The 103,633-nt window shown below is 38.4% G+C and overlaps 2 protein-coding genes across 2 annotated transcripts; one reads left to right on the top strand and one right to left on the bottom strand.

The window, feature by feature from the left end:
- Nucleotides 1-5,983: 5,983 nt before the first annotated feature.
- Nucleotides 5,984-16,913, bottom strand: lingo1b (leucine rich repeat and Ig domain containing 1b). The gene is made up of 2 exons (XM_067249115.1): nt 16,849-16,913; nt 5,984-8,648 (listed from the first exon to the last, which is right to left on the bottom strand). Exons 1-2 carry the CDS (start codon nt 16,858-16,860, stop codon nt 6,792-6,794), a joined length of 1,869 nt encoding a protein of 622 aa, XP_067105216.1. The 5' UTR covers nt 16,861-16,913; the 3' UTR covers nt 5,984-6,791.
- An 8,551-nt stretch (nt 16,914-25,464) lies between these two features.
- luzp2 (leucine zipper protein 2) lies at nt 25,465-94,251 on the top strand. Its single transcript, XM_067249530.1, has 13 exons — nt 25,465-25,526; nt 65,809-65,926; nt 68,338-68,408; nt 70,269-70,350; nt 74,108-74,170; nt 74,604-74,660; nt 78,689-78,751; nt 81,234-81,296; nt 85,321-85,395; nt 85,754-85,921; nt 90,075-90,179; nt 91,879-91,950; nt 94,153-94,251. The coding sequence occupies exons 1-13, from the start codon at nt 25,465-25,467 to the stop codon at nt 94,249-94,251; spliced, it is 1,098 nt and encodes a 365-aa protein (XP_067105631.1).
- Nucleotides 94,252-103,633: the final 9,382 nt, after the last annotated feature.

Below are 103,633 nucleotides of genomic sequence, written 5' to 3'. Positions count from 1 at the left end.
TCTTCTTCATGTTCTATGATTTGCTCCATGTCGTTTTCTGCTTTTTTCTGGATTAAAAAATACCAATTACCAGACTAATTTACCAGATCCCAGTATATATTCTACTTTGAAAGCCAAAAACATGTTTCTGAGGAAGGCATCACAAGTTAAAGCAACCCAGGAAATGACTGTATCAGATTTAAAACAGATAGACAGAAAAGATAAACATCGGAGGCAGGAATTTGATCATTAAGCAGTTGGTATCTTTCTCTGAGCATGCCACTAATCATAATGTTGCCATGGAGGCAGGGGTGTTTGGCACACAGTCAAGCAGAATTCACAGCAAGCATATTGGTGGGTCACGTCACATGCCTGCAGGCTGATGATGATTAATGAATTCCATCACTGTCATTCCGGGTTGGCTTTCACAAGGAATAACTCTCCTTCCAGCTGGTTAAGAGAATGGCTCATTTCTGGACATTCAGATAACTTGATGAAGGCTTCTACCTGTATTGTGGAGGGACACAAATGGCTTGCTTTAACAGTCAAAATAATGATCAAAAATATATGAACACGTAGTTAATGGTTTTTGTTGAGAAATGCACACTAACTGTGCCAGTACTAACTGTTTGAACTATGTTTGATTATACAAACCTGAAAAATATATCACACACTTAGCTTTTTATGGTTTAGTGATGTGTTGTTATAAAGACAAATAATGTTGCTGTTAATATCTGGTATTTTCTGCAACACATCAAGGTCGGAACATTGATTCTAACAGAGATGTTCCTTTCCTTCATTTATCTGACTTTTCAAATCATGCCTCTGTTGGGATGTTGTTATTGGAACATCTCCAATTACAGTCTTTAAATCCCTGTCTTTGACAGTGATTGCACCAGGGGCAAAAACAGCAAGGTTGGACAGGGAAAGATTTTCATATCATGAGATTTTTCATGTCGAAGGAGGCTGTCATGGGGCTCTGTATGTCCCTTCACGAACACTTCCTCCATCTATTGATCAGTCTCTATGAAAAATGCTCTGACCTGATGGGTGGGACCCATCCTCCCCAGTCAGTGTGAGCTTTGATCTGCGTGGTAACTGAATTACAGATCGATTTCCACCCCCTTCCCAAGCCATCTACTGAGGAGATGCGGTGGATGGCTTAGAAAAGTAATAGATCACTGAAACAGATCCATGGAGAGGAAAAGGCTTGCAACAGCCACAAAGAGTGCCAAGGATAAAGAAAAAACCTGCTAAATTCCCTCGTTTGCAGAGCTATGTTGTATAACTTCAAAGTGAATTCCAACATTTGTGCTCCTGAACAATGAAGTTACGCTTCTCAGTTGTCATGGATCCTGCTGCATTAAGCTTGAGCCCAGTGGAGTGATTAAATTATGGATAGTACTAAATCAATAACAGATGTCCACTTTCTGCACTGTACCTTTGAAAGTGCATCTCAGTCACACAGCCCTGTACATAGATATGAAGGGGGTTGACACTTCATTTGTAATGTCCCACGTTTAGTATGAAGGCCGACTTAGCTGTGAACCCATTCTCACAGAATCCCTTTGATTTGGAAAATACTTCTGGGAAAAGCAAAAAAAATATGTATCTGTGACTATCTAAAAAAGTTAAAGAATAATGATAACTTAAGTCTTAGATTATTGTGGTGGAAGGTAAAACTGTTCAATTGACAATTTCATCTTAGACATGAATAGTTGATAAATGTAAGCTATAGGAAAATAGTAAATGTATTGACATTCAGGTGTATGTATTGTGAAGAGAAGAATGTACCCTGATTAAAAGAAAATGCTGTACATAAACATAAAACATAGTTATTTGCGAAGCACCTACCTCCATGGGAAGTCAAATAAAATATGCACGGATAACAAGGCATGAATAATGCATTGCTGGACTGTGGATCAATAATTAATAAGATATTTATTTCCTAGGTATTTGAAAACATTCCTACAGGCTATGGCATGGTTAGGGGCTTTAACTGAGGCCCTGGTTGGATATCTGTTGCAATGCCTTGAATTGTTTGATAATTTCTTGAATACTAGATGGTAGTCCTTGACCCCTTCCTTACTTCTAGATGTCTGTCGAAGCTTTAAGCTACAGTAGAGCCGTTGTATTTATTTCCCTGGCGTTTCACAGACAGGACAGAAAACTCAAGCACTCTACCCAAGGTCACATACGTACACACAGGCATGCACTTACACAGTCTACATGTTTGCACAGAAAGATAGATAATCCCCATCTCAATCACACACACACTGTCCATCAGAAATCACATTTCCTCCCCAGTGACTACAGTCCATTTAAGATCTTTCAATCCCCAGTATGATCTTTGGGCCCATCAGGATGTATTTTTTTTATGTATTTTGAAAGCAGCAGCAGATGTTTTTGAGAATGTGACCCATGCTTTATTGTAGTTATTGAAACACTATTACTATATAGTCTTATCTAATTAGGGAAATGTATATCCCTAAGATATTTCATCATTATTACTTTTCCCCACAGTGAATATATCTTTGAAATGGAATTTAATGAAATTCCTCACCAGCAACTGGTAGTGTTCGCCCATCTTCTTCTGCTGCTGGGGTTGGTTTCTTTTTTGAGGAGAAAGACAACATGTTACAGCCTGTAGCAATCATCATGGGGTAAATGAAATCACCATCAAGAACAGGTACCCATTACCTCTCATCTATTCGGTATTTGAATAACTGCAGGGTGCTAAGATCTTCACTAAACTCATTCTTGGAAATGCTTACAATCTAGGAAAGGTAGGGGAGGGGGGTGAGTGAGTGTAAGACTGCATTCTATGCTCCCAGTGGGTTGAGTACCTCATAAAGTCCTTTGGTCTCACAAATCTCCCAGCTGTGTTTCAGTCTCTGGTGAATAAAGTCTTTAGAAATTGTCTTAATCAGTTTGTCTTTGTTTACCTGGACTGTATCCTCATTTACTCCCCAAATGAAAAAACTCACATACAGCACATCCGTCTAGTGCTTCAGCACCTTCTCCTCAACAAGCTATTTGTAAAAGCAGAGAAAGGTGAGTTTCATGTTCCCACTGTCACTTTCCAATGATTGTTTCTGAAGCCAGCGTCCAAATGGATCAAGCATAAGTTTGCTGTGGCAGAGTAGCACATGCCCAAGAATCATAAACAAATCCAAAATTTCATTTAAAAAATAATATGTATATGAAAGGGTTATCTGTAATTACAGCACTATTGCTGCTCCATTGCATGTACTGACCTCCTTTAATGTGAAGTTTCAGTGGTCTCCCCAACCTGAAAAGGTAGAGTATGCCCACAACACACTGCCTGGGTCAGCCACTGGTCTCTCCCCCCTTTCAGTGCGTCTATGGTTGCCTGACGCCCCGTTCTCTGACCTGGAACCGGAAGTCACGGTCCCCGCCCCCTGGGTCACTGATGGTGGTCCTGTGTACACTATAAATGGTCCTGGTAGAGCCATTCTCCACTTTCTTCCCTGTGTGTGTGGGTCCCACCTGTGTGATTGTCTTTACCGCCCTGATTAGTTTCCCCTGTTCCTTCCCAGGGCATTTAGCCTGGGAAGGGCGGTTTTTCTGCCCCTCAGTGCAAGTGGATCTTAGTACCTTTGTGTCTAGGGTCCCAACATTTATTCCTAGTGTCTCACTACTTAATGAACCCTGCTTTGTCTCCAGGACTCTGCCTTCTTCCTACCCTTTAAGGTTTGTTTGCTTTGGACTGTTACCAAACTCTACTCTGTTCCTGGACGTTGCCTTGTCTTCTTCTTGTTGGATTATATGCTTGTACTAATGACTGCATTCCAGTGTACCACACCTTTTGCTACGTAAAGATTTTTTTTAATGAACTCTGTCTCCGCCTTTGAGTTCTCTTGTCTAGTATCTGTCGTTACAGATAGATGTGTGCCTTTCGAAATCATCTGCAATCAATTTAGCAAAAAAAGTGAAAGGGTCGGATTATTTTTAGAAGGCACTATAAATTTGATTGGTTGAATGGAAAAGGACCTTTCAAATTCTTCATATTAATCTGCATTTGAATACATTGACAATTAGTAAGGTATTGTATGACGTCTTTGTCATTTTTATCGACTTGATGGATACTAAACATAACCACACATCATTGTAACGTAGCTCAATTGTCTCATTGTCTCTACTGTGGCTTTGATTAACATTGTAACCCAATCATTATTTTAATGATACTGAGCGGACATTTCAAGAGCTAGTGCATAGGCTTTATGCTTTTTATAGGAAGTGGTATCCTCAAAAACTCCAGGGCTGAATTGCTAATCCATGTTGTGCCTTCCACTGTCTGAACAGATGCATACTTATACTATACATTAAATAGCAACATTTTCCCTGAGCAACTGCAATAACATGTGCACCACACTTTTGTTAATGAATGCACATGACTTAACATATGGCTAGACATTGCTGTTTATAATGGCATAAAAGCTTCTACATAATTGAGTGCCCTGTTGACTAAACCTGCAAACGTAGGGAACTTGGTATCCTATGAAGCTAACTGACAGTATGATCTACAACCTGAATCAAATTTCGGAATAATTTCACACTAATTATAGACATTGGCATTACAATGACAATTCAATGCCCTTGGACATTAACATTTTGTCATTTTTAACATTTAATAATGTCTCCTTGGACATAGATTCATGTGGTCAGTGCATTCAAACTCTTGAGAGCAATGTAATCAGATTCACCTTACAGGACCAAGGACAATGTCATGCCACACTACAAAAGAAAATAATTCCATACGATTTGCTTTAATGAGATATTTAATGAGACCCCCTTCCCTATCTTGAAGGGGTTGAAAGGAGGTCAAAATGAACCTGTTTCCTATCAAAGGCCTTTCAAAGGTTAAATGAGATGGTTGATGCACCGCCTGAGTGGACACAGGCTCCAGGACCTTGTCACCCATAGGCTAATTTTATCGTACCGACCGCAAACAAGTTCAGTGAGCATGAGTAAAATGGAAATAACTAAAGCACCATGTGTGTTTCCTTACATGCACATAAATGTGATCTAGTATTTGGGATTGTTATTGATGTTTTTTAACATCGCAATTGGAGCAATTATGCTTGACAACTTTTAGTTGCAGCACTAAGCATTCAGCAATCCATGTTATGCCAAGAAGGATTGTAGACAGTGACAGTGTCACTTTGAGATTCAGTGGTTTAATGTATTGGTATCAGAAACATGTAAGATGGCAATAATATTTGGCAATATACTGTTTACACTCTTCTCTGCAATTTTGTTTGGGTAAATATGTATGTATGTTTATTCATAAAATTATTCAGTGTTCAGAATAATTTAAATCCTGTTCAGTTTAAATCCAACTGAATAGTCTTGTTTGGCTTCAGAGTATAGTCATGTTGATGAATAGTTATATTTAAAGTGTTGCATTTTTTATTTAAGATCCGTATATGTTTATTGTAGGCACCTTCCTGCCACCGTAAATTCTTTGTTTGTGTGAACTTACATGGTGAATAAACCAAATTCTGATTCTGATTAGATTTAGGTTAAAAAGAATACTATTATGATTCTTTAGATTTAGTGCAAGATTTAAACCTATAATGTTGACGAACGGTTACATTTATGATTAGGGTTATGTTAGGCTGGATTATGTTGGCAAGGTTTTAAACCTGCAATTTTGAAATTTCAAAGTATGTGTTTTGGATGGCCACAATACTACCATGAAGTAAATTTGTGATTTTGTATCATAAGACACATGTGGACTGACAATTGCATTCATTGCTTCTCCAATGCCTCTCCACCAGGCATGTACTCAGAGTTGTATTGTAAATAATACATATACCGTTGTGTATTGCAAATAATGTCACTAGAAAATCACCTGAAACATACTCTCATGAAGAATGAACACATCACATGTTTTGGGAACACCACTTTCATACACAAAGGTTATCATAAAATAATTACCCAAAATGTATACAATGCTAATATTTTAATTGGCCTTTCATCTGTCCATAACACATTATTAACTTCAATACTATGGCTGGGTATTTATTCTACCAAATAAAAAATACATTTAACATGAGCATGTGCATTATAACAGCCTGTTCTAGTTAATTCAAAACAAGAAAACACACAAAGAAAACGTAAGGCATCAAATCATGAACGCCAAAAGTATTGTACGATGATGTATGAACGTTTTTTGTATGAATGTGTGACTATACAAAACAAGGGTTTGGAAAGCACAGTGCTACTGCACATGCACCTGGAAAAATTAACAGAATACTGTACATCATACAATACTTATCAATCATCTCAGTCATTGACTTTCTAGGATTGTCAAGCATAATACTTTGGAAAAATAAATTAACTAATTATTTACTCTTGCTCTTGTCTCAATCATGATATTGTGTCTCTTGCCATGAACTGCGACCTTTGAAAAGTTTTGTGCTTTCTACTATTCTTTTTACCAATGCTTCTCTGTCCATTGCTTAATGTACATGGAAAGAACAAGAAAAATACATTTAGTCAAAAGGCTAGATAAGGTTGACAATCTCCCTTTACTGACACAAAGGAGCAAACAACAGGACTGGCTTATTTATCTATTGCCCATAAAAACTGACAAAGTCCAATACTTGAAATTCAGCATTTGCTTCTTAAGATTCAGTCCCTGAAGGTAAAACAGTCTTGGATATCGTCTCAAGAGACCTTTTCTGCTGTGTATGTTCTAAAACTCCCATCAATTCAACATGTATTGCAAGAGCATATTGTATCCAACCTTCTTTAAAGTCAGTGAGGTTACCAATATCTGAGTCTCACATCATTTTCATGTTGAATTTACGTGGGGCATCAGTAGGACTGCCTTCACCGACGTCTGCCTTTCGTGGCACATACTCAATCTCTATGTTTGGCTTCGCGTTACCTTTACCCCTACTCCACAGAAACAGGATAACAAGACAGAAGAGGACAACACCGAGGAATGAGATAAATCCCATGGTAGTGGCTATAACCAGAGTCTTCACATCAAACGGGAAAGGAACCATGGTCCGGGTTCCGTTGGCACCATCGTCGCTGGGCTGGTTAGAAATGAAGGCAAACGTTTTGTTGGGCTGATGGGGCCAGTTGGGGGAGTAGCTGTGCACATGCAGATGAGCTGGTCTTGAATCATTTCCAGCTGCATTGATCGCAGTGCACAGGTAGGTACCGTTGTCCTGGATTTGAGCGTAGCGGACCTCTAGTGTTCCTTCAGCTGACACTGTAAGTCGGCCAATGGATTTGGCTGTGATGAACTGCTTCCTGGGAGATAGCCACATTATCACAGGAGCTGGATCACCATCTGCTTGGCAAGTGAAATGCACAGTGGTCCCCTCATCCACATGCCTCTGTAGGGCTTTGTGGTCTCGAATTTTAGACTTTTGGCAGGTGAAGTAATCAGCAGGGAGAATATCAGGGAAGTCTTTAAATTCTTTGCCCTGCACGGCACTCGGTGAAAAGCAGGTGGGTTGCTGCCGGTTGAAGTTGAGCCTCCAACGCCGGCGAAAGACCCACAGCAGTCGACAATCGCAGGATAGGGGGTTATCATATAAAGCCAGGGTCTCCAGATTCCCCACTGAGTGAAAGACAGACTCTTCAAGGGTGCTCAGGCTATTGCTGGATACGTTGAGGATTCTGAGGTGGTTCAGTCCACGGAAAGAGTAGGGCTCGATAGTTGCTAATCTCCCTCCCACCAAGTAAATAGCTTGGAGTTTGATTAGATTGTGCAGTTTGTTCCCTTCGACATTGTGAATGGGATTAAAGGACAGGTTCAGAAAGCGAAGGTGCCCCAGATGTCGGATGGCTTGATAGGGGATTGCAGTCAGATTGCAGTTTGTGATGGTCAAAGATGTTATGTTTAGTCCATACAGGCATTTCGGCGTCATTGTTTCCAGGGAGGGCCAATGAGAAATCTCTAAGACCCTGAGACGGTACAGCCTCTTGAAGGAGTAATCTCGGATGACATTGACACTGAGATGGCGTAGCCGCAGCGATAGCAGGTTTTGCAGATGGCTCAGGGCCTCCGTGGGCACAGAGGTTAGGTTGCATCTCTCCATGGTGAATCTTTCTAGATTGCTGAGTCCATGGAAAGCTCTGGGTGAAATGAAAACCAGATCATTATCACCTACTTCCAGGGTTTTCAGATTGTAAAGCTCCTGGAACATATAGTCCAGCAGGATCACAATGTTGTTCTCACTAATATCTAGTTGGGTGAGGTTGCTGAGACCTGTGAAGACTCCCAGCTGAATGAGCTTGAGATGGTTAGTGCGCAGTCCTAGAGTCCGCAGACCGACAAGGTTGCTAAAAGCCCCAGGCTCGATGGACGAGATAGTATTCTCATTCAACTGCAACTCCTCTAGCTGAGAGTAGCTGATGAACTCTTCGGGCCCCAGGCTTCTCAGGCGGTTCTTGCTAAGATCCAGTAGTCTAGTCTCAATGGGTATGCCTTCAGGAAGTGTTGCCAGTCTCCGTCGGTGGCACACTACCGAGCGCTCCTGAGCATTGCACTCACAGCGGGACGGACAGCCCGTGGTTGAGCCAGACAGCACAGTGCCCAGCATCAGCACCAGGATGGGCTGCCAGCATGCCACCAGGTAGCTGTGCCCACCTGCCTCCCCAGAAAACATCCTTCTGTTTACCTATGTAAACACAAGGAAATAAGACGATTAAATTATATATTAGTTGTGTTTTGCAAGTATAAGTACTGTGTATATGTCAAGTATTTTATAGAGGATATAACTCTGCTTACATTTCTCACTGTCGTTCATATATTTGGTCAGTTTGCAATTTAAAAAATTCAAATTAAATCAGTATACAGTGTTGTTTCTGAACTATTTAAATGTGTGTAGCATCTTGTGGCTAGTCCATTTCCTGTTTTGGGCTTTTCAGAGAGGATAGCTGTCGAAAGTAAATGTATCACCAAAACTATTACTGTTCTGCTCTTGACCTATTTTAAAATGTAATTTCATTGCCCTTCATAGTGTAAATACATTAACCCATTTAAACTCAATTTGGTTTAATTGTCTCTGTTCTTCTTTGGAGAACTCTCAGTAGTAATCAGCAGCATATAAATGAACAAACAGTGACATAGGTATTGTTTCAAGGATTCTATACATTAGATTTCACAAATATGTTGCTTGGAAACTAAACAGATTATTTCTATCCAACTGTCTGGATGTTGACCTTGGAGTGATACACCACTGAAATTGCTGCCAAGCAGCAATAAATGAAGAGAGAGACTCTTTGAGCTTTTTTGAACCCTATTTACTTTCGACTCGGGTGCTTTAACTTGTAGAAGCCTTCAAGCTCTACTTCCCACATTGATCATACAATTTGAGCCCCAGCCTTGTATGTGGGATAGCTTCTCTGACAAGTCTTATACTAACTCAGAATAATAGCTCTGGGCTCTTTTTATTGAGAGGACTCTATGTGACCAAAACCAAAACAAAGCTAAAGGGACAAGTGAAAATCAGTAGACGATGCAATCGTTTATTTTTCTCTTGGTAATGAAGACTGTCAGACAATTGATTTTGTGCACAACATAAACTTCTAACAGTGGTTTACTTGTGAATTTTTCCCAGCACTTCCTCAAGTGATAGCTATCTGTAAATAGTTGACAATAAAATATTGGAGGGTTACCACATTTACCTCTGCTACCATGTTTGGTTTCCAATATGGGATGTAATGGACACCAAATGATAAAGTACATTATTAAACCATAAATAAGACTTATCACAGGATTTTTGATTCATGGAGTTTTACCCGACTCCTTAATGTCTGTGATCTTGGTTCCAGTGGTTAAAGATAAAGCGGGCAAAATTAACAGCAAAGACTAGGCCCATAGCTCTGGCTAGTACTCTGTCGAAAGTGTTAGAGAAAGCTATTCTTACGAAAATGGAAACATTTCTGCTGACTTCTGACAACCAGTTTGGATTTAAACCCAAACATGGTACAGGCATGTATATATTAGCCTTGAAAGAACTGTTAGAGCTGTATCACAGTCACAATACCACAATTTTTATGTGTTTTATTGATGCCTCAAAAGCATTTGATTATGTGAACCATGAAAAGTTATTTTATAAATTATGGGTTGTTCCTAAATGTCTGATAAGAATCCTGGCTCTCTGGTATGCCCAAAAAGTATGTGTGTGAAATGGGGAAATTATATATCTGCCCCATTTCATGTCTCTAATGGAGTGAGGCAGGGCAGTATATTGTCTCCATTTTTGTTTAATGTTTATATGGACGATTTGTCAATTATTTTAAATGACAGGTTGACAGGGTTGGTAACAGTATCATCAGTCATCTAATGTTTGCTGATGATTTAGTAATTCTCTGTCCATATAGTGCTGGACTACAAGAGATGTTACAGGTGTGCTCCCAATATGGATCAGATTTTGATATCCAATACAATGCAAAGAAAAGTAACATCATGATTGTCCGGAGTAGGGGGGACTCTAAACTCTCTTCCCCCGACTTCTTCTTGTCTGGAAACAAAATGAATGTCATTGATGAATGTAAATATCTGGGACATTACATCTGTGCTGACCTGTCTGATGACGGAGACATTAATAGACAGTGTCAAATGCTCTATGGACAAGCTAATATGCTGATCCTAAAGTTTGGTGCATGCTCACCACCAGTTAAGACCAAACTTTTCAACGCATACTGTACCCCCATGTATACTGCCCATTTGTGGAGGCACTACAAATAGTGTAGTATACACAGACTGAATGTTGCCTATAATGATGGCTTGCGGATGCTGCTAAGTGTACCGCGATGGAGCAGTGCAAGCCAAATGTTTGTTAATGTGGATGTGCCCACCTGCCCTGCAGTGCTGCGCAGACTCATGTATAGCTGCATGTGCAGACTTACAACCTCTATGACCAATCCGGCACTAAGTTCAGTGCGATGCTTTTCTAATATGTGGACTCACTGGCATCTGAGCCTCCTCAGAAAATGATATACCTCGTGATTTTATTATATGTTTGTCTGTATGTTGTTTTGTAATCTATGGACCTAGTAAGTGTCCGAAATAAGGTTTATGATGATGATGATGATTATATCCAATGGATATTATGCCCTGTTCTATCCATGTTCTCCATGACACCTAGTGTAATCTACTAACTCTCGTTTTATTCAAACATTTCTCTTATAAAAATATTTAATTATGATAATGAAATGTATCCATAAAGCTCGCACATACTCCTAAATATGTAAAAGGAGAAGTGTAATGTCTCTATAAAACTGTAGTGGATTATCAATAGAGTATCAAGTGGAAAAACGGTTATCTACTGTATAATCAAATATTCATAATGTCGTCGCTGAGAAGTGGGAGCTGAATCAGCTATATAGACTGATTGAATTAGCAAGAATGACATTGGTGCCAGTTATTATTATTGTTAACAAAACATAATAGAAGTGAGCTTTGGTTGCCCAGCAGTGGTCCTTGATCAGGCCTTATGTTTCGTGAGTTGTGGGACACATTTTTGTTGAACAAAATATCCACCCGACAGGGTGGGTAAAGGATTCTGCCCATGGTGTATAAACTCAAATTATACTTTACAAATGCCAGGTTGTATAAAAAGTTAGAGCATTACTATGCCAAGGACTGTTATTTTAACATATCCAGCAAGCCAGTAAGTGTCTATTCCACTTATTCTCTAACCGAAATGGTTTATTTATTTTTCTGCATGTTTACGATATCCCTCAAATTCAAAGTCTGCATCAGTTGCTGAATGATGTGGCAAAAAAAAAAAATCTTTTAGTTTCTGTGTAAACCTATCCCCTGGACCTTTCCTGAATAAAGTGTTATTACATGACTTGTGAATACACAGAACATGTTCATTGATAAAGATTAATTATGCACTTGCATCTTTTCATGCCATAAGTTGTCTCACTTAGAGAGGCTCAGTAAACAGGTCAACAGGGGTTTCATGAATAAATCCTCACTTCTTCTGTATGACTGTTGTCTGGTCCCCCTCAAACAGACAAAATTTTAATGCAATGTATCTATACTTGGTATCCCATACATCCACATTTTGTTTAAGTCAAATATGAATGTATATTATTTTGGGGTTGTCTACATCTGTCTAAAAATGTTTTAAGAACTACTATGACTGTACAGTATATCTGGTGCATGAGTGTGTGCTACAGTTCAATCTTCATATGTTTTTTTATGTAGTGTGGTGACATGCATAATGAGAGTGATCTGAGCTGTGTCCAGTAATTCAAAAATCACTTGTAAGAGTCAGTGTAATTGTACAATGCATTTAGATGAATTAAAGGGTTCAAACGTGATTCAAAACATCCTAAGAATGTCAAACGAGCCAATGTTTTTATTGCTCTGTTTTGAATTACTTTTCAAATCACAAACATTTGTATTATAATTTATAGCACAATCATATTTATTCCCACTCTCGGAGGAGAAAATCCCCCCACTGGAATGTAAATCCTAGAACTCTCTTTCTCCCTGGAACTGTCTCTCTCCACCTGTCTCTCTTCACCCCCTCTTCTTTGGGCAATGACCTTGAGAGGAATCACAGTGGACATGTAGCCTCTCTCTTTCACTTCTCTCTTTGTCTGCTAGCTTTTTCCATTCTGGACATTCCTTTTCATTAAACTCTGACAGTTTCTCCTCTCACAAAATGTTGCCATTTCATCAGTCTTCCCTTTCCTAGTGCTCCTTCCCACCTCTCTCCTGTCAAATTAATCTACATATTACATACTGTACCATATGGGCCACTTCACCTTTATATGAAGTTGTCTAGTTGTACAATACTATATTATGCACCATATCTTATAATTGTGATAACTAGACTAGACTAGGTTTAAAGTTGAAACTCTAACCTTAGGTGCAAAAGACGTCTTCTGGGCAAGAAGAGCTTTTAGCTTTGGCATTAAACTGACAGATTTTAATAGGTAACTGTTTTGCCACATAATTTACAAGTAAATGTTTTTGCTCATCAGCCATAGACAGCAATGCACATTGTGTAAGTATGGATAAGTTCAGATCCAAATACTTTCATTTGAGTTTTTACGGTATTGCTTTGCATTTTCTTCCAACTCCACAGTGAGGCTCCTTTGATTTAGTTTCTGACAACATTAAGATTGAGATCAAAGCAGGACTTTTTGAGAGACAAGAATCTGTTAAATTGACTTGAGGCAGAAATACTGGACACCTTGATGCTGACATCTACATCCGTACTTGAGACAGACTGTGAAAAATAATAATCTTATGTTCCCACTGCTCTTGTCAGTCACAGGAGTTATAGTACAAAACAGCTTCAGCAAAGAAATTGAGAAGATCAACATTTTGATCCATGGCCACTCAACAGTAAATTATTAAGGGAAATAATTTAACATATAAATGTAAAATGAAATACTTTGACAACTGTTTAATCTTTTCCCCGTGTTCAACAAAGGACAGTAATCACTGATTGTATCACATTATCAAGGTTTCAACTGGGGAAACCGAAGGCATACGTCAGTGTAGAAACATTTCACTCTGCATCATCAAAGCATGAATTACCTTTACTAGATGAACAGGACATGTAGTATCAGATACAAAATACGATATATTATTCGGGGGAACATCAGACTTATGCAATATGCAAACAACCATGGTTGATGACACATCTCGGCAAGCACCAACGGGAAAGTCAACATGTTGCACCGTCAGTTGGTTTCACTTCATTTGGATGCTTTGTTCTGTATAAAATGGCTTGTGGTTTGAAGCCTGCACTGAGTCTAATTGGTAATATTTCCACATGGATCTGTCTCTCAGCTGTCTGACAATGTCTAATAATAATTCCATAAAGGCTGCATCTTTTCCTCATTAACACCCATTCCGCTTGAAATTCACAGCTATATTCAGCCTAAGCTGGTAATTACACAAACCTTTTCCCCTCTGAACCAACAGGGATGCTAGTTTGGAGTTGAATTGGAAAGAAATGGGGCTCAATGCAATCCCTGAGGCAATTCTACACTGGCCAAGCTTCTTAGGCCCCTTTATCGACAGTACAATGAGTGATTTTGTTAGATTTCATACAAAATTGCCCATATAAAAATTACCAGTGAGCCTCACATATTAATTTAGGCAAATCTCCGCGCTAGAGTCTCACAACTAGATTCACTGAAATATTCACAATAGTATTGTAACATCGGGGGAACAGAATCACTGGATCCATTTTTAAATACCTAGAAATGCCTGAGTATGAAACCAGTCAAGTGTAGGAGTCAGAGGGAGACTCAACCCCCTATCCGCCTCCATGGCTGTCTCATATTTTACATAAAGCTGTTATGATTAAATTTAAATGGGGGAGGCTGCTGCCGAGGAGCAGCACTGTGACCTTCTGAATACATTTATGGAAAACGAGATTGAGTCCTCTCTGACTGATCTTCCTGGTGTCTTCTCGTCTCTTCCTGTCACCAGGCTGGACCATACATGTTGTCTGACCTTCTTAATTGTGTCTCTTTTTTATGGTGACAGAAAATAACTATTATGTTGCACTGCCCTGATTCTAGAGGTTCCTTTTGTCAGTTGGACCCCCTCAATAACAAGTTGCTGCCATTTTATAGACAATTATGCTGCCATGTTTATGCTGCCATGTCCTGATTTCAGAGGCTTCTGTCAATAAGTCCTGCTGCTATTATTTACAGAAAGTCCAACCATCTTGACGGTCCTGTCTCTTTGGGGTGACAGAAATGCACCATTATCCTGTAATGTTTAGATTCTAGGGGATCCTGCCATTTTATCCCTGTGTTGCTCGATAAAAGCATTCTACATAATTACCCTACCTAGAACATGAAGAAAAACAGTCGTATACTAAATCTGCATAATCCAGGGATGTATACTGCACTGCATTACATTTTCAATTCATTAAATGACTGAGTTTACGGCCGATCATATCATTAGGACAGGCAGTTTATTAACTGTATAACATAATACAGAGTATATGGATGTAGTGTGTAGTATATAAGACATAAGATCATGCCTTCATGTTGAAGATCTCATCAGGGTTTAATCATCTACAGTAGACGACAATCAAAGAGGTCTCTTTGAAAGATAATTTCTCATCATTAATATTATCCATTATATTGATTTTAAATAGTAATATATTATTATATATGACCAAATATTTTCTTAACTTTACATTTGGGGGCAAAATTATGTTCTTTCACCTCTCCCTTTTTGTCACCGAATTCAATAAAGCATGTGATTACTTGTATGCAATACATTAAAGTACATGCCTTTTCAGTACAGATTTCAATTTGAAACCACATAACCTGAGTAATCAAATTGTAGTCTAGTACTCTGTCTTGGAATTGCAAGTAGTCTGTATACATGTTTGAAATTATTTTGGGGAAAAAGATGTACCCAATGGGAAATTTTAAAAAGGCTGCCATAAAATCAAATTGAAAGATTAAAGCAATAGCTAAAATTGTAATGTAACAGTATTCGAGCTTTGGTTGGCTTACAGAGTCAGAACTGTTTTGAGTTGACTACTTCCTGTCTGATGTGTCACAATTCTGCAAACATCTACATAAATACAGCAGCGGAAAGTGTATTGAAACTATCTGGAATGTGGTTGCACTGACATGGTTTTAAAAGGCCATTCATGAACTGAAAATTACATAATGCATGTATTTCATTGAATCAGCATAGCTGATGATGCATGTTTATGGGTAAGACAAATGTAATAGTTGGCCATGCAAAAGATAAACTCATGTTGGGCTCAGCATGTTGGGCACTTTAACCCCAAACAATATTGATTTGGGGGTAAAATGTGGTTTCTCTGGTCCAAGCAGTGATAATTTATATTTTCCCACACTTAAGGTTTTATATTAAATGACTACAGCACATTAGTTGAAAGTTGAACACACATTTTTTTTTTAATCGAACCTATTTCTGGGAGTCTCAGAGAACATCAAGCATTGTGGCGCCTCTGTGCATAAGCAAACACTTCACCTGATGTGTCAACCTATGGCTTGCAGCTGTAGTGCTGCACGCTTAACATGGGAGCATAGGAGTCTATGCCAGCATACTGCAGACACAATTATGAAGAATGCAAGAATGAATAAAGGCTGCAAGATGAAAGGAAATGACTGGATTGTTTGACCTACATACATAATGGAACAAAGATTCCACCCACCCCCACCTTGCAACCTGTGGCACTTGAAATACCTTTATGATATTATTTAACCCCAGGGAGTGAATACAGCAAATGCTTTGAGATTATATAGCAGCATTTATATAACCAAAATAAAAAGATGTTAGGCCAGATGGGTTTATGGTCTCCTAAAAAACACTAATAAGATATGATTAGAAGGGAACAACAATCAGTATGGTAAAGCATTCAATCAGAAACAAAAAGCTTGAACACGCCATTGCTCACCCTGCAAATACTGTTGGAATACACAGACACAGGTGCGCACACAGATTTTCATACAGATGCACATAGAAGCGATACACTAGTAAACACTCATGTAGGGGCACACCGTAACACATTAAAAAACAAACAGGTGCAAGCACACACAAACAGAAATACACATGAACAAACACACATTCCTTCTCGCTCCCATACAGTACATTCATTTCCACATGCATGCAATCAGTGAGCTGCATTTACACATACGTAGGACCACAAAACACTGCATTAGGATGACACAGCAAAAATAATTCTTGCTATATATTTTTATAAATCATCTCTTTTTCTGTCCTTTCAAATTTTTGCAGTCGTTATTTCTTCTCTGGTGATTCTACCCCAGCACTGCACCATAATAAATCTGATTCAGTGCATCAGTGCTTAAAGCCAAAGGAACAGACACAGTCCTTACCAGGATCGTCATGCAGAGAATTCTAATTCAAGCTGCTCCATGTTGCCGAGGAAATCCAAATTTCATCAGAGAGGGGGGAGAGAGGGATTGAAGTGGCCATTGGGAGGGATTCAAATGGAAAAAGCGAGTTCCTGAGGAAAGATAAAATAATTAGAGTCCCTGGGCGAGGGGCACGAAAGATTTCTCTGTCCTCCAGATGCTCTAAATCCGGCAACAGTGATAGGCTCACATGTAAACAGAGGCTCCGGTGGCTTGCACACGCTTACATACATGCTGCACCTAGCTGAGCGAGGCACCAGTGTGAGGGAGACAGGGAGAGAGAGAAAGAGAGAGAAAGAAAGGAAGGGAGGGGTCGTTGCTGAGCAAGGTAGAAGGAGGAGCTGCAGTGTATTGGGAGACAAGAAGGGAGGGGTAGGTAACAGAGGAAAGAAATAGATAAAGAAATGTTCTCTGATTGCATTGACAGCATCTTATGAATGCTGTTTACTTGAATGTCCCCATTTCGAACTTGATTCAAATTAGCTGGGGAGAGGGGAAGGGGATTGAGGAAAGACAGAGGAAAATATACTGAATGAGGAAGCAGCAGACAGATGAAGACAGTGGGAAGGAGCATGGGGGAGAGACACAGCAAAGAAAATAAAGGTGGTGTGTGTGTGTGTGTGCATAAATGGTGGGGTGGGGTTTGCTAGAATCACGTACTGCCAGTAATGGAAAACCACATTTAATGTGTCTCAGTATGTCAGAGTTGCAAAGGGAAAGGTACAAATTTCAGTTAATTGGAGGAGTTTGAGCATGGCATTGTACTAGCAGAAGAGAAAAGAGGAGAGAGGAGATTAGCACTTTCTGTATTTTAGCTGCCAATATTCCCACATCATTTCCTGTCGCTGTCATATGATTAATGCATTCTATTATCCAGAGCGTAGTAATCAACAGACAAATGTACCTCTGCCATGTTACAAGCGAGGATGTATGACTAAGGGTGTCTGAGTGTAAGGCAGAGACACGGGCTGTGGGGATGCAAGAGTGGGCGACCAGATTGGTGGTGTTTGGCAGGAGTGTTTCCGGTGTGTTCATGGGAGATTAGTGCTCAGGGTACCAGGTTTTAAGGAGGTGGTGGGGTGTTCAATTGGGGGCTGTATTTCCTATGTAATTGACATAGTACACTAATTGCATGTTTTAAATAAATATATAACTTGAATATAGGTTTGGGATGAAGTGAGGGAGGAGAGAGATTGATAATCTAATGACTGTGGTTGCCCATAATATATGTTGCAAAATAAAATAGATCAATAGTAAACACAAACAACGCACAAACAGAATAAATGAAGTATTGGTATGTAATGTATATTTACAGTGGAGGTAGGGGAAGCAGAAAGGGGGAACATAAACAGTGAAAAAGACAAAATTACACTAGAAAATATTGAAACAGCTGAGGTGGGCTACTCTGACTGGTGGTCAGGATATATTGATAACATTTCATACAAATTCCATTGCAAGTGTGAAGGTACTATGGCACAGGCCTTGGCCAAGGCCGTCGCTGGAAAACAACTCCCCTGGAGAGCGCTGAAGCGAGACTATCTTGCTCCTCCCTTCCCCCCCCCCCTCCCACCGATATCTGTGGTTTGGTCTCTGCCCGGGTCATGACCAAGGATGTCTCCTGGCCAACACAATCTGCATAGGGAGAATCGGACTGATTGTGGCCTAGGTCGAGGGCGCCAACCCAGACCTACTCACACATTAACTTTCACCTACTACAGATATCACCACCCCCCCACCCCCATCCAACGCCTTCGCCTGCTTGTTTCCCCAGGGTGGCTGGCGGGTCTGTGTCCAGCGCCTATGGCTGCAGGTCCAGATGCTGCTTGTCTACCCCCCCACTCCCCGTTGCAAGTCACGTGTTTTTGTAAATGTTGTTGTGCTTATATGTGCTGAGGTTTTTGTCTGTTCCCACACTGTACTCCTCTAGGAGCATTGTCTGGGTGTTGCCTTTTTCTCTCCTCCTATTTCCTCATGTTATGCTGTAACTTTCTAGTCTCGTCCTGTCTACCCCCTTGTCATGTTTGTGTATTAGAAACTGCAAGTGGCAGCTCGGATCTAAGATGGATTCGAGAGACCGCAGATAGAGTGCGGCTAGTTTGTTAAACGTTTTAGATCAACACTTGAAAAGTGCTATATAAATAAAGTCTTACTTACTTACTTACTTACTTACTTACTATAGTGCAGCTTTTAACTTCCAACCAAAGGGTCACATAAATCCAGAGTTTCATAAAAAAGTATCAAACAGAGGTGTATCATATTAGAAATAATAGAAACACGGCAAGATGCCTACTAGCTGTGCAAAAGTGAAAAAGATGGGCTGCCAAATACAGCTTTCATAACTTGAAGTGAGTCTTACAAAGCCATGAATTATTGAACGCCACCTGCATCAAATCTTGATCTTTTGTCCAACTTCCCAGGAGACTCAGGACTCAAGGCTTTTTCCAGCTTTATTTAGCTTCCCTCTTCTACTCACTAGAAAATTATAATTTTATTTGCTGCACATTCATATTTTCCCAGTGGGAGAACATGACGGTTGCTTCCGTATGAGGTCAAACTCCTCGGTAACATATGTTTCCAGAGTTTGTTCAGAAAACTGTGATGATCTTCGGGAAGCCTGGCCTTTTGGTCATGCCCTGTTTTGTCAAACACAATATGTTTCATTCTATATTATGCATGTACTGTACATCTATAAATAATAAATTTAAAAAAAGAAAAAATCTGTACCAGTATTTTTTCTTTAGAACCATATGCCTTAGTTTTCTTTGCTGTTAGTCTTGAACACCTTGCAGCCAATGGAAGGAAATTACATCAATCAAGAATTCAATTATCTTCTCACAAAACAGACAGTTCCCTCAAGGACATATCGAGTGAGACAGAGGTTAAGATATTATCAACAGCTTGACAGTAGACCCGTAGACTGCTCCTGTTGTCCTGGGGTTTGGTGTGTGACTCAGTCTTCCAGGCTTTGGCTGCCACCTCAAGTTACAAAACTGGTCAACCACTCACTGCATCAAAGGAAAATGAATGACCTCATTACAGGATGGATGGAATCACAGTCTCATTTCCAAGGTGGAACTACAAATTGAATCACAGGGAACAGCCCACTCAGGATGTTGTCAGTGCTCAGGCACAGCAGATATCAAACAACACCGGGGATTTGGTGCTGGCTCATTCGATTTCTGAAATATAGCAACCCAGGCCTCTCTGAGGAATGGCTTTTATTCAAGTGCACACCAAGCAAAGAGTGATGGTACAGTAAGTAGGTACCAATGTAATGCTCAGTGAATCATAACAATGATAAATGGTGGATTCAATTAAGTGAAATGTTTCCCTTGCAAGTTTACAGAAAGAAAGCAGTTGACATGTGCTTGTTATACCCAAGCCAAATTTACAAATGCTGCATTTTAAAACATTTGTTGTTTTCCCATTGACTTTAGGTTTTGTACACTTGTACAACAATATGCTTATAACAGCCACAACACATTAACATGCTTAGCGTACAATGGGAATCCATTCAAAAATACACACAGCAACATCTCCAGAACATAACTTTAAAACAATTATGTGTCAGACATATTATTTTTTGCATATTATTATTTGGTGCTAGAGGCTATACAATGACATTATGATCAGGAGTTTCTTCTAGCAGTATTAAAATGAGCTGTTTTCTACAATTTAATAAGATAGTATAGTCTATGATCTGACTTTGCTGGTATATTTATTATATACTAGTATATTTAGTATATACTATTTTTAAGAATGAATTTTATAGACAATTCTTTAAGAACAGGATATTGTGAAGTAGCCTCTCTTAGCTTTGACAGGATTGGAATGTCAACCTAGCCTCTTTCAAAAAGGAAATGGGAGACTTATCCTATGGCACCATCTTCTGGCTGAAAGCACTTATAACTATATTCTGGTAGCTAGGCTCTAAAAATGTACAATTTAGTTAATTGAAATTGGCTCGATAAGCTACTGTATCAAGCAATTAACACACTTAGATTGCTTTTTAACTGGTAAACGTAAGGAATACAATTTGTCAAACCAAATATCCCGTTGTCATCATTAAATATGACCACCCAAACTAATTTCCTGATCTAAACAACCAGTTGTACAGTGTAATAATTGTTAGTAGTTGTCCCTGATATATAGCCAAGTGGTAGTCTGCGTGACCTATTCCCCAAGTTCCTGCCACATCCCAGGAGATGGCGGAATTGGTTGAGCCTGCTGAGCTATGGGGCTCCCCTGCCAGAGAGAGATCATTCCCACACAACTATGTCCAGAAGACACCAGACAGCCAGCTGCATCCAGAGTTTGGACCTTGTTCAAGTCGCCGTGCCAGCTCTCACTTGCAGAGGAGTATTTGCCCACCGACCCAGGTGTCTTGTCCGTTGACTGGGAACCCATGGCCTGGCACACGTGTCAGGAGTTATCCTCAGACCTGAGTTGTAGTTCAGGTCCACCTTGTGAAAGAACTGCTGTGCAGGGCCAGCATCCTGTTTCACACCTTCATCCAACCCCCAGTGGATGTCTCTTCAACAGGTAATCTCCCTGATAACTCCAATCACCAATGTTAACAGGGTGGTCTATTCAAGACCACCTTGCCACGGATTTCTCAGTTGGGTTTCTAGTACAGAGAGCTGTCACGAGGCAGAACATACGATCAAGATAATGTCTGTACATTGAATTAATAAGCGCAGCTAGTTCAGGCAGGGCAATCGGGAAGCGCGCGTCATCCATTTATCAGGGACGTAAGGCATCTTACTCCACCTTCCTTTCTTCCGCCCACTACCACACCCATGTTAGCAGCGCATATCCATTGGTCCACGTCCGATAAGTCGTCTTTAAAAAACGCGTGGATACACACGCACACACTCAGCCCATTTGTTGTATGATCAGTGCTGCTGCCACCCTCCACCATCCCCTTCTCGTCCAACATCTGTCTGACCTTACAAATGCACTTCTGGAAGAATGGTCAAAAATTCCCATAAACACACTCCTAAACCTTGTGGAAAGCCTTCCAAGAAGAGTTGAAGCTGTTATAGCTGCAAAGGGTGGTACCACATCATATTAAATCCTACGGTTTAAGAATGGGATGTCACTCACGTTCATATGCGTGTGAAGGCAGACGAGCGAATACTTTTGGCAATATAGTGTATTTCATCATTAAAAAGTATGTTTTCAATGCCTCAGGCTGCTCCACTAGGATTAACCTAAATAATTAATTAAAGTAGCTTTTCAAAATGATCTGTGTTCCACCCAGTCCCACCCACAAGGTACACTCCCATACACATAGATGGCAGCAAAGGTTGGCTAGTGACTGACTGTTGGGGAAAAACAAGAGACACAATGCATGACACATGTAGGACAGGGAATACTTTTAATGTCTGTTGCTAGGGATACATTTAATATTATGGCCAATGAAGCATGATTTCCTTACATTTGTGTTACACAGGCAATGAAGAAACAAACAGGCATATCTGACCTAAAGCCAGTGCTAATAGATAAGGGGAGACGTCTCTCTATCAGTGATTTATAATCTGCTGAGGGTCACATAGGAGTACTGCCAGTAGTGCCACGATCTATTTTTCATAGGAATTGGAATTTGCCTTTGCTTACCTCCTATTACGATTACGATTATTTGCAGTCATATTCAGCATTGAGTATTAATGGATTCATGAAAACGAATCAAACAAAACAAATTACAAACCTGGTTCTATAGCTAAAATAAAAATAAAAAAGTAAGCACTAAAATGTAAAAAAAACAAAAGTTCTTGAAACTGTCCCTATCAGCTTCCATCTGTGTTTTTTTATAGAGCTATGAAAACCTTTGTGAAAAGGAGACCTAATAACCAGATTGCAGAGTAAAATCCCTCTACAAAACCAAACTTGGCAGTACTGTAAAGGCTAAGTAAAAATTTTGGGGGGGCCATATGGTGAAAGGTAAACTGTAGGTAGTTTAGGAAGTCTTCTATTGGTCTGACCACTTAATGTGTAGGCAGTCAGAGCAAAAAGGGATGCCTTAATAAGAAAGCTTAGCAATGTTTGATAGAAACATTCTGGGCAGTTTCTGCAACATAGTGGTGGACCACAGAACAACAGACCACACAACATCCGACATTAGTCATCTTAACAGGTGAATGACATTAGAATTAGCTGTTTGTGGGCAGCATTACTCCCCATCCAATTTAACATGAGAATGTGAGATGTTCAAGACTGAACTCAAGGCTGTATTCGCTGTCAAAAGAGCTTCAACAAAGTACTGAATATTGTGTGTAGACTAATGAGGAATTGAGAACTAATTGACTGTTCCAGAAAATAATTTTGCTGAGTGTAGAATGAAAATCTTCAAAACAGTCATGATAGCTCAATGAAATATAAACGATGGCAAGTCTAAAGTCTAAATCTTTTCTGATACTGTTCTGATACTGATGTCCCGTGCTGTCCATGTTTTTTATGTATCACTTTCTTTTTGACTTGGTAAGTAAAGTGTTTAGTAGGGATCACATTATTGTATGAATTCAAACTCAGAGTCTTTATAGTGCCTACATTCAGGCATTTTGCTGTTGACTCCCAGTGCTTTAAAAAGTGTACTTTTTATAAGTTGTAATTTTAATGTTAGTATTTCAAAACATTACATTTATTCTACATTTAGTCTTGCCATCTTTAACTTCTAAGTCTATTTCACAAGAGAATACAGTAAAAAACATCCAGCAGACTCCATAAGATTCTTTACTTGTGAGATGTGTTTAGGGTATCAGTTTAAATACAGTAAGACAGGAGAAACAGTAGAGACATCTAATACATGTATTATGGCAGAGAAACTGAATGTTAACAGGAATTGCTACCATGTGAAGACATCTGAATTTCATTTTAACAACAGTGTAATCTCGTGATATCATTTTTGTGTTATGTTTCTTCAAAAAAAAACATCAACATCTTTTAACATCAACATCAACAATAATGCTGGAGAGTTGAGTAATCATCATTCTCCTTGACAGATAGCAAAACCATTAGTGGAGAAACCGTAAGCCTTCTTGTGGAGAAGTTCTGAAACAAATGTAGCTTCCCAGTGAGAGCTTAAGAGTCCAACTCTAAATTTCACTTCTCACTTTCAGTATTCTGAAAGTAAACATAACCCATACTGTGTAAATTCACTATGCATGAACACAGAGTCTTGGCTTGATAAACATTTTCAAGGAATTACCTCAACCAACATCTCTAACACAATGTACAAACAGCCTAATTTTGCCATTTTAACAATAATACTTAATTATTGCTTGAAATGCAACAAGCTAGTCCTCTGCCGTGGGACTAATGCTTTCAAGTTAATGTGCTACATGATTAAGACAGATTATGGTGGCCTTCTGAGGACACTATCCCTGGTAGCCAAGCAAGTTGTGGTCTACAGCACTCATTACATGCGGTCACTGAGGGTTTCCATGCATGGTCGTCTAATTAGACCAAATAAATTAGTGGAAGTTGTTCAAAATGAGGCATTGGGCTACTACTGAGGGACAATGGACTCCAAAATGTATTACATCCATAATAAAAATAATTCATCATGCCTATGGTATGTGACCTCCACCTTTGTAAGGACTGTTTAATATTCCGTCTGTATTTCATAGCTTGGAGCCTCACTCAGAACATGCTCAAAATCCACTACATAGTGGTGAAGAGCACCAGTCTCTATAAATCTTTTATTAGGTAAAACAGAAATACCAAAATGGAATGGAGTGAAAAAATAAGTGTGTGAAATTGGAGAGGAAGATATCTATATTATTGGACATTTTCATCCTTGTTCTACCAATAGCAGAACTTTACTCATATTGAACATTCTATTTATGATATTTGAGTAACCAAGAAGTAAGAAGATGTGGAAAAAAACCATGTTGGTTAAAATATTCAAACATGTCTGTCAACAGGAGGGCGGGAGGCAGGGGGAGTGTAATTATATCTTCACATATCTGGCCATGTAATTAGTTTGTGTCTTTATCAGCCATTCACCTGTTTGGTTTAAGTAAACTGTGGACATTATGAGCATCCCAATTAGAACTGAATCACAGTTCCTGATAATGGACTCAGTATTTGTTTGTCTTTAGTCCACATGCTCCGATAATTGTTCCCATTGTCCATTGGAGTACTGATAATAATAGGTTCTGATTGATATGATTGTGGAGGTGCATCGCCAAGGGAATTCGTCACAGGATAATGGGAAAGAAAGCCTCTCACCACCAGTGGCTGAATTGGATGCTGACATCACAGTGCCATCTCCAAATCCCTCTCCCGTCTACCTCTGATTTTGCCCCTCCCGGTCTTTCCAATTAATAAGTCTGTCTGTATCCCTGTGTGTTATTTAAAGCTAGAGATCCTCCCTCGCACAGAACCACAGTGTTGCATCTGTCTGCATCTCTACGTTTGTATGTCTGCGTGTATGCGCACTGACTGTGCTACCAATCCTGCCAGCTAGCCAGTGAACGAGCAGCAAGAAAGATAGAGGGAGCGAGACAACGAAAGGGTGAAAAGAAAGCAAATTGAAGGGGAGAGAGAAACGGAGTGTGAGTGCCAGACAAAGCTATGAAATTCATCCAAGCGATTTACCTCCTGCTTCTATGTCCAGCCTTGAGTCTCAACACTAGGTAAGTCGGGAATCATGGCTTTTATTTTACTTTATCCTTTGTGGTTCTGAAAAGAAGAGGGATGAATACGCACAATGGCTAATCTTAGATGCTACTTGAGCTCCGGTCAGTCCTGCCAAATAGGTTTACTAGCTTTGTTTCTGGCATGAGGCGTTTATGAGCTAAGCATGCCGAAAAGAGTCTGTAGAGTGAGGGGTACAGAAATACTTATCTGTTGAACTATACTCTCCTGCCGTGGCTTGAAATACTCGTTTTTGTTGTCTATTTCACCGCTCGAAACGCCTGAATTGTGGAGACGTTGCTTGCAGGGAGTTGGTAGCAGGTCTTGCATCCTACTGGAAGCAAGCAAGTTTAAGTCAGGAGAACCGGTTTAAGGACCTATGGTGTTAGTGTTTGCCACGTTTTTAGAGAGAAAGTGTGTGCTGAATAATGCAGAGAGGGATAATCAGATATGGTGGAATATCTTGAAGAATAGAGAGAGGATGGAACATGGAGAGGGAGGGAGTTTTTGATGATTAATTAAACCATTGATGAAATCAAGCTCCTTTTCCACCAGTGTCTAACACTACCACCATAATACGAGTTTTTGTGAGAGGAAATCCATGGTGGTGACTGTAACATACACATATCCCACATACCATGCAATACTAGATTTACTCTGTCAATTCATCTCTCATTTACCTTATGGATCATTTTGGCTTGGTTTCGTGGAGACCTCCAAACTCGATATTTGAATGATCAATTAAAATATTTTTGTGCTTTGAAATGTGTAGACTCAAATAAAACATCTGAACAATCCCTGCAGTGATCACCATTATGTAATTCAGTGCATGGTGACGAGGGAGTACCCGGGAGTTTCTATTTATACATACAGTTTTAGTTTTTGTATTTGTATTTAAACTTTTGGTGTTAATGTAGGTGTGAATGCTGATTTACCAACTTTTATCATGCAAATATGAGCAGAAAAACAGCATTGTTTTTGAGGGAGGCTATAGTGAGCCTGATTGCTCCAACCAAACTCATTTGTTTAAGGTTTAGTGAAATTAGTCCACAAGTGCTGCATGAGAGAAGCCAATTTGCACATTTATTTCAATCTAGATCCACTTGGCTTGGACTGTTGCTGTAAGATAGGACAGTTAATTTAAATACAAAGATTACAGTGTACTGCAAATGTGAAGTATTATGATCACTGGCTCATTTTTCTGCTTATAGCTTTGATTTGAGCTTAATTACAAAAAGACTCACATTGTAAAGATTTTCTGCTTAGAATTCAAAGTGTACATTATTATTATTATTTGTATTCTAATATTTATTTGGGAATGTTAGGTTAAATAATTATATTTCATTACTTTCAATGACTATATTGATGTGTTGCATTTCAAAACTAGCACACTCTAAATTAGGAAGAACCCATGGCTATTCTGAAACTATAAGTGCATGTACTGTAGTCAATCTCTTGGAATATCAAAGTCTCTTTAGCCACACTTCCAGCTAACAAATGTGCCCAATTTCCAAAGATGGCAGCTTAGACATTCTACTCCTGTGGTTATGGTTCAGGTTATATTTACGTTACTACAAAAAAGGGTTGCACTCGGCTGGTGTCAAGCTTAGAACCCATTGATTACGAACCAAATATATTTATGATCTCCGCCAACCCCAAACAATGACCTTGCACAGCTCTTTTGCATGATATTACACAGAGTGTGAGTGTCTCTATCCAGTTCTGGGTTAGGTTGATGTCAATTGTAGACCGTGTGTGGCTTTATACATCTACTGTAGACTCTTTAGTCAGGTCTACTCCAATAACATTCTCTTTGATTGGATTTCTTGCATTTTCTACACTGACTATTTGATGCCTCCTACCTTGGCAACTACTGTGTCTTAGTAAATGGTGATGTCCAGGGGAATGTCCAGAACAACATCAAATATTCACTTGCCGGTCTACAACTAAAAACTGAAGTTCCTTGGATGCTAAATATTATGCTGACAGAAGGTTGCATTGCTCACTCCATGCACATCTGCCTGTAAATACTAACATATTGCACATAATATGAAATGTGTCTTTGAACTTTGCATATGATCAGACTGTAATAGGAAAGCAGTTTATGACTGGTAAATAACAGCAAGCTAGACCACTAGCTGTATTAGCTCAAAATACACAGTGTTATCCAGCTAGATTATCTGTATTATGGAGAATTGAATAGGCTTTTGTAATCAGTGCATGATGACCTTGTAGCTATGCATAACAATATCTTCAGCTGAAGGAGTCAAAACCTCCAATTAAAGTGATCAAATAGGATTCTCATTTGGCTTTACAAGAACAAGCCTCAACTCTTAATAGTTAGAAAGAACTTTTTTTATTGAAGACAAATTTAAATGGAAGATAAACATGAAATACTGTAGAACATTGTTAATAACTAATCAGGTATGTATTGCCTGCAGTGTGTGTTTGCTTCCTGGATCACATCACTTTAATTAGCCTGCAAGCACATTCATGACAACCGTTGTCCAGTTCAACCAATCTGTTGTCTTGTCTGCCACAAAGTGCTTACTCTCGCTTCTCCGAAAACCTGCTAAAGATAATCACTTACTTCCGATCAATTCTTGGTTTCAAGGGCCTCTTGATTAATTTAATCAATACATCAAGACTAGCAGGAAAATGGTTCAAACTCAGGAGGATTTTGAATTGAACGTGCCTTCAAGCAGCACATGATAGAATGTTGTTTTGCATTCCAGTTGAAATCTCTGGATGGGTGTTAATCGAAAAGAGTCTGCGGTCAAATCCTTGTAGTTCAAACAATGTTTGACGGAGGGAGAAAGTGCAGATTGACTAGAGGGTCAAGTGTGGGGCGACAGGAAATTAGGCCTAAATGGGTTGATGGTTATAGCCCTAATATATATATATATATATGCACTGAAGGACTGTACATGGTTGGCAGGGTTATTGACCACAGAAACCAGTTTCATCCTAGACGAATGTTTATCACCTTTGTGATATAAGGCAGCCATTTCGGATATTGCTTACTGAAGTGTTGAATGCTGTTCTTACTTGTGCTTTGTCTCTCTGAAGAACCTACTTGGCTGCTATGCCAGGTAGTTCAGTTGTCTCTACGTGATTACAGAGTGAAGGGTCTATCATTATCTTAATTAAATGCCAGTTGATTTATAATGTGAGCTATTCTGTGAGTCACGTTGGATTGACGTTGTTGTTTTAACAACCACATGCTTTGCATCGAAAGGAAACAGTTTCCAAATGTTGGTTTTGACAAATTAAACAGTGACAGTTTCTATATAATTCGTAATTTGAGTCAATTTTCATTAAATAATCCTGTTGGAATGCTGGTTTGGAATATCTTTGGATTGTTTTAAAATAGTACCCATATTATTTAAATGTATCACTCTTAGTTTTTACTTAGTTTGTGTGTCAAAATATTGTCTATGGAAGCCAGAGAGCATTTTCATGTGCCATTTAGACAGACAGATTTTTCAAGCTGTCATAAAGAGTCTTCTGAACGCACACACAATATTATGAATTTAACTTTTCGGGGTAAGGTTTGTGCCCTGAGCTAAAAGAAAATGACATTTGTGTAGGATGGTAATGTCCTTAGAGCAAGCTGAGTGTGAGTGATAATTGAAATGAAGGACACACTATATTTGCCATGTCACCACAACCACATTGGCCACATGACAGTAATGAATTGGGGTGCAATAAACAGAACCTTGGTTAGCGCTCCTACAAATGAGATAGTAATTAAACGGCCACCATAACCTGTACTGGGGAAACAATAGCTGTATTTTTGTATTGAAGGCCATATGGGATTCACATTTGCAGAACTTCACCTCAAAAACATTTGAAAGCTCTAAAAATGTTTTGATCAAACGTGATGTATACGACAGGTTGCTTTTCACCCTCTTGAAAACACAAAGTTTATGTGTCAAATACATTTCCTTAATGTGAGCAAACCCTTGCCAAGGCTTTCTTGCTTCACTCATAGTTGAAATATGGATGAGAACTATGCTGAACTGCTGAGCAGATATTTTGGCTGAAGGGACAAACAAAGATCAATACACATTATAAGTTTGGATTGTCTCCCTGCTGCAAAGTGTAGTAACGTTGTAATGGGGTTGGGTAAAATAAATGAAGTTGCAGGTTTTGTATTTGGGTAATAAGAAAGCAATAGCGAAAATGAAGGAAAAAAGAGTAGTCTATATGCAGTGAGGTTTTTCTTGAAGTGATAGCAATAGTGCATGAGCAATTGTATTTTGAGACCCCTCTTGAAGAGAATACTGCAGATTTCAATTAGAATTACAGTACAGACTATCGGTACCAAACCTTTGTAGAATTTAATATTAGGCATTTTCACAGGAATTTTATTTCCAATATCAATTTGCCTGACTTTATGTGACCCAACTTAAACAAACTAGACTTGCCAAAACGTTTGTCTAATATCTTACATTTTTATCCTAACTGCATAATTTCCCCAAAAATATTTGACTAGGCAACCATTATATCTTACCCAACCCACAAACCTCTGTTTAGTACTTCTGAACATGCTTCTGGATTGTCAGATTATACATTTAGTTTCAGCTGTTGCTATTTTGATCGGCAGAAGTCTAGTAGTTATCTATGTTAACAAGAGACTGATGGGTTTTCAATGACGGGCTCAATAAAGGAATAGCCGGGTTATTGTTTTACTCCGATGTGACTGGATATATTACGATAATAAAACCTGATACATTGTTTTTCCAATGCCGACTATGTGTGCAAGAACGAAGAAGAAATTAGTGGTGATGAATTTGAACGACTGTGTAGACTGAAACTAAATGGTACTTAATAGCAGACCTACTAAATACATCACAGTGGGTTTCTTACTGTGACAAAGTAAAGCTGTACAGTACAATATGATAGCACATAACAAACAAACCATGATATAATCAGCAGATGAAGCAGGCAGGCTATAAAGAATAAAGCTGCTATTATTTACTATTTGTAGGTTATCCCAACAATTGCATTGGTTCCAAGTTAACTGACAACTCAAGGGAATCGGTACACATATGGGACAGCTAAAAGTACTAAGTAGCGCATGCATTAACTTTCTTGTAGAATGTAAAGCTACACAATTTCTGCAGGACCTACAAGATAATGAAAGACTTTCTTTGCATTGTTTTTATCTTTGAAATTTGAGTCTCATGACATTGCTGTCTCAGCTGATGACTAGGAGACTTGGATAACGATCCATCACCTTTTGTGCTTTGTGGAAGACTTCAAACAACCTTGACTCTCTCAGGAGTGCACTACATGGCTTTGTCAGTCAGAATACAGCACGGTACATCTCGATTGCATGGAAGGACTAGGGGGGTGTTCGACTACATAGGCAGGTCATTAGTTGTTTTTATTCTCACATCAATCAACCTATCAGTGTCACTTCAAGGCCCAGGGGGTGCACATGCACTTTTCGACAGCCAAAGTGACACCAAATGTCATTCGAGTGAATCTACAATTGAAGGGCAAGGTGGTATCGGAATGCATGTTGCACACTTTATATCAGCATTGTATCAGTTACATTATCTTACACAGTTAGATAAAATGGCGATTGTATGATTATTATATGTAAGGTTTAAATGTCATGCAACACACCTAGCTAAGAATAACATACTATCCAGTTTTATTGTTTCCTGTTATCTAGTACTATATCATGCTGTGTACATACTCTCCACTGCATCTGTTTTTCTGCTCCGTCTTTCTCTTTTGGCTGACTAATGGCTCATAATTGGGACCCTATGGAAGAAACCAAAGTGCTCAGAGGCATTATTCACAACTGATTAGTGAGATCAGAGGGTGTAGCGAGATTGGCTTGGGCATGAGCAAAGAGCAAGATCATAAATAATACAGGCCTACAAGTTTAAAAGCAAATCCAATCAAGTCAGTTGGCATTAGTCATAATTAGGTATTACACCACGGTGGTTAGGGTCAGAGATAGGATTAGGTATTACACTTGTTGGGTTAAGATTAGGTGTTAGGTTGTGTTCGGGTTTGGCTCATTCCATCCAAGAACAGTTGCACAAACTTTTTCAGTTTGCATGAGTAAACTGGACTTTATTTGACTTAAAGTTATTTTAAACAGTTAACTTTTTTTGCCAATATACATTTGTCCTCTTAATCGGAATGTTGGAATTGGATTGTTTTTACCGGAACGTCAGTAAATTTCATGCTAATATGTGACTTCATCATAATTGTTATCTTCTCTTCTAATAATGCACGAATCAATCATCTATTTATCTTTGATGTGTACTGTTTCTGTCTTATCCATTTGGCTGTAAAACCACTGTATGTTTTTAATCTCACTTGGTTTCCTGGTCAGCTCTCTATGTTCCCATCGAAACATAGCTGATATTCTTCCAAAATATTGGAGAGCGTGTCCCCTGCCCAGAACCTGATTAAGAAGAGGGGCTTCATCATAAAATGTATGTAATGGACTGCATTTATATATTTATACTGTATGTCTGGCACAAGGGATAGTATACAAAGGATGGTTTACAATGGGTGGGTAACAAACTCTTAGTCTTGAAGGACTAATACATTTAAAACAGTAAAAACTCCACCCCCCAATAATTCTGGAGTTGCATTTAGAATTTGCAAGATAGCTCATCTGTCTTTTCTTGACGTTTATTAATCCCGTCCATTTTTACCCCATTCCCCACACACACCTATGCCAGTTTTTTTTACCCCCCCCCCCAAAAAAAAGAAATGCAATATCTGTTCTTTTCTCTGCTCAAGATACATAAATCTGAATCCTTTATCAGCCACCTGCACACCTCACTACAATGCCGGGATGGATTCAGTTATTTTTATCTAATCTCTTCCTGAGCATATTCTGGTGTCAGGATCCATCTTGGCTGACAAGTGCTGGTTCCATTTGAGTCCCCTATCGCCCTTTTCTCACAGTGTTTTGCCATGACACCTGACTCTGATAAGTGCAACCACCTGTGTGTTTGGAGAGGGGAGTGTTTTGCAAGCACTACCTGGCAAATGAAATGGATAAACCGTTCTATGATGCCATGCAGGGAGTTTATCTCATAAGCACTCATGTTTTCTATTTGATTATGCTCGCGTGCCCGGGGACAGCCTGTGTTCACTGGTACATCAGAGACCATTGCTTTTTTATCATCAACGCAAACTGAGGGTTGCATTATGGGAGGAAAACGCAAATGGCATAATCACTGGTGCATGATTATGCAAGGGACTGGCCTTGATGGTCCACCAGTGAGGGGACAATGTATCCATGGTGACCTTTTGATTACCTTTAGGGTTGTTCAGTATTTACATTTTACATTTATATTTAGCAGACGCTCTTATCCAGAGCGACTTACAGTAAGTACAGGGACATTCCCCCCGAGGCAAGTAGGTTGAAGTGCCTTGACCAATGACACACCGTCATTTTTGCACGGCCGGGAATCGAACAAGCAACCTTCGGCTTACTAGCCCAATTCCCTAACCGCTCAGCCACCTGACTCAGACAGCCAATGAAAAGTATTTATGTAAAGCAAATGGAGTGATTTGATACATGACCTTGATTTACATTTACATGTACATTTAGTCATTTACATTAGTCAGCCTTGATACATGATCCTTGATACCATAGAACCAACTATTAAAAAATCTGTGCTGATAGTTCATTCAGGCGATTCATGCTTTGGTGATGGCATCTTGTGCATAGTCTTCGTCATGCCCCCCATATGGTTATTGATGTCGAAGGGAACAAGAGGCCCACAGCAAGAGAACATGGCCTTCACCATGGGTGTCTGTGTGCACGCATGCACAAGTGCTTATGTGTGTGCACTGGACCCCTCCACTGGGCAGAGAGAGGATGGTGAGAGGGTGTTATGTTGCTGAAGTCCACCTCCCCATTTGCCTGTCTGTCAGAGGACTTGCTTGGCTGAGCTCCACACAGTGACGGTGTTGACAAAATGACAGGAGGGGGCATACTCCAGTGAATGTCAATTTGGCAGGCAAGCACTGTTTCCCTGGGAGCACAGAGAATCTCAGAGAGCTGCAGTGTATAGAGCTATGTAGACTGCAGCAGACTGTTAGACTGCCAATGTGGCACAAAAACATGCACGTCCTACATTTAAAGGTAAATTAAATTTGTGTCACCAGATTAAGCTATTACACATACTCACACTTTGAAAATGTCCATGCTATTAATACAACACCGAGGTTTGTGCATTAGGCAATGTCATTTGATTGTATAACTCAAGCTCTCGATGATTTTTTTTTAGAGATATAGTTTAATGTTCCGATTTGACTCACTGGATTAGTGATGCATTCTAATGTGCCGGTAATCTTATAATCTTTGCAATAGGGGTACAATTACAAATGTGAAATCCTTTTATGTTGAACTAAATTTGTTCCAGAGACTATTGAGGTTACTGGGGATGATTTTGTGCAGAACTAGATCAACAGACAACTGGATCCGAACATACAGACCTTAATCCTTTTTCCAATAACGTTATTTGGTTGGAGTTGCTCTTGTGATGTGCATCCCCAAGTGTTTGAGGAGATTTCACACACAGATTGTTTGGTCTTTGGGCAGTTTAACGGCAGTGGATTTAACTCTTAATTAGCTCGATTTGTTAAGGCACCAGAAAGGATAAGTTAGTTAGAGCAATGTCTATGGAATGTAGAAGTTGCTTAGAAGTTAACCAAAGTCAGTATGAAACTGTCTACAATATTTTATAGCTCCAGAAGACCTTGGATTTTCATCTGTTCCCATAAATGCTCACAAATGTCTTTGCAGAAGTCTACATTAGTTACTATTGAAAACCTAGAGATGCTCTCCATGACAAATTGATTGTCTGCATTGTGAGCTAAAGTATCACTTTGTTGAATTTAAATCCAACCTGAAATACATTCAACACAGTTTGTCTTTTGATAATATGTTAATTATTTTTTAGCTCTGAAGGTCACCTGGGGACCTCATGATAGAGCTGTAATGACATCACAAGGGGTGTACATCTCCTTACCTGCATGCACAGTATCCTGGTTAACCACTGTCTTCCTATCAGCATCCACAATCTTGGATTGCGGCATATCCTCACCTGCAGTGATTGTAATTCATTCTCTTAAACCCCGCTTGTGTGACTTGCATGACTTAAGCTTTAAGGAAGGGTAATGTATGCCTGTTGTGTAACTCTAAAGCACAGAAGTAGAACTGCATTTATTTTTCTTAAATTGGAAGCTGGAAATTGATGCAATTCTTTTGGTCTGAATATTAATATTAGCAGACGATTCAAACTGTGTTTAATACAAATAAGAAAATGTATTAAGACATGATTTCACTTACAGCTTAATGAGGATAGGAACATTTTGTATCATAAGGTTTTCTTACTAATGGAAAATTCGAATTTGAATAAAATCTTCCCAGCATACTGAAGTTGATTTACTTTTAGTGGTTGACCAAAATGTTATTCACACTTGGTTTTGTGCTCATCACAAAACAACAACTGGATTTATGCTGTGTAAACTGACAATGCTACAGAAGATCTTTTAGGCAGCCAATGAAAATTAAAAAAATGCATTCAACTGTAAGAAATGTGTTAACTTGGAACTTGACATGGTAAAGATACAAGCTGTCCCACATCTGGTCACTTTTGGGAGTTAGTGAATGTCTCCGGTGTGCATGACCTTGTCAATCCTTTCTTATCAGCCGAGATTTAGACAAAGGGTCTTCTGTGTCACCTGTCCTGGGCATTGACTACTACTCTGCAGTCAGTCCTTATCTTCCGCCTGTCCTTGACGATGAGCAGATCCTTAAAGGGACAGTGTCAGGCACTATGTGAATGTCCACTATGCTGCAAAAGACTAGATCAATCTTAATCAAATATTAAATGCTATAAAAAAATATTAGTATTGAATGTATTAATCGACTGAACCCAAAACTTTACATAAAATTTTATTGCAACTGTAAACAAAACACAATTACTTTAGATGATTATCAAATTACCAATGTCATGTGGTCTGTGCTTAAAAAAGTAGATCTTAACTAAATTGAAATAAAATTATGTTATAGTGACACTAAACTGCGTAATACATTATTTGAAAATAAACAATTCATTTGTGCACTCTGTTCGTCATCATTTTAAAATTATTTTTATTGCAGGTTGTTTATCAAAATCCTCGAGTCATATAAGTGGTGTCCCAGATTCCAAATGGTTAATGTCTCTAAGTGACTAAAAGGTTGTGTAATGTCTTATACAACTTCCATTAATCCTACAACCCCAACTTGAGCTGACATGAGATGCTGAATACTGTAGAGCTTGGTAGCATACTGTAGCAAAGTGAATCCCATTACCTAAATGGATAAGACTAATAATAAAACATTACTTTCAACCCAAACGGATTAGCGATGATTGTGTGTTCTTGGGACTGTGTTGAGCTGCCTTTCTACGTAAATGCCTTTTACGTATGTACAAAGCCTTAAGGCAACTTTGTTTCACTTCTGTCATGTTTCATTTGGGACTGAGGGGGAATAATGCACTGCTGGACCGATAAGGTGAAGCAAGACTTCACAGAGGCTAAAGAGAACTCTTTCCATTTGCTTACCCTCAGCATCTTACAAGACATGGGATATAAACAGGTATAATTCATTGCTACAGCACTGCAACCTTGTGACAGCAAAAGGTATGTTTATTGTTGAATACAGGCCCTCAATGATCTAATCGACCTATAACTAGCCTACAATATATAACCTATTTCTTTCAGCACAAAACACAGTAAGCCAACAACTCAACGATTTCCATCGAGCCAAGAGTCGAGATAGGGGGTTAGACTCTGCATGTTGCCCTGTTTTTTTTCATGATTATGAACAACAACCCCTTAATTCTTGAACTTCGGTCCTCGAGTTACAAGCCTGCTCCAAACACACCACTGGAAATAATAAATTCCTGTATTCCAGTTATACATGAGCCTTTGCTATTAGGGAAGGAATACCCTGAAGATACAAACTCTTCCTGTGGATTGCTGCAAATGAGAATTGTGCACTGTGGGTGATTTCTATGTGTAACAGTTGGCTACAATAAGCCATTACCAGAGGTGCTTGGAGAAACCGAGTAATTACTTTTGATAATGTCGTTTGGATTAGAACTTATCAGTCATGTTGCTATCTTTTGAAATCAACAAGGATTCCTTTGATAAAAGTCTAGACATTTTTTTTTTTTTTTATGATTTTTGTTGTTGTTGTATAGAGTATACCTGGTAGGAAGTAAAAAACATGAATATGCATAGAATCATGTCAGTTAACACATTACAATGTGACAATTCCAGTTCAATTAGTAGTAGTAGAAAACTTCGTCAGAGAGGCCATTTGTTGTGCAGCACAGAACATGTAGACACAGTAAAACACATCAAAGTAACAACAAGGTCATCAATGGCAGACGTCATAGATACCATTTATAAAAATTAAAATAAATGTATAGATCATGTGTACAATGCATACCCCCTAAAGTAGACCATATATTTCCCATGGCAACCACATCTTATTTAATTGAGCTATTGGACAAAACACTAAAACTGCATCTTAAATGTGAATCATGCCCATGCAACCAACTTGAAGTGAACTTTCACTGTCAAGTAGAGCACACATTTTGCGTGACCTACAACCTTCACTGCACAACTACCAAAGTCTTCATTTGACATTTTAGAATGGATCTTTAAAATGTATTTATCAACAGGAAATACATATGTTTCTAAGAAAGCAGTTAGCTCGAACCATGGGTGTTAAATAGTATATGAAAGTGACACAAGACCAATATAGCAGCAGCTTAGTCACACAATACAATTTTTCTCCCCCCTCTCTCTTTTTCACTCTCTCAGCAGGTTAGTGTAATGCACTCAGTTAAATGCTTACAATTTCATTATTTTCATAAATTGTCAGTTTCCCATAAATGTATTATAAATAAACTACAGAGCTGACTGAATGCAATAGTCAACCTATCACTTGTTGACAAGACAATGATTGACAGTCACCACCATTTTTCGACTCATCATTCATCACCCACAGCAGAGCCTCACCAAAATTGCTGCTGACAAGCAGCTACATTAGATACAATTTCCTACATAAAAAGGAGTAATATAAAAATTTCAGCTGGGGGCTCAGCTCAAACGTGCCATTGTGGTGTCTTTGACACAAGGAGAATGGTGCATCAAAGGACTTCAGGAGAAACACAAACAACTGCTGGCTTTGTGACAAATGCAAAATGTCAAGATTATTATTAAAGCCCCACCACCTCACACAACACTGACCCCAAAGTATAGAGGACTTTCTTTCCTACTGACACCATAGGATTAACATCTTACTTGACCAGATATTTGTACAATATTGATCTTCCCCTCAGCTATCCTACAGTAGTTTCCTGTTTAATTTGCCACCAGACAACAGCAAAGTAGGTTGATATTATAGCAGTAGGATCACAGAGTAGTACAAAAAACAATGGCTTGAGAGCAGTGCTTTAAATCAGTGGTCAATGAGTGCAAGTAAGATATGTAGGAGGCTATGTCAATGCTGCTAATTGTTTTTGAGGGTTGCATGATTAGCTTTAAGGAATGCTTACTCATCATGGAAACAGATGAGTAAACTAGCAGGACACAGAAGCTAGAACTAGGTCCGCAAGTGTTGTGGCACCACACCAAACAGGTAGACATATGTCACTGCTTCCAGGGATTTGGAAAGATTTCTTTGAGCCAGTTTCCTCCTCAACCCAGTTCAAATTCATCAAAGGAATCAGACACACTGGGAGAGTGTCCGACCAATAATGGATAAATCTGGAAGCACAGCGGCTGATACTCAGCTCCAATGCACTTTTATCTACAGGGGTACCTTTACTTCTTCCGTTTTATCTCAGCATGTACATATGGTGGCCCACACCCTGTGCTCCAGCCGAGTGTCTATTTTGGTAGTGTACACAAGTTCATGTGATCATCACCACCAAGCTGGGTTCTTATTGGGTCAGTGTCAGTGTCACTCAAACTAGCTTGGAGGAGGAAGTACATCTAGTTACCGAAATTCCCAATGGTTGGGGCTGCTTTGATATTCCCAGAGTGGTCTCTCACCAAATGTGAAAAGTCCATGTTTGCTGATCCTCTAGTCCCTGTGGAGGGAGAAATCCTTTTGAGCCTGATCTGAGCTACTCCACTCTATTCATTTGAGTAAGTGTTTCACCCCTATATTTTATGCGACAGCCAATTCACAGAGGAGCATTGATTGCATTGACCCTTATGGGAGCAGGGGTACATATTTGTTTTGCTGTGGGCAGCTGTCCTTAAGAATACTGTCATGTTGTCCCAAAGACGAAGATCTGACAATGACTAGCAGCCCCACAGGAGGCTAAAAAGTGCCCACATCATCACCATCATGTATATTCACATTGAATTAGTCTGTGTGCTTGACCTCAGAGACCCCCCGGTGATTTAAATGTCCCCCCAATCAATTATATTTGCATAATAAGATTTACAGCGTCAAACGCTTTCCCAAAATATCTTCATTAGAATGCCCTGGTGGGGGGTTGGAGTGCACTATGTTAGAGAAGGGAATGTGGTTTCCACTAAAAGTCGGTCAATTTGATGTCTCCCAGCCACAGTCAAATGTAAACACCAGAAGTGTCTTACTGAAATGTTCACGACTAATTAGACAAGGATCAACTAGTGATTTTACCTCTGCCTTTACTAGGGATATGTCATATCATATAAATTAATCAGACTTTTAAATCACCACTTCTTCAACTCAACATTATTCCACAGGGCTTTGAAGAAAATGTCACACCTATTTCACTGTAAGTAACAAGCCCAGAGTAGGAGTAATCAAATGTTGGTTCCTTTATTATGATTTATGTTGGCTTTTCAGGTGTGATCTTAGGTATATGTTTCTGGAATATATTGACCTCATCTTGCATTGTTAAAGTACCACATCTTTAATTTCTTCATGCTCTATTAGTTGAGTTGCATTAGAAGGTATATAGCTATAAGGTCCTTCATCCATTTTATAAGCTTTGATTGGCATTTCTACACACAGACAAGCATGACAGTAGTGTGTGTGTGGGCTAGACTATTATTATTAAGTATTGCTGGAAAGTGTCAAAACCCCACTGAGTTGTCTGGCATTATGGCAATAAACACCAATTGTAGCTGCTCCCAGACAATGCAGATGTCTCGGAGCTCTAACATCCATGCCCATTAATATACATTCGTATTAGTATGACAATGCATATTAGTATTTGAATTAATTGCTAAATATAGCTTAGTTAAAGGAATTTATGGAGGGGCTACTTGCCTTTCAGGGCTACAGCCACTGGGGACTGTGCTGGTTGGCAGTTCAATAGTCACAAACTGGGCAGTGACTAGATTTACATCACTTCATCACCATGGGAACTCCTACAGTCACTCACTGACCTATATACAGTAGATGTCCACACCCATTTGCGATGGTGACAGGCTGGTAAATAGCTTGCTTCAGTATGGTTTGCCATAGCATGATTTTACTCATGTGGAATCTTGATGAAAGGAAACTGAAGACGGGCTTGAAGTCAGCATACCCCCTACCCTTAATTAATATCAGGTTGGAAGGTGGATGCAATATTCTGACCTAGTCACGTAAAAAATGGCAGCCATAAATGTTGGCTGGCAAGCAATGGAGGTGAAGATAAATAGCTGTCAATGGGAGAATGGAAACCATGGTCACTTGATTAAGTGTGGATAGGAACATGTCACTTCTCATGAGTGGCTCCTTGAGATGGACAATAAGTGTGAAAAGCATGGAGCGCTTCTTAGTGGACTTAAGGAGAAGACATGTAGCATTTTTCCTAAGAGCTCACTCTTTACCATAAAATTATGTTTATTGTGTCAAGTCATATAATATATGACCAATAAACAGGAAACTAGTTAATGAACTGACTTAAATGTATGAACATAAATAAACATGAACATGTATTAGCCCCTCTCTTACTTTTTACCTCATAAAAAGCTCCATGTTTCATAGTGTCAAGTGCTTGGTAGACATCTTCAGAGAGGCACTGAAATTCCTCTGTTGTGCCACTCTTTCCCTCAACATTGCTCACATCTGCTGTGCTTTACCCTCCATGTCAAATGCCGGCTGTGCGTTTAGCGCTTAAGAATGAGATGGTTTCCGTTTCCAAAGTAGGGAATAACACACTTTGAATGAGAAAGGCTGCTCTGCACTGTCAACTAATAGGTGGAAGAGCAGACAGTGACAGACTGTCGCCTGACACCCCCCCCCCCCCCCCCCCCCAGGCTGTAAGTTTGAACCTATTTTCTCTGTCTCTCTTGTTTTCATGTTCCACTGTGCTATCTCTGACCCTCTTTCTCTACCTTCCTCTAAGGAGTCAGTGTCAACGTATTGACTTCCTGCCTCAGTGGAAATCACAAAAATACAACAACTGTGTGAAGTTTGATGTACTCTCATTAATGAGCTTACTGGAGATTCAGTGATTAATGTTGAATTGTAGGTAATAGCTTTATTTAGACTAGGCACATATCATACATAAGAATTTCGTTCAACAATTATTTAAATTCAAATAATGTTGGACATTGTTAAATGAACAATTTGACTACATGCACATGCAGTGTCACGTGTGAAATTGTTTGGATGAGCTTTGCAAGACATAAATGTAAATAAATAAACACTTTTGCTTCACTAAGCAATGGAGCAATGTATCTCATTAGTAATAAATATAACCTCGTCCAGCAGAAAAGCAATGGAGAAATGGATCTTGCGAGCTGCCAACAGCCACTGTACCTGCACTAACATTCACTGCCTACCAACAGTTGTAACTAAACCTAGTTTCACACTGCTGTCACAAGTTCACATTATTTTGTATTATGACCATGTTAGAGGCAGGGTAGGCAATGCTTTTGAGAGGCACTTTGTCATATTTGCTGAAATAAACTTCACATCCTAATAGCAACAAATACATCTAAATGTTTGTAAGTTAATTTAAATAAACCAGATATCTGTGGGTGTTGCAAGACTGTAATAAACAACCAATCATTAAGGTCGGACCGGCACTAATGAGTGGACAGCATTCGGATTTCGGACCGAATGCAATGATTGAATGTGCTACTGTCTGTCTACCTACCTCGTGTCTACCTAGTGTTTATGTGTTCTGGCGTGAGTGGCATTGAAGGGATGGGTGGGATAGACACCCATCCCTGGTGCACGTAGACAATGCAGCCTGGCTCTGCGGTGTCCGCGGACCCTACACAGACGTGTTTGACATTGAAGTAAACATCAAGCTTTATATCCAGAATGCGAAGCTTCAGTTGTCTAAATGCTGATATAAGTCCAATTAGTGGGGCTTTTAATGTACAGTAGGCCTATAACACATTTGTGTTACTTTTTAAAGTACTGGATGAGACCTAGAGATTTACCACAGCTGAGCGCTCTTACTTGAGCCTGGAGGTTGAGTATTAATGTGAGGAAAATCTGATCCGCAGTGGGACAAGGGCAACTGACTTCAATGATATTACACTACTATTTAAAAATAGACTGACACAGTAGTCCAGTTGTATCATGTAACATGAAAAGTAATGTTGGTTATTATATTTATATTAAACATGGTATACAAAAACGTTATTGTTCTAACTAGTAATTCAAATGCAATGTGCATTGTCTTTAGAAAGACATAAGGGATAAAACAATCGCTGCATGTCAAGCACGCATGTCACTCAATAGGGGGTTGGATCCTACTTAGTACTTTCTCCTCCTGTGCTGTTATACCCTTGTTTGTCTCCTATCACCTTGTTACAATGACAAAATAATAAAATGGTCTAAAATAGTCCAAACCACAGGAAGCTTGATGTTTTTGTTGAACACAAATGTATTGGTCTTTTACCCCATCTGTCAATTCTTAAAATTGATTGTATCAGAAGGATATCCATGTCATATGTCCTAACATGCATTGCTATGCATAAGGAAGCATTAAAAATATACCTTGCAACAATGAATCAATGCTCAAACTCGAGTCATCTGCTTATTATGGACAGTCTGTAGCTAGCACAACTTGTTAATAGGACACCACTGAGGAGCCTTTATGACCATGGAGATGGAGGCCTTGAGTTCTCACTTTCAAAGAATGCACGCTGATTAGTAAAGGAAAGAACAGCTCCTTTGGTCGTGCACATATACAGATTGTGTTAAAAAAATAACTTGCTAATGAGCAGAACACCCTTGTGCCAGCACAAAAGGAAAATGTTATTGTCGGTTAATGGGACTGTAAAATGTTGTCATCATGTTGTGATATTGATGACAATTTGAACAGATACAGTAAAAGTTTTGTAAATTCACTGATGCACATTATGATCCATGGCCTTCGAATTGCCAGCAAAATATCCCACTTGCTCAAAAAATATCCCACTATATACCATATTTATCATTGCCTTTGTATATTCTTTACTGTTATAAAGCTATTTTCCTGTCCTGTCTCCAGCCCCTGTTCCTGATGGTTGAGTATTTATCCAGTCTCTCAATGTATTCTCAATGGATTGCTTTGTCCTAATTGGAAATCCGAGTTAATTATCCCCTTGCCTGTACTTGGCACATCATCTACCCCTCCCCAGAGGCTGTCAGGTCTGGCTCATATTCCTGAAAGAGTCATTGAGGGGTGAAGAAATGGGATATACAGGGTGATTGAAAAGGGACTAGGCCACACAATTGGTTAATATGGATTGCGTACTGAATATCAAGGTGACTCAGTTATCATTGTTAACTGACAGCATTTGTAGAGATTTCACAATGTCAATGGCTTGCCTTTAACAGATGGTTAACTTTTTTGCCTTTCCACCTTCCTCGAAAAAGTCAGTTGTTTGTTGTTGGCTTTCATTGTTTATCTTGTAACAATTTCTTGTAAATTGTTAAACAAATACAATCGTGTACAGGGTTTCCCGCAGAAAATGTTAGTTAAGGTGGTAGGGTGGGGTTTGTCGGGGGGGGGGGGACTGGCAATGGTCACGGTTTGGAATCTGACGTAGTTTAGGCGACAGGTGTGTGTTGCTTAGGCGGCCGCCTTAGCTGCAAAGTGCTGCGGGAAACCCTGTTGTAAAAGTTTGTGTAACCTTGCAAGAAGTCCTGTTCGTAATCTCACTGTAAGTACAGCAATGAATTCCAGTGGGGTATCTTGTGCGACTGGTATTTTGAAGGTTTTTGCTTGAATTCCTTTCTCTGGTGTGGCAAGACATGAAGTACATCTCTTCTTTAGCACTTTCAAGTGTCCCGTCAGGAGAAAATAGAAGGCAAACAGGGATTGGACTTGTGACCAAATCTATTCGTTCTCAGGAATACCTGATTTTTTGTTTGTTATTCTCTCTCAAATTCCTAATTCATTCCATCTATACGACAAGGGTATGTGGTAGGGAGCTGGAATTACTTTGATTGTGTTTAACTGTGTTGTGTTTCCTGAATACCACAGAAATTATTGTGGGAATTCTCAAGCTCCCTATAACCACATGGGCTTACTTCATGGCCGATATTTCCAACAGCAACATTGGAACACATTAAGGACATTTTAAGGACAGCAGACAGGGAAACTTGAGATCGGTAGCGACACTTTCCTCTCATGGAGACAGATTTTTTATTTAACAGAACATTAAAAGAGATGGCATTTTGCATCTGACATTACTGATGACAAAAGAGTAGCGCCCCCCAAAAGTCATTGTACATGTTCTCATCTGAAGCTGATGCTAAAATGATCCTTCCCGGAACATAGTGGAGAACATGCACATGTTAACTTAGATATATTTTTTGTAATGTATTTCCAAATAAATCATCAAAATGAAAAAATACAACTCAGAAGAGGAGATTCTGTCATGAAAAATAACAAAATCCAATTGATACAGTTAATGTGATCTATTGATGCAGTTGTAATAAAGTTCACCTCCAAGTGACCTTAAAACCACTTATTGATCTTAGAAATATGTTGTAGTCATTTATGTCTTTTAGGCTTTGACTTGTTGTATATTTTCTAGATTGTCAATAAACCTACAGTACAAGAGTCTCTGCAATCTTTCCTTTGCACTGTCAACTTCACTACTCCTCTAAAAATGACACACTTCGATGTAGTTAAGGGCTATTGGTTCATGGATTGTAAAAAAAAAAGAAAAAAGAAGGAAAACTCCTCTTTCCCCTAAAAACTGGCTTCTGGCAATAATGTTGCCACAATATGTTAGCTAACGATTGTAGTATACGGTTGTTAAAGAAGCTAAAAAAGTCTTAGCTGAGTTAGCTAACATTTAGCTACTAATTCGCTAACTATATATCTTTAGTTGAGAAACATAGACAGTTCACAGTTGCTTTATTTCCATTCATCCTTTTTGGACTGAAAATAAACTTTTCAGACTTTAATTATTTGTATGCCCTGTCCTTGAAGACTAGAACTTGCGGTTTAGCAATAAATAAATTAGCAAATAACATCCATCAGTTGGCTTTTAAAACATTTATTAAAGAGTTACCTCAAGCTTAGCCAACAATACAATAATATGCATTTTTGTTGAATATTCTAAGATATGCTCCCAAAGTAGTAAACAGTAAAGCCTAGCAGTTAGCCTCCATTCAACAGGTTGATTAGTAATCTTTAGCTACTTGCTTTTGACATAATTTGATTTTGAGCTCAGACAGTCACTACCAATTGAATTTCCTATTGATTCCCCTGGAGCTGCAAAGGTCAGACTATTCATATCACTTGACTTAGTTAGGTTGACCTTCAGAGGAACTCTCTAACAGCCAATTGCTCATTGATTTAGCTGTGTTATTATTATTTTACTTGAATTCCTGGTATACCATTTTTCTTTTAGCATTTATTTTCTGTTCTTATTTTTATATTTGGATCCCTTTGTTTTAGTTTAAGCAACTGCAATACCTCTTTGTGTCCCTTGCCTGTCTCTCAGCCAACAAACCTTTATCCTTAAGGTCACAAAAAAGTTATAAACCTATATACCATCATAATAACATTGTGAACCATATCCAACTCTTTATGAGCTACTGGCACAGGTTGCCGGGGTCGCAAATGTCCTCAACCAATTTCAAAGTTATAGATTCTTAGGATCTTGCAATTGTTCTTGTACAGTGACAGATTACATAGAAATCCTGACCATTACTTTCCCATCAAAGACTGAGCAGGAGAAATTGCTCCAGCTTTGCACTGTGAGCTGAGGAAAGTCTGTCACCATCACAAGGTTAATGGCAAATCACTTTGAGGGATTTTGGTGAGGAGCAAGGGATTCATGCGTTGTCACACCAGCTGCTATGGAGGATTACTATCTAGAGACAACAGTCATTAATGGCCCAGGTTTCAGCAAACACCCGATTCACGAGCGCCTGACAGGGCCATCAGTGTCAAATCCAGGGAGCTTTTTGAAAGATCAAACTGGTCCCAGGCTTCATTTAGTAAAAGGTTCTGGCAAGGTGTCATCAATGTGAGCCCTTTAAACCCAGTAGCCAAGCTTTCTGCACTTTTCTCTGTATTCACATATTAGAGACTGTGTGAGTGGGTTTCAAATGCTAATGCATGTACTTGTGCCATAGCTTCAACAACATAAAAGGTATTTAACCAACATGGGATTCCCATTGAAAATGAATGGCTCACAAGTGCCAGTGGACACCACCCTTTACTTTCCCCGTCTTTTAAAATATTGAGCAATTCATATTGGTGCATTGAGATATAAAACAACAGTTACTTCTGTTAAGTTAATGAGGGATGCTATTAGACCTGTGTTTAATGATTTGTGGTACAATCATTACGTGATTTTTATTTATTTTATTCTTGCAGACAGCAGATCTGATTATGCGTTCATATCATGGCACCAGGAATTATTCTCACAGAGATACTTAAGTTCTGCCTGCAAATGCAACAACCCCCATAGTTTTATCCCACTGTACTCATTATTCCAGTTTTAATTTTAGCAACAAGTGTAATGTATTCACTGTTTTCAGTGTACAATTTATTTCTCCTTCTCTCTTTTTTACATTTTCCCCCAGAGAAACCAGTTAGAGATGTAGACCTACCTGTGCTATGTTATGAGACATGGCATTTTGAGAGAGCGACTCAGTGTCAGGAGAGATATTGTTCCCGGAGCTTGTTCTCAAAGGAAAACAGCCTAACACACGGAGCTTAAAATAGGGTTTTCTAAGCATGAAGAGCATCTTCAATGCGGGTTTGGGAAAAGGATCTTGGCTCACATGCTGTGCAGTTTTTTTCCCACATAATATGCTTACAGCTTAGGGATTGCTGGAAAGAGATTGTGTGTGTGTTTGGGTGGCGGGCGTGTGTGTGCTCATGGTTTTGGGTCCCTGGGACAATCCTCCACAACATATTCTTTTTTTTACTTCAGAAGCATTCAGTAAATCCTCAATGTCAACATCGAAGAGTACTGAGGAGAGGCCGTAATGAATGTGTCCTTTGTCTATGTCACTCTTCCTTTGTAGCAACCCATCCCATGATCCGTGCTGCAGCACTATGACAACCACTTCAGCCTCGAGGACAAGATTGGCAGATTGTACTTAATGTATGTTGTCCATATATAATTTATCCTGCCCATTTCATAATTTTTGTCTTATCCTTCAACAACATAAAATCAATGCACCTACAGTATGTCTGTTCATAAACCCTAATTCATCATGCAGTTTGTTATCTAATTAAAAGATGACAAATTGCCTTACAAGTACAGTATTCTGACAGTGGACCCTTGCATCTTGTTCCCTTTGAGTTACAAATGAGCTCAAATATATGGAGCAGACCAACAGTTTCCATTTTTCTGCAGGCCATTAATTTAATAAATGCACACTGCACCTCACATGTTGTTTATCACTTTCTGCATACCAATGAGCAAAGCAACTTTGACAAAACACCCAGCTGCAACCTATACTTCATATCCATAGTTTTTCTGCACCATGTTCCTGTCACTTGGGACAACATGGGAGATCCTCATTACAGCCTTTTTATATTATTTCATAAAGACAAATTATATCCTCGAGCAGGTTCGCCTTACCCGTTTATCCTTCTTGCTGTTAAGAGAAAGCCGTTGCTTAATTACATTTACTTTACTACTTTACCGTTCAACACTAGTTTCAAGCTTTCTCACATTTCATCAATCATACCCAGGACTCTTTTGCAATTAGAATTCAAAATGGATTGTCTCAAATGTCTCAATTTTCCAATTCCAATTGTCATTAGGATCTTTTTTATAGAATACTTGGTGCTTATACAGAATACATAATACAGATGTTTCCTCAAGTGATAAGAATATTAGCATATTTCTGCAAATGGCCTTTAAAAATGTATTAAAGTGGAATAGAAATGCTCTATTAGACTAGGAGATAAAGTAAAGCTGGATTGACATGGTCAAGCAGAAAGATACAGTCAAGGTCAACAACAAAGGGGTTGAGGGTGTGTGTACTATAGCAAGTGTGGTAATTGATCGACTTCTTCACAAATGTTTATAGTTGGCTTGAATGAGGTCATACATTTACACTTCAGTAAGTGTAGAATGGATACCATTAGGTCTTGTTGATTTGAACTGCAGAGGAAATGTTTCATGCTCTGGTTGGTATATTATTGTCAATGTTGGTATGCAATTACAGTAATTGGAATAGGCACATTGTAGTGCATCGATGGTAATGTGCACTTGACAGTTCAAACTTTCCAAGGGTAATTACTCTATGATGGTAGGTATTTTCACCAGACAAGACACTGCATTGAGGCCCACTATTAGACCTCTAGTTCAACGTCATGCATTTGTTTTAACTAGTGCACAGTGATGCAGTCGGTGAATAAGATGCCGGTGAGATACAGAAACACAGATTCCTGGAACTATAAATAGATAATGCACAGTGCCCGTGATGAAGTAGGTGACACACAGATTCCTTGAATTAAGGATACGGCACAGTGCCCGTGATGCTAGTGATGACAGTTTTTCCCGAATTTCCCCATTGTGGGACGAATAAAGGTATATCTTATCTTATTTTATCATCTAAGCATTTATGCATATTATGAAAGCAATTTCTCATTCTTAAAAAAATAAATCCAATGCTGATACTTCAATACAAATGATTATGTAGCCTTGACAAGACCAAAGTGATCTGTGTGTTGTCGTTGTGACCTGAGATATCCAGTGTTTCCCCTAGGTTTACAGATTTGGGGGGGGGGGGGGGGGGGGGCGGCGGCAGGGGGCGGTGCCCATGTAGAGACATGGTTGCCCAACCATGTAGAGACAGAAATGACATGCCGTCGTGTAAATAAGATAAATAACATAAGGCCATTTAGTTTGTTTAATAAAAGAGTAAGCTATCCTCTTGTATAGGAAAGGTAACCTTAAATGACTTTTTTTGTGATCTGGCGCTATATAAAATAAAAAAAGGCCCCCTGTATATATATAAAAAGAAAAGATTTATTTTTATTTTTATTATTAACTTGACCTTCCAGGGGGGGCGGGGGGTGCCGTTGGGGGGGCGGGGCGCCCCCCTAATATAATGGTAGGGAAACACTGCTATCATCGCAGCACGTCAAGTCTGAAATACCACTTGATGGCCAAGCACACAGCTGATGCGAATTCTCTGCCCCCTCGTCAAAGCCAGGCAATTGCAATGTTGTTTTCAATTAAAATAATAATACATTTGCACTAAGACTAAGCAATCCGATCCACTTTTCAATGTTGATAAGAGCATTAAAATGAGAAAAAAGTATAGGACAAAAAGAAATCAAGGGACATTTAGAATAGATAAAAGTGATGCGATTAATTGCGATTAATCGCGAGATAACTAATGCGATTAATCGCGATCAAATATTGCACTGGTTTGACAGCACAATTTTTTTTCCTTTCTGCTATGCAGTGCTGTAAAATAGTCTTGTATTTTCTATATTGCATTCGCATAAATAAGACAACGACAACCAACAGAGGAGGCTAAATTCATAAGAACATTGTTTGTGTCGTATGACAGACTTCAGGCCATTCAGTGAAAACCTACTATAGGTGAATGATAACTGAATGTATTAATAAACAATGATAATTCTGCCTGGAAGGAACATAGTGATTATCATATCCCAACTAGTAGTAGAATGTTTCCAGATTTAACATTCAAAACTACTGAACTGTATCTTAAAGTGAATTTATTGCTATAATGATTTACATTTAAACATTTAATGAAATCCACCATCTCATTCATCTAGGTTATATAATTTTTTCCACAAGGATAATGAATGAGCTCAATATCAGAAAACATTCAATAGTAAAAAATTGAAATATATATTGCATTTAATAAAATCTTCTCTTTAAAGGGACCATAGAAACTGGGAAAACATTGTTTCATTTTCCTGACTGTGTTTCATTCGAATAAATAACCTGTGTTGTCATGTAAATCAACAACTCACGATGCATGTTTGGCTATGTTGCGTCTTTGCTCTGCAGCTTCGCTCGTTGTAAACCAACCAATCAACGTGCAGCTCATCTAAATATTCATGAGCATACCATAAAAGGGAGAAACCCTCTCATTCTAGGGCTATTTCACGGGGTTGCATTCGGGCACATAGAACAGCACCCAGGCCATTTTAAGCCCAACCAATGTTACATACCCTACTCGGAGACCTTAAGGAACAGTGTGAAATACCCTATACAATCTTTCTATGACCCCTTTAAAGTTTTTTGTACACTACCCCAGTCTACCTTACTAATCAGCATATCATTGTTCATTTGCAAACTGTCCGACTTTAAAGAGCCTTCAAATGTCATTGTGAATAGTTAATCAAAAGACAACAAAAAATGTGAGCTGAAGATAAAAACTTTTGTCTCATCTTTAATCTAAAAGGTCATGAATGAACCGAGGGCCTAGAGCACCAGGAATAAGAGATCCTCCTGACTTTGACGACCATACAAAGAGACAGGCAAACAGGAGAGAGCGGTGGAGGAGAAAAGCTTGAGCTCCACATTGTCATTTTGGAAAACGGGTCGAGACTTTGGGAAGTTGTGCTTTCAGTATGCTGCTGTCTACAAGCACCTAATACAGAGAGACAAATGTTACACGGCTGTACCTAAGCTAGCGTGATTTTAAACCAGTTTCTGTCTCATTTTATCCGAGACTTCATTTTGCGCTAGTGAAGGCTACAGTCCTAAGGCAGAGTTTACCCAAGCCTTGCTGCTGGGATGGCTACTGACAATAAAGCATCTGTGTTGTCAGCCTCTCTGCCACCACGTACTTGTAATCTGAGACCAAAATAACATTTTCTTATGACAAGCCACTGTGGCTTAGACTGATGTGGTACTATGGCTTTACACAGTACTGTGTATACTGTATTGCGTGTATAGCTTTTTTCCATAACAAAATCTTGAAATATATTAAATAAATGAAAACTCACAAAGACAGTACTGTAAATATCCAGGGGTATGGTCAATCTGAATAACATTTGTAATTATTTTGCTGTCTTTAAATACTGTATCATTCTTGGTGTACTTCACTGTCTGCCATTGAATTTGAGCAATTCAACTATTCACTCTTGCAAATGTACAAGTGTGTTCTACTCAAAAAGAGATTAATATGGAAAATCTTGAATGCCTTGCTTTAGGCTGATTTGAAAAATACCCTTCAAAGTATAGAAAAAATACACAGTAAACGGATTCTTCAAAAACGGAGTGCCATGTTTAGTTTCCTCTTTGCATGCTCTTGCCTTCCAGACACATCAAATTATCTACCCCATTCTAAACAAAACACTTCATCTCAAGTCTGCAGAGTTCTAAAGACCACAGGTTATAGAGCCTACTTTTAACATATTTAGAAAGACAAGACATTTAGATTTTTCTAATACTATCCTATTCAAAAAGAAAAACACATAATCTAATGTAAAAAGGGAGCAAGCCCCAAATAAGTTCTCATCACTTTCATTCCTATAACATGACTCATATCAACTAGATGCCCATTGATCTATTTTTGGTATGGCTGAAATTGAAATACGCAGTTGAAACATAATTTTGATTAAATTGTCTCTCATGGGCAGCTTACATACTTTTCTTTTTCCATTTGTTCAATTTCAATAGAATAATGGTTATGTTCTACAAAACATGTCTATTAAGGTGCCAGGCTTAAAGTAGGGACCTGTCTTCCAAGGGGGAACAATCCCTAGATCTGCTAATAAGCAAAAAGTTACAATATGTCATATGCCGCAGTGCTGTATAAAGTACAAAATAATCAGTTCCTTAAATAAACTCGAAAGGTGAAGGTGTAGTTTTGGATGACCAAAATCATTTCAATCTCAAAACTGGAAACCATGGAAATGATTAATTGAGTAAAAGACACATGATATGAGCGAAACTAGTTCAGGCATGGCACTCGGGCAGCACACGTCATATCACCCATCACCGTGTTCTTAGCCCATAGGCTTAGCCCGATAGGCGGAGCTATAAAGTCGCACAAATGCACGCACACGTATCCTCGATTACCTTAGTGTTCTGCGCTGCTGCCAACCCACCACCATCTCCTTCTCCCTCATGTTGTCTATCTGTACTCCCCGTTGGGGGATTTCACTCGTTGCTCCCTGCCTCATGTCATGCATACTGCAGTGAAGGCAGGGAGCACTTCCCCATGAACATCCATTCCACCAAAGTCAAACCTGTTCTCATGTATATGAATAAATGGTGAAATCAATCACGTGAGTGTCTTGACTGAACTGTATTCGGAGCTTTACTACAAAACAAGGAGCTGTTTAATGAATACGCTTGCTAATTTTTTCTTTCCCTGAGGTATGGACATAATAGTACACAGTACCACCTTCTTTTCAACCTTGTTTGTATTCAAATATAGGCAAACCCATACACATGATGCATGGTGCATCCAACTCAAAAATGACATGGCAGACAGTTTGCAAATTAAAATTCAGTTCCAAGCTCATCTACTGGGCATTGCTCATGTTCTATGCATGCTCTTTCACAGAATTAACATGTGAGCCTACATCAAATGCCTGGTACAGGATCTTATTTGCACAGGCATGCAGATACATGTGCTTACAGGCTGATAAATGTTAATAGCGTTCTGACTATTATCTGACTGCGATGCCAAATTTCTTGACTTTACCGCAGAGTTTGTCTGAAACCAATTGGAGTAGAATGCTAAATCAGTGCTTAGCAGTTGTTAATGGTTGAATCTCATAGCAGAGGCTGCTCAGATGTAAGAGTTTGGATAAGAAGTCTCCTGCTTTCAGGATTCAGTGCATTGATATGCTCCATTCAAAAATCCCTGATAACTAGAGTGGCAAGAAATATTTCATTATTTGTGGCCAGAAGGTTCAACATATGACAGTTTTTAAGAGCTCTCCATTTGAAATAGTTCCTAAGTGATCAAAGTGTTGCTTGATCAGCATTCAATAAAAGGTAATGAAAGTGCACTGCACCTTTGCATTACACACAATGAACACAAAAGGACTAGAAGCATTAATCCCAGTTTAAGTGAGTAGTTATATCTTTGAGTACACTAAGATATAACTACTAATGTCTGAATGATATCACTCATGGCGCTTTCTCAATCGTATTCAAACGTTACAGTTTCAAAACTCTAGACACAAAACTCACAACTGATGATCAAAATGCTAACACTTTCAATTGCTTGGATACAATACACGTACACCTTAGATTAGATCATTTGTTCATTGAACTATAATCATCTGTTCAAAATGACACAACTTAACATCACCAGTATCACCAGTATCACCATTAATGAAATTCACACATAACATCAGAAATGTCTGTCATTTCCTTACATTACAATGATCTAACTGTCAATTGATACTACTGCTCAAAATGATAAGTATCTGTTGCATTACTCTTAATGCATAGTTTTATAGAAACAAACAAACAATATTCCAAGTTTTAGAACATGAAAGTTTCAGTATAACGAGATCCATTGACACCATGCTCAATTGGTGCAAGCATGGTTTCAGGCCCATCCACAATTCATAGCCTTGTACTTGCCCCCATACTCTCCCTTCCTCAACCCTACTGAGGATTCTTCTCAACATGGAGGTAGAATGTGTACAATAGGCACCCTCATGAACAAGTTACCCTTCTCCAGGCCATGGATGAGGCATGCAATTACATCATGGCAGACCAGTGTCAGGCCTGGATTCGCCATGCCCGGAGATGTTTGTCAAATGAAAACATCCATTGCAATGTGGATGAAAACTTGTGGCCAAATCCACAAGACAGGGTTGATGGAAATGTAGGACAGTAATCAATCCTTTGTTTTGCTTTGTTTGTTTGTTTTTTGAGCCAGATGAGGAACACTGCAGTACATGTTTTACGTACTGTAGCATAGTTTTCTTTTGTCGCTAATTATGTTTGCTTTGATACAAAAAAACAAAGAAATGTTGTAATTTGATTTTATTTCATCAAGACATTTCAGATTTTTCTCAAAGACTCCACTGTCTGTAGTATTCTCTCTTAGTCAATTTATGGTGATGTAGTGTCTTAAGAAACATGTATCACACTTTTTGTAGTACAGTATTTAATGATTGTACAAACAACTACATGGCGAAACTATGGGTATCTTGTGTGTTGATGATCTAAGTGAATGATCCTATGGTATTTCATGATAAATTCATTATTTTAACCAATGATTCTGCATGTGCAAAGTGTCTTTAAATATATGAACATACATTGCTATGCTTTGAACAGGTAAAGGAGATTCACAATTTCAATGGGGTTATTGTGAGCTTACTAAACTGTGAGCTGAGTAGGAGCCTCATCCAACAATGACTGGAAGTCCTTTGTGTCTTTTTATATTGAAGGTTAGACCCAGGAGCTTGTATGCCTTTGTGAAGGTGTACATGATATACTGGAGATCCTCCTTGGAGTGTGCTGTGATCACATTATTGTTGAACTGCTTTACGATGGCAGTAGTGGAAACTTTGTTCTTTGCCTTAAACCTGTCAAGCTTCATCACACGGATATGATGTGAACTCATTGAATGTAAACTTTGGAGGGAGGAATAAGAACAGAAAGCTCCTTCAGGAATGATATAAATATAGGTTCAAACTCTCAAATTGTACTACACAAATGGAGAGTATATTAAATAAGGTAATGGGCCTTTCAATCACAATCAAGTGGTGGTTTATTCATCAGACATGCCATTTAAGAGAACTATGTATATGGCAGGTACACAGTGACAAACAAGATGATGAGTAAAGGGGGGAGGGGGGGGGGCGGAAAAATGTGAGATGTTTCATTATGATATCACAAAGTTTGTAAACTGGTGATAAATATTGTCTTTCTGACCATGATAGCAAGACTTGAGCAAATGCCAGAGGGCACAAACTGAACAAAATGCATTTGTGAATTAGTTGCTTCTGTCTGTTAACAGTTTGTTATTTTTGCAGGGGATTACATGACTTTTATTCACAACTTGCCTTTTGTGTAGTTGTATGCACATCAATTACTTGGGATGTGATCAAAATGACTGATGCAAAGCCAACCTGGAAAGAACAATGTACATAGACTGCACAATAAACCGTAGGAACCTAACTCCAACAACAAACACAATGAAGAGTGTGCTTTTACAAACTGCACCAAAAAACGTTGGATCATCATGCACTTGAGAGAGTGAGAAAACATTTCATTCAAATGGGATTGGAAATCAAGCCTGAAATCTGTTCTCTGGATATTATACTGAGCACTGTAAGGAGAAGGCACTTAGTCAGATATTCTCTAATAGTGTAAACTATGCAGCATTAACCAAGGGGAAATATAATTTAAAATACTCAATATACCCTGTATTTCCAGACATAATTAGCAACACTTCTTTGGGGATGGATCTCAAAAACACATATTTTGACATTATTTGAAGTGAACCAACTTGAGGTTGTGTTCATCCCAGAAAACTGTAGCTTAAAAAGTCAACATGTTCATGCCAAGACCACACAACTTCTCAAGACACAAACTAAGAGTGTAAGCTCATTATACCTATAAGTTGACAACTTTAAAAACATGTCATCAAATTCACAAACTTCCCTGATTAAGGTATGTTGCTGCTGGTCTGTAACAAGAACTTGCATAATCAGCATGTCTCCAGTAGATCTAATGTACCTGGAGTTGAGGACCCCTGAGTTGAGGACTTTAATGTTTGTTTTGTGAAATAAGTTTCTGGGCTTTTTATACTCATACTCATAAGGAATGGTAGGTACTTGTGGCTGGGTTGAACATTTATTTTTAGTCTTAAAATGTGTTTACATAAATAAACACAATAAACTAGCCTAACCTGAGTGAATAGTTTTCATCTAATGCTTGAGGTGTTAATAATAACTGATAGGAATATGAATTGATTCAACATCAATGTCTAACATGACCCAAAAGTATTGCATCCTATGTGAAAATCCAATGGATTTCCTCAAAAAGTAGGTTAGATCAGGTTGACTAAAAGTAACATAGCATTAGCCCATTTTCATGCACACTTGACGGGGCACAAGTGGATCTGGTCCTCTGAAAATCGCTTTGGGGGATGGGGCAGCCTTGAGGTGACCCATGGCAACATTATACCCTGACTGCACCACAGCTAAACCGAGAAGGTCATTCTTTTGACTTGAATGCGTCTGTCAGATTGCTGTCCTTCGTCATGTCCCAGGCAAGTTGCCGATGCAGGTACCCATGTGTAATGAAATCAGATTGATTTGGAAGGTTTTGATGTGATTTGAAATGGAAAAAAGACTCCCTTCTCTTTATTGGTAATCTATCCAACATAATTAAAATGTGTGTGGTGTATCATAGAGCCTACTATCAAGGGAAATTGCTTTCCATACAGACAGGGAAAAAAGCTGCACAATGTGAGTCACTCAAATGCAAACATTTCCCCTAATGTAAACTTCCCAGTTGGGTGGGTCTTTTTATTGTGATAATGAAAGACTAAGGAAGATTACAGATATATAAAGGCTTTTCAGAGACAAAGCTTTTGCAACTTCATGCTTGGCTTATCACTGTTCATAAACACTGTGATTATTTAAGGAATTGGCTTCACTGTAAGTCAACTAGAGCCTCATTGCATTTCTATTACCTTGTAACTTTGGCTTTGGGTGAAGGTTAGGCTAAGTGCTTTATTCAACCACGTCTCTATACGCTGACTCAATTTAGCCATGTTTACAGGCTGCTGTTTAATGAAAACATGCCTCAGGCCTGATTTTTATGACTTGTTTATACAGTACAGGAGGTTTGTTTCACAGTGACAAGAGATTTGCAAGTTACTTGGGAAGCCTAATTATGTTAGAGAATGGGGGAGCATCATTGTGTGTTGCTAGTGTTTATGTGTGTGTGTTTGTGTATAAGTGCATGTTTTCTAAAATCAGGCACAACAGCTGTTAAACACCCGTGAGAAACAAATGTGATATTCTCATTTGAAATTTCTTCATATTTTTAGCTCATTTATCCAAGAGGGCTTTTTTGCAAAAATGTCTGGACTTCATTCTTTAGAAAATCTGTGTCACATTAGAGATTCAGTGATATAGGTTCAATTGAAAGCCTCTGATGCATGTTGGATTTCCTCTACAGTATGTCATCTACAACAAAAACAAAACTGCAGAGATAGGTCTAGTGCCTGGATTATGTCCTTATACAGTACATAAAAGATAAACAAAATTTGTGATGAGTCATTGACTTTTTATTCAATGCATTGTAGAACATTTACATTTAATCATTTAGCAGACGCTCTTATCCAGAGCGACTTACAGTAAGTACAGGGACATTCTCCCCAAGGAAAGTAGGGTGAAGTGCCTTGCCCAAGGACACAACATCATTTTGCATGGCCAGGAATCGAACCAACAACCTTTTGATTATTAGCCCGACTCCCTAACCGCTCAGCCATCTAACCCAGGAACCCTATAGCCAAGGATCCTTTTGAACAGTTTGAAAACTACAGGCCGGTATTGAGAAAAATAGAAACGGTAAGAACATTCTTCATGATAGTAATGTATGGTGGTGCATCCTAGCCGATTTCTCCCAGATAGTTTATACTTTTGTACAGACCTGTCAAATTTAAATCTGACAGATCTCATTGCTGATTGTCAATCATCCTATTCATCTCAGCCTTCCTTTTAGTCAAGCTGCAAAAATGTTTGCAAATAAGATTCATATTGTATGCTTAACTTTGCTTTGCATTTCATCATGTCAATCTGATATGCTGCCAAAAATAGTTTGAGAGACTTTTAACCTTGTGGCAGTGTCGTGCTTAAAAATCCTTTAAAACTACAAATCTTGTGAAAAGCCTGATTGGGGTTTTTATTGAGGAGTTGGTGAAGTGGCAAATCACTATTGCAAATAACAGACGGAAAACGAACTCTGATGCTGCTGTCCGAGTCAACACAGGGATCTGACTGGCAGCCTGGCCTTACCTGTACCAAAACAATAGAACTAAATCGGTTCTTGCCTGCTCCAAATTGATCTTCCTACCTGCCAGAGGATTCCTCATCCAAATCGGAGTGGTGCACCACTCAGGTAGTTAACCAGTAATCAAGTCACAACCGTCATCCAATTTTAAATTCTCCTCCTCACTCCCTACCCCCCAAATCCCTGAGTCCCCCCCCCTCCGCCTCGACACGCTCTCCCTGAGTGACTCTTGGAAGTGGGACAGAGGCTTCACTGATTGTCTTTGATGTGAATCAGGTGCATCTGTGTCCCTAATGCCCAATCCCAACTCCTTCGTTATGAGTCAGGTGGGAGAACATCAGAGCGTCTATGGGCACCTCAATGCAGCTCCATAGTAGCCCATTTGGATCAATTGTTTCTGAACACTTGTCGGATTTCAAGAGGAAGAAATAAAAAAACACAACTGTATCCTTGAGTCATAGTCTGGAACTAAAATCACATTAAGAGATTTTCCTCTTCTCTGCCACTCCCAAACACCATGGCTCATTGCACTGCACTGTAGTGTACATCGCTAAGGCGATTAAGCTGCATTTTGTTATTTACATACTTTTGTGAAATTCAAGGAGGAGGAGGGACCAAGGAGCTGGTATTCATTACATCTCTCTTTTATCCTTAGTCTTATGAATCCAATGTTTTACACAGAAGCATATTCCTCCGTGCCTTAAACCTGGCATATTAAATCACATTATAGATTGGCTCGCTGGCTGTTACCATTTAATGGGTATCGTAATATAGGTTCCCATTGTTCATGTGATCTAATGCACAAAGCAATTCATTGGAAAAACATTCTTGATTAAAATAAGTTTATAATGCAAGCTTTAGACAAACATATGTAAATGTATGTTAAGCTACCTTTTATCAAGGTCAAAATGTAGTGTTCATAAGCTTATGTATATGCAGGTACAGATGGCTGAGCGGTTAAGGAATCAGGCTTTTAATCAGAAGGTTGCCGGTTTGATTCCTGGCCGTACAAAATTATGTTGTGTCCTTAGGCAAGAACTTCACCCTACTTGCCTATGGGGAATGTCCCTGTACTTACTGTAAGTCACTCTGGATAAGAGCGTCTGCTAAATGACTAAATGTAGGTGCACATTGTATGGTAGTCATAAGTGCAGAAGAGATTTTTAATGTGTAGCATGAGCATGAAGACTAAGAAGGTACATTAACTTATTATGGGCATAGTCTGACTTGCCCAACTCAATGTAATACTATAGTGTTTTTGTATTCTGGTCTTAAATGTTTTAATAAAATGGCGTCAAGGAATTAAGTATATCTGGCTCCTACTTTGAACGTACTAAAACATTATCTATATCCTCACAGTCTAGACAGACAATTCCTTAAATTTAAAGATGTCAAAGGATTATATAAATCATGTGAATTTAAATATTGGGTTCAGCCACTATAAAGACCCGGTACAGAACAGGCCTCAAAGGCTTTAAAGATCCTGTAAAGCAAATTCCATGATTTGCTTCTCAGTACATTATATATATATATATATATATTATTATTTTTGTCATTTAGCAGACGCTTTTATCCAGAGCGACTTACAGTAAGTACAGGGACATTCCCCCGAGGCAAGTAGGGTGAAGTGCCTTGCCCAAGGACACAATGTCATTTGGCACGGCCGGAATCTAACTAGCAACCTTCTGATTACTAGCCCGATTCCCTATATACGTGTGAAATGAGTTCCTGAAAGAATGTGCAAAGCACGAAAACTTTGTCACACTGAAATGTGGAGTTAGACCGTTGAACAGTTTCTCTTACGTTTTTAGCTCAGGTTTTGTATAGGCGGGGCAAAAACCCGACTGATCTACGTCACAGTGACCGATCTACGTCAGATCACAGACTATTGCATTCTGTTACTCAGCTGGTACAATGCAAAGACAAAGTAATTAACACATAAAACACTCAGAGGCTGCAGGTATGGCTGTTCTGATATCTGCAATTGATTTAGCTAATGTTGCTGTTGTTGCTAAATTCAGCTCCTTCAGGCGACACGCCCCCCCAGTCTCAAGCAGAGAAGACTACTGATTTTCTCACAATTTCAAAGCCTAATTTAACATACTTGTCTGTGTTTTTTTTCTCATTCGAATTTGGATGGATAGTAAACTACACATTCTTCTGTGGTGTGATGAACTTAAAACTCATTTTCAATTCAACTTTACAGGATCTATAAGATAAATTACTCTCAAAATATATTTCAACCTACTGTAGTGAGACCTACTATATGTGTACTGTACAACATTCTTAAAAAGTTAAAATGATAATTACAGTTAAAAGGATTTAATATAATGGACACCTAGATTTGCTAGTTTTAGAGTAGCCTATTGTTACTTTAGGTCATTTTTTTCTTCAAGTTTATGAATGGTGGACCAAATATAGTCTCACCTGGAGAAGAGGGAAACCTGCCCCTAACACATACTTTGAAAACATCCATTCAAATGTAAGGTATACAACTGGTGACTGTGCTATGTCCAAGCCATACTGAAAAAAGTGCACAAGTACTGCTTAGAATCTGTTTCTTAAAAACTGTGATGTTTACACTGAACGCTTCTGCCAGTATTCAAATTCAGTAGCTACAGCAACCAAACTGGGTTTGTGGTTGTCATAAAATCTCTCAGAACTAAATTATGGTGGTGGTTTTTCGCACACAGCAGGGATTGCTTTATCTGTCACAGCAAAGGAGGTAGCTATTGATGTCTGGCATGTGTGCCTTTTAAAGAAAAATGTCCATACGCTATCCGGCTTGATTGCACAGCACAACAATCACTACTGTTAAGAACACAGCCCATCTCTGAAACTCTCCACGATTGTGGAATTGCATTAGATACAGTGAAATCAACAATATAATTGGAGCTGACAACCTTGGGAGAATACAGGGATCTCTTTCTAAAGCCTTCTTTGTCAGATATGAGAGCTGCTGCTACAGGAAAAGGAATGAGTCACGACTGAAGTGTAGATCAGTCAAGATAAAATCTAGTATCGCCTTGTCTCTGTGTATTCCGACCATATTTAATAAGGAGCCAAATTGATATTGTGAGGACAAACACAGACAGGATATTAAATTAACCTGAAAAAGGGATTCCATCCATATCAAGTTTAACGCAGGCAGTCTAGACAGCCTGGGTCCCAATTTTATTCAATAAATCATGAATGCCTCCAAGAGAACTTTATGTCACATAGCTGCTGTCTGATTTGAAATGTGAATGACAGAGGAGACCGATTTTGTGTCCCTTTAACTCCAGAAAAAGTATTAAACAGGTATATGGTTTATTTTTACATAACATGACAGTGCAGGGAAAGCAAAGCAAATAGAGATGTTTAAATAAGATTATAAGAAAAGTCACAATGTTCACATGGAATTCCCCCTGTCCCCACTTTCAGCTCTTGAATTAGACTTACAGTAGTTGAAGATATATGGTAGGCTATGTAAATTGATGCTCAGAAAATACTCGATATTAAAAAATAAAATAACAATATGACAGAGTGTTAAACGCTGAGGAAAGTAATTGGCATCTACTTATGCGTGAAAACTGCCTGCAAGTAAGTATTGAATTATTCATTCATTATGGTAAGTATTTCTATTTCAATGCCTTGAAATTCGAACTCAGTTGAAAATTACGCAATTTAAGTGATGAACAAATTAGCCTTTGCTGTGTGGAAACGGGAGCATATGAGGGAAGATTCCAGTGCACCACTGATAATACCGTGCTCCCTGTTTTTCACGCTCAGTTTGCAGAACTCATATTGAGGTCAGTTGCTGTGTCATTTTGACAGATAAAAATGAACCCTGTTCTTTGTACTGTATCTTTGAATATGTTTGCCCTATTTCATGGATAAGCAGAGGCCATGTTTGGCCCAAAGTGTGATATTTGGTCAGCAGAATCTTGAAATGCAGCTTACCTGCCCACAGAGTTCAGTCAAGGAAAGATACCAGACCCAGTGGGAGAAGGTTACCCAGGGTAGCTAGTTTTGTCCTTATTTTGAAGAGACTGACTTAAAATAGTTTTACTGCATCCAGTAGGCGTCATGTTATAATATCTGCAGGGACAGCTTCACAGTTATGATGGCTTTCCAATTAACATTACTTCCCTGTCAATGTTAATTTAATTGCTTAAGTCAACACTTACTTGATTGCATTTAGGTGATTATTACAGATAATCCAAACTGCATTACTACAGCTTTTGTTTAGGCAACTTTTGTAACAGATTCTGTACATTATACTATACAACATATTGGCAGTAATAAAGTTTAAGGACTTAAAAGTGTATGTTTTCTAGAGAGGATTTGACAAAAAAAAAATTGCAACCAATACTTAATTGAAATGAAATCTATGGAAAAAAGAAAGCATCAATCAGATAAAATACATTGCAAGGAAATTTGATTTTCTGAACAACTTTGTGACAATTTACATCATTAGTAATGTTAAAGAAAAGTTAAACTAGTCATCAAAGTTAAATCACTGAGTACTTCATTGCTTTCAAGACATGTTGCACTTGGTAATCAGACTTGGTAATCTTGTTTTATTGTTGTCAATGCAAAATTGGCTTCTTCTAAACCTATTGTTTTACCATGTCCCTCTGCTAAACAATTAAAGAAGATTTAGTGTCAGATATCCCCGACAGCTATGCAATTAATATTCCTCGCTGTCTGCGATGTTTATACAAGACAAGAGTCAGTAAACATGACTGATTGATTTTGTTGCAGGTGTTGGGTGGTGGTCATGCTCTGCTAGAAGAATATATTAATATCCTGACAAGCCTTGGGCAGTCCTTCTTATTAAAACTATTTATTTGCACCCCCTTAATGACATAATTAATCCAGCCTGAAATTGGAAGTACCACATAAACCGCTGTCAGCTCATAATCAGCATGACAGCAAATAAGCTCCTTTGCCACTTAAAAATAACTTTTGGTTTTTGTAGCTGGTGTCCCATGAAATATATCCCTCTTTCCTAGTTTAGTTTCCCCTTGATAATGGGTGTGGTGCACACACCTGCTGTTTGCACCTGTGCACACACCTGTGCACATACCATCTGCTTGAATGCTGCTACAGCATATTTCACTCTGGATTAGGGTTAAAAGAAATTTACAATGCTGTTAATTGTATTTTTTCTTACCTGTGCATCATCTCTGTTCATGATGGAACCTTTAAAGTATATCTCTTCACATTACTCTTCTGTTGAGGACGAATGTGTCTTTTACAGCATCTACTCTGACCAGTCTTACACACCACTGAGAGGGACAATTGTGGAATGATCTCAGCTATTAGTCATGATTAAAAACACCATGGGTCAATACAGTCTGATAACTGTGCACCGATCAAAGCATTTACAGACCAGCCCTGTCAAGTGAGGATCAGTCTATTTCCCAGAGTCCTCTGAGTGAAAATGCCATGGCCTTGCCTTCCTGTATTGAGCTGTTGCTTCTCTGTTGACTGTGGGTCTCAGCACATTTCCCCTTTTCCAAGCCCACAGCTCAGCACTTCTCTATTACATTGCAAGGTAAAGCTCATATAACTCAGAAACTTCCTGTGACTCCAAGGCTAGAGAAATGTTTGTCCATATGAGGTTTACATCATTTCATCCTCACTAAACAATAAATGAGGCCTCCACAAAATTGGAAAAAAGCTAAGCTTGCCATTGTTCCACAGTTTTTTGTTTGACTTGATTCTTCCAAATCACTTATTTTCCAACTGTCTTGACTCATATGGCCTTTCAAGATGTATTTAAAGATTGCATTATGTGATTGCTGGCAACAGAGCTTTATGGACATAGGCTTGTGATCAGATAATACAGCAGGCTTGTTTGTTAGACAAGCAGTATATCATTAGAACACTTTTCTGTCATCCAAAGCGAGTCTATGTAGGGAAACGTTGCCAGAACACTGGACTCAGAGGAGGTCACAGTGTAATTACATAACTAGTGTCTTTTTTGGCAGTAACAACCTATTTATTTCGGACCATGTGCAAAAAATAAATTTTAGATTTTTTCTGTCTTTATATCCTCAGTTTTTTGTGATGTAGCTGTTTCTGTGTCAGTGGGCCTCAAATTATAATCTTATTCATTTCACAGCCATGGATGGGCCTATTCCATTGGGTAATGAATAAGATGGCAGACAGGGAGTGATTTTGTCCCTCTCTCTGTTGCATGAGACAGCAATAAATTTCCCCCAATGCCATACGGCAGCAAGCCATGCGCTGGATGCAATACAGCATGTTATTTATTTATTTCCCAGGTGCTGATTTTGTATTGGTGATTTATGTCTCATTGTGCTTGATCTGCTGATGGGATCTGTAACATGGAGGTTTTTCTGGGCCCAGATTAAAGATGGTCCACAGATGAAAACTTGAATGGCAGAATTATGTTTTCTTACACAAGGCTGGAAACAAATGTGTCTCTTCTAAATGCCTATTGTAGATGTACCAATTGTTACAAGAAATGTCTCAAACAAATATTTTTTTTAATCATGTTTTTTATGTTTAATTAATTGAAGGACTTGGAAACATGCTGGCATAACTTACTATTCAAGTGTTTTTAAATGTATTTAATCGGTTTTTGAGAAACCAATTAGGGTTCCTTGTGTTGGGAAAAACCTGTAGAGCAAATCCAATTGTTGAATTTGTTTGATCAATAAAGCAATGTTTACTTTCTGAAGCAAAATATATTTTCACTCTAACAGGCTTCCCTACAGTGCAGAAGGGTTGTTGTTTTTCATCCATTCTGGTGACTAGTTCTGACTGAGTTTTGGTTCTTGGATCTCATTGCGGCATTTCTAGAGCAGAATGTTGATTGTAATGTGAGAATTTCAATTGAGTGTCAAATTCAGCAAATGACTTGTCTGAAATGTGAAATCATTGCTAGCTTTTGCCTACCATGCTTTACAATTGAGTGTTTGTTTTCTCGGTGGGGGTTCCATACAGTAAAACAATCTATAAAGATTTGCATTTTAGAAGTAATATTGACAAGCAGTTCGAAGGACAAGCACAGACAGATCGGTTTAGTTTGAAGAAGCCCCCTAAAGATTTATTTTCCTTCTTGTGTTTATAAACAAGGGGTGTCACATTTGATAAAATAGATTTTTAAAATCTGACATTAGCACGTTACAAAAAGAAGAGGTGGGCTAGCTGCTAAATCTTTTTTTCATATTGTAGCGAAGAGATGAAGAAGGAGCATATATGGCTGGCTGATCTAGCCCCAAAAGGCCAATGCTGTCAGTTTCGTCTTCAGCTCTCAATCTGCCACTTGCCTCTGCTTTCTCTCAATCCGCCTCCCTCAAAACACTTGGTCCCCGAACTAAATTCTCTTACACTTGTGTCTCTCCTTTTAGAGAAGTATGCTTTCTAAAATCTCTGTAAAATTAATACATAGTGTACGTAACACAGTCAACTGGGATACTTATTTCTTTATAATGACCACATTTACATGCAAATGTGCAAAAAGTTATTTTTGTCTCCCGGCAAGGTCACAACTAAATGAGAAAAATGGTTTCTCAATGACAATTCAATACAGGCTAGATTTATAATGAATGAAAGTGCATTTGACAACTGGGCCCTGTAGAGTGCTCTGTCTTTTTCCAGTGATTGGGAAACTGCTTGTATATGTTTGCCTGATAGAAATGCTGAGAGTTATCTCATGGTCAAACGCATAGAAAATCCTACGAAGTCAAATGTGTTTTCAAAGGTTTTTGACCCTCTTGCTTTACTATTTGAGCTCAAAGGCTTTGATTCAGATTTAACACCTCAGTATACTAACAAATAGTTTTTTTCTTCAGGTAGTGGTACCATTTCACATTAAAACGTGAAATCTCACCCCTTTTCTTTCTCTCTCTTGCATGATAGACAAAGCTATGAGGGGCTGGAACAGAAGCTAAAAGAGGTCTTCACTGAAAGGACCGGCATCCTGCGTCAACTCTCTAAAACTTCAAAGGAGCTGGACAGTATAAAAGGCAACCTTCAGGTTAGAGCCCTACTGTTTCTCTCTGCCAGATTGTGAAGATGTTAGTAGTAGTTGGCTTTCAATGCAGGGACATTGGAACCTTTGGCACTTACTTTGGTTGTTCACAATGTGTGCTTCATGTTTTGGCTACTCGCAATGTTTTTGTGGCTATCTTGTTGTTATTATCAGTGACCTATGCACTTTGTAAAGCTCTCTCTTGGAAGTCGCTTTGGATAAAAGCGTCTGCTAAATGAATAAATGTAAATGTAATGTAAATGTAAAATGTAACCCTGAGGTAATTTTTGCTGCTCTGTGTTATGTCTCCAAAAATGGCTTGGACATTAAACGTATCCTATGATTCAGTCTGCTGCCTCGTTGTATAATGATCCACTACATACAGTACTAAAGGCCTCATTTATCAAATGTGGATGAGCAAATGTTCTGCAATAAGAGGATCCTTTCTTTTGATGTGACTATAAGGCTTTTTGTTAGAGCACATTTGCTATGAGGGTAGAAAATGTGGATTATGCTATACTTTCTTGTGAAAAAATGCACTTCATCAGGTAGCAGAAAGTGAATAGCAATAGAGATTAGGATTGTCTATAAGGATTAAGAATAGATTCAAGCTGGGGACTATCTGTATTAATGAGAATTAGATAGCTCTGGACTTTTTGAAATGCACTGCTCTAGCTAATCTTCGACCTTGCAGAAAGTCCAAATATTCCATCTGCCTGGTCAGGGTTAAGGTCAATCTCATTTCAGTTCTTGACAAATTAAGTAATAGAAAGAGATTATATAGAAATGGTTTTCTGAAACATAAAACAGAACTCTGTTCAGTAGTTTCTGCCTTCAAAAGCAGTATGTCCTCCCAGTCTCCCAGAATGCACTAGTGAACCCATATCTGCCTTGGTATGTCCCCCAAGACAACAAAGAATGGAATTACACACTCCACCCAATTTCAGTGGCAGGACCCCTTGGGCTAGTCTGGGTGGCATAGATCCCCACCATTCTTACACTATGGTTGCTCTCATGCTGGATCTATAGTATCATTCAGAATGATGACTCCCCAATTCCACACCATGACTAGTTGGAGTTGTACTGTATGCATTTGGAGTTGTTGTGCGTGCATTGCATTTACTTGATGACTGCTTTCAGTGGAAAAGCCCCTGCAGGTGGTCTGGCTGGCACAGTCATCTGTGGTATATAGTCTGGGTACTATTATCCTCAGGACAGGCTTGGATGTTTGCTCACTGACCACTTGGATGTTATGTGTCCCCCAAGGCACAGCGCCAATGCACTGGGCATGGCAAGGGACTTGTGGACTGGGATGACATACTTGAAAACAAAATGGGGGAAGGGGTAGGGGGTTAACAAAAATGTTTACTGAGATTTTATTTGATGTGATAAATTATGCATGTGGAACAGATTAACCTTTTGGAGATTTACTGTCTGTGGTGTTTATTTCTTTAATGAGCAGTACCTGAGGTTTAGTTGAGCCCCCTCAAAATATTGCCTGATGGAGCTTTGATTGTTGGCTATGGCTCCTGGGTAAACTTGTTCAGAGATTAATAGGGTAGGAGTTAGAGCTATTATCAACCTCCCAATGGGACTTGACAACAATTTGGGGTCCATTTTCAATATCACTGTAATACCCTCACACTTGGTATGAAATATTGCAAAGACTTGCCCAGAGTATCAACATCACATACTGGCCACACATATTGCAACAGTTTCAAAGGCTGAGATGTGAGGATCATATCATCTTTGCCTTATGGGTATTTTCAAAGAAATGAAAATGTTAAGCCAAAAGTAATAAAATAAATGTGTAGACTTCTTCTGGATGTGTTGATTTATGATGGGAGTGTGCAAACTCCTTGGTATCGAACACTGATTAACCTATAATTCCATCACACTTTTTTGTGATGTAGACTTTATTCAATGGATTTGTTAAATGCTCAAACTCTATCTTGATTTTTTAATCTTGTCTATGTTCTGGTAAGAAAGCAATTATGGAACTCCAATTAGTGTATGTATGGAAAGCAAACATTAGTTGAACAATTATTATGAATTATGAATACAGAGCATCCTTTGAATGCCACTTGAATTGATCATCTAACTAAAGTATGTATCTGAAAATGATTTCCCAAAGCGTTTTTGAATTACAATTTGAATTACAAAATAATTTATAAGAATGTGAACTTACAAATTTTCAAAATAAAGTCAATAGACAGACTCTTTGTATTATAAAACATGTCCCAACACTAAGCACTTGGAATGAACCCCTGTCATTTACTGTTGATTGTGACATATGATATACTGTATACTTTTCTTTTAACAATGTTGTATTCCTTGCACAGTATCCTGCAGAACAGAGTGAGACTGAGTGGTAACCAGTTCCTATTCCAAGAATAAAAATTTATATTTTCTTCTAGTCACTGAAAAATGATGACTCGGTGGCCAAGAAGGATGTCCAGAGAATCCTGGAGCTCAGCCACAAGCAGAGGTAAATCAAAACTTCTGAATTCCCCTCGCTTTCTCTTCCATGCTTAATGAACACATTGACTAAAGAACTTGCACATGAATTAGCAGCTAGTGGCAAAAGTAACCTATGGACAATAGAAAATCAAACCAGCTATTATTATTATTACTGCAGCTAAATTATACTTTGAAGAAAACTCCCTTCAAAGGGTGGGTGAACTAAAATAAAACAACTACATTGTAGTTTTTTAATTACCAAAGCATTTATCAGTAATACATAAAAAATTTGGGAGATGTGAAAAGATTGTGTTGCGGGTCGATTTAAGGTGTGCACATTTTCTGCCTGTTCCCCTAAAATGTTCAGTTAGGGGATACAGTTCTCCTAGTAAAAAGGTTGAAATGTGGCCCTGAAATGTGTTCCAAATCTAGTTCACATGACATCCTGGCTTTCTTTACTGCCCTGTTGCAAGTCTTCTGGTAAAATCACAAGCAAATGCTATGCCAACCACAGTGGTAAGGAAATAAAATGTTTGGTTGGCTGAGCTGATGGAAACAGACACGACCACTAGCATGTGAAATAATGCAGCGCATCACTGTAGTGCATAGAAATGCTTTACCAAATTCACAAAATTTCCCTACAGAAAGTGTTGCTATATTGACTCCAAGATATTGCTCCCTGACTGCACAATTGATAGACCATGACTATGTCACATGCTGTTACATTTCTAACTCAGAGTTTGCCCAGCGAAAAGGAATAATTTCTTCTTGCTGTAATCTTATAGCTTAGTATGTTATGGGATTTAAGCCTTGTTGTTTTGTTAAGCACTCTGTCGCAAATGATTTGGTTTACCAAGGTTGCCCTTTCAACAAGCCACCTGTTATTTTAGGATTACATATATTGTACATTACAGTTTCAAATGCTTGCATTTATAAAGCACTCTCAATTGAGCATAAGGAGCCTTTGGCTATTAGGAATGTTTATAATGTAGCGTATTTTGTAAGATACTGTACCATCTGTTTGAGACATGCAGATGCATCTGAAGTCTTTACACAGATTTTTTACCACGCTAGTTTTAATTAAATACACTACAAAAGGTTAATTGGCTGTTGGGAACACTTTTAAATTTAGGCACTAGTGCAGATATTGGGAACATATTTAAACTTCTTCACTCTTTCCATGTTTTGCTCTATAGATTACATTTTAAATATATTACATTTAAGTTTTGAAATGAATCTGAAAGTACAGTTTACAGATATATCTCGGTGGTAAAGCATTTGAGTGCAAATCAAGAGGTTAACAGTTCAAATATACACCTATATTTTGCTTTGGATGAAAGCAACTGTTGAATGAATACATCATTACTCAGAGCCTTTTCTATGATACTCAAAATTGAGGTTAGCTACGTCCTCTTTCCTTTTATAATCCTTCTGATAAGTACATAGCTGAGACATTCACAAGTTTCACTTGTGTACTGTAGGAAATCACCAAGACACTCCCTAGAGTTGGTTGTCTAAGTGACTAGGAATAAACACCTTATAAAGGCCAGAGCTTCAGTGTTCTTCTGCAGAGATAAGGGAACCTGCCAGAAGGTCAGCCTCCTCTGCAGCTCTCCATCCCTCAAGCCTTTATGGTAGAATGGAACTTCTGAGTTAAGAGCATAGACAGCCCCTATTGCCAGACAAGGACAGAGTTTGTTAAATAGCTGTTATAGGAATTGGTGAGCATGAGGAAAAATATTCTGTTACCTGAAAAAACTGAATTCGGCACATTGGCCTGAATGTCAAGTTCTTCGTGTGGTGCCTTGGTACCTTGGCACTGCAGGAGTCTAAGTGAAGCAGTGCGGTATGTGCTAAAAGACTATTTCTCACCTCCTCTCCATTGCAGGGAGGAGATGAAGTCCCTTCAGGCAGCCTTGCAGAAGCAGTTGGAGGAGGCAACTGAGAGAGCGGAGAAGCAGCAGGCCACGGTGAGAAAGTGGACTTGTCAACACCTTCCTCTTATAACCATCCCGGTCACCTGGCGCCCAAACATGCAGGCCTTATCTGCTCATTACCCATGAGACAACTCTTCTGGTTCACTATATTCCATAAACATAAAATTCCTGAAAATAGTGAGAAAGGAACAAAGAGATTAAGGTGTGCCCTCTTGATTATTGAAAGTATTTGTTAGGGGTGCATGCACAAGTATTATTATTGTTATTATGTTTGCATCTTTTAATGCCTTCTCAGTTTTTCTGCTGAATTTCAATATTTTTTGTTTTTATGTTGTTTTTTTTCCTCAATTTGACTTAGCAATTTTAACTCAGCAACAATCATTTAATTGTCACTCATTGCCTTGACTTTTCCATCCTCTGTCATATTTGGACATTCTTGACAGCACGTTAAATCAGTTCAGGGTGTATTAGATCCAGTATACAAATTAGTAAAATTATTATATACATTCAAGTTACCTCTAAATGCCTTAAAGCAGAGCCCAGCTAGCTAACATCCCTAAAAATGTTGTTTGTGTCCCTTTGGATTCATGCTTGTGATTGCACCTTGCTGTGCTGCACTGTATTGTATCCAAACAGACCACTGCCTGCAACTCTAAGAGATAGACTCTTGTTTTCCAAACTAATTATCAACAAATCACCAGGAAGCTTAATTAGTGTAATCGACTGCTGTGGGATGTATTTGAGATCAATAGATGGTAATAAGAAAATGTCTTTTTCCAACATTCTGGAACTCCCAAGGCTTGATGGTGACTGTGACATCGCCAACCATGTTTAGAATAAGAATAACGGATGTTGCTTCCTCAGTGGCGCCCAAATAACTTATATCTTCTATAAGCTGGTTAGCTTAATGTGCATCCTTGTTATTTTTATAATAATAAGAGGACTTATCCCATACAAAGGTACTTATAATTTATGATAACTATTTCCTGGATTTTTATGGAAGATTTTGTAATATTCGATATTGTGTTGAAATACAAAATGCATGAAACGCATTGCACTTGAAAGACCAGACAATTTATAAACTTCTGATTTACCAATGTGCTGGGAGTCTGGGAAATGTACACAATGGAAGAACTAGTTATTGCTTATTAACATGCCAATTAAATTGTAGAGTATGGGCCAGAATACTGGATGACAAATATGAATGATCTACTGCAGATTTAGCATGTGATTTCAGAAACGCAAATTAAGCCAGGTTGTCATTATGACACTTTTGAATCTTTTGTACTAAAATATGGATCTTTCTTTTACTTTTTGACAACCCTATGTGTGTGTGTAGAAATTGTTGATGGGATTTCAGTTTCAGCTTTGGAATTGTATGAAGTGCAATACATACATTGTTTTTGAGAAAACTCCTTGGTAAGAATGAGTGAACACTCGCATCACTATTCTCAACCAATTAATTGGACCTTGCCCATGCTAGCTAGCCTTAAGATATTTTGTGGTGCTAAAAGTGCAACTGTAATTTTGTAAGAGGTTAAAAAAGGTCAGTAGTAATAAGGTTGGGGTTGACAAATACTTTTACATAATCTAAATAAGTTAGCAATTTCCTAAATAGCTTTTGAAGATTTTTTTGTGCCTCAGAGTTAATAAACTGCTTTAAAATGTGATTAATGTATGTTTATGAATAATTTTGAAAAAAAATATATATAACTTGAATGGTATAATTATTGCTACAGGCGGTAGCATGTATGCTAACCAACACGTTTGCCTACAGAGAGAAGTACAGTACAGATGATGTTCATAATTGATTCCCATAATTAATTTTACACCATGTTAAATATGGAAAACTAATTTCACGGATTTCAGATGAGGCTCAGTGTTTCCCCTAGGTTTACAGCTTTGGGGGGAGGGGGGGTCTTGGGGGGGGCGCGACGGCGACCATGTAGTGACAGAAATTAAGTGCCGTCGTGTAAATAAGATAAATAACATAAGGCCATGTTTAATAAAAGAGCAAGCTATAGACCTGTTTTATAGGAAAGGTAACCTTAAATGACTTATTTTGTGATCGGGCGCTTTATATATATTTATACATATTACACACATATACATACATATATAAATACATATTAAAAATATTTATTTTTATTAACTTGACCTTCCATGGGGGGCGGGGGGTGCCGTTGGGGGGGCGGGCGCCCCCCTAATATGATGGTAGGGGAAACACTGAGGCTTACCTTTTCCTTTGGGACGATGAAACATTTTTTATTAAAACAACTAATAATTTGCCTTGAATAAAAAAATATTGGCAACTTGATACCAAGGTTTCAATATTTTAGTTACAGCTAAATATGTTGGACTTTGCTTTCCCAGCTTTTCCTTTGGTGCTCAGTGAAAATGAACAAACTTTTGCTCCCAGGGGCAACTCCAACTTCAATCAGACAATATTTTTTATCCATTGCCTCATACATCAAATGTCACCTCGCCACTGAGATGTCAAACAAGCCCAACTTACATTTCTTTGCCTCCAGCTATATCTGGGTCTCAACTGAAAATAAAAAGCCCACCATACTGTTCACAAGCATACACGTACATTCATAATTACTCTACACTCAACAAATGTGTTTAAAAGTAACACAGTAACAGCAAAGTCTGGGATAAATACATATATATATTAAATTACTATTATGGTTAGAAGTTGTAATAGTAGTGGTATTACAATTTCATTGTACCAATTATGTGACTTCTTATGGGTGATCACCTAAAGAGTTTTTGTTTTGCAATTGATCCTACTGTTGTTACAGTGTTCTAATGAAATATTAATTCAATGTCATATTCATATTAATTCAGCAACATAGGAAAAACTAGCATAGACAGATAACAGACAGAACCAATTGTATTTCTATTTCAGGACTAGTGCACAGAACTGCCATTGTTTTACCCTCCTGTGCCTCGACTCCAATGAGGCAGAGTGGGACTACAATGTTTTCTTGACATCCCCATGGGCAGATACAAACTGAAAGGCTCAAACATGAACTGTGATGCTATCTGGCCCTGCTCAGGGGCTGTGTGTCAACCACAGAGACCAAGTTTACAGTCCCGCAGTTCCCTCCCAAGATGAGGTCACCTGGACCATGAATCCTTTCCTCTTCATCCCGAGGACAATCTAGATGACCTTACACAAGGACGTACACTCCCTCAGACCCGTTCCTAAATAGGTGTGACAAAAAAATCTGAAAACCAATTTTCCTTCGGAATCCGTTCTTTAAGATGTAGTCCTGCTCAGTGGGTTGCCATCTGCAGAGAGTAATCCAGACCTTACTGCCTGTTAAATACACAACACAAGGGAGGGCTGCATGACTGAGACAAGCCTAGCTTGCGATAAAAGGTTTGCAAAGATCTCACTCAGACAATGGCCATATGGGCTATAAAATTAAGCACACAGTGGAAAGTTGTCAGCCACCATTTGAGGCCATAAACTCCTCTCAGACTGACACCCTGCCCTCTTTGAAAGTCAGTTGAGCGAGATCCTGAAAAGTCATATTGTCCAAAGCAAATGTGTGAGACAGCAGAGCGAGAGTAATTAGAGGATGGATTTATGTGTAGTAAATATTTAAAGACTGACTAAAATACCAGCGTAAGATGTGCAATAGAACCATATGGGGTACTAAGCCCTGTAAAACAGTTTATATTGTTTGACCTTGGGTTGTGTTTAGTAACTAGTTTGAAAATAATTAGTATGAATGAAATAACTAAAGAGGTCAAAGTTACAGGATTTTTTTGTCAACAGATCAAGTTTCTTAAGATGGAGATGGAGAAAAAAAACAAGATCATCAAGGACCTACAGCAAGAGGTGAGTCTGAAACTCAAATTCAACATACGAGTCAAGTACATTCAAGTACTAGTTCATGTCTCTTGTTGATAATTTGATAGGTTGATCAATTTATGTATTGTATATGTTATACAAATGCCATACACTGTATACAAACCAGGTTTTCCAGTTGTAAAGGTCATTGTCAGTGGGGTTAATTTATTGACAGTGCTGAAGATTGGTTGAGAGCTATAAGCAACTGAATGGCATTATTTTGAGCCTCTGGGCCTTAAGTGACCTTCTAATTGGATAACCCAGTGTGACTTGTGGTCACAAGAGGTGACCACAGAGGTCTTGTGCAAAGTGATAGTCAACAGCCAAATACCCCAGGTCAGCAGAGAATAAAGTAATCAATCAGAATCTGAACTGCAGTGCTTGGTAGATGCACATATTATAGCTTTGGATAACTTCACAGGTGAAACATGAATTCCATGTAAGGGAAGTCTACAGAAACATTCAAAGCAAAAGCCAGGTGAGTGCTAGGGAATTCACACTGCCGGAGGGAGGTCAGAAAACATTCTGTGACATTATTAACTCAGCCAACAAGGGACAAAAAAACTGTATGTGGAGAATATAGCCAGTGGGCCTTGTTCGGACACAGCAAACTCTATTAGGGACAAACAGCAGCGGGAGAGGCAATACTACCAGTGAGACTCAAATCAAGCCGGTTGTTTCCACAGTAGGGGAGGTAATGTTGCATGTGTTGACAGTATTCTACAGAAGGTTATCTTAAATCACTAAATGACCTGTTAACAAGGCCATAATTTGACTTTGTAATGACCAATTAAAGAGTTTTCCACCATCTAACATCAACCTTATTACGTAAGATCAGAGCACGCTAGAAAATTTGATGTGTATGTAAATTCTTGTTTGAGATCTAAACTGAGGAGGATATTTGTGTTTCTTATGTTCTTTTAATCTTGTGTACATTACATTGTAAGGCAAGTAAGCATACAGTAATAAATTCCTCCAATACTGTGACTGTCTCTAGTGGCAATGTAAACTGGCTAAAATAAACTTTATTCTTCATGGGAATTGCCATCTGAAAAGATTTAAACAGTTAAACTGCATAAGTACTCAAAAAGGCCCCAAACCACATTGAAGGCACATTATATTGGGCTAGTGTTCCTTAATCATTAGCTCACTGTAGCATTGACCTTAAAGTTTAAAAAGAATCCTGTGCAAGGTCCATCTTGAAAAGGCCTGTCTTTGTTGCTTTACTCAATGGGGTCAACTCCATTCAACAGAGGTCGTTGGCTTATACTTTGAAAGCTGTGTAGCTTTGACATTTTAAGTTATGGCTGTATCCTGTACCAGATCATGAAAACCAGTCAAAGAATGTTGCGTTTCTTCCCTGCAAGATAAAGAAGGTTTATCTATCGTAGTTACTGAGGTCTGGAAGGTCTTTTAGATTTGTCATTCTATCTCTCCGTGCATGACTGTGGCAAAGTTCTCTCTTATCACTTTTACTCTCCTCCCAATAGGGTAAGGTTAGACTGAAGTGGTTTGCTCAGACAAAGTGGCATTGGCACGTACTGTACACATAAAAGTTTAATATCTGAGACAATACATTACTGTTATAACAATATACTCAAACTCTGGAAAACTAGGAATAAATCAGTTATTAAATCAATTGCAGCTAGGATATATAATACAGCCCTGCAGTCCTGGCATAATTAATGAAATGTCATCTGCATAGATAAGGGGACGGTGGCGCCTATTTTTTATTCTCTTATTATCATCCTTACTAATTGACTCAGCAAGGGGTTCAAGATAAATATGCAAATAATAGTGAAGATAGCAGCCCACCCTGCCTTACACCTCTGTCCAAACTACAGGAAGGTAGCATGACTCATTTGTAAACACCCCTAGGACTTGAACGATTGATAGATAACTTGAGTCCATTTGACAGTCAAGTTACCGCACAGCCTAGTGACAATGAGCAATAAATAATTAACTACTTTCAGTGTTGTCCAGTGATATACAGTTATAAGAGCGTTTTTAGAATATTTTCTGTATAATATTTTCTTTAGGAGTGCTCTCCACTAGTTATTAGTGTCCACATTAATATTTGTGACAAAACCTGATCAGGAAACCTGGAAGTGTTCAAATGGTGATCCATATGTTCCTTCAGTATCAGGGAAGTAGGGGACACCTGGAAGCAGGGGAGTACAATACAAATTTGAATGATGAAAGGCTGACACAGATTGACTATTGAAAGCAAAAGTAAAGTTGCATTGACTGATCGATGTTTTCTAAAAGGAGTGCCTAAAAGCTAGTCACATTTAAATGTAAATTTTTGCATTTAAATGGTACATTATTGGTACATTGTTGATGTACCAATAATGTAGATAATGTAGTACCAGGGTACCTGTGACTACAGTGTTGTTACTAAAGTTAATGTTCATGTACATTAAAGATTACCTAGTTCTAATAATTAAAAACCTGCATCTGTGTTTATTCTTTGATTTATTGACTTGAAGCTACAGTTTATGTTACTTCTGTGAGAAAATAGTGCTGATCCATGTCACTGGAGAAACTTTATGAGTGCAATTCACTGTAAACTCATAATCTATGATTGGCTCTGGGGACTTGATGTGTGCATTGTGAGACAAGGCTATAGAATGATTTACGGTTCGACTCTGCTGCAATGTGCCAGCTTTGTAGTGCAGCAGCACAGTAGACAGCTCTGCCATTACAGTTGCTCAGCTCTTGAGATTGGAGGGCATCATTGTGATATGTGGAGACAGATGTGACGGATTCAGAGGTTAAACATAATGTTAATGTGACTCAGCCAAACATGTCATGAGTCACCAGTGAGATGAGGGTGATCTGTGTCTCTGCCAATCATTTTTCTCAACTTAGAGTGAAGTATGACTGCACAGTAGGTGCCAGCAGGTATCACAGTTATGAGTGTATAAATGTTGTGTAGAATATACATATAAAAAGGACTGTCTGGGTCAGTGAAAGAAGAACACTTGGTCAAATGTCTCCCTCAAAGGTATATATTCGTGAGATGTTTTTTGTGTATTTTTTGATTGGAGTCACGTAACATTAGGCATCCTGTGTCAAAGAGCAAGGACAGATGGAAGAAGTACTGTATATGAGCATCACATTGCATATTCCCATGCTCTATATTAGCTGCTTCCTAAATATAAACAAAAGATAATGACCATGATAAAATCTGTATTTTGAGCCGCACGTATTGCCAACAATATGGCAACACTTGGCAAATAACACACTTTGACATACAGTATGTGACTCTGGAACTCATTTTGCATAATGTTTCATGACATGTGAGCTGCACTGGATCTCGTTTTCACTCTAGGTCTGTTCTGGGGCAGCCACATGTCACATTTTATGACAGCTGCCATTTCTCTGAGTCTCAGAGGGTGGCCTTTCTTTAGAGAGGAGAGGAGGTGCAAGTGTTTGGTCTTGATGCCCGGCCAATTCTGCCTCATTGAATCACATAGCACTGCCATTCCACCTCATTAACTCTTGTGTGTTGAGTGTGTGTGTGTGTGTGTGTGTGGGGGGGGGGGGGGGGGGTCTGTGTGAGGGAGGGAGAGAGAGGGAGAAAGTGAATTTGTAGAAAAGAAGAATGAAAGAAAGAAAGAAAAAGTGAGCGTGTGTCTGTTTGTGAGAGAAAGACTGTGGAAAGCTAATTTCCTTTACACAATAGAAAAAAATACCGGCGGATAATTGTACTGTACTTATAACTAATGCACCCTGCCAAGTTGCACCTGATCTGCTCCTTATATTTTTCACATTTTATATTACTAATAAATGAGATTTTGAATAGCCTAAATGATTTTGGCTATTTAAGCATTTATGCCATGAAAAACCAACAAATTAACATTGTTAAACATACTATTCAGACAGTGAAAAGGCTGAGTTTGAGTGGTTCCCGCATTACCTAAACGTTCTTTACTTCCTGTCCTTTGTTGCTCTTGGTATCTGCTGTTGCTGTTTTTGAATATTTAGTGGGTGCCATGTGGAAACCACTTGAAGTTGCAAGTGACTACCACTGGATACCATTATGGGTGGGAAAATCCCTTTTTAACCTAATTTAGTTTGCTGCCTTATTATTGTGGCTTTCTGTTCTTTGCTTGTGTTGTGTCAACATACAGTACAGCAGTTGAGTTTTAACAATAGTTGTAACAATAGTTCCAGCAATTACTGTATTAACAGCACATTTGTGTGATCATATTTCCATGATCATATTCCATTGATTGATTCAACAGATGCGTGGTAATTGGCTATTTTCTTCTGCTTGTTTTAAGTGTAAAATTGAGCGTGTTAGACAATGCACTAGATCAAAGGTAATTATGGCATAGATTAACTCATTTACAATTGTGCTGCTGAGTAGGTAGATCTGATGAATCTAAATTGATTTGTCCCTCCAGATGTAAACACAAAATCTTCATTATATCCACACTGCCATAAATCTTCTCACATCATAAAAGATATCTAATTTAATTTCTGTCTGATTTCTTACAGAACAAGAGCTTGAAAAGCAAACTTCTATCTGGCAACAAACTTTGTGATGCTCATGCTGAAGAGGTAAGTCATTTAATACAATGGGATTCTTTATTTACCGTGTGTCTTTGCTAAAGTCATACTGTAGTGAAAATGGGTTAGGTAAGGGAATTATAATTCAAAAGCTAAATATTGTATTTCTCCAAATAAATAGTAAGGTCCATGCAGACTATTTGTAACTATACGTGCTCATGTTCAACTCAGTCCAACACTGGTAATGAAACCACAGATCTCACTTGTACTGTAAGTGGACTGTAATTTGCGTGTGGTTATTTTAGTTTGTAAATCAGTTCCGATCAGCATTCCGTGGAATTACAACACTGTCATACTAAAATGCTGCTGTGGAATGGTATTTCTGTGAAAGAGTGGCATTCATTAAAGCGTCCGTTCATGTACATAAACAGTACAAATTATGGGAATTTAACTTTTAGTGTAGTGTGCTTTGCTATTCTAATTATGTTTGATCAAAGTTAGTGACAACCATTCTTGGCCCATTAAATGTAATTAGTTCTGTAAGGGTTCTTTTTTTTTTTTTTTTTACTTTTGCTGCAAAATAATTCTCCATTTTGGTTTTCATTTCCTCTGTATCATTGAACCACTGGGATGAAATTTAATGAAGACTTTGAAGCTATTTCTAAGAACAAAAATTATTTTCAATTGGGATACAAACTGTCTTTGAAGAACTAGAAATACTAAATTTTGTAAACACACAAAAAAAATTTTCATTAACTACAAGGATACTTATTTGTGCTTCTGCATATTCATCCTATTGCATATTTGATTAAGGTCTCCTGTATACATACTATTTGGAAAGCTGGTCTTCGACAATGCTGCAATACACGTACAGATGCTTCAAGATGATTTTTGAAGCAAATATTCTCGTTTTCTCTCTTGCAAATTGAAATGTTCACTCAACAGACACAACAACTCTCCAAATCCTGTCCAGTACACTTCCCAATTTTGATTCTACTGGTCAATAACCAGTTTAGATTGTTCTTATGTCTGACCTCTCATGAAAGTGGTTAGGACCTTCCATAATGGCATGACCCACAAAAAAGCTTAAAACCTTCTCTCCACTGCTTATTCTTATCTTGAATAAGCAGTGGAGAGAAAGTTTATAGTATTTTGTTCCATTTATTTGAGTAAAGCCCCATATATCCATGCATCTATCTATCCTGCATGTAATCATTCTGTTTTATTGCATGATCATTACAACTATTACAACTCAGTGTTGCTGGCCTGTATTAAACTCCAAAATGACAAAATTCCTTTCTGACACATTTAACTTTATGACCAGCTCCCACCAAAACAAACTTAATGACCCCTGATCTAACACTGGCTGGCTTGCATCTGTGGATTTGACATGTCTCATATATATTTATCCTCTGACATTTTATGACTAGCCCAAGAATACAAGCATTCAATTTAGTTATAGTACCTGAGGCCAAGATGGCTGTCCTGGGAGGGAAACGTACTTTGTGAATAAAGAGAACAAAATAAAGAAGTTAATGGTTCTCGTAAAGGAAACAGTGGTAGCTTGTTGTAGCTTGCCATTATTATTTCACAAAGTAGATTAAGTAATCATAATACTGATCTTGTTCTGAGTGACTGACCTTTTGAAAGATCCACAATTAAAACATAACTTTTTCACTGTATAACATAAAAATTACCTTTGTTGTGTACAATCATGTTGAAGGGAACCTCTTTCCATTTTATAGGGAATTTTATTATTTAATTTAAAGGCCCATTTTTAAAACAAAATTCCTGATTTATTTAAACAGCTCAAACAAGTCTAAAGCATACCTCCATTTCACTTCCAGATTTTTAAGTATTATTTTTAACTTGATTTCATCTTTGATTTATGCACCTTTTTTTTTGTAGTTTCTCCCAAGATAACATTTTCCTTCTCCCTAAAACTTGTCTTTGTGTGAGCGACCTCAGTAGAGTAGTGGTTTATACAGCTACCCTCCCAATCCTTAAACCATTACTGATAAGGAGCTAAAGTAATGTTAATCTGTTTGATAACATGTGTGTTTGTTTACTACTATGTTACAGGTGAGGCGGAAGGCTGGGCAAAGTCATGCATTTAGCATTCTGTCAAGTTTGATTGTGCTGAATGAGTGAGAGCTTGTGTGTACGTATTTGTACAACCACTTGTGTGTGTCTTGTTTGTGGCTTAGAATATGAAATAGGAGGAGAAGTAACTATGGGCCTGCATGTGTGGTGGTGGTTCTGTACATAGTGGAGGGGGAGCAGGAATACAGCTTTAGACAGTGGGCAAGAAGCCAGTGTGTGACTGCATCATTGTGTGGGCTTTGCAGTTCACTGAAGAGGAGATTTGATATTTTCTTGCTCTCTGTAGGTCCCTCCTTTGAGTCAGAGCTTTGCCCAGGGAACACTCACAAAGGAGTCTTCCGCTGCAGCCGGTAAAATCCTGCTACGTGATCTAAAACCAATTTCCCTATTTGAATAAGCTAACACTTATTTTCTTATCTTCTACTTGCAGTCCAAAAAAATCCAGGCTCAACTGAAAGAGCTGCGGTACGGGAAAAAGGATTTAATTTTCAAGGTAAGCGCAAACTGAAGGGGCAGCTTTATTGCTGTTCCAGACCATAGGTAAACAGGTGCTTGAGTCCACCTGGGATGGATAATCCCATTGGGATGGGGGAGGGGCAATTTTTCTTGATTTAGACCGCAGTTGACAAGATTCTCTTATAGTGGTGACCAGTCTACAGAGAGCATCAGCACTCAAATTCACCCAACTATAGACTGTTAATAGTAAAAGACAGAAGCACCAATACCATGTTGTCAAACCCTCTAGGTAATGACACATTAAGGTTTTCTGTTTTTATTCTAGTCACAACATTAAACAGTGTTATCAAAACCAACCTTCTCAAGATTTAGAGATTTATCCAATGACTACTAAATGACCTAAATTCAGTGTCCTTTTTTCCAACATTGTCCTTAAATATTATCTTTGTTCCTTACCCGGTTCAATTCAGTCAGGAATAAAAAAATTCTATGATTGATCATATTTTTTATGGGATGTTTTACAGCATTGGGGCTACACTGTGCTGTTATTGGGATTACGGATTGCTACTGGTTTAATAACTTGCTATTTAGTCTCCATTTGTAAACATACCATGAATAATTTTCTAATTTATCTTTAGCCACATAATTGGAAATTGTTCAAACGCTTTGGCCACACACTGACACATACAGTACAGGCCCATTCTAATTGCAAAAATTGACCTTTTCCAGGACTTTTGTATTTTAGGATTTGTATAATAATCATTGGCATTTACTGGGCACATCGCCTGACCTTTTGGTTCTTGTTTGCAGTGCTAAGTCAGGAAATGTCAGTTGACATTTCTGCCACAGTGCCCTGTAATACCATTTCATAAATGTAAGATATGATCCCTCTGACCCATCATTCCTAAGCTCTGTCAGATGAAATAATGACAGAAGAGGATAGAGAAAGGCATTCTTCTCTGCTGAGCTTTATGCTTCTACACCCCCTGAATATATTGTCCACTGTGTCTGCTCTTGTGGTTCTATTCTGGCCCAAGGATGAATGATAGGAAAGCATTTCTGTCAGTGTCACAGATGGTAAATCATTGTCACCAAACCACAAATCACAGATGGCCACTAACCCCAAAACAGCCTTATTCTTTAATGTTCTTAAACCCCATTAAATCAGTACACTGTTTAATACACATCTTATATTTACAAACTGTAGACAATATGAAAATAGAAAAGTTCAATGTTCTAATCCATTGCAGCACAAGAAAAACCTGGAGATGGAATTAATTAAGAGAAACCGAGGGGTGGACATATTACTGGAAATGGCCCATGGCCATGTATGTTTGTGTATATTCATACACAATCACACACTGTTAAATATATAATAGTTATGTGTTAGGTTATAGTAAAACTATTTAACTAAATATACAATATATGGAAATATTTTCAATAAACAGGTGTAAGGCAGAGTTTCTGGATACATGTACAGCTTGTGTCTCTGTAAGGTCAAGAGGTCATACAGCAAGGCCCCCTCTGAGCAGAATATAGCATGCAGTCCAGACTGTGGGGAGACAGTGAGGAAAATCATGTACAAATAAGGCTTATGTGATTAACGACCACTTCACCTGCTGAACGTTCTAGTGTATCAGTGTACTGACCACTGCTGAAGACCCATTAAGGAAGCGATTCTGTGCATTCTATGTTTGAACATGTCCAGATACTGTATTTAAGCACTCTTGTAAGAGAGAGTCTTCACCCATACTAGCCACTCTGTTGTGGATTGGTGGCATGATCCGACGTCGAGCTAATAAAACCGAGTCAACCCTTTTTATAATTGTCGTGACTCCTTCCGGCCTGCCTTCTCCAGAATTTACAACTTATCAACAGGTTACAGCATTAGGTCAGCATACCCCTATGTTACTGTACCAAGTAGGAACTATGTACTACCGGTATGCTAAATCTTACCATTGTAATAGAGTTTGTTATAATATATCTGTTATCTAGCATTATTTATTGTACAATGCCTATAGACATGATTTTCTGTGCAGTGGAATAAAGGTCTGTGGCTTTCAATGTTTTATTTATAAATTATAAAGATTATTTATCACTTAGGCCAAACCACTTTAACATTTTGCTGACCCTTACAATTAAAGATCCTGAGTTGCAGTTTTCTCATAAAAGCAAAAGAATGATCAAAGCTCTTTTTGGTTAAAAACTGAATCCTACTTGTAGTTCTTTGAATGTAGTTATTTGAACCAATGCGTTCAGATTTGTTGGTTATTAAATGCCAATTCCTATTAATGTGACTTTAGAATAAAGACCTTTTGAAATTCCTCACCATCATTTTTTCTTTTCAAATTATATCTAAAAATCCCTGCTTTTTTGTTCACCCTTCAGTAGACATTCTTTGCCTCCTATCTTATTACTGTAATTCAGTCCACAGAGCAATGAGTACCTCTGCCTTTCAATCGGCATTTGCTATGGAGAGATTATATACTGTCCTTTTAGCTCATGATTAAAGAAGGACTTCTCTAAGTTTATTACTTTGGTTTCCAGTTTAAAAAAGGCCTTGAGGGGAAGAAAGACCTGACTTGTTCTTTGAAAACTGTATTAAATCTAGTTCTGGCCTTTACTCTGGATGTAAATGCTGTGGCTCTCTAACAATAAAACAAAATCTACGTGATGCTTACTTGTAAATGCTAAGCTCCAATCTTCGATCAATGGCACAGCAGTTAATGTCTTTACTCACTCAATGAAATCCGACAACAACTTGAATGAGCGAGCAACCTTCCCCGGAAACTACATGTGTTTACAAAGTCTGTCTGCTCTGGAACCTGTGGTGTATTCCAGAAAGCTGGTTATGCGACATAACCGGGTAAGTTAACTCTCCAGCTGACACACAATGTTGCAGCAACTTACTGGCAATGTTGCTACAATGCTGGTTGTCATATGAGGAGTTAACTCACCTGGGCATGTCGCATGACCTGCCTTCTGGAATATCCCCCTGTTCATGTTCCTCAAAATAAGACAAACTGTGTAAACAAATTGTTTTTTGTTATTCTTAAAAAACAATATGTGGGTTTATATTATCTTCAAATGAAATACTGTAGTTAGTCAAGAGAGTCTGATGAAAGTGATTAACAAGAAAGACTAATGAGAAAGCAGTTAACAATAAAACAGCATCTGACGGTAGGCTTCTCTAAAAGAGAATATGTAGAATTCAAGGCAACATGCAATAAAGACCAGACAGCTTGGTGCAGAAGGCACAGGAAGAGAAATGTGAGATAAGACCTTTCATGAACTTCACCATTTAGACAACTACTACCCTTAGCCTTAGCTGTTAACACCAAATGGATACATATTTTCCACTACAGAACATATACCTTTTTCCGCAAGTTATTGATATTTCTCATGCCAAAGAGATTTACCTTGGTATTTCTGAATGCACACCTGTAAAGTATTTCTGAATGCACGCCTTATAGTATATCATTCCGAGAGCCCAGTGAAAGGCGCATCATAAACTTTCACAACGCAAAGTCCATCAACCAGATCCCTTTTATTGAAGCCATCTGTAAATCCTCTTCTCCTATTAAGAGTCTTCTGCCTTACCTGATGAATTTCTCAATATTGGAATGACTAGAGTTGGGGGGTCAATTAATTTCTCATGTCGATTTGCGAATTTGAATTTAATTTGTGGAATGATTGAAAAAGCCTTACTGACAATTTATGGATGGAACTCTAATAGAGTGCAAATGGAGTTGACCCCAACAATGCTCTCCAAGGAACTTTATGATTTTTGCAACTTTTTTGTATTGACAATATCGAACTAATCAAATAATTAAATCATTAACTTTGTTATTTCTGAATATATTTCTTTCTTTCTTTTACAAGCCTGGGTTTAAGAAAAAATGAACCATCAGGTAAATGTTAAAGTGATGACCAAAGTAATTAGGAGCCAGAGATGGACTACTAAATAAAGATTAGGCTAAGCAAGACAAGGTGTGAAATTTAAATGCAGCATTTTCAGAATTCAAGCATTCAAATGTTTCAATAGTCCTGTCTTTCAACAGGGGCAACAACTAATGGATTTGGAGCACAAGTTAACAGTGGCCAAGGATGAGCTGGAGAAGGCTGCCCTCGACAAGGTAAATGTTTGCAAATGTTTGTTCAAAAGATGTATTATTATATTGTCTGGCTACAATGTTCTTTATCACGCCAATCATGCCATGCAATATTTCTCAACTACAATGTGCAAGTTAGCGATCTGGTACAGTACTGTGTACAATACATATTCTACTTTTTTATGAAGAGATGCTTTGATGGGTTTGTTGCACTATTACAGTACAGTAAAATTAATGGATTAAAGCACACTATTAGATTTAGACTGTTGTTGTTACATGCCATCTGTGTAATGAGTTTGTGTTGTGTGCGGGATAGGCAAGGAAGCCACCAAATATTGAATTGAGTGTCAACTCTCATGTTTACCTTATTGTTTTGGGACAGGAATCTCAGCTGAAGGCATTGAAAGACACAGTGCACATCTGCTTTTCAGCTGTCCTGCAAAACCAGCCCACTGGCAGCCACAGATTCCCTGCCACTTCTACCCACTTGTTTAGATACTCTTCACTTGGGAACAACTCCAGACTCACTTTCCAACAGCCACATGCCAAGGTAAGATGCTCTTTTAACTGCCACAGCTCTAGGCTCTGAAATGTGTATTTATGTTATTCAGTAAATGACACTTTGCTGAGAAGTGTCTAGGAACATATTCACCATTAAGACCACTGACTGAAAAATATGACTCCTGAAACACTGTTCAAAACTAATTTAGATCAAGCTGCATTTTACATGATAGTGGAAACACGGCCCAGCAACTTATGCAGGCTCTTGTATTTAAACATATACTCTTAATTAAAATAAAATTTAAATGACAGACTCTTTATTTTGGGTCCTCAAAAGAGAGTCTCTTCTGAGTCTTGTCAGTGAGTACAAAATATTTTATACTTAATCACTTGAGAGCAAACCAAGGATGACAGCTGCAGACATTTATGGGGTCTGAAAACATGCTCTTATGTTTCTTCCCGTTGGCACTTATTTGGTTTTCACAATGTATGCTTCATGTTTTGGCTACCCACAATGTTTTTGATCTCGTTGTTAAAGATCATTGACCTATGCACTTCTGTAAAGCTCTCTCTTGGAAGTTGCTTTGGATAAAACCGTCTAAATGAATAGATGTAAATGTAAAACAGGATTTGCCTATACCTTAAGTATGGAAACTTAATGTCATGCAAGGTTATGATTTTCATGCTAGGTTTTTTTTCAACATTGTCGGACCTTCATTTTTGCACCAACCACAATATGAATACATTCCAAAAGGATTTCTATAAAGTAGTGTAAGAGTTTAATACGGGCAATTAATGGATATGAGAAAGGGTTGACAGTTAAATATTGTTTTTGGACAGGGTCTGTCCTATATCATTTAAATGTCTCACTTGCTGGTTTTACTACATGTGATCTTGTGAATCCCATATATTGTTAATAATACAATATTTAGAGGGTAACGGCAAAAAATTGGGCAAAGCTGGTTCATGTGGGTCTCCGAGAATTTATTGCTGTCAGTCAGAACCACCAGACCAGGAACTCTCCCGCACTCCGACTCCAGTACTTTCAGAAAGTAAAAAGTAATTAGTGATGGATTTAGTAATGAATCATTTTCAGAATTTGACAGTCTCATGAACTAGCCTACCTTGTGACACATACAACTGTGATTTTTTTTTTTACAATGAACAGAATCCATCGTTTCAAGACATTGATTTAAATAGGCTTTACCTCACCCTATTCGGAGACTCTAAGGGATCTTTGTTTGGAACTGATGCGGTGCTGAATGCTTTCAATACACTTGTCTCTGTGAGAATGGAGCACACCTTCTCTCCTCAGCATGGGGCGCCATGTCAGACTTAATCACAGATTGTGTTAGTTCTGATTTCTGCACTACTACTGCCATAGCTGCAGTCACACTGAAATCATCAAGCCGGGCACAACGCTGCTGCTGGGGCATTTTATCTGCCATGATCCTGGTGAGCAATTTTGTCTCTTAAGAGGCTTTCCTCCCCAATGCAGTCGGAATTCATTCTACTTCTATGTCTTGGATGTCTAAGAGCTTTGACGCTCCAGCTATGTGCCACCCAAAGGACTTTTTTCTCTCCTTTCTATTTTTTTTACAGCTTTCTTGATCACACTTAATACCCCTCCACCATGCAGTGGTGCTGTCACGTAGAGCAATGTATTGTAAAAGCCACTTTACATCCAAAGATATAAACTATACTCAGTGTTCACAGCTGCGGAAGATGACTCCATTACAGCAGATGAGAATTCGCCGGTGTTCCTTTTCATTAGTGTGTGGGAGTGAATGAGGGTAGAGAGGCTGCCTGACACAGACAAGTCAACTAAAATAAACTAAGTTTGAGCTAAGATCTGCTTATACTAATCAAGTTTTTTACACCTTTAGATTAGCATACAAATAGTTCCAATCCGTTGCCCTTTGATTGTCGCTATCCTCTCCTGTACGACTACTGTCTGTTGGAGGATCAGAGTTTTCACTGTACAGATTAATGCGCCGCTCCATCTGTTGAAGTACACACATTCACAAGGAATGAGCCATGTCTCATTTTAATCTGTCAAGGATGGTCAAAATACAGACCCCCCCCTCTCCTTTATGTCTGCAGATGGACCTAATTTATTTCAGAGAGAAAGGAATGTCAGCTGTTTTTGATTGGTGATTCGGTATACACCTACTCTTCCTCCAAAACATTTCTATGAACCAGGACCCTCAAAACCGCACTCAAATTATTCCATATGCCTATCCATGATCCGCTTTCTGCTGTGTATTTTTGTATCTATTATTGATTAAATAGAAATGTAAAGCTGCTGAATGCATTCTGTTGGACATGCTTCTATTTGTCAGCCTGCATGACTAATATGAGGCCTATTCTTGTAATTGATCAAAAGGCAATTATTAGGCACAGTGCAAGTAATAATGGAAAAGTAATGACATAAATAAAAGGTTACAAAGGTTTTTACAATTCCTCCAAACAGCTTTCGCAAAACATAACTTGCAGGGGCCGTTATCCTCTGGCTGGATAATAAAATATAGAGTATTTTGTGAGCACACTCTTGCTGAAATCCGCTTTGTGTCTTTGGATTCCAAAGTGGATCAGTGCTGAAATGTTTGTTCAAGTATGTGCAGCAAGCCCTCTCAGCTTCATGCACACAGTCTGAGTTAACATAATGGGCCTTAAGCTTCAGTAGACACCATAGATAAGGCTTCCAGCCTGGCATAAAGACACACACCACACCCCGGCTGGTGAAAGATTCATTAGTGCGAGGTTGCAGGGATCAGCAAAATTGGAGTGGAAGTTGCTTCATATTTAACAGGCAGAGGGAAGAAGCCAAGTTTTGCAGTCTGATACCATGCAATTTTTATCCAAGTAATGGGAGATGATGTCTCAAATGCTTGGGGCACTGTGCCTGAGGAAATTACACATATTTCTTTGGCCTCCTCTCAGCTGTTACTGTAGGCTTTTCTACAGTTTCCAGGTTTAAATTAATCCAGAAAGAAAACCTTTGTGTTGTAGTTGAGGTCACAGCAATCTAAAGAAATATAATTGAAAACATTGTAACATTTAAAATTAATTGTTTTGTTGTTATAAATCCATCACACATACTGTACAAATCAATTTTGAATTCAACTTCAATTAGGATTTAATTATCTGGATTGGCACTATAGATTTTCGTCCTGCATGTTACAAAGAAGAAACATTGTGGCTTTTCACACATTTTGGAGGCTTTGTGATCTGTTCCAAAACTAAGATATGATTGAGTATTTTACTTTCAAAAGACAAAACAGCACATTTACGACTCTAAAATAATCCATGATATACTGATGTGGTATTTTGGCAATGCCAAGCTAAAAGGTTTGCTAACCCTGTGCAGAAGGGTTTAGCATTATATGACTAGATTATGACACTGTCAAGCTAAGAGTGTTTCTATGTAACATTTGTAATCATTTTCAGTTTACATTTACAGTTACTTACAAAAAACAACATCAGACTGGCACTTAGATGGGACCGTGGTTGTTCTTATCTGCATGTGATGAATAACATTTATTGAATAAAATCTGCACATTTTATAAAGGACTGCATCATTAAACCCTTTATAAAGGCATGGGATCCATTAACGACTAAGCACTAATAAATGCATTGCCAAGCATGAAGAAGTCCCACATGATGTTGATATATTTTAGGCTTTGCATGTCCTTGCAATGGCTAGATTAGAGTCAATGTTGGGTTTAGGCATTCCAGTTTTGGGTTAAGTTTAGAAAGATCACAAGCAACACAAAAATGAGTGAACTACAGGAACTTGGTTTAACCTCAGGACTTGCACCCTTTCCCACTCCCAGATAATTTTCTTATTTCATGATACCCACTGCATTTTCTTACTCCAACATTTTGCATGGCACAGTTTTGTGCATATCACAGTAAATGCAGGCATTGGTTGGTGTTGATCAAAAAGTGTTCTACAATACTCCTAATGAATGTACCTGTTACTGAACATAATTACAACTGTTTAACTTAAAGATAGAAGCAGATGGTATTTCTGGTTTCTTACAAGTAAGCTATAACAAAATGAAAAAGAGTGCCATTCACTGTATAAAGAGATGTAGTGCCTAAAATGAATGTACAAATCCCACATAACAGCTGTTCTACAACGCCAAATATCTCTTTAAATGGGGTTCTGAACTGTAAATCCTTCTTTCTTCGCACAGGATATCCCAAAAGTTCAGAGAATCATCACAGCCAGCAAATCGCCTGTGAACATCGGGGTAATGAGGAGAGAGAGTGGTGTACTCAAGGACTGCCAGATGGAAAAGGTGAGCCTTTGGAGTAATTAAACTGTAATAGGCTATTTGTGACCCTCAGGCCCAAATTCAACAGGTTCATCTGTTCATTGAATTGCTGTTCATTAGTTACCTGATCCACTTTTACTCAAGTTATCACTTGTAAAAAATGTTATATTCGCCATATAAACCGATAGGTATTGATGAACTCCTACAATTTGTACTTAACCTTTGGGTCAAGGATTAGCAATAGTAACGCATGTTTTCACTTGCATTACCTGACCTCGAATATCAATAGTTTGAAAATTAAGGACTACAGTCCTGCTCAAAATTCTGTGATATATGAAACATCCCTAACTCTTTATCAAATGTACAGCTATACTGCATGTTGTCTCATGACCATGCCTTGTTTATGACGGTGCTCTCTTGACAAGAAATCCAGGCATGACAACCCCATTTTAATGATGTGTCAAAACCAGAAAAATCCTATGAGGGCAGGGGCGAGAGGGTGCAGTCCCATAGGGAATGGGTGTTTTTGACATGTGGTTATCAATAACTATAAGCTAAATGAGCCACTAGGCCACTGGAGAGAGAGAAAGAGCATGGTTAGGGGGGATAGGATCTACCAAGAAAATTACCCACCATGGAAACATGTCAAAGAGATTGTCCCGTAATGAAATCGTGCCAAAAACAATGTCCGTTGTTGTCGCATTATTGATGATATCATTTTGGCAGGGGTTGTAAGAGGGGAATCCTGTATCAAGAAGACTGGTTACGAATACCAATGAGAAGGGATACATACATGTGAAGACTCTGTTCTGTGTTGTTCATCCCAAACAGGCAATGAGGAGTGCAATTATTTCTACGCTCTTTTAAAAAGTATTTTATAGTCTGTGATAGTTTTTCTGCAGTATTTTGAAACCGTGCAATAGTTCTTCATTCACAATGAATGAGCAAAAGGACTGAGATATATAAGAAAGCCCTGACTTGAATAATTACATTTCTTTAATGATTCACCTACAAAGTCAAAGAACATAGGAGAACAAACTGTTTTCGATTAAGTTTAAAAATACAAAAGTAGTCCATTTTAAATATGGTTCAAACTGATACAATGCTCTGCCTTTGTGAATCTGTGCATTGTTACCATGCAAGGTGCTACAATTACCCCATCAAAGTGAATAGGTGCAGTAGGTAGTATTTATTGTGTTTTTGCTTAGAGAAGGCACATAGGTCCCCAGATAACTACTCCTCTTATCAACCTAACTGCTTCTCTGTAAATGTTTCATGAAGCTGGCCATAGTGTTGGAGAAAGGCTGTACCGTATTACCTTCCACTAATGTGGTTTCATTTTTGAATTGCAGTGGTAGATGGCATGCCTTGACGAAGAGCAATAATTAGGTCATAGGCTTTAGCAACAACACTTTTTTTTTTTGCACTTTTTACAGCCCTATACTGTAGGTATATTCTACTGGTCTGCTGTACTTATACTGTTTTTTTATTTCCCCATTTCCCCACACAGTACAGGTAACAAAGGGTGGTTCAACTTAGGGTGTGAACAAGAAGTTCATGCAGTTCAGCTTAGCTCGGTACAAAACTGCCACGTAGAAGCAAGAAGTTCAAAAATGTCTCCTTTAACTGAGAATAACAATTAATTCATTGAATCCTATCAAGAAAAGCATTTCCAGAAACAAATGTTGTTGCTAGCTATGTTTATGTTCTTGTCTTCCTTCAGATTGGTGTCGATTGCTTCCAAAATCAGACTGAGGAATCACCTCCTGAAAGTAAAAAGCATACAGAACACCAGGTGGGTCCAAAACATGATGTACAATGGAATTGTATTGTAAAATATTTTATGTAACAGATTGTACATTGTTGTGTATTGTTTTCTTAGTGCAAAAATAACTTGTGTGTGTGGGGGGGGTTATTCTTACATTATATTCCTTCCCAAGTAATATTTAATTACATATGGACCTGGTCTCAACACTGTGGCTCTCATGCAAATGTTCTCATTTTTCAAACTATGTGGTTGTGTGTGGAATATGATTAATAAATATGAATAACACTTGAGAAAATGCCACCACAATCTACTGAACTGTGATATTCCTCGTATTACGCTCTGCCAAACCAATGCATATTGGCTACCTCAATCATGTGGAATAGAGTCACACCTGTTTGGAAGTGCCAGATGGTGCAGCGACACAATGCATTCCATATCAATTCGGCACAACATTGTGTAACGATGCAGCTGCCGCACTATTAGTGATGGTGTTGGATCTTTACTCCATTTTAACAGTATACTTCCATAGGTTACAGTATGTATCAGAAATTATCATTTCAAAAAGTGAGATGCCAAAGTTAATTTCGGCAATGGATCATGTGGATGCATGGCATTTAAATGAGCAAATAACATTCACTGTTTTTGTCTTCTATGCTTCCGGCTCTCAGTAGTCTTTTGTCTATTATGTGTTAGGCATCTTTTTAGAACCAAAAACCCGGTGCTTTCTCCCTCCTGTGTTCACTCAAATTGACAGATTATGAGAGAGAGAGTTGCAAATGTGTCGATCGCTTGCTGGTAGGACCATGTTTTCTCCAGCTACTAGAGCCATATTTGACATACTAAGTCACCTGACTAGTCGAGCTGAAGTTAAGTTCCGCCCATTCCTGTCAATGTAGTTGACAGGAATGGGAAAAGTCAAACCTCTGTCACATAGGTTATGGGTACTGGAAAAAGCCCTCAACTTGAGTGGTGTCTATCCAGGAAAGCACTGTTCATGAACTCAACATTCATGGACTATATAGAGTGCATTTACCCATTTAGCCATGTATAATTATGTAGGCCGAATGACAAACTCTCTCAAATTCTCTTCCAATTAAATGGAATCCACAGATTGCACTGCACTTTGACAAGATTCTGTAATTTGCACTAACCTGCAACAGTGTGTAGTAAGAGGCGGTAGTAAGTATTTGAATACAAATCATACATTTCATATTACTGCTGAACAAACCCCTCACCACTGACTCAAAACCTGTCTGAGAGGTTAATGAGCTGATCTGCTGCTGGTTTAGCTTAGGGGGTTTCAGAATAAAGTTAACTTCCCTTCTCCACTACATGAAACTGAAAATACAAAAAGCTTTAAATATAATATATATTAGCTACTCAACCTCAGATAAATGCATGAGCATGGGTAGGGTGCTGTACTTCCAGTATGACTATGCGTTGGAAGTGGACGCACTTACTACTTGACTAATTGAGTTGTAAGCTCTCAGAACCCTGAATTATTATTTTAATATGTCTAGACATAGGCCTTATACTGTAGTATCTCAAAGGAGAATGTTGCTATGATTGTGAAATAAAGATTTTATTTCATGTATGACTGAAGGTGACAGTATAAATCCATCTGCACAACCATACTTGTTTTGCTTCTCTCCAGGCAAAAATTGTTGATCACTGCCAGGCAGTGTGAAGATGAAGCTCAGTTTTTTTGCAGCCACCCCATAGGCCTTTACCAGTATGACATTGGTAAACGTTTAACAGATGCTTGCTGACTTGGCTTGCAGCTAAAAACATTGGTTTGCTGAACTGGTGCCCATCTTTCAAATGTGATGTCAAAAATAACTGAAATACCTTATAACATCACAAATCTATTTACCAATCCAATTCAGGCAGGATTAGCTTTTTATTCCTCCCTGAAAATGTTGTCTGAAAATATGGGATAATTGCCTAATGGATGTTTTTTCGTAAGTGTGTTTATTTTCTCAAGATGCTGAGTTGAAAAGCAGTTGCGTAGCCTAATTAACCAACTATAGACAGTTATTGTAAATATAAAAATTGTATATGATTGTCGAACAATCATCAAATATGAAAGTTATGAAAAGCTTTGTTTCTATGTATGTTTATGTAAAACTGCTGTCAGTCAGCAAGTAGTCTTTCTGTTTGCAGAACAATATTTCACTGGTATCCTGTCACTCTTGCTCATAATGAATTCTTGTTTTTGGAATCTAACAGCAAAGGAGCCAAGCACAGATTGAAAAATACATGGAAAAGTCCTCAGATGACAGCAGGGTGGCAGAGGAAGGCAGCAAAACATCAAAACGACCCAACTGAATGAATGGGATATCTACTGAGATGCAGAAGACCTGTATAGCCTGGAGGATATTTCTCAGAGCACACACTTGCGTGCCCACATGTGGTCTCACAAACACAACACACACTCATTCACAAACATGCACACACACACACAAAGAAACATTTGCAGAAGATAGACACTGGCATTTTGAAATGAAAACAATCTAAAATTTCAAACTTTCTCAATTGAAATCCTGCATAGTGAAATGGCATGCATTCTAGACTTCTAGACTTATTTTAAAGGTAGCAATGGCACTGGTAACTTGTTTTCTGATCAATCATTTTGTTGTTTACTTCCTAGATTTTTTCAGTGAGGACACTACTTTCTAAATGTGGGAACTTTCTAAATAAATCCCTTTGCACTGGTAAAGTCAGATATTGTAAAAAGTACTCAAATCGATAAAAAGAAATGCTGTAACACCAAACTTACAATAATGTTTTGCCACTCATTGTAGCAAGGTTAATTTACTCTCCATATTTTGAGCTATAGAGGCTCAAGTTGGCTGGCCAACTTTTCAACATTTAATATTTCAGAGCTCTTTCTGCCTTTAACATGCCAGAGGTGAAGAGCCAAAGACTCACAATGGGTCGTCTCCCTGAGAATGTGCCATGCACTGAGTAGTTACTCCTAGCTACATTTATCTGTTATTTGACCTTTCTGTGTCCTTTCAATAAACTGTGATTTTCAGTAAATGTGACAAATAAATGGATATTTGTGGAGAATAAATGAGTTATTGGTTCTAGTTTTCAGAGGAAAGGGTACCATTGAAAAAAAATAGACTGCTGTAGCAATTAGGTCTGACACTTTAAAGCATAATGTTAACCGAATACTAAGGGAATACTATACAGGAGTTTTCATGAAAAGGGTGGAAGGTTTTCCTCACACATTCTTGCTGCATCAATGGTCTCATTTGTGCACATAGAAGTCTCAGTCCTGATGAAAAATACCTTCAGATCATCATACTGCAACGAACTTGCTCCATATAAGGGTGAGATATTGTGGTTATATGCTGGATAAGCACCAAATATAAGATGTCAGCTTGCTCCAAATGTTGATTTAAGCAGGTTTGTGTAATCATAACCATTTTTGAATTGAAGTTACATGGTAGTTGATGTAACCCTAATTTAAAGTTTTGCCAAACATCCAGTAACAGGTGGCAAGCAAAAGTGTATTACAATGAAACCTATTTGTAGGTTAGATTTTTACATCTTGAAGCGTATTGTTCATGGCCCATGTGATGAAAGATGGCAATTGATTTCCTCTCAAACACCGGCCCGAGAGGTGTTTTTTTTAGCATTGGCCTGGTTTTGGAACTATCGCTAACATGTAGCCTAGTAGTATGTAATTGTGTCTGTTTCAAGTAAATCAATCAATTACAAATACAGATTTATTTATCTTAGCAGTGTATACTTCTAAGAAACATGAACAGACTTCATGTGAGGGTTGAAGAAAAGATGTGAATGTCTACAAAGCTACCAATATGGGAGCAGCTGATCAATGATAGTGGTCATAGAGCCCATAATAGATATCATGTTCAGGATTCACGGTGGACCAAATTAGGACACCTCAGCATATAATGATATAGATAATAATAGTAATAATATAATTACAATTATGAAGAATGTCACTCATTCTTCTCAAATAGTAGCCATGCAAGAATGCATTTCATTTACACAGACTACATGTTTCAACACAATTTCATATTAGGCCATAGGAAGTAGGACGTCAATTAAGGCATTAAAAACATGTAAAAGACTTCATGTATGAGCTCTGTGAATAAAGGGCATTTCAAAGCAGTACATGAAGGGCTTTATAAATGGTACCTCACTTCATATGAAGCTTAAATGTTCATGGACAGAAAGTTCTAGCTAAACAGAATGTCAGCTTGTGAGATCAGTATGGTTTCACAAGGTTACATGTCTTCTACTGTTTCAACCTAATAAATTGTCTGTCTAAAACAGTTCTCATTAGCATCCTCAATCAAGCCCACTGGGAAAGTGAATAGAGCTAAAATGTTCACTTACACAAAAGAGAATAGGGGAATGGTTGTTGAGCTAAGTTCCAAGATAGTGAAGGTCAGCTTTATTATCTGAGTGAATAGCCCACTACACTGAGCACATAAACCTACTAAACCTAATTAAACACTTACACTAATTACACAGACACTGGCTTCTTAGTTTTATTTATTTATTCAGTACCTGAGCTGTTTTAGGGGGACACTCAAATGAGGCGCACTGAACGATTGCAGAATCTTTAGACTGAGTGTACGAACGAGTGTGTCGAGATTGCCCACTTCATCCAGTCTTTTTCCACTGCCCTGCTTAATACACTGAAAGGCCATATGGTTCAGAATCAGAATGGGATTTATTCTCCATGAAAGTTTGCACAGACAAGGAATTTGCTTTGGCAGGAAGATAATTGTATGACACATACAATAAACATATAGGGACCTAAAATTTAAATATGTGGACTATCTATACTAAGGGTACATAAACTAGCAGTACTAAGTGGAATTAGAATTAAATAAAATATACAATAAAATAAAATATAAGTTGTCGTAATTTACAATATAAAAATACAAATATTACAAAAAATACAAATGTACAAGATACAATTTTGTAATGCAGTGCGATGTATGGGTAAACATACACTAATACCAGTTCACCCTCAAGCTTGTTAAAATTCCAAATTGATACTGTGAATTTCACAGCACTACAATAAATAGGCAACCAAAGCAAGTAGGTTAAAGAAGGAACAAAATGTTGAGCTGAATGGCATGGATAGCACCAGAGAAATCCTCTTGTGTACTGTGTGCTGCTTAGCAACAGTTTGCTTCTGTCTAGCTTTGATAGAATGTACCAACTCAAGTAAACCAATATATTCTCAGATTACTTTTTTTTTACTGAGTCCAAATATCCTACAATGTCAAGGTCAAAGTTTCATTGCAAACAGACTGGACACATTTGTTGGGAATATGCCTCAAAGGCAATAGATACTTTCAGTGATTTCTTCCTCACTTTTGTGAAAACCTCAGCAGTTTACCACCTGCTATATTGCCTGTACTTCCTGCCACAGATGAGTGAGTGAAAATCATTTTCACCAATGCTTCATACTAGGAGAAGACAGATCATTCAGTTAGGGGAGATATTTTAGTCTAGGTCATTTGTGGTTCAGCATGTACAGTAGTAACACCGGCGATCTGATTACATGGCAACCTTAAGATGTATTACACATTACAATTGTCACACTTTATAAACAGTAGTGTAGGATTAACTGTAGTTTCTCTGTTAAATGTGTTGGTTATTAAATTGTAAGAAGGCACAGCATGTAAAACAAAAGCAAGATTAATGTTAACACCCATTTTTCAAATCCTGATTATTTATTGAACAGTCCATTGAACTGTCCATTGAATATGGACAGTTTATCAATCATTTGGAGTTTAAGTATTAAGAGTTTAACACTGTATCACAAAGACAATTCCCATACAGCTCCATCTAGTTTCCTAGAGGAACCAGAGAATCCAGTAGACACCAACATTTAACAGCTGATGACCCTGAGCTCCCAAGAACATCATTCAACACATCATTTTATAGTACACAGTTCTCAAGAGTCATTGGTTCATCCACAATCACAATACAGAAATGTAGCTGTTCCATGGCCCTTCCGTCATCGGCTCATTAACTCAAAAGAATACAATCTTTCAGTACAATCAGCCTAATCAACAATAATTAACTCTAGATCAACAGTCTTAAAACTTAGGCCTTCCCAGGTAATAAAACACCAAAGCTGGAAGTGTCTTCTGTCTCCATCCAAGTCAGGATATCATAAACCCCAGGAGATGACCATCTCAAATGGTCACCGGTCCCACCTTAGCTTTAAATTTGAAATATTATGTATATGTCTAAATATTTTGTATATCATGGCATGGTTAGAGAGTCAAGATGGTAAGAGTTTGATGTAAACATTAATTTAAGATACAATAATGTTTTTGTCCATGCTCTCTTGTTGACAATGTTTACTTTGTATAGGTAACAAAATCCACATTCAACCTATTAACAACAGCCAATTTCAACATTGCTGCTTACCCTATTTGGTAAAGGGACATTATTGTTGATTTTGGCAAAGATATTTTCGAGACCTGAATTCTGACTAAGGTTTCACAATTGCATTAGGCAGACTTGTATACATTTCACATGGCATTTTGGGTTGTAGCTAGCAAAAATCCTGATGAAAACTATTAACTGAGCACACGTGTTCCTTGAACTCTCAATTTCGTTCAGTAATTGCAAGTCACTCTCTGTCGAGGCTCCAGGCAAAAATGAATGTCAAACACTCTACCTCCCCAATAGGCCTGGTGAAAAGAAAGTCCTTTACTGAACTTGCTTCACAGAGAGCCAGTCCTCTGCATACTGATTTGGGATGACTCGAATGAGTCGTACACTGAGTGGTGTGAGTGACAATCCATTTCAACAATAAGCCAAGTTCTCAGCCTACTCCTTAAAGATGCTGTCAGATTCAGACTGGCAGGCCAATCAGATAGGAATCTGGTGAATAGGTCTCTCAGAAATTCAGCAAGGACAAAAATGGGTGAAAACTGTAAAGATTGGAGTGATGGTAAGAGTCTGGGTGTTACAATTTGTATTAGTAAAGCAGATAATTGTGAGAATTAATTCACTGGATGTTAACACTGTATATGTAACACTGTGGGCCTCAGCATGTACTAACGCTTTTGCGCCCACTTCAGGCGTATTTGTTTCGCAATTTGCGCGTAAAAGCATGGCGAGGTATGTACAAATATGCCGCACTGAGGTAAAAGCGAAGACTGCCTGTCGCGGGAACTGAAAATGCTACATTACAAATATTGGCATCAGGATCATTTCAAACAGTCATCGCTGTTTTGACTTTGGTGGCTGATCCATGATAGAAAGAGAGAAGGAAATAAGAGGTAAACTGAAGTATCACAACGTGCGCAATCTGCGGGTTGGCCATGGCGCTAATAACGCTACGTTTGCAAATGTACGTACATGAGACCCTCCCTGTATGTCTTCAGCATCTCCTCAACATAAGGTCTTGTCTGGCATGGGTCATTATGGTTCCAGAAAGATGGAGGTTGGTTCATAATGAGGCCTAGAAGGAGTACTACAGAAATGGTTTGTTTTCAGCACCAATCCGAAGTATATTGTGGGTTATTATGACCACTTGAGGAGTTAAACCCATTCGGAAGGACTATGCTGGCTTAAGCTAGTTCATTTCGAAAGAGGTTTTTGCAGCATATATTTGTCTCAATAATAGAAAAGGCTAAGCCAAGTGTAGTGACCCTTTCCCTCATGTTTGAGACAATGTGACAATTGCCTCTTCATGATGGAGTCGTGCAGCGTAGTTTGTTTGCTGTATGCATTATGAAAAACGATGTAGGCTACGCCAATACTGAACCACACTAGCACATTTTAGGTTATTCAACCACTAAGGGTTGAAAGTACCATTAATGTTTTCAATAAAGCATTGTAAAGAGGTGAAATCACAGCACCAGAGTCATTTTTGTTATTCAGTGACACATTAAGAAGACAACGTTGAGCTGTTGCTCTCTGAAGGGTCATTGTGTTGAACAAGTTACAGGTGGAAGGTGTTGGACTACAGTTGGACAACTACAGTTTCTCAGGCAATCAATCCTTCATACATTTTTTAAGTCACAGTCAGTGTTGCTGGAGTGTGAAAGTTCCCATGTGTTGTGTTACCATCTTACATCCAGCAGACCATGTTCACTAAAGAATCAAGACAACAAGCATGTAATGTTCACATCTCGAAAACAATTCATTTGTTTGAGTGATTAACTTTAGCTTAGCTTTTGCAAATAAGAGAATTATTGTGTAATTGAAGGTATTTCTGGGTATGGGGTTTAAAAGAGGTGGCACGTTTATGTGTGACATTTCTGTACTGGTCGATCCATAGATTTTTGGGGGTGTTTCATTAGAGAAGTTTACATTTTACATTTACACATTTACATTTATTCATTTAGCAGACGCTTTTATCCAAAGCGACTTCCAAGAGAGAGCTTTACAACTGCATAGGTCACTGATAATAACAACAAGATAGCCACAAAAACATTGCGAATAGCCAAAAACATGAAGCACACATTGTGAACAACCAAAGTAAGTTCCAAAGGGAAGAACCATAAGAGCATGTAGTTAAACAAGTTACAATTAAACAACATGAGCCGCTATAAGTGCAAGTGTATCTGTAGAAAAAAACAAGCAACAATAATAAAACAATATATCACAGCGAGTACAAGTTGTACTATACCATGAATACATTACACTATGTTCAGGAAATTTTACTTATAGTTGGTTTATGTAAGTTTATCATCTAGCTTACTATTAAGAATTTGAATTGTATTATTGTTTTGCTGTCCAGTTACATTAAAAGGTGTTATGGTAACCAATATAAAGAAGCATTAAAAAGTAAATATCCAGTGTATCCATCTAAGTAAAATCAGTCTCTTGCCACTCGTAGCCTTAACAAAATTGTGAGAATTTCACTTACAGTTCAGGGTCATATAGGAAGCATAGATCCTCTGGTTAAGACACCATAGCGATTTGGCACAGTACATCTAAGATGGCCCTAAACAGAGGGGATTATTTAATGGAAAATATTGCATGGCTCAAATCGTTCTGCATCCTGAACTCACCTCCGGCATCCTCTCAACGGCAGTCTCTCACTTGTTCTCACTCACACAGTTACCATGGAAACAAGGACCTTGAGTGCTAGCTTTTCCCACAAAGTGCTGCAACCCCTTTGTAGACAAAACCTGTCCTTGTAACAAGGTTCCAGAATGCTGCATTGTCTAACGCAATAAGACTGCAACATCAAAAACTATATATTTCCCTTTTAAACCTATAGGCAAAATATTACTCATGTATTAAAACATGTTAAACTGTCTATTATGTAATTATTTCCAGTAGCATTTGGTACCATGTGGTACCTATTGTGTATTGTTCTTTGAAGTGTCTTAAAGTACTTCTGACAAGTCAATTCAAGTTGAAACAGTTACTGCAATCATATTGCATACAGTATGAGCAAAAACAATATATCAGATTTATAGTCTGCCATATGAACAGCTGGCGCAATCCATTAAAAATACTATTATTATTTCTTTGTGTACCTGAGATGAGTCAGGAACGATACAAAGGTACCATATACAGAAAATATCATCCTTGAACAAATCAATCTGTTCTTTCTGGTGTGCAGGTGTGTTGTGAGATTGCATGCTCTTGAAGGTCAAATACAATATTTACTGTATTTATCAACATAATAAAATTCCTGTGCACTTTCTTTACTCTTGATGTATGTAGGTTAGCTTTGATGTTACTTAAAGCAATGCAATTTCAAAATCATTGCTGATTATGATCCAATGCATAAGAAACAAACTGCCTGTGATATTTGAAATGCATGTCAAATCATTTGAATTCTAACTCAGTCCTAATGCTCTGTCAACGAACCAGATGTTAGACCACAAATCTACCAGGATGAACAGTCAGACATAATTCATAATTCATGTCATTAGCTTCAAGTGTAGCTCGTATGCTCTACATTCTAAATGTATTCATAAAAGCACCAGATGAAAGAGTGTGTTTCCCTAGCCATGATAGTTAACATATACCCTGATATTCTCAACATGGTTTTAAGCTAACAGGAATGACTGCCAGTGGGAAATCAGTCGAGAGTCAGCATGTGGAAAGGTGTGTTTTAACAACATCTCACTGTATAGATACTGTGTACAACATATTTCATTATGGTTTAGGAGACAATCAGCCTACTCGGTGAGATTCTGGAGTTGTTGTTTTTTTAGGCAATGGTTTTAAATGAAGGTGATGTCACCTAGACATAATGGTAGAAATATTCCCCCCCACTGTTATGTCTTCAGGCTGACCTTCAGGTCACAGATAATTCTCAGTGGGTTAGACTTGCTGTGCAACATACCTTTATCTAATGATATGACACCTTCAGGGGGAGCTCTCTGACTCTGGGATCTGTTCACAGCTTCTCATATACAATTCTTTTTCATATTTATTTCTTTTTTTAATCAACGAAGTCCCTTTAATGCTTGCAACACCGTCAACCAGGAAAAAGGAGAAGGAGGCAAGGTGCAGTTAAGCAGAAAAGGGGAGTGCTTGTCTCCTCCAATCTTAAACATCTATCGAAGGATGTGTCAGTAACATTGCATCATTTCCCATGTTTATGTTTTTTCCCGGTTTCTTGCAAGAAGTGTGTGTTGATAGGAGCATTGGATGACAGGAGTGGTTGGATGCAGGATATAACCCTGGTGTGTTTGTGTGTGTCGGTGGGGTTTGTATGTTTGTGTGTGTGTCTGAGGAAGCCATATGATCTTGGTTATTTTCATCTTCTTCTTAAACAGCCTTACAGTAAAGTACAGGCCATAAAATATTTGATTATGAGTTTTATTATAAGACTGCAGTACTGCTCTACAGTATCCAGGATGAACACTAAATGGAAGCTGTATTCATATGTTGAAATACCTAATACAGAGTCAATCTCTTCTTTTATTTCTTTCATTGACGGAGACATAAGACTCAGCCCAACATTTCAGCCCAACTCAATTGATATTCAGTTAATACTTCATTTGGATGTCCATCTCTAGAATGTACAGTTTAATTAATTACTGTATATCGATGCACAGTAGATGAGATGCTTGAATAACTATCAACAGATGTCAGTTTGACTCTCATCCTACCTCTAGTTGTTGCTTATCAGCAGATATCATTTTTATTGATATTATCTCAAAAGTTTTTCTTTTTTGTTGCATGTTGATAAATGTGTGGTACTATATGCTGTTAAGAGTGCAGCATACAACAATGAACCGGTATTGTAGCTATGTAAGATCTTAAGTTTTGAATAATTTGAATAAAATATATTATTCTGTACTCTCTGTCAGGTTAGGTCTCCACACTGACACTGCCCTACCAACATGGTGGTCATCATAAGTGAGAGGAGTCAAGGGCATGTTTAATAATGTAAGAGTTTTGGAATGAAGCCCACACTGTATGTAGACCACTAAGCCTGATGGTGAAACTCTTGCAACACATTAGATGAAAAAGGATAAAAAAACAGAATATTGGTGAACTTTTTGCCAAGAGAGTTGTACATGCTGTTGCAAACCTGGAGCTCATGGTGAAGTGATCCAGGGGAGGTACCACACATTCCCACTGCCTGGCCGGCTAACAAGGACCACAGCTGCGCCTCATCAGCCAATCAGGGTGAGGCACAGCATAAAAGCTGGCCAGTGCAGGGGATCAGGGGAGAGCAACCGGTGTAAGAGCCACATGGGAACGAGCGCACCTTGTT

Source organism: Osmerus mordax, chromosome 13 (genome assembly GCF_038355195.1).
Source record: "Osmerus mordax isolate fOsmMor3 chromosome 13, fOsmMor3.pri, whole genome shotgun sequence".
Taxonomy (NCBI): Eukaryota; Metazoa; Chordata; class Actinopteri; order Osmeriformes; family Osmeridae; genus Osmerus; species Osmerus mordax.
The sequence above is the reverse complement of the archived record's forward strand: the minus strand, read 5'-3'. Positions and strand labels throughout refer to the sequence as shown.

What these genes read in the sequence shown, in the direction of transcription:
- luzp2 (XM_067249530.1), top strand. Translation starts at nt 25,465, where the DNA reads ATGAAATTCATCCAAGCGATTTACCTCCTGCTTCTATGTCCAGCCTTG. An exon ending in CGGAGAAGCAGCAGGCCACG is followed by an intron (nt 70,351 to 74,107) that starts GTGAGAAAGTGG and finishes TTTTGTCAACAG; the next exon opens with ATCAAGTTTCTTAAGATGGA. An exon ending in TCCAACAGCCACATGCCAAG is followed by an intron (nt 85,922 to 90,074) that starts GTAAGATGCTCT and finishes TTCTTCGCACAG; the next exon opens with GATATCCCAAAAGTTCAGAG.